Genomic DNA, 115,861 nt, shown 5'->3' with positions numbered 1-115,861 from the left:
GCTGGGGTTCCTGCCTGCATGTGGGCATTGGGGGGCATGTGTCTGCAAGGAAGGGTGCTGGGGTTCCTGCCTGCATGTGGGCATTGGGGGGCAGGGTCTGCATGTCCATAGGTAGCCTAGCTGCTCACCCTGGTGTGCCCTGAGCTGGGCCTGCGGGAGAGGGTGGTATGTTGTCCCCTGCCCTGGGGAGGTGCCAGCCCCTACGGAAGCGTGTGCTCAGCATACACTAGTGTGCCAAAGCGTGACAGCAGAGAACACGGGCGCCTCCAGCGCCCTCTGGGCCCTGTCTAGACACTGGGGTCTGGAGCCCCTCTCCTCTCTGCAGATCTCTGGGCCTGGCAGTGGGAGGACAGACAGCGAGAGGCAGGACCAGCCACACTGGCCAACGGCTCCTCAACAGCAAGGAAGCAGAGGGGCTCTTCCTGCACCCAGTCCTTGGCCATGGGCACCAGCTTGCCAGACTCAGAGCCTTCTCCCTCTCCTTGCTGCTCCCGTACAGCCCCCAGCCTTCCTTCCCCACCCCTCCAGCCTTCCTCCTCCCCCCTCCAGCCTTCCTCCTCCTCCCCAGCTTTCTGCCTCCTCCCGCCAAGGCTACTCCCTCCTCCCCTCAGCCTCTCGCCTCCTCTCTTCCATGTCTCACACCCAGCCAACCTGTCCCCACCAGCCAAAGGAACAGGCCACCCCCCCCAGTCCTCCACTGCAATGCTATCGTCCCTTGGGCTGCCTTGTGCGCTGTGGGGTGGAAGGAAGTGGGGGGCACTCCAGCACATTGGGACAGCCTCGCTGTGTGCGCCGTGTCGCTTCCATGGCATATGTGAGGAGCATGGGGGGACCCCTGCCTCTTCCACCCGCATCTGTTTGCCATTCTGCAGGGAACAGGGAGTTTAAGGGGGCATATTACACAGTACCATATTACACAGATCTCAGCCAGCCCAGCTCACAGGGGCGCCCAAAGCCCAGAGCAAAGCGGGGGCCACAGCACTATCCCCACCCGGCAGCACAGAAGGTGGCGTGACCCAGCCAAGGTTGCCCTACAAGGCTCCTGAACAGCTAGCCCTGCTCTCACCACACTGTTGTTCGTGTGTGTATCCATACGCCCCAAAGCACCTCCCGCCAGCAAGTAGCTCTTGCCCTTAGGGCAAGCCCACCCGATGGCTTTAGGAGGAGAGGGCTGCAGGTGCACAGGGAAAGGGGCCGTGACCGGGACACCCTTTCCGGCACAAGCAGGCACTTGCCAAGTGGGAGAACACCAACCGGAAGAGCAGGTTTATTTTCTAGCTAAAGGGATGCTACATACACGGGGAACAAACCACAGCGACAGAACCAGGCCCAGGGTTTTAAAGCCACGCATGCAAAGGGCATGTGCATGCAGGTAGGCAGGTGTGCCAATCTCCACTGGCACATGGGTATCAGCTGTGCACTGGTTGCACATGTGGCTTTTAAAATCATAAGTGGCCCTTTGAATCCTGGCTGGTGACGACTGAAGAGACCAATCAGGGCATCGGCGGCCCACGGGCAAGAGGTCTGTTTGCTGCTGATTGGGTGTTGACTGCTCCACCCCTCTTCTTTAAGGGGAAATAAACCACTTCTGTGAGGCTGCCAAAAGGGGGCATCAGGCTCGGGTCTTAGCTAGCTGGTGTCTCTGCAGTGCAGCGTGCTAAGCGTTATCGTCACCTTGCTGGTTGATCGCTGCGCCACTGCCAGGATTGGCGCCCTCGCTATGGGGGAAGGGATAGTGCATGCAGGACGGGGAGCTCAGGAGGGGCACAACTCCTGCCAAGTCAGCGGAGTAAGAGCTACCTCATTTTCCATCCCTGTCCAGCTGTGGGAGCAGTTCTCTCCTGTGCACTTCCTGTTCCCTTTCCCCAGCCTGGGGCCCTTTCCCTCCCTTTCAAAGTGGCGGCAATGAGGAGCAATGGCAATGTGCCCTGTGGCTGTGGGGGGAGGTGGCTCACCCGGATGATGCTGGCACAGACTGGACAGGACACATGATGGCGGTGGGGCTGTGGGAGAGTTGGCCAGAAGTTGCCCCTTTGGCTATGTATGTGTATTCTAGTGGATACTGTACATGATTTCCAGAGAGAGGAGCTATATGGAGGGGATGTGGGTGTGTACAGTCAGGTGTGGACTGGGGTTTCTAACGGGGAAAATATCACAGATCACAAAAGTATAAAAAAAAAAAAAATCAGCCCAGCTTTGCATTGCTTGGTCACTCACGCAGCTTCTTCTTGCCTGCTGCTCGTTGGCTGACAGGTCTGAGGGCCAAGCACACAGTATCGGTTCAAGGGAGAGCCACTCGCCTGGTGGGTGACATACTGTGGCAGCCCAGCCACGTCCAGCATTGCAGGCTGAAGGTTACTGAAGGTCAAGGCAGCGAAAGCAGAGCGAGAGCTCTGGGAAAGTGGGTGGTTCCCGGGCATGGGGCGGTGGAGGACGGACTCACGGAGACACACATGGATGCAGGCGGGGTTTGGCTGCCCAGAAGCACGCTAGCCGAGAGCTGGGGCTTCCTCCTCAGTCCTTCAGGTTGGCTTCTGAGACACCCTGGGCCATCAGCTCAGCCAGGACATTGTCCAGGTAGTTGGGGTCGGGGTAGCCGTGGCCAGTGAGGTTGGAACCAAACTCTGTCTTGTGATGGATCTCGTTCCACACCACAGTGTCGCACTCTCCTGTCGTGCTGGATGTGCCGATGGTGAAGAGAAGCCGGCGGTCCCATGCCACAATCAGGAGCTGCAGAATCTGTGGGGCAAGAAGGAGGTCACACACCCTGCCTGGCCATGGCATGCCCCAGCTGGCCTACAGCACCCTGCTCTGGGTCTGAGATCCTCTCCCCAGTCTGCCAGCATACACTTAGAGGGGAGAGGCCTGCCTGCCCCTCCATCCCCAGAGCACCATAGGGAGCGTCTATGGCACTGCTCCCTGATTGCTATCGAGAGCTCGGCCCTCCTCCGGATCTCTCTAGCGCAGGAAAGGCAGCTCTGCCAAGTGACAGCAGACCTGGTAGAGGAATCCAGAGAATGATCGGGACTGGAGCTTGCTCTGATCTGGGGTCTGCCCCACCCTCCAGAACAAAGACCCCAAAATATGGGGCTTGTTATGAGGATATTCCTTTCTGCAGAGCATGGGAATATAACCCCCCCGCATAATAACCTTCTGGGGCCTTGACACAGCACTCCAGCCTTGCATCTCCTTTCCTCAGCAAGGCTCAGACCCGCCCGGAAACAGGATGGAGGCAGAGACCCATGTCTGACTACCACAGCCAACAAGCCGCATGGAAACGTATGGCGCAGTCTGGTGTGGTCACTGGCTCAGGCACACTTTCCATGTTCCCTCTCATTTCTTATGTCCATGTGTGGAATGAATATTGTTATGTGCACCAATAAGGGGGTGATGTGAGGTGGGGGTGGGACCGAGGTGTTCGGAGTGTGGGAGGGGGCAGAGGGCTAGGGTGCGGGGGTGTGTGTGCGGGCTGTGGGGTGGGGCTGGGGATGAGGGGTTTTGGGATTAGGTTGCCCCGGGGCTGCGGTGGGGAGAGAGGACTGGGGGAGGGACTCCTCTCCCTGACTGCACTGCCCCGATAGGTATTTAGATTAAATACTAAGGCTTTGAGGGTCTCAACCTCAGCACCTTCCAGGATCAGGTCTGAAGTTTGCAAGGCTGGATTATCAATGGAGCCTAGGGGAGTTAGGACACTGAACATCCCTGGCATTTGTGCACCCAACTCCCTTCTGCTCCTTTGAAATCGCCAGCTCAGTTGTAGGTTGCCAAGGGCGCAATGTGCCAGACCCCATCACAGCACACACGTGAGTATCTCCAAGCCCATGTGCCAGGGCTGGTGCTAGTGATATGGCAAGACCCACCTCACCTTGTGCCGATATTCAGCAAACCCATTTAACCCCCTGGCTGCAGCAGAAGAGCTGGGAGTATTGCAGCAGCTGCCACAAGGGGGTGACCCTCTCTCCCCCTTACCTCCCCCACCCCATGCCACCTCCTTGGGGAAAGATGCAGCCACCCAGTGAGCCGCCTTTGTGGGAGGCAGCCAGGCTACAGGGGCTTGGGGGAGCAGGTCACTCACCTTCCTGCCTTTCTCATTGTCCGGTAGGTAGCAGTGCCGGGGGAAGCCTCGGGCCGTGAACTTCTTCCCGGGATTCGGGTGCTCTGGGCCCTGGCAGGAAACAAATCAGGCGCTGGGGAAATCTTGCAGCCAGCAGCTGTGCCTGAAACGCGTCACCTCTCTGCTCAACCAAAGAGGGCAGCACGACTGCCCATGCCCCCCCGCATTGCTCAGGAGGCCCCGGCTGGACGGCGCTGAACACGAGACCTGTCGGCCGACAATGGGGCACAACCTGCAGGCAGCAGGGCTCTGAGCGAGATCCCGCCTGGCAAGGCGTGGCACAGCTACTGGGAGGCCAGCGACCGCACCACCTAGGAGTAGGAGATGGGGCCTGGTATAGACCCACCACCAAAACTAAGGGGCGTCACACCTTGGACTGCCTCTGCAGAGAAGGCCCCAGTCTCTCCATCAGTTGCCCCCAGGGCCAGGTGGAGTGGCATGAGATGCTCAACCATGTGGGGGGATCTCCTGAGGGGGAGGCACACACTCCAACGCTTCTGGCCATGGAGGCACTGGCTTCCCCCGGAGATTCCTCTGTCCCTGGGCGGCTCACCTGGATGCCCGTGGGGATGTCGTAGACGATGCGGATGGTTTTGGATTCCGTGTAGCCTGGCAGCGAGTGCGGGATGATGTGGAACTCCATCTTCCCTGGGGGCTGGGTCCCGGTCTTCTCCCCATAGATGGCCTTGCAGGTGGGGCACTGCAGGCTGCCATCCTTGGGGGCAGAGGCACAGGGTGAGGAGGGTCAGCCAGCCAGGCAGAGCATCCTGCTCCAGGGCACAGGCTGCAAACAGGCTGCCGGTGGTGGAGCAGCTTCCAGGGCCCTTCTGCAGCCGTGTTTTGACAGCTAATGGGGGAGTCTCCCTTCGCAGGGCACTATCCTTCCCTCAGGCAGGGCTGTTTGGCTCCATGGTGCTGGCAGGGTGTCAGCCAAACCCAGCTCCGGGGTCAGCCTGCCGAAGGCCCTGGAGGGGCACCAGGGCTGGAACTGACCGACCCTCTGCTGACGGCCCAGAGCTGGTTGTGAGGACCCTGCGGGGCCGTTGGATGGGTCAAGTGATCAGGGAGGGGAGGGCACAGGGGGCTCTCAGCTGCCTGCCAAGAGGTTGTGCTGGAGGGACCTCTCCCCGGCTGAGACAGCAGGTCCCCACCCTGCCCCAGCTCTCACCTTGTTGCCGTTGTTGTACATGGCCACCAGGCAGAGGAGGTGGTACATGTGCCCGCACTTGCCCAGCTTGCCCACCAGCTCCGGCTTGGCGCCCCTGTGGCTGAGGAGGCCCTCGTAGCCGGACGAGGCCACCAGCCTCTCCATGCAGATGGTGCAGTCCTGCCGGGGAGCGGGATATTAACAGAGCTGAGCTGCCCCTGCACCACCCCTGCCCCTGCCCCCAGAGCCCAGCAGCTGGTTCTGCCATCACCCTCCTGCCCAAGGGGCCAGGCGGCAGGGTTGGGTCTCTGGCGCCTTTGTATACACATCCTTCCCATGGCGCTTGCTCTGCCAGCCAGCCTGGCTGCCCCACCGTCCTACTCCGCTCCACACCCCCTCCATTCTTCTGCCCCCACTGCCCCAATCCCTCTTCCCCAAACTGCCCCCTCGACCCCGGCCCTGCCCCCACTGGCCCCTCAGCCCCTTTGCCCTGTCCCTTCCCCCACTGCCCTGCCCCCCTTCGCCCCTCTGCCCCCATTGCCTCCTCGGCCCTGCTCCTGCCCCCCACTGACTCCTCGGCCCCTTTGCCCTGCCCCCTCTGCCCCACCCCCCCACCTCCACTGCCCCCTTCACCCCTCTAGCCAGACCCCCCTACCCCCACTGTCCTCTTGGCCCCTCTGCTCCCGTTGGCATCTCTCCCTCCACCCCCAGCCTCTGCCCTTCACTCCTCTCACTGGCCTCTCTCCACCCTGCTCCCTGGCTGGCAGCTCTCATGGAGGACTGGCCTGTCTCAGCCTTAGCGGGCATGGACTGCACCAGGGTCGGGGCTAGCTGCATGGGGCAGTTAAGCCCTTTGTCCTGTCCCTTTCAGTGGCTTCAGTGCCACTGCAGAACCAGTGCAGCAGCAGCAAGTGGTTGAAACCCAGGACCAAAGGAGCTGGAAACTAGGGGAGTGTGGAGAAGGGAGGGCCTAGGGAGAGTTGGGGGATTCTCCAGGGGGTATTTTGGGAAAGGGGTGCTGCCTGGCTGGCGTCCTGGGGGTCAGAGTTAAGGGGGTGGCAGAGGTGAGGTGTGTGCTTGTGGGTGGAGGAGCTGCTGGGGTCCCTGCTGCTGGAGTTTTGTACCAGGTGTGTTGTATGTCACTGTGTCCCGAAGAGTTCACGAGCCACTATGGGGCTGCCACTCAGACGGGGCTAGTCATCCATGCAGAGCCCCAGCCCTGGGTACTGTCCGATCCCATCCGCCCCCAGTGCAGGGCTACTGTGAGAACCACGCATAGGTGCTCACCTCGTCCGGCGGGCTCTTCACCTTCTGGATGTACCGGCGCACCACATCCTCGGGGTTCTTGCCTGCCCCAGGAGAGAAGCAGAGGGTTAGATTGCACCCTCATGGCCCACAGTGCCCCAGGGCCACCCACTCAGCTGGGGCACGTGGCCCCTTGCTCCACAGCTAAAAGCCACATCAGGGTCGCAAGGGAGGAGGATCGGACGGACACAGAAACTGGCTTGGCTGGAGCGGGTGGGATATCTGGGTCAGGGCTGGAGGAGGTTAAACCCACCCCTGGGAGTTCAGAGAGAGCCTTTCATCAGCTGGGTGGGGGTGGGGGGGTCCATTCCTGGAAGCCACAGGAGTAGGGAGCATGAAGAGGGAATCCCGCTGCCCCCTAGGACAGGAGTCCCCACAGCTCAGGGCTGAGGGGCCCAGCTCAGAGGCAGAATCAGGATGAAATTCTCCAGGCAGGCTGGTGCAGAGCTCCACACTCTGGCTCTTTGGGCTGGGATCCCCAGGGACGGAGGCTGCAGTGGTTTTCGGAACAGCGAGAGCTGGGTGAGGAGTGGGTCACACTGCGTCCACTGAACCACGTGGCTCCCTCCTGCTTCACCTCAGACACAGCATCCAAGGCGGCTAAACCAGGGCAAACTACGTTGCTGCGTGTCTCCCTTTGGGACCCAGCCTCCTCAGCCAAAGCTTGCTCACCACCTGCGAGGGGCTGGCCTGTCACTGTTTGGGATTGTGTGTGGGGAGGGGGGGGAGTGCAGCCTGCACGCGTCTGAGCAATACCCTCAACATCTGGCACTTGGGGCGTGTGACTGGGCGCCCAGTCACATGGGATTGATGACCTACACCCTTTATAAGCAGCAGCTGGGCAGGAGCACATTCTCTCAGTGAGAAGATGGGGAGCTGCAACCAAGGCCGTGTGTCTCAGGGAGGCGATGGAACGACGGGCTCGACTGCTCGCTGCTCCGCTCCGCCCCGCCCTACCCTTTCAGGAGGCGTCTGGTGTACTCTGCACTGATGTAAACCGATGGGCGAATCTCTTATGACACCCACGCATTAGGGAGACTAGAACTGGTGGAGCCTAGGCAATTGCCCTGGCACTGAATTACAGAAGTACTGAGTCTGGGCCTCAGTTGCAAAGACTGTGAAATCAGACCTCCCCTGTGAAATCTAGCTATTGGAAGGGAGGGCTGAGGGTACCGGGGGCTAGGCTCCAGCGGCCAGGGAGCTTCTTGCTCTGGCTGTGAAATTGATCAAAATGGACTGTGAATTTGGTAGGGCCCTAAAAAGAATCCCTCCCTCCTCACACCGTCTGTCTGTCTTGTCTATTTAGATTGGAAGCTCTCTGGGCCAGGACATTATATCTGTGCTGTACCTAGCATGGGGGGCCTGAGCTCTGCTGGGCTAACTGAATCCACAGCCCCGTTGCAGCAGCTTGCAAGTAAGAACAGTCTTGGGTTCACAGAGCTCAAGACCAGACAGGATCATGAGATCATCTCGTCTGACCCCCTGCAGGTCACAGGCCATTACCCCTGGATTCAGCCCAATAGCCTTTGATTGGCTGAAGCACCTGCCCCAGTCTTGAGTTGTAGATCTCACAAGCTGGAGAATCCACCACTTCCCTTAGTAGTTGGTTCCAGTGGTTACTCACCCTCACTGTCAAATACTCGTGTCTAATCTGAATTTGTTTGGCTTGACCTTCCAGCCATAGGTTCTAGTTCCACCTTTCTCTGCTAGTTTAAAAGATCCCTTTAGTAGCTGGTCTTTTCTCTCTCATACACTGTCACCGCTCAGCTAAACAGATCACCTCCTTAAGTCTCACTGTAAAGCATTTTCTCCAGCCCTTGACACATTCAGCACTGGTGACAATAACTGAAAGCAATCCCATTAGCACCCCCTTTGGGGTGCCAGGTCTCCCAAGAAGCTGCCTGGCCTTGTGATTTCTATTTGGGGACACACCAGGTGGTGCTCATAGAATCATAGAATCATAGAATATCAGGGTTGGAAGGGACCCCAGAAGGTCATCTAGTCCAACCCCCTGCTCAAAGCAGGACCAAGTCCCAGTTAAATCATCCCAGCCAGGGCTTTGTCAAGCCTGACCTTAAAAACCTCTAAGGAAGGAGATTCTACCACCTCCCTAGGTAACGCATTCCAGTGTTTCACCACCCTCTTAGTGAAAAAGTTTTTCCTAATATCCAATCTAAACCTCCCCCATTGCAACTTGAGACCATTACACCTCGTTCTGTCATCTGCTACCATTGAGAACAGTCTAGAGCCATCCTCTTTGAAACCCCCTTTCAGGTAGTTGAAAGCAGCTATCAAATCCCCCCTCATTCTTCTCTTCTGCAGACTAAACAATCCCAGCTCCCTCAGCCTCTCCTCATAAGTCATGTGCTCTAGACCCCTAATCATTTTCGTTGCCCTTCGTTGTACTCTTTCCAATTTATCCACATCCTTCCTGTAGTGTGGGGCCCAAAACTGGACACAGTACTCCAGATGAGGCCTCACCAGTGTCGAATAGAGGGGAACGATCACGTCCCTCGATCTGCTCGCTATGCCCCTACTTATACATCCCAAAATGCCATTGGCCTTCTTGGCAACAAGGGCACACTGCTGACTCATATCCAGCTTCTCGTCCACTGTCACCCCTAGGTCCTTTTCCGCAGAACTGCTGCCGAGCCATTCGGTCCCTAGTCTGTAGCGGTGCATTGGATTCTTCCATCCTAAGTGCAGGACCCTGCACTTATCCTTATTGAACCTCATTAGATTTCTATTGGCCCAATCCTCCAATTTGTCTAGGTCCTTCTGTATCCCATCCCTCCCCTCCAGCGTATCTACCACTCCTCCCAGTTTAGTATCATCCGCAAATTTGCTGAGAGTGCAATCCACACCATCCTCCAGATCATTTATGAAGATATTGAACAAAACGGGCCCCAGGACCGACCCCTGGGGCACTCCACTTGACACCGGCTGCCAACTAGACATGGAGCCATTGATCACTACCCGTTGAGCCCGACAATCTAGCCAGCTTTCTACCCACCTTATAGTGCATTCATCCAGCCCATACTTCCTTAACTTGCTGACAAGAATGCTGTGGGAGACCGTGTCAAAAGCTTTGCTAAAGTCAAGAAACAATACATCCACTGCTTTCCCTTCATCCACAGAACCAGTAATCTCATCATAAAAGGCGATTAGATTAGTCAGGCATGACCTTCCCTTGGTGAATCCATGCTGACTGTTCCTGATCACTTTCCTCTCCTCTAAGTGCTTCAGGATTGATTCTTTGAGGACCTGCTCCATGATTTTTCCAGGGACTGAGGTGAGGCTGACCGGCCTGTAGTTCCCAGGATCCTCCTTCTTCCCTTTTTTAAAGATGGGCACTACATTAGCCTTTTTCCAGTCATCCGGGACTTCCCCCGTTTGCCACGAGTTTTCAAAGATAATGGCCAAGGACTCTGCAATCACAGCCGCCAATTCCTTCAGCACTCTCGGATGCAATTCGTCCGGCCCCATGGACTTGTGCACGTCCAGCTTTTCTAAATAGTCCCTAACCACCTCTATCTCTACAGAGGGCTGGCCATCTCTTCCCCATTTTGTGTTGCCCAGCACAGCAGTCTGGGAGCTGACCTTGTTAGTGAAAACAGAAGCAAAAAAAGCATTGAGTACATTAGCTTTTTCCACATCCTCTGTCACTAGCTTGCCTCCCTCATTCACTAAGGGGCCCACACTTTCCTTGGCTTTCTTCTTGTTGCCAACATACCTGAAGAAACCCTTCTTGTTACTCTTGACATCTCTTGCTAGCTGCAGCTCCAGGTGCTATTTGGCCCTCCTGATATCTTTCCTACATGCCCGAGCAATATTTTTATACTCTTCCCTGGTCATATGTCCAACCTTCCACTTCTTGTAAGCTTCTTTTTTATGTTTAAGATCCGCTAGGATTTCACCATTAAGCCAAGCTGGTCGCCTGCCATATTTACTATTCTTTCGACTCATACCGAACCCTTCCTGTGTATGACATCCTTTGTTGCCTAGTATGTATTAAATGGCCCATGAGTAGCATACCAGATGGCACAATAATCCCGTGGCTCTGAGGCATCAGTGAGAAGGTGCCCAGGCATCACCCTGGGCAGGAGCAGGCGATTTCAGCAGATGGGCATAACACCTCTGGAGAGCTGAGTTGGAATCTGACTGAGGCATGAAAATGCTTTTGAGCGTCTTGGGCCAGGGTGTAGAGGATGTTTGTCTATATTAGAAAATCACTATGCAGTTTGGCAGAGAAGCCCAGGACTGGGATATCAGTGGGGCTGGGGATCAGGAGTGAGGCTCAGGGGTGGAGGTGAACTGCTCCAGGCTGTACTGTGCCTTGGCGTGGCTATCAGGCCTCTCCATGTCATTATGCTCCCAGCTAGATCCCAGCACTGGGATTGCCAGGATGGAGACCAGGGCTTGTGGCTCTGGGGGCTGGAGGGAGGGTGCTGTCTCTTACTCTTTTTGAGGTGCTTCTTCTTGGTTTTCCTGCAGATGCCATTGATCCCAGGCACTGGCTTGATGTCGCCCTTGCTCACAGGCGGAGGGTGCAGGATGGGCTTCGGGGCCCGGGTCAGGCATACAGGCAGCCCAGCAGCACACATCAAAATGCCTGTCATACCTGTGTCACAGAATGATAAGGGTAACAGTAAGGCCAAGTGCAGACACTTAGGGGGCTGGGCGATTACCTCCCCACTGAGTGGCAACAATCCCAGCATGGGACAGGATCTCCTGCAGTCTGTGAAACTGACCTCAAATGCTGAGATTGTCCCTTTGCTTTGAAGTGAGATGGATAGGTTGTACCAGCCAGCCAGCCAACCATCCATCAATACCCACCATGATAAGTAAGTACCATCTCACTGGGCTATACCCAGGAGTGGACAGCTGCATAGAGCTGGGGGAATTCCAGCTGCTCTTACCTGCCAGGGCAGGATGGACTGGTCCAGTTCCATTCAGATTCTTAACCGGGAGGGCAGGAACCCTGAAGCAGAGACAAGAGAAGTGAAGCAGAAAGCAGTTTAGTTGTTGGAAGTTTAGTTTAGTTTAGTTGCCCAGAAAGCTAAGCCACACCTTCGGTAACCACTGCTTCAAGAGAGGGAGAGGGGAGCGGAGGTGAAATTAGTGATGTTGCTCCCCAGAGCATGGTACCTTTCCAGGGGTGATGCCAGAATCCCTTCCAAGAGAGTGCAGAAATCCAGCCCAGGATCTAAAGGTGACCACTTCTGCATTCAGAGTATTAGCTAATGGAGTATGCCCCATGGCCCTCTCTCCGTCAGACCCTCAGAAAGAGGATCCCTGACCCAGATCCTGTGTGCCCATTGATACCCTTATTACATCAAGGCTGGCAGCAGACTCAGGCTGCAGGGGATTCTATCTCATAGCACAGGATAGAAATGATTCCCCCTGAACTCAGTGAGGGTCCTGCCAGCTCCTGCAGTGGGTGCTGGGCATCACAGGCCAGCAGAGAACATCGGTATGCCCCTCTGGTTGATGGAGACAAGCCAGGTGAGGAGGGGCTTTGGGGGAAGCTGCACTGGCTGGTGGGTTTGCCTGTACCTGAGGCTAGGGATCTAGTGGGAGTGATCCTGAGAGAGAGACTGCAGTACGAATAGAGGGGGAAAGCAAGCAGCTCCCCAGGGAATGCTTGAGGGGCAGAGTTCCTAGAGGGGCATCCTTGTTCTAGGGCCCCCAGCATGGGGCTGGTGGTCAGGAGACCTGAGCCCCTAACCTGCTGTGTACAGCTCTTGTTAGGGAGCCCCTGGGCTCTGCGCACTGAGATAATAAATCTTCCCCTCTCTCCTTGGGTGAGGCATTCTGAGTCCTGCAGGTGAGAAGGGACCAGTCCATTATATGACAGCCAGAGCATGTCCATTCTGCCCTAGGAGCCAGGCTCCCTCCCATCCCCACTCCCCAAATGCCCACTGATCTCCTTCCACCCACAGCAATCTGTTCTGCTGCTCAGGCTGAAGACCCGAGCGACAGGGCATGTGTGTTGGCCTGTCTCCCTCCATCTCCTGCTGCTTCCCCCAGGCCAAACGTTGGGGCTGTGGGCCAGGATTCCTGGGGGAGGGGAAGCCATGCGGGGCCGGGTTGCGCTAGCTGTGCCCCTCTGGCCAGTGCCCGGCAGCAGGCGGGCACAGTGCTCAGGCCCAGTCAGTGCGGCCAGGCGCGGCCGGTAATGAAGAGCCCAGCCCCCGGTGGGGTGAGAGAGCTTTCCCAGACATGTGTTCAATTAAGCCCTGTGCTCATTCGTATTAATTAGAGCTCAGGGTCTTGAGGCTGGGCCAGAATGTCCGCAAGGCTGATCCTTCTCCCTGTGGAGTAAAGCTGCTGGATTGCTTCTTGGGAGCCTTGCAGAGAGGCTAGGAGCCACCTCCACCACAGGGCAGGGCTGCCACCTCAGTGGTGGTGGGGGGGGGGCAGGAAAGGGGACCAGGACCCCCTCACTGCCATGTGGTCTCATTGTATTGCAATTCCCCAGGGAGAGAAGGAAGGATGCAGAGCCCCTACCCCAGTGGCTCTCCGAGCTTTCCATCCCACACCCCCGGGGCTGGGAAGAGCCAGCCCCAGTGAGGGCTCCAGGACGGCTGGCCTCTAGGAAAGCTGTGAACCCAGCAGGGAGCCTACCAGCAGCTTCAGCTGTGAGCCTGGGGCTAGGGCACAAGAAACAGCCAAGAATGACAGCAAGGGGGAAGTAAGGCAGCGTCTACACAGACACTGTCTCCCTAGCTGCACTGACAATTCCTGCACCTCTGGTGGAGTTGGAGTTATGATGTTGGGGTAGCAGGCTGCTAACTTCGGCCGAAGCAGCATTCTGGTGCAGACACTGACATAACTGTTCACAGGAATTAGAGATGGCAAAATGCAGTCCCATGGATTTCGTCTCGTGGGGGAGGGAGCAGGGCAGGTGTGAGCCCTCTGGGGTGTTCTCCAGTGCTCTGTCCTACTCAGTTTGAAGTGACCCAGATGAGGGAGCTTTCACCACCACCAGTGTGCCCCAGTCTGGGATCACACCTGACTGTGCATGGGCCAGGCACTGAATTTATGGGTGTAGCAGTTCAGTGAGGGGATGCGTCTCTGTGTGAGACCCTTTGTGTACATTGTGTGTGTGTGTGTGTGTGTGTGTGTGTGTGCGCGTGTGTGTGTGTGCACGTGTGCTCAGAGCGTGTGTACACATGGCTAGGAACATTCCTGATGGGCTTCCATCTGCTTCATGCTCCGACTGATTAACTCTGTGCTAGTTGCTCAGGCCAGTGAGCCAAGAGCACACAATGGCACGATGCCAGTGCATCACTGTCTCTGTTCCAAAGCTGCAGTGCTCTGCAGCAGCAGCAGGGATAGTCCCTGCCTTCCCAAACCTCTTGTGTGCCACTCTCCTTGCCTGTCCTTGCCCTGCATGGTCCTGGCAGCAGCACGAGTTGTGTACCAGTGTCAGTGGGTGCCAGGCTGCAGGGGCGAATTCAGGCCCTGGCTATTTAGTGGGTATGGCAGTAGTTGGGGAGTGGGAGGGTGGATTTAGTGCTGGAATCTTACTGGCACTGAGAGCCAGGCAGCTGATGTGAGGCCTCTCCCATGTAACTCTGCCAGTGCCCCCATGTCCTGTGCTACAGCCCAATACCTCCTCCCCCTCCAATGCCTCTACCCTGCCCTGCAACACCTTCTGCACTTCCAGCCCTGCCATTGCTCCCCTAACTGACCTGCAGCTACACCAATGTCCCTCCAGACCCACCTGAGACCCTGCTGTCCTGGTCCCAGAGCCAGAGTTTGGAACTCTCCCTCATCTCTCCACAGTCTCCCCTTTGTCAGTCCCAGCCGCCTGGCAAGGGGGAGAGAGGCAGGAACGAGGGGCATGGGGCTCTGAGCTGCAGCGGCCAGGGTGGGAAGAAGGCAGTACTGATGTCCTGGGGATGTCCCTTCCAGGGTTTAGAACAAGGTAAGAGCCCAGGGATCCAGCCCAGGTTACACTGGGCCAGGTGTTCTGGGGCCAAGTTCCTGGCTGGCCCAGCTCTATTGACGGTGTTGGACTGACGCCAGCAGACGGTTGGACCTGGGGAGTTCAGTGCGGGGGGGGGGGGGTGATGCCTTTGCTCTGCAGACAGGATCAGTGCAGCTGATTGTTACGCACTTCAGCAGGAAGTCTCCAAGCTTGCATGTGTAACCCTGCTCCCTGTTGGAATTGGCAGCAACAAGGGCCGGGTTCAATATTTACGGGTTTCTCTTCAACAATGAAACACAAAACCAGCTCGAGCCCCCACCCCGTGACCTGGGACAATTATACACCACCCCCTGGGAGCCTGCAAGAGGCAATACTTCCCCTTTTGCAAGCACAGAGTCTGAGTACAGAAAAGAAACTTGTAATAAAAGGAGGGAAATAATCTGGCATTAATTTAGGGAAACACTGCAAATGGGGTTCATAAACAAACCATGAGCAAAAGACCCACCCCCAAGTAAGTTAGGCAGTGTCCTTTTCTGTCAGGTTCTTAACTCCAGCCACCAAAAGTCCCTTTAACATGCCAGTCCCTTCTCTGCACCCCACTCACAGTTTCATAGATACTAAGGTCAGAAGGGACCACTCTGATCATCTAGTCTGACGTCCTGCACAGCGCAGGCCACAGAATATCACCCACCACTCCTATGAAAAACCTCACCCATGTCTGAGCTATTGAAGTCCTCAAATCATGGTTCAAAACTTCAAGGAGCAGAGAAGCCTCCCTCCAGTCAACCATGCCCCATGCTACAGAGGAAGGCAAAAAAAACCTCCAGGGCCTCTCCAATCTGCCCTGGAGGAAAACTCCCTCCCGACCCCAAACATGGCAATCAGCCAAACCCTGAGCACATGGGCAAGATTCACCAGCCAGATACCCAGGAAAGAGTTTTCTATAGTAAATCAGATCCCATCCATCTAATATCCCATCTCAGGGGATTTGGCCTATTTACCCTGAATATTTAAAGATCAATTACTTACCAAAATCCCATTATCCCATCATACCATCTCCTCCATAAACTTATCGAGTAGAATCTTAAAACCAGATAGATCTTTTGCCCCCACTGCTTCCCTTGGAAGGTTATTCCAAAACTTCACTCCTCTGATGGTTAGAAACCTTCGTCTAATTTCAAGTCTAAACTTCCTGGTGGCCAGTTTATTCCCATTTGTTCTTGTGTCCACATTGGTGCTGAGCTTAAATAATTCCTCTCCCTCTCCTATATTTATCCCTCTGATATATTTATAGAGAGCAATCATATCTCCCCTCAACCTTCTTTTAGTTAGGCTAAACAAGCCAAGCTCCTTAAGTCTCCTTTCATAAGACAAGTTTTCCATTCCTCGGATCATCCTAGTAGCCCTTCTCTGTACCTGCTCCAGTTTGAATTCATCCTTTTTAAACATGGGAGACCAGAACTGCACACAGTATTCTAGGTGAGGTCTCACCAGTGCCTTGTATAACGGTACTAAAACCTCCTTATCCCTACTGGAAATGCCTCTCCTGATGCATCCCAAAACCGCATTAGCTTTTTTCACAGCCATATCACATTGGCAGCTCATAGTCATCCTATGATCAACCAATACTCCAAGGTCCTTCTCCTCTTCCGTTACTTCTAATTGATGCGTCCCCAACTCTTGTTATTAATCCTTAAATGCATAACCTTACACTTCTCACTATTAAATTTCATCCTATTACTATTACTCCAGTTTACAAGGTCATCCAGATCCTCCTGTATAATATCCCGATCCTTCTCCGAATTGGCAATACCTCCCAGCTTTGTATCATCTGCAAACTTTATTAGCACACTCCCACTTTTTGTGCCAAGGTCAGTAACAAAAAGATTAAATAAGATTGGTCCCAAAACCGATCCCTGAGGAACTCCACTGGTAACCTCCCTCCAACCTGACAGTTCGCCTTTCAATAGGACCCGTTGCAGTCTCCCCTTTAACCAATTCCTTATCCACCTTCCGATGTTCATATTGATCCCCATCTTCTCCAATTTAACTAATAATTCCCCATGTGGCACGGTATCAAATGCCTTACTGAAATCTAGGTAAATTAGATCCACTGCATTTCCTTTATCTAAAAAATCTGTTACCTTTTCAAAAAAGGAGATTAGGTTGGTTTGGCACAATCTACCTTTTGTAAAACCATGTTGTATTTTGTCCCATTTACCATTGACTTCAATGTCCTTAACTAATTTCTCCTTCAAAATTTTTTCCAGGACCTTGCATACTACAGATGTCAAACTAACTGGCCTGTAGTTACCCGGATCACTTTTTTTTCATTTCTTAAAAATAGGAACTATATTAGCAATTCTCTAATCATTCGGTACTATTCCTGAGTTTACAGATTCATTAAAAATTCTTGCTAATGGGCTTGCAATTTCAGGTGCCAATTCCTTTAATATTCTTGGATGAAGATTATCTGGGCCCCCCGATTTAGTCCCATTAAGCTGTTTCAGTTTCGCTTCTACCTCTGATATGGTAATATCTACCTCTATATCCTCCTTCCCATTTGTCATGCTACCATTATCCCCAAGATCCTCTTTAGCCTTATTAAAGACTGAGGCAAAGTATTTGTTTAGATATTGGGCCATGCCTATATTATCTTTAACCTCCACTCCATCCTCAGTGTTTAGCGGCCCCACTTCTTCTTTCTTAGTTTTCTTCTTATTTATATGGCTATAGAACCTTTTACTATTGGTTTTAATTCCCTTTGCAAGGTCCAACTCTACTCGACTTTTAGCCTCTCTGACTTTATCCCTACATCTTCTGACCTCAATTAGGTAGCTTTCCTTGCTGATCCCTCCCATCTTCCACTCCCTGTATGCTTTCTGCTTCTTCATAATCACCTCTCTAAGATGCTTGCTCATCCAGCTTGGTCTACAACTCCTTCCTATGAATGTTTTCCCCTTTCTTGGGATACAGGCTTCCGATAGCTTCTGCAGTTTTGATTTAAAGTAATCCCAGGCCTCCTCTACCTTTAGATCCATAAGTTCTTCAGTCCAATCCACTTCCCTAACTAATTGCCTTAATTTTTGAAAGTCAGCTCTTTTGAAATCAAAAACCCTAGTTGCAGATTTATTTTTGTTAATCCTTCCATTTAGTTTGAACTGAATTAGCTCATGATCACTTGAGCCAAGATTGTCCCCTACAACCATTTCTTCTATGAGGTCCTCGCTACTCACCAAAATTAAATCTAAAATGGCATCCCCTCTAGTCGGTTCAGCAACTACTTGATGAAGGAATCCATCAGCTATTGCATCTAGGAAAATCTGAGCCCTATTATTACTAGCACTGGTCCTCCAGTCTATATGTGGGAAGTTAAAGTCTCCCATGATCACGCAGTTTCCATTAGTATTTACTTTATTAAAGACATTAAAAAGGGCTCTATCCATATCCAAATTAGATCCCGGAGGTCTATAGCACACCCCAAGCACTATCGTAGGAGAGGCTTTACTAGTTTTCTTCCCCAATGTAATTTTTGCCCAGACAGACAGACTCTGTCTTATCCATTGCATCGCTTCTTATTTCTTTACATTCTAACTCATCGTTGATATACAGTGCTACTCCACCCCCTTTACCTTTGTTTCTGTCTTTCCTAAACAGCACATACCCTTCAATACCTGTAGTCCAGTCATGACGACTATTCCACCATGTTTCTGTTATCCCTATAATATCTGGTTTCACTTCCTGCACCAGTAGCTCTAGTTCCTCCATTTTGTTACCTAGACTCCTCGCATTGGTGTACAAACATCTTAATTTTTGCTGTTTGGCCTCGCTCACATTTTGTACCCTATTAGGCACAGTCATTCTACAGCCAGTATAACTTATTAGACTAGTATCCACACCGCCCTCGCTCCTTATATACATTCTCCTACCCATGGCTGTATCCTTTCTTACTTCATCTTCTTCCCTCTCAATGCTAAAATCTGGCGTGGAGATTACCTGGACATCTCCCATCCATCTCCCCCCAGTTCCTAGTTTAAAGCTTTCTTTATCAGTTGTGCCAGCCTCGATCCTAGAAGTCTATTTCCTTCCCTACTCAGATGAAGTCCATCCCGAGAGAACTGACCTCTGTCCGTGAATGCCTCCCAGTGGCCATACATCCCAAAGCCCTCCTTATAGCACCACTGCCTAAGCCATCTGTTGACAGTCAGAATCTTGTCAGACCTTTGTTGCCCTTCTCTAGGAACAGGAAGGATCCCGCTAAAGATCACCTGAGCCTCAATTTCCTTAAGCGTCTTCCCCAGCCTAGCATAGTCTCCCTTGATACTTTCCAGCGAGAATCTGCCTGTATCATTTGTTCCCACATGAAGGATAATTAGGGGATTCTTTCCCGCTCCCTTGAGGATCCTTTTCAACCTCAGGTCTACATCCCGTATCTTAGCACCCGGAAGACAGCACACCCTTCTATTCTCAGGATCAGCTCTAGTTACAGGCCTGTCTATTCTTCTCAATAAAGAGTCCCCGATCACATAGACCTGCCTTTTCCTGGTGACAGTGCTATTCTCCAGTCTCTCCCCTGTTCCCTCTGGCTGCAAGTTCTTTCCATTCCTATTTTCCCTTACAATTCTCTTCAACCCATCCTGTAACCTCCTGGGGCTCATATTTGGTGTAGTCTCCCTTGACTCTTCCCCTTTTTCTATAGGGCTAGCCTCTCTTCTCTTCTTCCTTACCCTTCCACCTTCAGCGACTACCTGCTGAGCCCCTTCTTCATTTTCCAACTCTGCAAACCTGTTCCTAAGCTCTATTTCTCCTGCACTAGCCTGTCTTTTTCTCTGCCTGGTTCTTTGAGTCACATGTTTCCACTGACCACTTTCCTCATCCAGTCTCCCCTCAAAATTCCCCAGCCCTGCTTCCATCTGCGAGTCTGAGCTTTTCCCTTCAGATACCTCATATCTTTGCTCCATCATCTGCTCAAACCCCTTCCTAAACTCAACCAGACTTTCCACCTGCATCTCCAAACCTCAGATCTTTTCCTCCATCAGCTCTATCAGACGGCATTTCATGCAGACAAAACTCTTACCGGTTCCCCCCTCCAGGATCATGTACATACCACAGCTTCCACATCCTGTCATCCTCAATGTGTCTTTCACTGCAGGAGTCACTCCCACAGCTTCCTCTGTATCTGTCATCTCCTTCCCACCTAAATCCTGTTAATCTGGGAAACACAAGCCACACCACAAAGACCACCCCCCCAGCAAAAGCAAACCCCAAACAAGCACAATCCAAACTCCCCTTGCAAACTCCCACTCAAACTCCCCGGTTTAGAGCTCTGTTTGCTAGCTCCTGTGCCACTGCAGCTGTCTGTGCCGCTGCCAGACTGGCTGGCTACCTTTATAGGGCCCCTAGTCAGAAGCCCCACCCCCTAGGCAGGGCTCAGCTGCTCTCCCAGCACAAACCCCCCCCCCCCCCCCCCCCACACACACACACACACAAATACAAAAAATACAAAACCAAGTACAACTACCTTCTCCTCCAACAGAACTCCCACTCAAACTCCCCTGTTTAGAGCTCTGTTTGCTAGCTCCTGTGCCGCTGCAGCTGTCTGGAGTTGTTGCCCTTGGTCAGTTCAAACCCTGAGGTGGAGATGCGGGTGTGTGTGTGTGTGTGAGAGAGTGTGAGAGAGAAAGCATGTTACTCGCTCCACTGCCCAGGCACTTGCTCTTTGCCAGCCACCTGCTTGCCCCACCTCCATCCCAGCGGCCCTGCCGGCTGATCCACACTCTGCTCTTCTTCACCAGCTGATCACTGTGCCTTTCCAGCAGCTGCCCTACCAGTCAAACACCACACCTCTCTGCTGGCTATCCTGCCAACCACTCACGAATCCATCAGGATGTCTTCAGGTCCCACCAACCCATGTCCCTTGCCTAGTGAGTGCTGTTTAGTTGAGGGTGAGTCCCTCCATCAGGCTATACCAGGGGTAGGCAATCTATGGCACATGTGCCAAAGGCAGCACGCAAGCTGATTTTCAGTGGCACTCACTCTGCCCAGATCCTGGCCACCGGTCCGGGGGGCTCTGTATTTTAATTTAATTTTAAATGAAGCTTCTTAAACATTTTTAAAACATTAGTTACTTTACATATAACACTAGTTTAGTTATACATTAGAGACTTATAGAAAGAGACCTTCTAAAAACGTTAAAATGTATGACTGGCATGTGAAACCTTAAATTAGAGTGAATAAATGAAGACTCGGCACACCACTTCTGTGAGGTTGCCAACCCCTGGGCTATACCAAGTACAGTTCTGCTGCCTTTGATTCACACAACAAGGATAACAATCCTTTATTACTCCTGCTCCAACAACAAGGAGACTGGGGGATCCAACGCTAGCCAAAAGTGATCATTTGGGCAAGCAATCCCATCATGCTGAGAACCTAGGCAGGGTGGGTTTGCCTGTGCAAACAAGATCAGCTCCTGAAGTCCTCTTCCACAGCTCATCACTAGATATCAGGGGAGACCTCATTCAGACCCTCCTTACACATTTTAGGGGTTTTCAGCGATGAACAGCTCCCCAGCCATTTGGGGAGTCCTCACACCTCTGGAGATTGGGTGACATGCCCCACAAGTGATGGTGCCACCACTGCCCACTGTGGGTGGGATGGGGATGTGACACAGCCAGCACATGGAGGCCTCACCAGCCAGTGCTGTGGGGCACCTGTGTAGCATGGATGGGGATTTCACAGAGAGCTAGGCATGGCTTTCCCCCCCCCACCCATTTCCATTGAAGGTGGGCAGCACCGCCCCCCCAATCTTCCCACTCAGGGCTGATGGGAAGTCCTAAAGCAGCCCAGCATGGCAGTTACTGCCCCTGGGGCTGGCCAGAGAGCAACAGCCACTCTCCAGCCAGCCAGAGCTTTGCACAATGCTCCTGCTCTTCACAAACTCTCTCCTGCCTCAGCTGTCAGACAGATATCATGCTGTGAGCATGGGGGGCTCAATTCACAGCAGGGAACCTAGGGCTCCAGCTGTGAGCCCTTTGCTTCTCTGAGCTGGAGGCAGCTGTGAAATTCTCAAGAATGTCATTTTCACTGCTGGTAGGCTCCCTGCTGCAAAACTGTGTAGCCATGGGCTCGCAGCTCGGGCTGTCACCCTGGGGTGGGTGGGGGCTCCAGCTGTGAGCTCCGTGCAGCAGTCAGTTCCCCACCGTGGGCTGCTTCAGTCTGTGCAAGTGCTCCTAGGGAGGATGCGCACCACCGGCAGAAGGAGAAAACCAACAGCCCATTGAATTACTGACGAGGCTGTAGGTCGACTTAACTTAAGTCGACCTAATTTTGTAGTGTAGACAAGCTCTAGGACTACTGTGGAGAGAGGGGCTTGAGCAAAGCCCCAGGATGCAAAGAACCCTGATGGACCGGAGAGGAGGGCAGGGTTAAAATCCAGGTCTGGATCTCAATCTGCCACTGATGCACATGCATGGACATGCCCAGCATGGGTTCACCTAGCCACAGAAAGAAGCGTGTACCTTCCAAGGCAGAAGTTCTCACCCAGGAGCTCAGAGCCCCCAGGGAGGCCACAAGCAGGTTTCATGGGGCTGTCAAGCAGGGCCAGTGTTAGACTCACTGGGGCCCAGGGCAGAAAGCCAAAGCCCCACCGCATGAGGCTGAATCCTAGGGCACTGAGCCCCAGCACCTGGGGCTGAAGCCTGAGCAACTTAGCTTCGTGGGAGCCCCTGTGGTGTGGGGCCCGAGGCAATAATGTCGGCCCTGGTTTTTATATGCAGAAAACCAGTTGTTGTGGCACAGGTGGGCTGTGGAGTTTTTATAGCACGTTGGGGGCCTCAAAGGAAAAAGTTGAGAACCCCACTCCAAGGCACATAGCAGCCCTTCCACTCCCCATCACTAGCCCCAGGGGCCCGTATCCGAGATGTTATGGAGGGATTATCGAGGATCATCTGGCCTTCATCCATGAGAGCACTAATGATACTGTGAGGTATGACCCTCAGCAGATCAGACATGACTACAGGGCTCTGGGAGTTCGGGTGAGGGAGTTGGGAGCGCAGGTGCTGTTCTCTTCCATCCTTCTGGTCAAGGGTAGGGGGCCCAGGCACAGACAGATGCATCCTGGAGGTGAATGCCTGGCTGTGAGGATAGTGTCGCCAGGAGGGCTTCAGCTTCCTTGACCACGGGATGCTGTTCCAGGAAGAAGGACTGATAAGCAGAGATGGGGTCCACCTATCGAGGAAGGGGAAGAGCGTATTTGGATACAGACTGGCTAACCTCGTGAGAAGGGCTGTAAACTAGTTCAAATGGGGCAGGTGACCAAAGCCCACAGGTAAGTCAAGAACATGGAGACCTGGGAGAAGGGTCAGAATTTGTGGGGAGCATGGGTTGTTATAGCAGGGATAAAGGAGAGACAAGATAGAACTGGGGGGGAATGAAATCAGTATCTTAGATATCTGTATACTAATGCGAGAAGTATGGTGAATAAGCAGGAAGAACTCAAAATGCTAGTAAATAAACACATCTGTGACCTAGTTGGCATCCCAGAGACTTGGTGGGATAACACGCTTGACTGGAATATTGGTAGAGAAGGGTACAGCTTGCCCAGAAGGACAGGCAGGGAAAAAGGGGAAAAAGGTGTTACCTTATATATTGAAAATGTATCCACTTGGATTGAGGTTGAGATGGAAATAGGAGATGGACTTCTTGAAAGTCTCTGCGTAAGGATAAAAGGGGTAAAAATAAGGATGATGGTCATGGTCGGGGTCTACTACAGACCACCCAACCAGGAAGAAGAGGTGGACGAGGCTTTTTTAAACTAATAAAATCATCCAAAGCCCAGGACTTGGTGGTCATGGGGGACTTGAACTCCCCAGACATCTCTTGGGAAAACAACCCAGCAGGGTACAGATTATCCAACAAATTCTTGGAATGGATTGGAGACAATTTTTTATTTCAGAAGGTGGAGAAAGCTACTAGAGGAGAGGCTGTTCTAGATTTGATTTGGACAAACAGGGAAGAACTGGATGAGAATTTGAAAGTGGATGGCAGCTTGGGTGAAAGTGATCATGAAATGGTCGAGTTCATGATTCTAAGGAATGGTAGGAGGGAGAAGAGCAAAATAAAGACGCTGGATTTCAAGAAGGCAGATGTTAGCAAACTCAGGGAGTTGGTAGGTAAGACCCCCTGGGAAGCAAATCTAAGAGGAAAAACAATTGAAGACAGTTGGCAGTTTTTCAAAGAGACATTATTAAAGGCACAAGAGCAAACTATCCCACTGCATAGGAAAGATAGGAAGTATGGCAAGAGAGCAACCTGGCTTAACCAGGAGATCGTCAATGATCCAAAAATCAAAACAGTCCTATAAAAAGTGGAAACTGTCAAATTACAAAGGATGAATATAAACAAATTACACAAGTATGTAAGGACAAAATTAGAAAAGCCAAAGCACAAAACAAGATCAAACTAGCTAGAGACATAAAAGATAGCAGGAAAACATTCTACAAATACATTAGGAGCAAGACAAAGACCAAGGACAGGGTAGCCTGTTACTCAATGAGGGGAGAAAAACAAACAATAACAGAAAATGTGGAGATGGCACATGCTTAATGACTTCTTCATTTCAGTTTTCACTAAGAGGTTGGTGGTGATGGAACATCTAACATAGTGAATGCCAGTGAAAATGAGGTAGGATCAGAAGAGGCTAAAATAGGAAAAGAACAAGTTAAAAATTACTTAGACAAATTAGATGTCTTCAAGTCACCAGACCCTGATGAAATGCATCCTAGAATACTCAAGGAGCTGACTGAGGAGATATCTGAGCCATTAGTGATTATCTTTGAGAAGTTATGGAAGATGGGAGAGATTCCAGAAGACTGGAAAAGGGCAATTATAGTGCCAATCTGTAAAAAGGGAAATAAGGACAACCCAGGGAATTACAGACCAGCTTAACTTCTGTATCCGGAAAGATAATGGAGCAAATAATTAAGATAATAAAGTGATACAGTCACAATCAGCATGGATTTGTCAAGAACAAATTGTGTCAAACCAATCTGATAGCTTTCTTTGACAGGGTAACAAGCCTTGTGGATTGTGGGGAAGCGGTAGACGTGGTATATCTTGACTTTAGTAAAGCTTTTGATATTGTCTCACATGATATTCTCAAACTAGGGAAATGCAATCTAGATGGAGCTCCTATAAGTTGGGCACAAAACTGGTTAGAAAATTGTTCCCAGAGAGTAGTTAGTGGTTCACAGTCATGTTGGAAGGACATAACGATTGGGGTCCCGCAGGGGTCAGTTCTGGGTCTGGTTCTGTTCAATATCTTCATCAATAATTTAGATAATGGCATAGAGCGTACTTATAAAGTTTGCAGATGATATCAAGCTGGGAGGGGTTGCAAGTACTTTGGACGATAGGTTTAAAATTCAAAATGATCTGGACAAACTGGAGAAACGGTCTGAAGTAAATAGGATGAAATTCAATACGGACAAATGAAAAGTACTCCACTTAGGAAGGAACAATCAGTTGCACATATACAAAATGGGAAATGACTGCCTAGGAAGGAGTCCTGCAGAAAGGAATCTGGGGGTTATAGTGGACCACAAGCTAAATGTGTGTCAGTGTAATGCTGTTGCAAAAAAAGCAAATATCCTTCTGGGGTGTATTAGCAGCAGTGTTTTACGCAAGACACGAGAAGTAATTCTTCCGCTCTACTCTGCGCTGGTTAGGCCACAACTGGAGTATTGTGTCCAGTTCTGGGTGCCACATTTCAGGAAAGATGTGGACAAACTGGAAAAGGTCCAGAGAAGAGCAACAAAAATGATTAAAGGTCTAGAAAACCTGACCTATGAGGAAAGATTAAAAAAATTGGTTTGTTTAGTCTGGAGAAGAGAAGACCGAGAGGGGACATGAGAACAGTTTTCAAGTGTGTAAAAGGTTGTTACAAGGAGGAGGGAGAAAAATTGTTCTCCTTAACCTCTGAGGATAGGAGAAGAAGCAATGGGCTTAAATTGCAGCAAGGGAGGTTTAGGTTGGACTTTAGGAAAAACGTCCTAGCTGTCAGGGTGATTAAGCACCGGAATAAATTGCCTAGGGAGGTTGTGGAATCTCCATCTTTGGAGATTTTTAAGAGCAGGTTAGACAAACACCAGGGATGTTTGGATGTCAGGGATGGTCTAGATAATACTTAGTCCTGCCATGAGGCAGAGGACTGGACTAGATGACTTTAAGATCGCTTCCAGTGCTATGATTCTCTGATATCACAGCCGCTCCGCACACTCCACTAGCTCTCCATCTGCTGCTTAGCTGGATATTCAAAGTAGTGGTATGAATCTGCAGCCCTTAATGGGATGGGGCTGAGCTACCTCTGAGAGCATCCTTGACAGCCCCATGTCTCCTCAGGGAGAGCGCAGCAGGAGAAACCCAGGTTTAGATGGGGGGCTCTCAGCCACAGGGCCATGGCTGCAGAACCTCTTACCAGCAGGGATCAGATGGAACCCCAACCTGGTCACTCAAAGTGTAAACCCACCTTTTGGGTTAATGTTCTCCAGGTGATGATGTCCCTAAAAACATTGGCAGCAACAAAACGGGAAGATGGAGAGAGAAGAAACATCCTTAAGGCTATCATCACCTGAAACTGAACTATGTCCAGTATTAGGTACCATTGTGGTAGGGGCCTAGAAAGACGGTAGACCGACAGGACAGACTAGGCAGAGTGAAATAGGTGCTAAGGACTACATTCTCTGATGGCAGAGAATTTTAAAGAATCCTTATTGAGGTTACAGGGACAAACCATCCCAATGTGTAGAAAGAATAGTAAATGTGGTAGGTGATCAGCTTGGCTTCACAGTGAAATCCTTGCTGATCTTAAACACAAAAAAGAAGCTTACAAGAAGTGGAAGATTGGACAAATGACCAGGGAAGAGTATAAAAATATTGCTCAGGCGTGCAGGAGTGAAATCAGGAAGGCCAAATCACACCTGGAGTAGCGGCTAGCAAGGGATGTTCAGAGTAACCAGAAGGGTTTCTTCAGGTATGTTAGCAACAAGAAGAAAGTGAAGGAAAGTGTGGGCCCCTTGCTGAATGAGGGAGGCAACCTAGTGACAGAGGATGTGGAAAAAGCTAATGTACTCAATGCTTTTTTTGCCTCTGTCTTCATGAACAAGGTCAGCTCCCAGACTACAGCACTGGGCAGCACAGCATGGGGAGAAGGTGACCAGCCCTCTGTGGCGAAAGAAGTGGCTCGGGACTATTTAGAAAAGCTGGACGAGCACAAGTCCATGTGGCTGGATGCGCTGCATCCGAGAGTGCTAAAGGAGCTGGCAGATGTGATTGCAGAGCCACTGGCCATTATCTTTGAAAACTCAGGGCGATCGGGGGAGGTCCCGGATGACTGGAAAAAGGGCTAATGTAGTGCCCGTCTTTAAAAAAGGGAAGAAGGAGGATTTGGGGAACTACAGGCCAGTCAGCCTCACCTCAGTCCCTGGAAAAATCATGGAGCAGATACTCAAGGAATCAATTCTAAAGCACTTAGAGAGGAAAGTGATCAGGAACAGTCATCATGGATTCACCAAGGGAAAGTCATGCCTGACTAATCTAATTGCCTTCTATGACAAGATAGCTGGCTCTGTGGATGAGGGGAAAGCAGTGGACATGTTATTCCTTGACTTTAGCAAACCTTTGACACAGTCTAGCACAGTATTCTTGCCAGCAAGTTAAAGAAGTATGGGCTGGATAAATGGACTAGAAGGTAGATATAAAGCTGGCTAGATTGTCGGGCTCAATGGATAGTGATCAATGGCTCTATGTCTAGTTGGCAGAATGTATCAAGTGGAGTGCCCCACGGGTCAGTCCTGGGGCTGGTCTTGTTCAATATCTTCATTAACGATCTGGAGGATGGCGTGGATTGCACCCTCAGCAAGTTTGCAGATGACACTAAACTGGGAGGAGAGGTAGATACGCTGGAGGGTAGGGATAGGATACAGAGGGACCTAGACAAATTAGAGGATTGGGCCAAAAGAAATCTGATGAGGTTCAACAAGGACAAGTGCAGAGTCCTGCACTTAGGACGGAAGAATCCCATGCACTGCTATGGACTAGGGACTGAGTGGCTAGGGCAGCAGTTCTGCAGAAAAGGACCTAGGGGTTACAGTGGACAAGAAGCTGGATATGAATCAACAGTGTGCCCTTGTTGCCAAGAAGGCTAACAGCATTTTGGGCTGTATAAGTAGAGGCATTGCCAGCAGATCGAGGGACGTGATCATTCCCCTCTTTTTGACATTCGTGAGGCCTCATCTGGAGTACTGTGTCCAGTTTTGGGCCCCACACTACATGAAGGATGTGGAAAAATTGGAAAGTGTCCAGCGGAGGGCAACAAAAATGATTAGGGGACTGGAACACATGACTTATGAGGAGAGGCTGAGGGAACTGGAATTATTTAGTCTGCAGAAGAGAAGAATGAGGGGGGGATTTGATTGATGCTTTCAACTACCTGAAAGGGGGTTCCAAAGAGGATGGATCTAGACTGTTCTCAGTGGTAGCAGATGACAGAACAAGGAGTAATGATCTCAAGTTGCAGTGGGGGAGGTTTAGGTTGGATATTTGGAAAAACTTTTTCACTAGGAGGGTGGTGAAGCACTGGAATGGGTTACCTAGGCAGGTGGTAGAATCTCCTTCCTTAGAAGTTTTTTAACCTCAGGCTTGACAAAGCCCTGGCTGGGATGATTTAGTTGAGGATTGGTCCTGCTTTGAGCAGGGGGTTGGACTAGATGACCTGCTGAGGTCCCTTCTAACCCTGATATTCTATGATTTATGATTTTATGAAACTCTTAGGGCTGCCTCCTGTCCAATCACACTAACTCCAACACTCTTGCCCTGCCCCGAGGCCCTGCCCCTGCCCTGCCCCTTCTCTGAGGCCCTGCCCTGCTCACTCCATCTCCTCTCCCTCCGTTGCTCACTCTCCCACACCCTCACCCACTTTCACTGGGCTGGGGCAGGGGGTGGGGGGAAGGGCTCCGACTGGGGGTGCAAGCTCTAGGCTGGGGCTGAGGGGTTCAGAGTGTGGGAGGGGTCTCCAGGCTGAGCCTGGGGCAGGGGGTTGGGGTGCAGATGGGATGCAGGGAGGGAGCTCTCTGGGAGGGAGTTTTGGTGCTGGAGTGGGCTCAGAGCTGGGGTTGTGGTGTGGGAAGGGTGAGGGGTGCAGGCTCTGGGAGGGAGATTGGGTACAGGAGGGGGCTTAGGGCTGGAGAGGGAGTTGGGGTGCGGGCAGGGGTGAGGAGTGCGGGCTCCAGCCAGGTGGCTCTGACCTTGTGTGGCTCTTAGGCAGCAGTGCAGCGGGGCTAAGCCAGGCTGCCTGCCTGCCCTAGCCCTCCACCAGTCCCAGAAGCAGCTGGAATGTCTCTGCGGCCCCTGGGGTGGGGGCAGGGAGTCTCTGCACGCTGTCCACACCCTGAGCACTGACTCCGCAGATCCCATTGGCCGGGAATTGCAGCCAATGGGAGCTGTGGGGTGGAGCCTGCCTTAGCCCCACTGCGCTGTTGACTGGGAGCTGCCTGAGATAAGCAGGGCCGGGTGGCTCTGCACACTGCCCCCTCTGCACACCACTCCTGGAAGCGGCCAGCAGGTCCCTCTGGCTTCTGGGATAGGGGCAGAGGGATCCGCGTGCTGCCCCGCCTTCAAGCACTGCCCCCACAGCTCCCATTAACCGCAGTTCTCGGCCAATGGGAGCTGCGGGGTCGGCGCTCAGGGCATAGGCAGCGTGCAGAGACCCCCTGCCCCCACCCCAGGGGCCGCAGGGACCTGCTGTCTGCTTCCGGGACCAGAATGGGGCCAAGGCAGGCAGGGAGCCCTGCTGCACCGCCAGACTTTTAGCGGCCTAAAATCTCCTGATTTGGCTTCAGTAGCCTCCAGGAGACAGAACCTGATTCTGGAAGACTCCCAGTGAAATCAGGAGGGTTGGCAACCCTAGAAATGCCAGGGTGGGGCTTCTTCTGCCCTTCCCTTTTAGATCCTACAGCCCATCAGGGCAAGGATACTGTAAATATGATCGTACTTGTCAAAAGAAGGGAGGGGGTGCCAGTAAAATATTTACCCTTCATGGTCCCCATGTGGACCAATTATAACAAGCCACTCAGTGTACCTGTTTCATGGACAGCAGACACTCCTGTGCACCATGGCAGCTATTAAATGCACTTAGCAAATCCATACACACAGTACATCCTCCTTCAGCAAGGGACCCTGTTGCTCGAGCTACCACAAGAGAATCTTGTTGAAAATAAACAGTATACGGGCTATGACACGCAATCAAGCAATCTGGATTCCATTCAGTAAACAGATACACCATAATCAATTTATTTCAATTTTCTAATGTTAAAAATACCAGTCAAAATTTTCACGTGACTAGTGATTTTGGGGGATGGGCTGGTTGCAAACTACTTTTCAATAGAAAATTGGAGTTTTTGATTAAAAATTTTTCACGAGAAGTGTTTGATTTCCAAGAAAATTCTGATTTTTCATCAAAAAGTCAAATGCCCTAAAACCAAAATATTTCAGTTTGGAAAAGCTGCTTCAGTGCGTCATGGGAATTGTAGTTCTTTTGCCTCATGTCCCCATTCTCCTTTATGGGCCAGGCTCCCCGGCTGGACTACATCTCCCATAATGAACTATGGCCAGTGACCCCCCCGCCTCATGATACAACTGCCTCCTCTGACCAAGAGGGGAGACTGGTGCATCATGGGAAATGTAGTTTGACTAGGGAACTCATCCTATAGACAAGATTGGAACATGCCACAGCCAAACTACAGCTCCCATGAGGCACTATTTCTGATTTGAAATATTTCAGTAACTGAATTTTTGGTGAAAAATCAAAATTTTCCAAAGGTAGAAAAAAACATTTTCCAACCAGATCTAATTTTGGGTGCCTCAGTTTCTGGATGCACAAATGGGAGATGCCCTAAAGCAGTCTGGTTTTGACAAAGTGAAAATCTGTAATCAATAGGTGAGACTGACTTTGGATAGTTGACCAGTGGGAGCAAAATTAGGCCCATGCTGAGTGGTTTTAACCATTTCACTCAATACACCTATCTCTGCAGAAATCCACAAGTGCATACATGTGGTAGCTGCAATGTGCAAACTGAAATGTACAATGTTCACAGTTGCAGCCCCTGGGGTATATTCCACCCGTGGCACATGGGACTAGTGCCTGTGTTAAGAGGAGCTCTGCAGGCATAGCAAAGGGGTTGCCAGAGCCCCTAACTGGCACACATGCAAGTATATAAATAGCGCACTCCTGCCTAATGCTAAACCCCTAAAGTACCAAACCAAGCGTTAACCCTTAGGTCACTGGCATTTTCCACAATGCTGGCTAAATGAATGCTTTGGTGGCAGCATCTAAGTATAGTATCACAATGCCTAAGAGGTTAGCATCAGCCCAGGGAGCTCTCAGCCTTATCCCAGATTAACTCCCTGCAGGTCAGGATGCAGTGCTGGGATTAGAGTCCAGGAGAGACTTCCTATTACCCTCTTGACTGGCTCAGGGTCCAGGGCCCCTCACCCGGAGCTATGGCCTGTTGGCTCCCTGGGGCTGGGAAGCTGGAGCACTCCCGGGCTGATGGGAAAGGGGCTGTGCACTCTGCCACAGGCTCTCCTCTGGCGCTGTTTGTCTGTCTGCCAAACGGCCTTGTGCCCCTCACCACTGCTGGGCTATGGGTGCTATGAGACAAAGCACAGCCGGGGTGGGACTAAAAACAACTGCCCCCCAGCATTGTGGCATCTCTGAAGCCCGCTCTGCTGGCTTGGCCTCCTGAGCTGTGCTATAAGGAAAAGCAGCCAAAGTACAACATCAGTTCAGCCTCTCATCCCCCCACTCCCCAGTGTCACTGGTGACCGCCAGCCAAGGGACAGCAGCCAGGAAGCACAGAGCCTTGACCCAGCCCCATATCTCCCAGGCTTGCACTAAAAAAAAAAAAAAAAAAAAAAAAAAAAAAAAGGAGAAACATGGGCCCAGAGCAGAGAGGACCAGCTCCCATTGCTCTGCAGGCACGGAAAAGTCTCCTTTCCATTCCACTCAGAGCCAGACAGGGCAAATTCAGCCAGACAGTGGGACAGAGGGTCTGAGCCTGCTCTGGCTGCTGGCCAAACTTTCAAGGGAGCAGGAGCCAGCTTGTAAAGCACAGATGTGGCTCTCCACCTTTCTCCCTGCCCCACCCTATTCCTCCTAGCCCTCATGCTGTCAGCTCACTCACCCAGCTGCCAGCTTGATCTTCATGGCTGTGACCAAGGCCAAGGTCCAGTGTGTCACTCCAGAGACAGCAAGCACAGCACCAGGGGAGGAAAGCCTGCTTGATAGCTGCCTCCAGCTCTGGCTTAAAAGGCCCTGGTGGACTGCAGATCGGGTGGCTTTATACAGGGCCTTAATCCCCTTCTGTAAGGGGCAGAATGGCACCTCCCCTGTCAATGACCTCACAGTCTGTGAACAGGTGGGGGGTGTCTGGAAAGAGCCACCAGCTGCCATTGCCATTGATAAATAAGAGCTTAGGGGAGATTACAGAGTCCTGGCTTGGTTTAAGGTGGAGTCGCTCCTTGCGGTGGATCTCTCTTAAATGAGAGCAGGTGGAATTAAATGGGGACTAGGCTCACAGTGTGGGGTCTGTCAGTTAGTTTGTTACTGCTTATATAAAGATTTAGAGACTGGTACAGAGCAGAACCAGTTCAAAGTCGAGGGGAAACCACTGAGACTAAGGCCAGATCCTCAGGCGATGTAAACTGGCATAGTCCCACTGCAATCCATGGAGTTAGGTTGATTTACACCAGCTGTGGATCTGGTCCTGAACCCAAACACCTTTTTAAAGAAACCTATATTAATAGGACATTACAGCTGCACAGCTAAGCACTCAGAAAATAGCCCTGGTAAGGCTGCCTGGGTAACCTTAATTCTGCCCCCTCGCGGATATACATCATCACAATACAGGCATGATCATAGCCTACTATTCAAACAATACAAGAGCATACTTTTTTTCTTTATAGCCTTAGACACCCCTCTGTAACATTCAAATCTCTGTATGGCACACAGAATCCTGCCTTATTCACTATTTGCTGTATGAGAGAAAAGACTACCTGAGGTTATATTTTATTATGTGACCATGCAATACGAGACTGAACAATCAGGACTACACATTTTGTTGTGTGTTGTAAACTCTCTGGGAGCAGGGATTGTATTTTCCATTATGTCTGCACAGAGAGTAACTAATCATTAGCTGTCCAAAATCCTCACTGAAGCAGAGTTAAGGTTGCCCAGTGCTGAATGCAGAGAATGGCCAACCGTAAACGTCTGACCCAGGAAACCATGGGTAAGGCAATGGCACTCCACACAGCTTCCTTAGTTGCAAAGGAAGTGAAAGACATTAACCTGAATTCCCTTCTCTCCCCACCAGCACTCTAGCTATTACTGCCTGGGGGAAGAGATGTGGGTTTCCTCTATTTGCATGGAAGCCTGGATGAAGATACAGAACGCTTTCCGCTCCTGCTCCAGGGGAAAGTGGGGCCTGCATCCCAAAGTGAACCCCTGGAAACTCAAATGCCCCCAAGAAGTGAACACTCAGGGCCAGGTCACTTAGTCACTAGTTATGATCACAATGGAAACAAAGAAGCCCCAAGTCCTCGTTCATGGCAGCTGGGTGCGGGACTCAGAGACTTTTGCCTCTAGCTTGCCTAGGTCACCACTCTCTGAAAATGAGCTGATGACTGTGTGTGGGTTCTGTGCAATGGGAGAGCTGGGTGTCAGGCCAGCCCGGGGGCACATGGCTCCCTCCCACAAAAACATCAGCACAGTTGGCACTCACTGGCCCGTTGTTGGCAGTGCCAGCTGAGAAGCTGAAGCTTGAATGGTTCCCGGAGAGAGAGCTCCCCTCCCACCCCTAGAGGGGGGTCTCTCTGGGTCACTGTCAAGCCATCCTGCTGAGAAGCTTGCCCTGCTGCTACCCACTCTGGGGCTCCACAGGTTTTGGTCTGCAGGGCTGTCACTCCAGCCCCTCCCACAGGTACGAAGGCGACAAGAGACATTAGACATGTTTCTCCTGGCTGGATCAACCAGGTGATGGGCATTCCTACCTGTCCATCTGTAGCTGTGGGCTGCACCGTCTCTGCGGATCAGAATGCTATCACTACCCAGCTCTGATCAGTTCCCAGCACTAGGGAAGCGAAAGCGCAGTGTCACCGAGAGGAAGGAAGCTCGTACCAGGTGGCAGCCTCGGCTGGGCACAGGCAACTTGGCATAGCAGCCCCAGCTCCTCTGCATTTCACTGCGATGATTTCAGCAGTGCTCTGAAAATCCCTCCCTCTTTCCCCAGCTCTCACTTGCTCTGATTGCTATTTAGCTGTATCCAAGTAGGACAGACAAGAACTTTTGTGCCCAGCGCTGTACAAACACCCAGCAAGATGCATGGTCCCTGCCTCGGAAAGATGACTGTCTACAGTGCGTGTTTGTGTGGCAGGACGGGTGGAGTGAGGGGACAGGCAGGGCAGGGGCACAGCTGGGAATGGAGCCCAGGGTAATGCCTTACCCACTAGACCATGTTACCTTTTTAAACTACCTGTTCTTTCTCAATCTCCTGTTTGGTGATGATCTCGCGTCCCGCGGCTTCACGTGCCTCCCTCTTCAGCTGCGGGGGGGAGAATTTCCAGGGCAATCACACTGGGCAAGCTGCTATTTCCAACCCTGCTCTTTTCCCATACACCATACACCTTTTGCATGAGATGAGCTAGGACCCTGATCCTGTTACACTCTCTTCTTACTATATGTTCCATTCTATGTGTCCGATGAAGTGAGCTGTAGCTCACGATAGCTTATGCTCAAATAAATTTGTTAGTCTCTAAGGTGCCACAAGTCCTCCTTTTCTTTTTGACCTTATACTGTGAGCAGTCCTACAGACATCAACGGGGCGATGCGTGGCTTAGAGGTCATCACTGTTTGCTCAACTGGCTTTTGCTGCTCCAGGATGGCTGCTGGTCATTGCTAGAGCTAGGGAGTGGAACAGAAAGATTGCTGCAGAGCTGGGAGGGGGCTGCAACACTGGAAGAGCCCAAGGCAGCGCAGATCAGGACTGAGATGCTGTGTCAGTGGCCAGCACTAGAATAACAGGGAGATTGCAGAACTGTGTGGCAGTACAAAAACGGCAATGAGCACAGCAAGAAATGGTGCAGAGCTGGGCATGGGTGAGCTCCCCTCTGGAATACTCAAAAAGAACAGGGGGACTTGTGGCACCTTAGACTAACCAATTTATTTAAGCATAAGCTTTCATGGGCTACAGCTCACTTCATCAGACACGTAGAATGGAACATATAGTAAGAAGATATAGATATACATACAGAGAAGGTGGAAGTTGCCATACAACCTGTGAGAAGTTAATTAGTTAAGATGAACTATTATCAGCAGAAGAAAAAAACTTTTGTAGTGATAATCAAGATGGCCCATTTAGACAGTTGACAAGAAGGTGTGAGGATACTTAACATAGGGAAATAGATTCAATATGTGTAACGACCCAGCCACTCCCAGTCTCTATTCAAACCCAAGTTAATGGTATCTAGTTTGCATATTAATTCAAGCTCAGCAGTTTCTAATTGGAGTCTGTTTTTGAAGCTTTTCTGTTGCAAAACTGCCACCCTTAAATCTTTTACTGAGTGGCCAGAGAGGTTGAAGTGTTCTCTTACCAGTTTTTGAATGTTACGATTCCTGATGTCAGTTTTGTGTCCACTTATTCTTTTGCGTAGAGACTGTCCTGTTTGGCCAATGTACATGGCAGAGGGGCATTATTGGCACATGATGGCATATATCACATTGGTAGATGTGAATACTGTGTACCAGGCTGGTCACCTGTGGTCAAGAAAGTTGGATTCAAACTGCAACAGGTGCAGAGATGGGCAGGGAGGGCCCATCTTAGGAGAGGCTGCAAGGGGCTCTGATTGCTCTCTATGAATGCACTGGGAGGTAAATACCAAGAAGGGGGAAGAGCTATTGGAGCTAAACGACAATGCTGGCAAAAGAACAAATGAGGATAAACTGGCCATGGGTAAACTGAGGCTGGAAATGAGAAAAATGTTTCTACCCATCAGAGGAGGGTGGTTCTGGATCAGCCTACCCCTAGGAGCAGGTGGGCAAACAACCAAACTAGTCTGGGATCGAGCTCGAGAAGTTTATGAATGGGATGATATGATGGAGTTGCCTGTGATAGCAGAGGCTGGAAACAATGATCCAAGAGGTCCCTTCAAGTCCTAGGTCCTATGTTCCTAAGACTGGAACAGCAGGAATGCTGAAGGTAGGGAACAAAATGAATGGGGGAAGCTTTTGTTGTGCCCAGGATCAGCAGAGACAGGGATTCTATGGCTCAGGCGAGAGCTGAACTGGAATACCGGTGAGCTGCAGGTCAGAAGTGCAGTGCATTGGGATAGCTGCAGGGACCCAGGCCTGGAACAACTGGGGTTAGGACTGCAGAGATGGCAGCGCTGGCGTGGGAACTTGCCTCGCTTCTGGCATGCTGTCTTGCTGAGGCTTTCGCTCACCAGCAACATTCTGGTTTTCTCAGTACGAAACCAGTGAAAAGCTTTCATCAAATATCTCGTTACAAACAGTGAAAATAGGTCAGGCTGGTTTCCTGTGAGAACACCTGGGGGGAGTGATGACTGAAAAACAGCCCTGCACCCTTCCACTGGGAAGTTTCTCAGCATTGTAAATGCATCACCTAGCTCTGGATATTTTCTTTAGAAAACTGCTGTATCTGGTGCATGCTGGGGTGTGAGTGTGAGTGCATGAGTGTGATCTTGAGTTGTGTGTATGTGTGTATATGAGAGAGAGAGAAATCCCCAGGATAGGGTTTGTGTGGTGTGGGCTGTGAAAGTGGCTCATTGTGTAGGTGTGTGCATGCCTGTGTATGAGATCCCCATGACTGAGCGTACGTGTGCATACCCCTTCCATCTGGGCTGCTGCTCCTCACCAGCTGCTAGGCTTGCCTCTAGCTGATGCTTCCTGCATAGAGTGGCATTTGTGTGTGCGAGATTCCTGTAGCAAAGTGTGTGTTCATATGTGTACATGTGCAAAGGGGTGGGAGTGAGGTCCCCAGGAGTGTGTGTGCGTGCGTGTACACGTGCAAAGGGGTGGAAGTGAGGTCCCCAGCAGTGTGTGTGCGTGCATGTACATGTGCACAGGGGTGGGAGTGAGGTCCCCAGCAGTGTGTGTGTGTGCATGCACACGTACATGGGGTGAGTGTTTGTGGGATCCCCAATCACTGTCGTTGTACGCGTATCTGTATGTGAGAGATCTCAGAAGAAGAGAGAGTGTGTGTGTGCATGTGTGAATCTGTGGCAGGGGTGAGTATCTCTGTGTGTGAGATCCCCCTAGAAGTGTGTGTGTGTGTGTGTGTGTGTGTGCACATGTATGTACACCTACCTGGAAACGTTGTCTCCGACCTCCCCCACCCCCGATTACTAATCTCTGCTGCACATGGGGGCTCTGAGCTGGCCAGAGATGCTGCCGTGGAGACAGCCCTGTCCCAGGCCTTCATTTGAGAAGCCCAGCTGCGAAGGTGCTTCCGAGCCAGAGAGGCGTTCTCAGGGCCCACGGGAGGCTGCTCTGTTTTCATTGCAGGAGGTGGGTGAGCGAGAGGGGAAGTGCGTTTTCTCACGTCGGCTCTTGAACTCGTGGGTGGACCAGGGGACCACAGGCAGTGTGATGTTAGTTTACATCCCTCCCCAGCTAACCGCAGCTGAACAGCCTCTGTGCACCACTTCCTGCACTGCCGAGCAGCTGGAGCCCAGATGCTGGAGCAATGAGAGACAGAGATCAAAAGAGGAGGAGAAATTCAAGGCAGATTTCAGTATTGGTTGTCTCAGAGCCAAACCTCACACCCTTCCCCTAGTTATCAGATCTCCTGAGTGGCCAAGGCATGAGTGGGGGACAAATGTGCCCATCCTAAGCAAGGGTCAGAGGCAAAGGGCTCAAAAGGGCTCATTCCTTTCTCTGATTCACTGTCAGCCCTTTGCTAAGGACCATACCGAGAATCTCTGGACTGCAAAAGCCCTCCAGGCTGGGGAGGATGCAGGCAGCTGCAGCTAGAGACGAGCCTGGAGGCTGGTGAGGAGAAGCAGCACAGATGGAAGGTGTGACCCAGCAGTAGCCTGTGGGAGAGACTGTTTGATGAAGGGGGAGCTGCAGTTGGGAATGGCATTTTCATGAGCTTTGTGTCTAGCTCCTGATTCCAGCTCCAGTTAGGAGGCCGAGATTTCCCTCCAACAGCACCCAGTGTGTAAATCCTGTAGGTCAGGGATAGGGTGGAAGGGGATTGGTTATAAACTCTGCGACCAGGGTCTAAAAATCTCCAGCATCAAGACTAAATGCAGCTTCAGGGAAAGTAGCGGAAGTTACTAGATCGCAGGCCCTGGTTCCCATAGGAGACTTCAATCACCCTGATATCTGCTGGGAGAGCAATACAGCTGTGCACAGACAATCCAGGAAATTTTTGGGAAGTGTAGGGGACAATTTTCTGCTGCAATTGCTGGAGGAAGCAAGTGGGACAGAGCTCTTCTTGACTTGCTGCTCCCAAACCGGGAAGAATTAGTAGGGGAAGCAAAAGCGGATGAGAACCTGGGAGGCAGTGACCATGAGATGGTCGAGTTCAGGATCCTGACACAAGCAAGAAAGGAGAGCAGCAGAATACGGACCCTGGACTTCAGAAAAGTAGATTTTGACTCCCTCAGGGAACTGATGGGCAGGATCTCCTGGGAGAATAACATGAGGGGGAAAGGAGTCCAGGAGAGCTGGCTGTATTTTAAAGAATCCTTATTGAGGTTACAGGGACAAACCATCCCGATGTGTAGAAAGAAAAGTAAATATGGCAGGCGACCTGCTTGGCTTAACAGTGAAATCCTTGCTGATCTTAAACACAAAAAAGAAGCTTACAAGAAGTGGAAGATTGGATAAATGACCAGGGAAGAGTATAAAGATATTGCTCGGGCATGCAGGAGTGAAATCAGGAACGCCAAATCACACCTGGAGTTGCAGCTAGAATGAGATGTTAAGAGGAACAAGAAGGGTTTCTTCAGGTATGTAAGCAACAAGAAGAAAGTCAAGGGAAGTGTGGGCCCCTTACTGAATGAGGGAGGCAACCTAGTGACAGAGGATGTGGAAAAAGCTAATGTACTCAATGCTTTCTTTGCCTCTGTCTTCATGAACAAGGTCAGTTCCCAGACTACTGCACTGGACAGCACAGCATGGGAAGGAGGTGACCAGCCCTCTGTGGAGAAAGAAGTGATTTGAGACTATCTAGAAAAGCTGGACAAGCACAAGTCCATGGGGCCGGATGTGCTGCATCCGAGAGTGCTAAAGAAGTTGGCGGTTGTGATTGCAGAGCCATTGGCCATTATCTTTGAAAACTCATAGCGATCGGGGGAGGTCCTGGATGACTGGGAAAAGGCTAATGTAGTGCCCATCTTTAAAAAAGGGAAGAAGGAGGAGCCGGGGAAGTAGGGGCATTGCCAGCAGATCGAGGGACGAGATCGTTCCCCTCTATTCGACATTGGTGAGGCCTCATCTGGAGTACTGTGTCCAGTTTTGGGCCCCACACTAAAAGGATGTGGAAAAATTGGAAAACATCCAGCGGAGGGCAACAAAAATGATTAAGGGACTGGAACACATGACTTATGAGGAGAGGCTGAGGGAACTGGGATTGTTTAGTCTGTGGAAGAGAAGAATGAGGGGGCATTTGATAGCTGCTTTCAACTACCTGAAAGGGGGTTCCAAAGAGGATGGATCTAGACTGTTCTCAGTGGGAGCAGATGACAGAACAAGGAGTAATGGTCTCAAGTTGCAGTGGGGGAGGTTTAGGTTGGATATTAGGAAAATCTTTTTCACTAGGAGGGTGGTGAAACACTGGAATGGGTTACCTAGTGAGGTGGTGGAATCTCCTTCCTTAGAAGTTTTTAAGGTCAGGCTTGACAAAGCCCTGGCTGGGATGATTTAGTTGGGGATTGGTCCTGCTTTGAGCAGGGGGTTGGACTAGATGATCTCCTGAGGTTCCTTCCAACCCTGATATTCTATGAATCTATGATTCTATAGGTGCAAATCCACTGAAGTCAATGGAGTTGCACCCTGCAGCAGCCTCAGCACCCAGCTGCAAAAGCCCCCTGTCTGTATGCACAGTGCCAGCAGCTGTATGGAATAGCCAAGAGTGCCCTTAACCAGACCCATGTCTTGCCATAAACTCAGAACAGCTGATCCCTACACCAGCCATGTGTGATCTTTCCATACCTGGGCCAAGAGGCTAGAAATGGGGTAGGGCCCCAGGTGTGCTGCATATCAGTGAGACTTCCTGGAGTCTGTAAAACTGCCAGGCACTGGATGGAAGCGTTGGGGCCAACCGTGAATGCAGACAGAGCTGGGTGGCCCAGAGAACAGGTCATGTGCACTGAGATACCTGAAGCGGGCGATGCAAAGCCATTAAACTGATGAGTGAAGATACTGGGAAAGGAGGGGAGGGGTGTTCACACTGCAGTCTCGGGGGGGGCTAGCTAAGGTACCAGAGAAGTGAAGTCACAGAAGCAAGGGCTAGAGGGCTAAGTAAGGTGTAGGGGTCCAGGAGGGCTTCTACAGCCTGTGCTGTCATGGCTCTGGGACCTGAGCTAGCTACATTCAATCTAGCTCAGGTATTGCCACACAGCACAGCCTGCAGTGTACACAGACCCTAGGTACAAAGTTGAGCTTTTCCAGGCCTCGAGGGCAGCAAGACCTTAAGGAAGAACAAAAGACTCCATCTATACTGATATACCCATGGTTAACCTGGCTGTCCTCTGACCTAGTCATAACCTGATTCAGATTTGCAGTGTAGACAGAAAATGTGTCATTAACCAGGTTGAGTAACTGAGCTAAAGTCTGGGCCATCTGGGCTTTGCCCTGGGCATCTGTGGGAACCTTGAGCTGCAATAGGAAAGTATATGAGGTACTTTCATATCCACTGGTTCTCTCTCTAGTGTCTGTGTTGAATAAACTTTGCTGTGTTGAAGAGGGTTTGCAGCGACTGCTGTGAGATGTTCTTGAGGGAGGGTTAAGTGGAGTCCAAAGCTACCCAGCTCAAACACCTAGCTCAGAGGAAAGGGTCACATGCCACAAGGTGCTGTGGGCCCTCTCAGACTGAGAACAAGGCAGAGGGGTGAGAGCCAAGGACATCAAGGACACACCTGCCTGCAGCAAGATTGCCTCAGTACCTTTGAGGATCTGGACCTATGCCATCCTGCCATGTGGTGCCCCAGCCTCTGATCTGCAAGACCCACTTTGGGCTTCACTTGTATTTCCCCCAGCAGGATGGGGTAGAGGGTGCTGCTAAGCCAAGGGTCACTGGCATCACAAAGCCATGCCGTAGCCACCTGGTTGGTGACAGATCAGAGTCTCCTGACAGTAGGAGAGAGGTGAGGTGATGGGTTGGGCGTGGGAACCAGAGAGTAACTGGGGCTCAAAGATTTTCTCACTGACAAACAGATGTTGCCACGTGCAAAGCAAGAGCGAAGATGACAAATACCGAGCTTCCACCACAGCTGCATTGCTGACTCAGATCGAGCCTCTAGCTCAATTTCCCCTCCTACCTCCACTCGACATTCTCAAGTGCTTCTCCATCAGGTCCTTTTCAGAAGTGGTTTCTCAGACTCCAGAGAGGGACCCAACCTGTATAAATTCAAATCTAGACCTTGATTTTGATTTTGAATGCTCCAACATTTTAGTCTGGGGTGGGGAGGATTTGGGGGTTAGATTTGGCCCATTATAGGCAGCAGCTGCAAAATGTAGATCCCAGGTTTAGATTGTGACATCCTATCTCCCATCTTAGGGGTCAGGTTGGATCTGTCCTTTGCTTTGAGCACAACTCTGAAATTCACAGTACAGTGTATATTGCACAAGCAATACCCTCATCTCTATTTACAATGGATAAGGCCAAGGGCTACTCGCCATGACACCAACTTTTCTGCTCCCGCAGGGCCCCATCCCAGCACTGCACAAACTGGAATTCATAGAACTCAGACCCAGAAGGGACATCCAATCCAGCTGCTGCTGCTGGCTTCTCCTCCCTGCTGTCCCCAGAGTATGTGGTCTTGTCTCACTGAGCACATCTCAATGACCTTTCCTGACTGCTCCATTTTCTATTTGCTCTTGTGGCTTGAAGGTATGTGATCTAACCTGTATTTCTTTGATCCATTGTTGGGCAACCTTGACTAAGTCTTCACCATCCTTAATATTCTCACTTAACTCTATGCACAAAGCTATCACAATACCCTCATCCTTCTTTCTTCTAGGAATTAAGTCCCTTTAGCCCTTCCTGTCATGCTGGACCTTTCACATTTATCATGATCACTTTTCTTTGCCTCCTCTCATTTATCTCCATCCGGTTATCTGCACAGCAATGCACAGAGTAGACCAGATCCTCAGTGGCTACAAATGAGCTAAGCAGACAGAGCTATACAGATTTGCACCAGCTGAGGATATGATCCAGCGGTCCTCCCAGTAATCCCCCACCAGGGTAGTGGGCTCCTCTGCATTCTTCCATGCAGCTCCTTTCTGCATAATCTCATGCTGATCTTTTCCTTTTTCATTACAGCCATACACTGCAAATCTGTATTTAATCTCTCCCCTACTATCCCCTTCCAAATCCCTTTCTGCACCACTACTGCCCTAGCACCACTAACCCAGTTTCTATTGGTCTTCCTCCATCACAGCAGTGATCAGAGACTCAGCTGGGATCCGGGCCCCCACTGAGCTAGAAGCTATCTGAACACAGAGGAAAAAGCAATCCCTGCCCCGAGATGTTTACAGTCTAAATCAGGGGTAGGCAACCTATGGCCCGTGTGCCAAAGGCGGCACGTGAGCTGATTTTCACACTGTCCGGGTCCTGGCCACAGGTCCGGGGGGGCTCTGCATTTTAATTTAATTTTAAATGAAGATTCTTAAACATTTTAAAAACCTTATTTACTTTACATACAACAATAGTTTAGTTATATATTATAGACTTATAGAAAGAGTCCTTCTAAAAAAGTTAAAATGTATTACTGGCACGCAAAACCTTAAATTAAAGTGAATAAATGAAGACTCGGCAAGCCACTTCTGAAAGGTTGCTGACCCCTGGTCAAATAGACCCAGAGAAGGAGGAGAAAGAGAGGGGAAGTAATTTGTTCAAGGACACAGAGCAGGTGTGGCAGGGCTGGAATTAGAGTCCAGATCCCATGACTCCCACATCTCTCAGTTAGAGAGCACCGCATTTTCCTATATTAAAGCCCATTTGCTCAGCCCTTTAAATCTCCTCTCTTCCTGCCCTCTCACTCTTCCTGTCCTCGTGGCATTGGCAATGCCTCCTCTTCATCTGCAATACACAATGTACTTCCTGCTTTGGACCATTTATAAAGATATTGAACACCAGCCACCCCAGTGCTGTCCCTGAGGGAACCCACCTACTGCTGCCAGCCATTCTGATTTCTGCTGACGCCTGGGAACTGGCTGTTTGCTATTTGTAAGCCGATTCCTCCCTCACGCAGGGCTCTTTCCTTTCCAGGCTCTAGCACTCAAAACTTTCAACTCAAATCAAAATCCATGACATCTGGCATCTCCCATGTCTGCCATCTTGGTGGCTTGATCGTAAAAAGCCCGAGTGTGTTCATAGATTATAAAGCCAGAAAGCACCATTGTGATCAACTAGTCTGACCTCGCGTCTATCCCAGAAGGTCTGTTCTCAGGGAAGCCAGGTTATTACTCACTAAAGTATTGGCACCCGTATGGGTTACTTAGTAATTCTCTTCTGATTAGATCCGTTTGTTACCACCTAACCGGTCAGCTACATTCTGGGTTTTATCCTCCTCCACCCTGGCAAAGACATGTTAGTGCTGGTGAAAAGGGCAGTGCTGCGAGCCCCTTGGAGCCCACAGCTCTTTGTTTCTGAGCAGAAAAGATAGAGCACAATGAAAACTCCTCCCCTACCACACTGCCTCCATGCCTTGACTCTCACCCTGGAAGAGTGACCATTCATCCTCCATGCTGCATTCAGTCCTTGCCTCCTATGCTGACATCCCCACCCAGGGTGGGCCAATTGCAGCCTGGGTGACGTTGGAACTGGATTGAGACCTGCCAGTTCATTTCACACAGGCCACCAAAGACTTTCACTCACCAACTGACATGGACTGGGCTCAAGCCAGAAATCTCTATGGGCCATTTCCAGTCTCTTGACCCATCTCCTCCCCATTTCCCCCAAGAGCTGCTCTCAGTTCCTGCTGAGAAGGCCTGGGGAGTGTTTTGGATATGAGGTGGCAGAAACAGAGGGCTGAAGAAGGTGGAATAGTCTGAATTTGCCATTCAGGGAGTATTGCTGGATTTCATCCGTCTGCTTAGAATCTATGGGCCAGATCCTCAGCTGATGTAAATCAGCAGCTCCACTGAGTCAACTTCCACTATAAAACATACATGTTCTTTTCTTGCCATGTGGTACCACACCTGTTGACAATGAGTTATTGGAGTGAATTGATGAACGCTTTCTGCCCCCAGAAACCCCAGTGCCAGCACTCGACTAACTGCACCAGAGAGCTAATCTTCGCCAGGCTGACCATCCAAGTGCTGGGTCTCTCCAGCTCTGCAAATTTCCATTACATCCCTCCCCACCTCCATGCTGAGAGGCTCCCAGTGGGGTATGAATATATACACAGCCAGCCCATTTACAGCCCCTGGATGTTAGTGAGGCAGGGCTGGGGACGGGGGCTGCCTCACTCATGGCCTTGGATTAACTGAGGTTTTACAGTTAATCCGATCTGGTTTATCTCCTGACATCATTTGACAGGTCTTTCCTGGGGACTGAAAAAAGACACCGGTTTGCCTGAGTGCCAGGGCCGACAAGCAGAACTAAGGAGGGGAGAAGGAAGAGAGAGAGAGACACCTCTGGAATGGGAAGATCTCAGATACCAAGGTAATGAGAGGAAGTGGAAGGAAAAGAGAGTCCCCAAAGAGCGAGGAATGCAAGAAGCTTGCTAAGTGAATGCTGCAGAATTAAACGGAAGCCATGGCAGCAAGGCCTACTCAGAGGGACCCCACAGGAGCGGAACACAGTGCCTGTAAGATTGACCTAGGGGAAAATTCACCTGGCAGGCCTGCTGAGGATCTAATTTAGACTCATCTGCAGCTCCCGCATCCCCTGTTTTTACAACTGTGACACACCAAGGGGGCTAGGTCCTCAGCTGTGTAAATCAGCATCATTCCACTGACTTCAGTGAAGTTCTACCAATTGACATCAGCTGAGGAGCTGGCCCTCTCTGTTTAATTCATAGGGGGCAGGCCAGGAAAGAGCCTCTAGTTAGATATAACTATGTAGAAAGCTTCTTACATTGGGAAAAGTTGTCCCCAGGGCATCTGCATTGCCTTCAGTGAGCTTTCGTGGGGTACCCAAGAGCAGAATGTGCTCCACAGTCTCGGAGTTGCATAATCCCAACTATACGTATAAAATGATGGGGTCTAAATTAGCTGTTACCACTCAAGAAAGAGATCTTGGAGTCATTGTGGATAGTTCTCTGAAAACATCCACTCAATGTGCAGCGGCAGTCAAAAAAGCCAACAGAATGCTGGGAATAATTAAGAAAGGGATAGATAATAGGACACAAAATATCATGTTGCCTCCATATAAATCCATGCTATGCCCACATCTTGAATACTGTGTTAAGATGTGGTCGCCCCATCTCAAAGAAGATATATTGGAATTGGAAAACATTCAGAAAGGGCAACAAAATTATTAGGTTCAGAGTAGCAGACATGTTAGTCTGTATTCGCAAAAAGAAAAGAGTACTTGTGGCACCTTAGGACTAACAAGTTATTTGAGCATAAGCTTTCGTGAGCTACAGCTCACTTCATCAGATGCATTCACCGATGAAGTGAGCTGTAGCTCATGAAAGCTTATGCTCAAATAAATTTGTTAGTCTTTAAGGTGCCAAAAATTATTAGGGGTCTGGAACGGCTTCCGTATGAGGAGAGATTAATAAGACTGGAACTTTTCAGCTTGGAATAGAGATGGCTAAGGGGGGATATGATTGAGGTCTATAAAATCATGACGGGTGTGGAGAAAGTGAATAAGGAAGTGTTATTTACTCCTTCTCATAACACAAGAACTAGGGTCCACCAAATGATATAATAGGCAGCAGGTTAAAACAAGTAAAAGGAAGTATTCTTCATACAACGCACAGTCAATCGTGTGGAACTCTTTGCCAGAGGATGTTGTGAAGGCCAAGATTATAACAGGGTTAAAAAAGAACATAGATAAGATACTGCAGGATACGTCCATCAATGGTTATTAGCCAGATGGGCAGGGATGGTGTCCCTAGCCTCTGTTTGCCAGAAGCTGGGAATGGGTGACAGGGGATGGATCACTTGATGATTACCTGTTCTGTTCATTCCCTCTAGGGCACCTGGCACTGGCCACTGTCGGAAGACAGGATACTGGGCTAGATGAACCCTTGGTCTAACCCAGTAGGACCATTCTTATGTTCTTATGGGTATAGGCTGGTGGTGACAGGGCTTCGAGGGGTCTCAGAGAATTGCCTGGTTCATCACTGACAGAGGCTACAAGACTCAAGCTAAGATAGCTTGTTCCAATACATTTCTCAGGCTGATCGGAGGAGGGCTAGGGGGTGGCTCAGTGTCCAAAGCAGAGGAGGTAGCAAGGGAGACAGCTGAAAAGCAGTGGAGGTGAAAGTCGTGTCTGAGTCAGTCTTGCTCTGCTTTCATTAGGCTTTACTGTGGGGCAGTTCTAGGGTCTGTGCAATCCAGCGGGTTAGACTAGCTGATCGCAATGGTCCTGGATGAATGTGCCAACCCCACTGACTGCCTATTGTGTGCATTATGGGGCAGCTCCTCAGCTGGTGGGACTCAGCATAGCTCCATTATTTCAACAGATCTGGGCCAAGTTACACGAGTTGAGCATCTGACCCTAGCTAGCAAAGATACTTCTCAGGCATCTACCAGCCTGGTATCTAAGCACAGATATGACTAGGGACAGACCCAGAATAGTAACGAGCCCAGGCCAACATGAAGAATAATAATTCTAGCTTTTATAGCACCTTCATTCATAGATCTCAAAGCACTCTACAAAAAGTCAGTGTTATTTACAGATGGGGAAACTGAGGCTCAGAGCGATGAAATCACTTGTCCAGGGTCACTCAGCAGGTCAATGGCAGAGCCAGGAACAGAACCCAGGTCTCCCAAGTCCCAGTCTAGTAGTCTACCCAGCCAAGTGAAGCTGATGCCTCATTGGCAATAGCAGCACTACCCAACCCAAGAGCTCTACAGTCTGATAGCAAACCCAGATAGACCCACAGGATTCACTTCCAGAAATGGACACAGAGCCATGTCCCTGCATCTCCAGCGTGTATCATGGTACTGTTGCAAGTAGCATCGGACCCTGAGAAGAACAGGGATAGTCCCTTTTGAGCTCTGCAAGCCCATTGGAAGCACTACTCAGACTTGGCTGCATCGCTCCTCCCAGCACAGAGTCCCCTCGCACACCACATCAAAGCTCTGGACTATTTTGACTGGGTCTACAGCCCTGGGCAAGGCACCCCACTCTGAGCCTTGTGGATAGCGTTACTGGGGCTCCCTCCCCGCATCCCTCCTCTCTATCCATTCATCCCTCCCACATCCCTCCCTTCCATTCCTCCATCCCCAACCTTCTCCTCCATCCATCTCCCCCCTCCATCCGTCCATTCCTCCCTCCCTATGCCTCTTCTCGCTCCATCCCTCCCACATCCCTCCTCTCCATCGTTCCCTCCTTCCATCCCCATCCCTCCACATCCCTTCCTTCCATCCCCATGCCTCCCGCTTTTTATCCATCCCCTCCATCCTTCCCTCCCCATCCCTGCCCTCCATCCCCATGCCTTCCCTCTATCCAACCATCTATCTCCATCCCCCCTCCATCTCTCCCTTCCCATCCCTCTCCTCCTTCCCCATCCCTCCCCTCCATCCATCACCTCTGTCATAAATATAAAGGGAAGGGTAACCACCTTTCTGTGGTGCTACAGTGCTATAAAATCCCTCTGGCCAGAGGCAAAACCTTTCACCTGTAAAGGGTTAAGAAGCTAAAGTAACCCTGCTGGCACCTGACCCAAAGGATCAATAAGGGGATGAGATATGTTTCAAATCTGGAGGAGGGGGGAGAACTGTGTGATGCTTTTGCAGGAACAGATCAGAAATGCAGCCTTCCAACTCCTGTTAAGTTAGTAAGTAATCTAGCTAGACATGCGTTAGATTTCCTTTTGTTTAATGGCTGGTAAATAAAGCTGTGCTGAATTGAATGTATATTCCTGTTTTTGTGTCTTTTTCTAACTTAAGGTTTTGCCTAGAGGGATTCTCTATGTTTTGAATCTGATTACCCTGTAAGAATCTACCATCCTGATTTTACAGAGGTGATTCTTTTACCTTTTCTTTAATTAAAATTTTTCTTTTAAGAACCTGATTGATTTTTCATTGTTCTTAAGATCCAAGGGTTTGGGTCTGTGTTCCCCTGAACAAATTGGTGAGGATTCTTATCAAGCCTTCCCCAGGAAAGGGGGTGTAGGGCTTGGGGGGATATTTTGGGGGAAGACGTCTCCAAGTGGGCTCTTTCCCTGTTCTTTGTTTAAACGCTTGGTGCTGGCAGCATACCGTTCAAGGCCAATGCAAAGTTTGTACCTTGGGGAAGTTTTTAACCTAAGCTGGTAAGAATAAGCTTAGGGGGTCTTTCATGCGGGTCCCCACATCTGTACCCTAGAGTTCAGAGTGGGGAAGGAACCTTGACAACTTCTATCCCTCCATCCCCACTCTCCATTCCTTCTTCCCATCCACCCTCTCTATCCATCTGTCTATCTAGTTATGGTCCATTGAGCCTCTGGGGGTTCGATGGACCCTAGCACTGGAAATTAAGGATGCACTAAATCAGATTAGGTGGGGGGACTAGGGATGGAGGAGGAAGAAGGCTGGGAGAGTGAGAGCGAGCAAGCAGGAGCGGACACTTAGCAATTCTGGGAGAATCCCCTTGTGTTTACAGCCCCCTGTACCTGGGCCCGGGTGCCGCAGCAACAAGACCACGCAACTTTCAGTGCACAGAGCCGACCCCTCAGTCAGCCCAACCCCCAGTGACAGTCAGACACCCCCACTCCCTGGCTCTTCAGCTCTGCATGGTGGGCTCCGGGTGGGTGGTTGCAAGGCCAGGCTCTGCAAGGCTGTATGGCACGGCACTGCAGGGCACCTGACATCCTCCCAGGAACAACAGCCCTTTCTGTCTCCCCTTGGCCCAGGCCTGCACCTGCCAGTTCAGGGCTGCTCAGAAATACCAACTGCTCTCCAGCACCTTGTCCCTGTTCTCACCGGCCACCAGCTCTGGCCGCATCTGTTGTCAGTGCTCCCTGTGGCTGGCCGTGCGGGGCTGCCCCTGCAGAGATGGGACAAGCTGCTGGGCTGGAGCTGATCTGCAACGATCCCTTTGACTGAGCTAATGGGGCCCAGGATGGACCCCAGGCAGTCCAGTTAGGCACAGGATGGTTACCAGGCCACGGGCCAAGGAGTTAGAGAGTAGTTCCAAAAGAGGGAGGCTTCTCCGCCCAGACCGGGACTGTGTCTGTTACTGAGTGGGAAGCATGACATGGAGGAGAGGGGAACAGGCAGATCTTGATGGTGCCAGCGTGACTTCCGCTAGGTTATACTTTTGTCAAGTTCCAGGACTGCCCACCATACCCAGCTCTTCCCTTCCCACCCTGGTGCCAGCCATCCTGGCCCTCCTCTTGCTGTGGAAAGCCATCCCATGAATTCATCCTGGCTTTCCTCACTGGAAGTAGGGGAGGTGTGTAGCACCACATGCTGCATGGAGCTGCGTGGAGCTAGTCAGGAATGTCGGGCACTCTGACAATGAACATACCCAAAGAACAACACAGAGTCCCCTCCAGGGAAATATCAAGTGACACAGGCCCCTCTTTGGACAGGATGGAAGCCTGGAAAAGGGTGACACGTGATCATATAGAACAGTGTCTGCACAAATCCTCAGTCATGGACATGGAACTGCTCTCTCAATCTATTTGCTCTATAATGCCCCTAGCACAGAATTCCCATGTCACCTTCGGGAATGGCTTGGTTAACCCCAGGGCAGGGCTAGATGCCATCAGTGGAGCAAGGGAGGGCTATCAAGATTGATAGAACATGGAAACTGAATCCCACTAAGGAGGGGCGTTCCTTCTAGGCCAGGGTTAGACACTGCCAGCCAAGAAGCATAGCGGACAGCAGGCATTCGGTTCTCCTCTCGCTCACACTGGCTTGACCCCAATGTTACGCACCTGACTTCAGTGAAGTCACTCCTGATTTACCCAGGTGTAAGAGAGAAGAGAATAAGGCCCCATGTTTGAAAGACACAAACTGAATTCCATCATCTACTCAGGAGGATGCGTCTGCTCCAGATGAGAGCTGAGGGTCTCTGAGTGCAACGGGGAGGAGGATGCCAGACTACATAAACATGCAGGCCATATCACCATAGGCATTATGGTTGAGGGGCACTGGACCATTTTAACAACCCTATAATGTGACCTGGCTCCACATCTGCCCTCCAGCAGCTACCCCCACTTCCTCGCCACTGAATCCACAAGAGGTATCGATCCTTACCCTGGTGGGATGGAGGCCCTGGTACTCAGTATTGCAACCCGCTGCGTGCCAGGCCTGTTCAGGTTGTTCTGCCCAGGAACCTGGGTGCCAGTGGGAGCGCTCTGACTTCGGGAGAAGGTGGTCACTTGCGTGCTGCTAGGGGACCGGACCTGTTCCATCTTAGCTATCCCCCCGGTTGTCATGGTGCCCGCAGACCACAATGCTGTGCCGTTGAAAGTGTTGCTCTGCCTAACAGCCAGAGTCCCATTGCTGTTGCCCACATACACCTTCCTCCGCTGTGAGGCCAGGATGGCATTGGAGGCTGCCCTGGTGCTGTTGACCAGCAGGCACTGCTGGCAGGAACACGGCTGCCCGGAGTTGGTGCCCACAGGCCAGGACTGGGACTTAGGGATGGAGCCCATGGTGAGCGGGTACGCCAGGTCCATGCGGCGCCGGAGTCGGCGCTTCCGCTGTGTCTGCCGGTTCATCTGCGACATGCTATTGAAGTATATCAGGTAGCAGAAGCCCAGAGAGGAGAGGTCCAGCCATGGGTGCTGCTTCTCGTAGGCATTCTGGATGGTGATGCAAATATCCATGTCATAGGGGGTCCAGGAGTTGTTGTCGTTCTCCCACTCCCACACGATCCCCTTGCCAGGGGCCGAGGAGGGGTCATAGAAGTTCCTCCTCACTGGACGCATGGTCCCTGGGGGAAAGAAGAACACAGAAAAGGGATGCTGAGCTTCCTCTCCATGGGTCAGACACACTAGCTCGTGTGAGGAATGGAGCCCTCCGAGGTGAGCCTGGCCGATCCAGGTCAGGCTGGGAGACCTCTCCAGGTGAGACAGGATTTCACATACTGGGATGGTCTTTCAAGCCCTAGCTTTCCTAACACCTGAGCAGAGCTTGTTCCCAGCTATCACCCTGGGCTTTTTACACCCATCAGGGCCAGATCCTCAGCTGGTGTAAAATAGCACTGACTTCAATGCAGCAATGCCAATTTACAACCACTGAGATTCTGGTCCTCTATAATTATTGGAAGCAAAACCCACTTATATTATTACAGAAACCTATACCCTGAGCCCAATTTGCCTCTCACCCTGGAATAGGCAATGGGGTTACCCTGGCTTTACTCCAGTGTAAGGGAGAGGAGCATTAGAGCCACAGAACCCACTTTGCTTAAAAAGATGGGGCTGAGTAGCCACTACCTTCCAAACTGATGCCAGGATAATTCCACTGGAACCCCCAGAATTGCACTTTAGTAACAGAGCAGCAAGTCAGCCCTTGTTATTTAGCACCTGGGCACCAAGGTCAGCGCAGGGAGTGGCAGAACACGGTTCCCACACCCCAGTGGGGCTTAGCCCTGAGTTGGAGGGGCCACCCATGGAACAGGTAGGGGGGTCAGTCTCAATGGGCCATTCAGTGCTTGGTTCAGCCTGCCAACCACGAGCCAGTTGGTGTTAACTAGTGACAATGGGTTTTGTGGGGTCAACACCTGAGCCTTAGGAAATGGTCTGAACAAATTCATTCCACACAAGCTATGGAACACCAACATTTTGACTCAGATAGAGTCGGTGACCTACCTGTGAAAGGTTCCATTTCCCCGTTACCAACCACACAAGCCACAATAGGCCCCCACATATTGCATAAGCCATTGGCCATGGAGCTGGGAGTGGGAATAGCACTGGGGCCACAGCCCGATCACTTTTTGGCTGGGCCAAACCTGAGCATTGCTGTGATCCCGAGAGACAGGTTCCAACACGATCAAAAAATGTACACCTTGTTTCTAGTCTGAATTTGTCTAGCTTCAACTTCTAGCCATTGGATCATTTTCAACCATTCTCTACTAGATTGAGAGCCCATTATTAAATATTTGTTTCTCATGTAGGTACTTATAGACTGTAATCAAGTCAGCCCCTAACCTTCTCTTTCAGTATGTCTACACTGCAATAAGAGACCCATGGCATGGCCACAACTGGCTCAGGTCAGCTCACTTGGGCTTGTGGGGCTCCGGCTGCAGGGCTAAGAATTGCAGTGTAGATATTTGGGTTTGGTCTGGAGCCCAGCCTCTGAAACCCCATGAGTGCGGAGGGTCTCAGAGCCTAGGATTTTTTCTGACTTTTCTCCAATTTATCAACATCCGTCTTGAACTATGGGCACCAGCACTGGACACAGGATTCCAGCAGCGGTCGCACCAGTGCCAAATGCAGAGGGGAAATAACCTCTCTGCTCCTACTTGAGAAGCCCCTGTTTATACATTCCAGGACTGCGTTGGCTTTTGGTCAGCGTCGTACACAGAGCTCACATTCAGCTGATTATCCACCATGACCCCCAAATCTGTTTTAAAGTCACTGCGCCCCAGGATAGAGTCCCCCATCTGGTAAGTACAGCTGACATTCTTTGTTCCTACGTGTATACATTTACACAGAGCCGTATTAAAACACGTACTGTTTACTTGCACAGTTTACCAAGAAATCCAGAACGCTCTGTAGCAGTGAACTGTCCTCTTCATTATTTTTCGCCCCTCAATTTTTGTGTCATCTGCAAACTTTATCAGCTGATTTTGTGTTTTCTTCCAAGTAACTGATAAAAAGATTAAATAGCAAAGGCCAAGAACTGTGGGACTCCTCTGGAAACAGACCTGCTTGATGACGACTGCCCATTTACAATTACATTTATCATTAACGCAGCGGACTTTGGAAACTCCTTTAGCCACAGAATCTTTTTCGGCCTGGCCTGGCCTAGCAGAACTTAACACCCTTCCCAGAGTGCAGTTTGTGGGCAGCAGCAAAGGATTCTATGGAAACGTCTACAGTACAAAATTATTTCAAAATTATTCTATTCGAATTTTCGGAAGCTATTTTATACATTCAGTCTTCTGTGTCCCCACTAAAGTGTGTGAATTCGGCGAAGTGTGTCCACAGTACCAAGGCTAGCATCGAATGTTGGAGCAGTGCACTGTGGGTAGCTATCCCACAGTCCCCGCCGCCCATTGGAATTCTGGGTTAAGCTCCCAGTGGATGACGGGGCAAAAACATTCTCACGGGTGTTTCTGGGTGTGTGTCATCAGTCGCTCCTCCCTCCATGAAAGCTATGGCAGACAATCGTTTTGCGCCTTTTTGGTGTGCAGACGCCATACTGCTTTCAGCAGACGGTGCAGTACGGTGCACCGCTTCTCTCCTGGTACTATGAATCCACCTCGCAATTCCTCTCATCTTTCTATGTAATCCCTATAAGTATCTACTCTTTCTCTTCCTCATCAACCACTTCCTCTGCCAACTCTGCTAAGCCATCATGAACCAAGCAGCACAGCTTCCACCACCAACTCTGCTCTCCCGCTTTTGCCGCGCTACCAAGCTTCTCCATGTTGTCTGTCCTGGGCTCCCGCCTCTGTGAAAGCTACAAAAACCAGGCGAGGAAGTGACAACAGTGTGATTACTATACTGATGAGGACATGTACATAGACGTTCCGAGAAGCATGGCATGTGACAATTGGAAGATCATGGTGGCGTTGGGCCAGGTTCATGCCATGGAACGCTGATTCTGGGCCCAGGAAACAAGCACAGACTGGTGGGACCGCATAGTGTTGCAGGTATGGGATGATTCCCAGTGGCTGCGAAACTCTTGTATGCGTAGGGACACTTTCATGGAACTTTGGACTTGCTGTCCCCTTTCCTGAAGTGCAAAGACACCAAAATGAGAGCAGCTCTCACAGCTGAGAAGCGAGTGGCCATAGCTTGCAACGCCTGACAGCTACCGGTCAGTCAGGAATCAGTTTGGAAATGTGCAGACCGTTGTGGATGGCTTTAATGCGCTGGGGTTCCCTAACTGTGGCAGGGCGATAGATGGAACGCATAATCCTATCTTGGCCCTGGAACACCGGGGCGGCCAGTACATAAACCGTAAGGGGTACTTTTCCATGGCGCTGCAAGCACTGGTGGATCACAAGAGTCGTTTTACCAACATCAACATGGGATGGCCGGGAAAGGTGCATGACGCTCGCATCTTCAGGAAGTCTGGTCTGTTTGAACAGCTGCAGGAAGGGATTTACTTCCCAGACCAGAAAATTACTGTTGGGGATGTTGAAATGCCTATAGTTATCCTCGGGGACCCAGCCTACCTCTTAATGCCATGGCTCATGAAGCCGTACAAAGGGCCCCTGGACAATAGTAAGAAGCAGTTCAATTACAGGCTGAGCAAGTGCAGAATGGTGGTAGAATGTGCTTTTGGACATTTGAAAGCGCGCTGGCGCAATTTACTGTCTTGGTTAGATCTCAGCATAACCAATATTCCAATTAAAAGGAGTCCTTGTGGCACCTTAGAGACTAACAAATTTATTTGAGCATAAGCTTTCGTGAGCTACAACTGGATTCCACTGAATGCATCCGATGAAGTGAGCTGTAGCTCACAAAAGCTTATTCTCAAATAAATTTGTTAGTCTCTAAGGTGTCACAAGTCCTCCTTTTCTTTTTGCGAATACAGATTAACACAGCTGCTACTCTGAAATATTCCAATTGTAATTGCTGCTTGTTGTGTGCTCCACAATATCTGTGAGAGTAAGGGGGAGACGTTTACTGTGGGGTGGGAAGTTGAGACAACTCGCCTGACAGCCAATTTCACACAGCCAGACAACAGGGCGATTAGAAGAGCGCAGCAGGGCGCACTGCACATCAGATAAGCTTTGAAAGCCAGTTTCATGTCTGGCCAGGGTACGGTGTGACAGTTTGTTTGTTTCTCCTGAAGTTACCCGCCCCCATATATATGAAAGGAAATAAAGTCACAATTGCTTAAAAACTGTTCTTTATTATTTGTTGCACAACACATTGAGAGAAATCAGAAGGTATATCGGGGGAAGAGGGGGGGTATTCGGTTGGGGGGTGGAGGAGGAAGGAAGGACAAGTCCAGAAACCAAAACAAAATTTCAGATATGCCAGCTTTCAGCTGCTTGTGTAATTCTCTGGGGTTGAGTGTGTGGGTCCCCATAGCCCGTGTATCTTGGGCGTCTGGGTGAGGAGGCTATGGAACTTGGGGAGGAGGGAGAGCAGTTATTCAGGAGCTGCAGCAGCAGTCTGTGGTCTTGCTGCCTTTCCCGCATTAGATCCACCATACAGCGGAGCATGTCAGTTTGCTCCCCCATGAGCTTGACCATAGCATCCTGCCTGCTCTCATCGCGCGCGTCCCTTCTCTCTTCGTGTTCATTTAACGCTTTACGGGACTCCGCAATTGTTTGCCTCCATGCATTCAGCTGGGCCCTATCAGTGCGGGAGGTCTTCATGAGCTCGGCAAACATGTCGTCCCAAGTTCATTTTTTTCCGCCTTCTAATCTGGACCAGCCTCTGGGATGGAGTAGATAGCGGCTGCGTTGAAACATTTGCACCTGCAGGAGGAGAAAAAGGGAGGGTCGAATTTTAAAAGATACATTTTAGAGAACAAAGGGGACACTCTTTCTCAGTGAAACAGGCAATTCATAGTACACAGCACATGTTCTTTCTGTATATGGTCGCATTTTGCCTCTTATACTGAAGTGCCTGCCACTTTGGTGTGAGTAAGCCATCACACGCGGCTGGGCGACAGAATTCAGCTTGCAGGCAGCCATGGTAAGCTCTAGGCACATGCAGTGTTCTGCTTCTTCTGCATTCATTTCAATGCTTTCAAACTGCCGGGCCCCCTTTCCCACAGCAAGCAAAGCCTGGTGGGTTTGCCATATAAAAGGAGGGCCTGCAGGCTCTCTGGGATGATTGCTTCATACAACACACCCCCCCGCACCCACCACGTGGCTCCGATGAGGCTCTGAGCAGGGATGAGCCCTTTAAACTAAACACGAACAGCCCAGCGTGGCTGGGTTTCCCCCCACCCCCCACTGCGTGGCTCCGATCAGGCTCTCACTCACCAGAAGTGCCTTCTCCAGGCTCATGATCCGGGAGCCCACCTTGGGAGTGGGGGGAGGCTGTTGGCTCCAGCATTAAGACTAGTTCCTGGCTACAGGGAAAAATGGATTTCCCACTTGCTGCCTGTGCACTGTCCTCTTCCTCCTCATCCTCCTCGCTCCCTGCAACTCCCCCCTTGCAGGTGTCCACGGACAGTGGTGGGGTAGTGGTGTCGTCACCCACATCATTGCATGCAGCTCATGGTAGAAGAAGCATGTATGGGGCTGTGACCCAGAGTCCCCATTCGCCTCCCTGGCTTTTTAGTATGCTTGCCTGAGCTCCTTGATTTTTGTACGATATTACTCTGTGTCCCTGGAGTAGTCTCTTTCCGTCATGACCCTGGAGACTTTAGCGTACATATTTGCATTTATTTTTTTGGAACGTAGTTCTGCCATAACAGATTCATCTCCCCAGCATGCGAGGAGATCCAGTACCTCTCGTTCGGACCATGCTGGAGCTCGTCTGCAAATCCAGGACTGTGTGGTCTCTTGCGATGGTGGACTAGGCTACGCAGTAGTTCTGCAGAAAAGGACCTAGGGGTTACAGTGGACAAGAAGCTGGATATGAGTCAACAGTGTGCCCTTGTTGCCAAGAAGGCCAATGGCATATTGGGCTGTATTAGCAGCATTGTCAGCAGATCGAAGGAAGTGATTATTCCCCTCTATTCGGCACTGGTGAGGCCACACCTGGAGTACTGCATCCAGTTTTGGTCCCCCGACTACAGAAGGGATGTGGACAAATTGGAAAGTGTCCAGCAGGGGGCAACAAAAATGATTAAAGGAACTGGAACACATGATTTATGAGAAGAGGCTGAGGGAACTGGGATTGTTTAGTCTGCAGAAGAGAAGAAGGAGGGGGGATTTGATAGCTGCTTTCAACTACCTGAAAGGGGATTCCAAAGAGGATGGATCTAGACTGTTCTCAGTGGTAGCAGATGACAGAACAAGGAATAATGGTCTCAAGTTGTAGTGGGGGAGGTTTAGGTTGGATATTAGGAAAACTTTTTCACTAGGAGGGTGGTGAAGCACTGGAATACGTTACCTAGGGAGGTGGTGGAATCTCCTTCCTTGGAGGTTTTTAAGGTCAGGCTTGACAAAGCCCTGGCTGGGATGATTTAGTTGGGGATTGGTCCTGCTTTGAGCAGGGGGTTGGACTAGATGACCTCCTGAGGTCCCTTCCAACCCTGATATTCTATGATTCTATGGCTTGGCAGGAAGAGGTCTGTTAACCATCACTACGGCTTCCATTCACACAGTTGCTCTCCCATTCACATGCTGACTAAGCCCAGTTTGTTTAGCTTGGAAGCAGAGAGCATGCTGCCCAAAGTGGCAAGGACAGTTCTCTTGGCACCCTGGAAGAACATTCTTTGAAGCCAGAAGCACCTACGGCAGCATGCTGAGATTTGCTTCCCATTCTACCAGCTGCTGGGGTGGCTTGGTTTGGGAGTCAGCACCACGGGCCCAGGACTGCACTACAATTTTTTGCCACTTCAGCAATGTCATTGAGGGAGGTGATTTTTAGCTCCATTTCTATACCAGCAAAAGCCCTAGTGTAGACATGGCTACAATGGTAGAAAAGGCCTTAGTCCATTACAGCTTATTTTGCTCAGGGAAGCGGAACAAGTCATGCCAGCAAAAGAACTCTTGCCAGTAAAAGCAGCATCCATGCTAGGAGGGTTTGCGGTATAGCTATACTGGGATAACTTCACCAGAGACTCGGCTCAAGCCTGAGCATTCCTTCAGCTTTCAACCCATTACACTCTCTCTTCCAGGCCTTGCATCATGAGCCTATAGCCTTTCTGCAGAGAGGAAGGGTGGTTCAAGGCTACGTCACTAGTCTGACATGTAGGAGATCTGGTGGGGAGTCCCTGCTCTGCCACGGACTGCCGATGTGACCTCAGGCAATTCAGGTAGGCCCAGAACCTCAAAGGTCTTTGACTGCAATGGGAGCTGGCATCAGGGATCAAGACACAGGCAGTCGCTCCTTGTAATCAGAGCAGTTGTCAGGGCTGAGAAACAGGACCAAGGATTAGAATGAGATTCAGAAGCCAGATACTAGGGCCAAGGGTCTAGTTGGATTCCGAGCCAGGGATCGGGGCCGGGAGTCAGGGAAAGCAGGAAGAAAGTTGCAGCCAAGACTGGGAGAGGGAAAGAACAGATGCTAACACTGCTGAAGGTGAATGCTTTGAGCAGCCACTGAACTGCTGCTACTGCTGGCTTAAGAACGGGTCTGCTGACTCTTCCAGCCAGCCAAGCAGTGTAGCCAGTTAGGCACCCTACTGCAGGCCAGCTGCACTCGTTAGCTTGCCTGGGGGCTAAGCTAGCAAATAAGCTGATGAGCTGCGGGTCCCCACTCTGCAATAACTTGGAGGAGCAGGGCCTTAGTCTCTCAGCCTCAGGTCCCTGTGTGTAAAAATGGAGCTAACACAAGGCTGTTGGGAAACGTAAATGTACTAACAAGATGACAGTGACGGGAGACTGCCAAATTGGAGCCAATGCCCCTTTCCCGGGACCTGGGCTAAACCCACCAAGACTCCAGAGGAGCACTGAAATGGTCACATCTCTTGCTCATAACCAACAGGGGCCAGCTTTCAGCCTAGAAGTGAGGGGTACAAGAGTATAGCCAGCTGCCAGCCTCCTGAACAAGGTGTTTCCCAGATACACAGTTTGTTAAATCCTCTTCTTGGCTCTGTTGTAGCTGTAACTTTGGCAATTTGTTTGCCTTTAAAAGAAAGTGTCAGCATGCTCTGAAACAATAATAAAAATCTGCTCCGTAAGCAAATGTTATTAAAAATAAAGCAATCTCCCAGCTCCAGCCCCTCCAACCCAGCCTGCACAAATGGCATCAGGACAGTGGAACGGGAGCACACTGTAAAATATCCCTGTTTTCTTTCTTGCTGGTAGACCCCAAGCAGAATCACTGAGCTAATTTCTGATCTATTACACTGAGATAAATCAGGAGTAATATGGCCTTTACTGGGTCAGGTCCTCACTATGCCACACCTCTGCTTGGTGCAGCTGAGGTGGGGAGAGAGGATAAAAGTGGCTTTAACACATTTCTGCTCCCCATGATCCCTAGAGCTGCTCGGAGGAAGCACAGCCCCCAGAGCAACCTAGAACAGCCTCAGGGCTGTTCTAAGTTCTACCAACCAAGGGGTTGTTGGGATTGCTAGAGGACAAGCCATACACACCCTATCCTATGGGCTGTGAAGGTGGGTAGTGTAGGCCACTGGATAGCCCCAGTTACACCAGCTTCCCAGTTCATTTGCATGCTGTAGTGGCACAACACGCTGGAGCGGGGTTCAGGATTTCAGATCTCAGTTACAGTGGTGTAAATCCACAGTAACTCCATTGGGCCAGACTCTGCTGACATGTAAACCCTAGTAAATTTGGAGTAACTCTTGCCAGATTCTGATCCCAATTCATCATCTTCATGGCAAAACTCAGAAGGATGCGGTCTCCTTGCAAGTTGAGCACCCCCCAGACTGATCTCTGGCAAGCAGCCTACAGTGGTCTGGTTATATATTCAGTTTATGTCCACCATTGGGAAATGTTCTCAAGCCATTGAAGCTTTTGACACCCACATGATTGCTGGCCATATAGCAGCATTCCTTGGTATATACACTTTGAAATTCATTTGCCTTCCATACTAATATGTCCATGCCAAGAAAGCCACTGAAAGCACCACTTTTTGAGAAAATGTCTGAATTTCATATGCCGTGAGTGGCACTTTTTTTTTTAAACAGACTTCCACCAGGCCTTTGATTTAGTGCATTGAGCGAGTTTGTGGGATCTGATGAGGCGTTTTGGCCAGTGTCATTGATAGAAGTGCTCGATAGTGGAACAGAAAGCTGCGTTTGCCTCCGTGGCAGATACATGGCATGGTTTCCTATCTCCACAGGTGTTCAGCAAGGCTGTGTTCTGTCACCATCGTTGTTCAGGATTTGCACTGATTGGCTAATGGATAAAGGCAGCTGGCTTTATGGTTGCTGGCGTTGGGCTGAACGCCATTCTGCTTTGAGATCTCAAATCTCTGCAGCTGATGGCCAAGCTGGTGGGGCAAGAAGCAGCGTGCATTAGTCTGGTTATTAATCCGGACAAAATGGAGTCTCTGGCCATTACCATTAAGCAGCCTCAGGTTCCAGATTACAGCCAGCTCAGTGTTAACCAGTCCAGACAGGACAGCAAGCAAGTGGCAACTGTCCAATATTTGGGAGATGCTCGAGAGATGTGGTTGCCCCTACATCAGCAGATACGCCTACATTTGGGCCCCTCCAAGGCCTCGGTGGGGATGTGGGAACATCAAGCTTGCTACAAAGCTGTGGATCTAGAGAACCACAGTGATACAACTCTGATCCCAATTACTGAATAATACCAAAGGGCCAGACTGTGCTCTCAGCAGGAGTAAAATGTGTTGGCTTTGCAGGGTCAGATTTCCATCAGATGGTGGGAGAGTCTCAGTAACCCCCTGGAGGTCAGTGTGACGATGCTGGTGTAACTGAGTGCAGAATTCGGCCTGGAGTCTCTGCTCTGAACTGGAACTTTCCCCTTTTCTGCTGTTGGGCAGGATCCAAAGGACTCTGTGGCGAGGAAGCTGAGGGGAGGAGAGGTGCGCTCATGCAGGCAGCTGAGACCTCCAGTGGAATCTGTTAACCGGCTGGTTGGAGATATGGAAAGGGAAGTGAGCGAAGAGGCAGGTTGACATCATTGGGGAAGAGCCCGACAGAGGGTGGAGGTCACCCCCTCCTCAGTGCCTGAACAAATCCACAGAGGAAGAGCCCCGAGCACACCCACCGGGCTGTCACAAGACTTCCTGCCCTTCTGAGGGGAAAACAATGATTGGACCAGACAGGCTGGATGGCCTCAGAACCGAGCAATGTGACTGGAGCCCGGTCTAAAGGGAATAGCTATTAGGGGAGCAGCGTGTGTGGGGGAGGAGGTTGATAGGAGAGGCTAGAACTGAACCAGTTGTAACCAGCCCCTGGCATGGGTGACTAAGTAAGTTAGTGTCAGCACATGTGGTTGGTGCTCAGATCTGAGCAGCGCACCCCCTGTGAGAGCCCTGGGCTGGCATGTGGATGTTATCCTGAGCCAGCTTGGCACGCACTATTTTGTGCAGCCTAGATAGGACCACCTGACTGCGCCTGTGTGGCCAGTTCGGTTGGTCCTGCTGCCCATGATCAGCACGGTGACACCCCAGTGGGCAGACCTTTACTTCTGGCAGCATTTTCACACCCACTTTTGCCCAGATATAAATGACTCCACAAGGGGAGAGACAATGGAGAATCAGGCCCTTTAGCTGCACAGGTTTTCCCACAAGGCAAGGTAGCATGTTGGGTGGGACTCACCAATTCTACTTAGAATCACAGAAGATCAGGGTTGGAAGGGACCTCAGGAGATCATCTAGTCCAACCACCTGCTCAAAGCAGGACCAACCCCAGCTAAATCATCCCAGCCAGGGCTTTGTCAAGCCTAACCTTAAAAACCTCTAAGGAAGGAGATTCCACCACCTCCCTAGGTAACCCATTCCAGTGCTTCACCACCCTTCTTGTGAAATAGTGTTTCCTAATATCCAACCTAGACTTTTCCCACTGCAACTTGGAGATCATTACTCCTTGTTCTGTCATCTGCCACCCTGGCCATCCCTGGCCATTCTGGTGCCCTACGCAGACCCCCCGCAGGAGGGTGGGGCCCCAGGTCTCCGTGGGGGTGGGGGGAAGCTGGCCCCTGGCCTCCATAGGGGAGCAGAAGCAGGCTTGGGGGGCAGGGGGGAAACTGCTCCACAGCACAAGCTGGCGGAGCGGAGTGGGTTGGGGCCAGGTCACTCCACTTCCTGCCGCCCGGTGAGTGCGGGGTCAGGCCTGACCCCACACTCACGGGGCAATGGGAAGTGGAGCGACCCAGACCCAGCCTGCTCCGCTCTGCTCCCTTAGCTCCCAGCCTTGGGGTTTGGGGGACAGGAGGAATTGCCCCCCAGCACTCACCGGCATTGTGGCTGGGACCAGGTTGCTGCACTCCCACTGCTGGTGAGTGCAGTCCCGCCCACAGCTGCAGTCCACAGTGGGGTGGAGGCAGAGAAGGTGTGGGAAGAGGCAGGGCTGGGGCAGAGCAGGGGTAGGAAGAGGCAGGGTGGGGGCGGAGCAGGGGCAGGGGCTTTAGGGAAGGGGTGGAGCGAGGGCGGAGCAGGGGCTGGAGCAGCACACAGATGGGTAGGGCACAGGAAATTTGGTGCCCCAAATTTCCTGGTGCCCTACGCAGCTGCATACTTTGCGTAGGGGTAGAGAAGGTCCTGCTGCCTGGAACCCCCCTTCAGCTAGTTGAAAGCAGCTATCAAATCCCCCCTCATTCTTCTCTTCTGCAGACTGAACAATCCCAGTTCCCTCAGCCTCTCCCCATAAGTCATGTGTTCCAGCCCCCTCATCATTTTTGTTGCCCTCTGCTGGACTGTTTCCAATTTGTCCACATACCTTCTGTAGTGAGGAGCCCAAAACTGGATGCAATACTACAGGTTTGGCCTTACCAGTGCTGAATAGAGGGGAATAATCACTTCCCTCAATCTGCTGGCAATGCTCCTACTAATGCAGCCCAATATGCCGTTAGCCTTCTTGGCAACAAAGGCACACTGCTGACTCAGATCCAGCTTCTCGTCCACTGTAATCCCCAGGTCCTTTTCTGCAGAACTGCCACTTAGCCTGTGGGCCCCTAGCCTGTAGCGGTGCACGGCTGTCTTCTGTCCTAAGTGCAGGACTCTGCACTTGTCCTTGTTGAACCTCATCAGATTTCTTTTGGCCCAATCTCCCAATTTGTCTAGGTCATTCCAGACCCTATCCCTACCCTCCAGGGTATCTACCTCTCCCTCCACCTTAGTGTCATCCATGAACTTGCCAAGGGTGCAATCCATCCCATCATCTAGATCATTAATGAAGATCTTGAACAAAACCGGCCCCAGGACCAACCCATGGGGCACTCCGTTTGATACCAGCTGCCAACTAGACATTGAGCCATTGATCATTACCCATTGAGCCCGATGATCTAGCCAGCTTTCTATCCACCTTATCCCCCACGTTTGTGTGGTTAGAAATGCCACTGTGCAGACACAGCGCGACCGTGTGGGCTGTAGCCAGGCCTGAGGAGAATGTCACAAACAGAATGTGGCTATAACTACAAGGTCTAGGTGACCCATATTTTGGGGACTCTCAGCTCAGGATCCATTCCAGGGTGGCTGGCTGTTCCAGTTTTGTTGCCCCACATGAGGACTCCCAGTTGGTCAAGCCTGTTAGCCACATGCAAAGTGGCAGAGAAGGGGAGACTTGCTTCCTGGATAAGACTAGTTCTTGGCACTTCAGATCCAGGTTTACTTCAGTTTTGCTCCTCCACCGGAGCAGCCTGCCCAGCCTTCATGCATTCAGCACATAAAGAGGCTGGACTTGTGGCCTGGATGTTCCAACCTCGGTGCAGTGAGGAGGGTTTGTGCAGTGACAGCAGGAGCCCTAGGAGCCGTGTGCGAACTTGTATTTTGGTGCCCTCCCCACACACACACCATCATCCCTAGCCCCCAAGGGCTCCCTGGGCTTCTTATCTTCCTCCCCTCCGCCACATCACCTCTGGGCCCCACTGCCTCCCTCAGTGTTTAATTTGTATTGAAAGAAGCACCAGGGCTCAGCCCTGGCAGGGCAGCCTGATACTGGTGGATGCTGGCCGGGCACCCAGCTCTGAAGGCAACGCCACTGCCCACAGCAGCGCAGGTGTACGGGTGGCCTGGTATATGGTGTGTTGCCACCCGTACGTCTGCACTGCTGCTGTGGCTTGTGGTGCCTGGTGCTCGGCATGTGGCTCAAGGAGGGTTTCACGCCGTCACACAGGAGCTGCACCTTGCCAGAGCCCCTGACCCTCCTGCAGCCCTCTGGGCACTCCTGGCTCACTGGGGCACCAGCTCAGATTTTTGGGGCATGGCAGGAAACTATAAGTGTGATTCAAGGGGCTATGCGGGCACCCGAAAACGCTAGGGTTTTTTCCAGATAATAAGTTAGGAATTAGCTGATGACAGGAGTACTGTATTTAATTGTTATATAAAGAAAGAAAGTATATACAAACTCCAATTAAAGCCATACTTAAAGTTTATATGTAAATTTTGAACAATCAGGAGATAATACAGCAAGATATTCCCAATCCCAAACCTTGAGGTATCAGCTCTGGAGCTTTAACACAGATCTCAGAAACACACATTTGATACTTTGTACACTATCTTTAGTAGAGTTAAAAATAAATAAAATCTGCTTAAAATCTGCTTACTTTCTCTAACAGACACACTCTGTGTTACTGCCATTATCTCCTCTATTTTAGTCAATGGTTTTTCACGCCACTAAAAACATACTTAATTTTAACATACGTGATTAAGGTTTTCTTCTCTTTTATTAAGAAAGGGAATTTATTTTTCTAATTATTTTGGCATTTATGTCTCCCGATCACAACCATGTATGTGACTCACTATTATTTGACTCCACCATTGCTATTGGTATCATAGTTGGAACTGCATTTATTTTTATGCAAATCTTAAGTTATTTTATAGATATAAAAATACAATTTGAAAATAGGTGACCTTCATCGGCCAGTGTCTAAAGTTATGTGTTTAGCTAACGTTTTTTAAACAAGCACTGCTAAGGTTAGTACAAGCTAAAGTTACATTCTAGAAGGATACTATTATTTGATTGTACCACTTTAAAAAATGACTAACAAAGCACAATATGATAATAAAAGTAATAATGATAATTACTCCAGCCAGGACAAGTTAGGCATTTTAGAACTCACTACTCAAAGAATTAAATTTACGCATAAGAGAGAGACAGTGTATGTGTGTGTGAGAGAGAGAGAGTGTGTGTGTGCGCGCATGCTGGGGAAGTGTGAGACAGATACACTGTGTGTGTGTGAGAGAGAGACATAGAGGATGTGAGCGAGTGTGTGTGCTGGGGGAGCGTGGGAGAGACAGCGTGCTGCCTCTTTAAGAAGAGTGGCACTCACAGTCTGAATGCTTCTTCAGACAGCAGCAGCCCCCAGCAGCTCTGTCCCACTCCTGATCCCTGTCCCCCTACCCCAACTCAGCAGAGAGGGTGTACATGAGTGTGGGGGGGACACCCTGACATCAGTGCCCCCCGCTCTGCACAGCAAACGGGAAGCTCCTGGGAGCAGCTGGCCGGGGCGGCTCCAAGGCAGGGGGCAGGGGCAGGGGCAGTGGCAGCAGAGCAGTGGGGGGGGGGCCCTGGGCCTTCGCCCTGTTTGCCCGTACTAAAGGCCGGCCCTAGGAACACCCGCAATGCCTACGATTGGGAAGCATGGAAATGAGGGTCCCCAGCTCCTGAAATGGGAAGCGTGGGCCTCCCCAGCTCTTGAGAATGGGCATCACGATTGGAGTCTCCCAAGACTTGGGAATGGGACCCATGAGAGGATCCCTGAGGCCTTGGAATGGATTTCACAGGTCCCCCCACATCCCACACGCCAGGATCAGTGGAGCAATGAACACAAATCCCCTTTTTATTCCCCAGGCCTCACATGTGAATCAAGAGGCCACCACTGCAATAGCCTGCAGCTGCCTAGGGTGACCAGACAGCAAATGTGAAAAATCGGGACAGGGGGTGGGGGGTAATCGGAGCCTATTTAAGAAAAAGACCCCAAAATCGGGACTGTCCCTATAAAATCGGGACATCTGGTCACCCTATAGCCGCCAGAGCACAGTACTGTGGTGCAGCTGATGCAATTAGCGTCTTTCATGCAATTAGCTGGCAACACGGTCATGACGCAGCACGTGAAGGAACACGTCTCTGATTCGCGCAGCGCAGACCCACTGGAGAAAAGAACCCCTTCCCGATCAAACATCAGGCCGCACTGCAGAGCTCCTCTGCACCAGACCCGGAGCCCTGCCTGCCTGGCAGCAGGGAGCTGAAATGGAGTGCTGCACACCCCTGCCAAAACGTCTGTGCAGGCCAACTCACAACAGCCCCCACTGCATCAGTGTCCACATGCTCCCTTCCTTTGGCTTTACTCCTCCCTTGCGCCTGCCCCTGTCTCTGAAGCTGACACTGCAAATGTAAGAGCAACCCGTGTGTGCAATCAATAATTATGTCTGAAGCGTTGTGTTAGCTATGCATCCCTCCCCGGAGACTCATGAAGCTAAACAGCTGTACATTAGCGGTTGCTGTGGTGTTTATTTCCAACGAGGCTGGCTTGGCTATCATTCTGGCTCTCTGCCCTGCAAAAGGACTGCAGCAGCTTGAGCTGGGACTCCCAGCCAGGCACAAAAAACCTGTGTTCACTGTGTGTATAAGGGAAGGGGTTTGATCCTGCAGTCATTACTCAGGCAAAACTGCCACAGAAGCCAGTGGGGACTTAGCCACAGCAAGGAGTGCAGGATTATAGATCTGTCTCATCCTGACTGTAGGTGTCAACTAGTGATGGGCAAACTGTACCAGGTTTGGAGATTCCATTTGGATAATAAGCACCCAGAAGGTCAAAACCCCTTTGTTTTAGGCACTTGATTGGAAACCTTATAGAAGAAGGCTCCCACCAGGACATCAATTAGCTCCGGAATAGTAGGACAGGGGTGCTAGAACAATTTTATAGGGGGGGTGCTAATGATGAAAACCATGTATTTGGATTGTTACTACCACTTCAAGCCAGACAGTGCAGCAATACCCCCGGTCCCCCTAGTTCTAGCAACACTGCATGGCTGTGACTATGCTACGCACAATGGCTACTTAGAACTCGACAGCAACACCATGGATAGAATGCAGAACCGCCTATTTCAACAGCCACTAACACTTCAACTCAGGAATCTCTGTGAGACAGAGGGGGACTATGACCCACAGTCGTGCACTGCAGAGCCCATCCAGTAGAGGGCAGTGGAGCATACACACGCTAGCTCAGTTTTTTCCAATAGCCAAAGGAAGTGCTAGCCCAACACTGAGTGGAATTTCTGGAGTGGAATGGGCCACCTGTTCTGCCCCAGCAGATTTTTAAGAGGGAAAGTGACCAATTACTTCCCAGCTGAGTCTACGGGGAACTATGAGATTGGCATAAATATGCTACCTGAGTTGAACTTTAGACAGCTGGAATTTAACACACCGGCACTGGTGTGAATTGCCAGGAGATCTTTAACACAAGAGGTCAAGGAGGATATGAGATTTGGCTCCTCCAGCAGCACACTGGCCCCAGTCCTCCTGGATCGATACAGATGCAGAGCCATGATTGCCATCCCGAGTCACTCACTATGGCACTGGGGCTTTTCATGCAGGGCCCTCATCCCAGTCCTGACCAGACCACAGCCCATATCACACAGTTGCAGGCCTGCAGCTGGTAGGGCTCTTAGATGAAGGTTGGGCATGGTTCTAATCTAGCTGAACTGGTCCAATAATCCCTAGCACAGCATGTCTTAAAACTTGACAGCCAAAGAGCTCCCCAGCACCAGCACCCTGGAGCCTGCCCATGTGTGGGATTTGTACAAGCTGGCCTAGAGTCTTGCTACACCTCATGGCCGGTGGTCCCTCCTCACAGCTGGGGGAGGCTGCCCAGACAGTGGAAGTCAGGTAAAATCTGGATCCTTCCCAGAGCCTGAGCCAAGGCAGGACTTTGGGTGGGTTACTTAGGGCTGGCTTGATGCACATGCTCTGGGGCCCTGTTCTGCTTAGCTGAGTTACTCACTGTAGCTGAAGAGAAAAGGAGGACTTTTGGCACCTTAGAGACTAACAAATTTATTTGAGCATAAGCTTTCGTGAGCTACAGCTCACTTCATCGGATGTAGCTGGTGAAGTTACTGCGGCAGGAGCACTGTGGGGGGCTCTGTTTCCTGATGGGCCCTTTAAATTCCCAGAGACCAGATGCACCAGGCCTTTCTGCCAATGTCTTTCAAACCAAAGTGCTGTTAAACTCAGAGCCGGATAAGGAGACTCCTTCCTGTTGCTCCTGGGTGGGGGGCTCTCGCCTCCTCCCACCACCTGGGTGAGCCCTTTCCCTTCCTGCTGAACAGTCCCTCCCTTAGAAAGAGCAGAGAGACTCATGTATGCTCTTCTCCCCACCTGTGTTTTGACTGATCAGCGGATCTATTGATTGGGAGGTGGAGAGCCTGCCACCCCCACCCGCCCCTTCCCTGCAGGGCTGCTGGTCCCAGGCCCTTAAAGAGATGGTTTCTCCTGTCCCCGAGACCAGTCTTAGCCCAGGACCACTGCCTTTCCCCCATGCCTGCCCCTGCTGCCACATGGTCTCTGTAAAGTTGGGGTTACTTGGAACGTGGTAGCGTCGACCCTGTGCCCTTCCCCGCAATCCCTCTGTCCTTAAGGGGCCAGTATACCCATTACAAGTACCCAGTCACCAAGAAGAAAAGGAGTACTTGTGGCACCTTAGAGACTAACAAATTTATTAGAGCATAAGCTTTCGTGAGCTACAGCTCACTTCATCGGTTGCATCCGATGAAGTGAGCTGTAGCTCACGAAAGCTTATGCTCTAATAAATTTGTTAGTCTCTAAGGTGCCACAAGTACTCCTTTTCTTTTTGCGAATACAGACTAACACGGCTGCTACTCTGAAACCAGTCACCAAGGACATTACAGCCTGCCCCAGGCACCCTCCCCTATGTCTCTCCAGGAGCAATATGCCTCGACCAGCTCAACGGAGCATGCATCAAAAACTGGAGCACAGGCCTTGCACCAACAAATCTGTGAGGAAGAGGTGGAAATATCCGCCTCTTCCACTTGGGAGGGCTCCCCATAAAGTCTCTGCCCCTGGGTCACAAGGGGCTAAAAGGACTGCAGCAGCTCAACAAGAACTCAGCAAACTCCAGAGCCTGTGGACGCAAAACGGCTTGATGGAGTCTGAGCCAACAGCGCCTAAGAGCAGGCACTAGGGCAGGGGTGGGCAAACTATGGCCCATGGACCAGATCCAGCCCACCAGCCGTTTTAATCCGGCGCTCGAGCTCCTGCTGGGGAGCGGAGTCTGGGGCTTGCCGCGCTCCGCTGCCACAGACGGGGAGCAGGGTCGCGGGGTGCTCTGCGCGGCTCCCGGAAGCATAGACATGCCCCCCCTCTAGCTCCTACATGTAGAGGCAGCCAGGGGGCTCCGCTCCGCACTCTGGCCTCGCCCCAAGTGTCACCCCCACAGCTCTCATTGGCCGGAAACCGCGGGCAATGGGAGCTACAGGGACGGCACCTGCAGATGGGGCAGTGCACAACAGAGCCGCCTGGCCGCATCTCCGCATAGGAGCCGGAGGAGGGACATGCCGCTGCTTCTGGGAGCCACGTGAGGTAAGCACCGCCCGAAGCCTGCACCCCTGAGCCTCCCCCTGTGCCCCAACCCCCTGCCCCAGCCCTGATCCCCCTCCCATCCGCCGAACCCCTGCGTCCCAGCCCGGAGCACCCTCCTACACCTCAAACTCCTCATCCCCAGCCACACCCCACAGCCCACACCCCCAGCAAGAGCCCTCACCCCCTTCCTCACCCCAACCCCCAATTTTGTGAGCATTCATGGCCCGCTATACAATTTCTACCCATATGTGGCCCTCGGGCCAAAAAGTTTGCCCACCCCTGCACCTTGTAACGGTGCTGGACTGGCAATCAGGGATCTAGTTTCATCTCCTCCTTCTGCCTCTGTGTGTGCCCTGGCCAAGTCGAGAGCAGGCAGGTACTGATCTATTGACTTCAATGGGCGCTGGAACAAGGGCTGGATTTGGAAAGATACTTATGCTCCCAAATACCTTTGCAAATCTGGCTCTAAGACCTCAGTTCACCCTCTATGAAACACAGAGAATCACACCTGTCTGTATATACATTAAGCGCCTCAGAGCAGGGAGCAAACCAGCAGGGGGTGCTGCAGCTCAGCAGTCAGTGCCTTGGAAGAGCTGGGGGAGGACACAGGATTGGGACAGCAGGTTCATGTTAAGGGGTGTTGGCAGAGCAGCATGCGGGGGAACACCAGAAGAGGGGCTCTAAGCAGAGATCATAGGATCATCATAGAATCATAGGGTTGGAAGGGACCTTGAGAGGTCATCTAGTCCTGTCCCCTGCCCTCATGGCAGGACTAAGTATTATCTAGACCATCCCTGACAGGTGTTTGCCTAACCTGCTCTTAAAAATCCTCAATGATGGAGATTCCACAACCTCCCTGGGCAATTTATTCCAGTGCTTAACCACCCTGACGGGAAGTTTTTACTAATGTCCAATCTAAACCTTCCTGGCTGCAATTTCAGCCCATTGCTTCTTCTCAGAGGTTACCCTCAGAGGTTAAAGAGAACAATTCTTCCCCCTCCTCCTTGTAACAATCTTTTATGTACTTGAAACATAAATGCCTGGAGCCTAGGACTGAATTAACATGGTCCTGTCGGTGCCTAGCACAACAGGGTCCTGATCCTGGCTGGGTCTCTAGGTGCTACTGGAATCTAAAAAATACCGAGTGCCTCGATCCTTTCCTGCCGCGGTGTGATTCTGAACTACTCCTGTCGCACAATGGCTGCCGAGGGGAGGAAAGGTAAATCACAGTCCCACTGCAAGAGAACGGCAGGATGTGGGTAATACAGACACTGCTGGGGACTGGAATGAACTGGCAGCTCTCTGTGCTAAGGACGAGCAGCGAGAGTGGCACTGCGTATAGCACGACCGCACCATGAGCGTCATCACCTCCCTGAGCTTTATTGATGGAGATGCTCCCTCCCCACTCGTGTTCTGGAATGGGGTATCTGGGAAAAGGGGGCCAGTACTTTGCACAGGGTACCGGAAGTTATTTAACCTGTGGGCTGCAATCAGGATGCTGTGAAAAATATCACCCAGGTTAGGAAGGGATGGCGAGTCCCTCCCCCGCCAGGACCTCCCCAAGAGAGGATATGGGATATGAACCAAGCTTGTGGGGGAAAGGGGGAGGTGATGAAGTGCTGCTCCTTGCTACTGACAGTGCTGAACATTTGCTTGTAAAGCACTGTGGGCTTCTGCCCTTGAGCAGCTTTGTGCCTGCAAGGAAGTGGCTGACCATTAGACCTGCCTGGTCCAACTGGGGAGAGTTTTTCCATCACCATGCATGTATCACGCGTGATACCACAGCCAGTGCTTCTCATGGTCCCTAGCCAACAGCTCTAGCCAGAGAGCCAGCCAGCCAGCCTTGCCTATGCCCTGACAGCGCTCTGCACACTCTCCTTAGCAATGGCAACCGGCCAGCCCCGTTCGGGGGGAACACAAAGAAGCCCAGAAACTTGTAGGGCCTGAAGCCTAAGGAGAAACAAAAAGCCCAAACATCCCTAATCTCCTCGCATGGCTATCTTGCCCATAGCACAACCCAACCCCCGCAGTCTGAAAGCAAAATCATCCAGGGCACAGACGCAGCCTCCTTCTACCATCTCCCTTCTTCACCCACCTCCTCTTCCATGCCAGCACTCAGCTACAGCAGTGACACCAGTATTAGACAGACAGATGGACAGACAGATAATATTTGGTCTGATTGTACTGACATCAATGGAATTTATCAGGGGATAAATTTCATCCATGGAAACTGGAGAGAAAATAGATCTATTCTGTCATCCAGTCCATCCCGTCAATGCGGGATGTTCCCTGCAGTAGATTTTCCATTGCTTAGTCCTGTCTAGTTTGTTATGTTCCCAGTGACAGGATTCCCTCTATTTTCCTTTGGGAGATCAATGCATCTCCCTCTCAGGACGTTTTTGCTGACATCCATCCCGGAGACACAATGCACTCTCCCAGGTAAGGACTGGATCTGGAGTCACGCGGCTTGGATTCTGTTCTATTCCCCACTCTCCCACTGACCTGCGAGTGACCTTGGGCAACTCACTCCTCCCTCTGTACCTCTGTTCCCACTGTGGTGAGCTCTTCAGGGCCAGGGCCGTCTCCCTCTGTGTCTGTGCAGTGCCCAGCACAGTGGGGCCCCCAGCTCAGTTGCAGCCTTTAGGAGCTACTGGAATACAAATAATCAAGTGGGCCCTTTTTAGCTTTCAGCCCATGACTCCTAGTAACACCCCCTTGCTCCTCCATCAGTAATTCCTCTCCTTCCTGCAGTTCATGTCTCCCTTCTATGGCAGTTAGCCAAGCAGTACACACTTCCCTGTGGAACTCTCCTCTCTAGCCCCTGGTCATTTCCGTCACTTTTCTCTGGTCACTCTTCCATCTGTCAATGCCTTTCTGGAAAGCTGGGGTTGCACTAGCACTGGATAAAGAGAATCAATTGCTGCCTGGTTTCATGGCATGGTATCAGTCTGCAAAATTTTTACCAGTCACATCACATTGCAAACTCATACCTAACGTAAAAAGAAAAGGAGTACTTGTGGCACCTTAGAGACTAACAAATTTATTAGAGCATAAGCTTTTGTGAGCTACAGCTCACTTCATCGGATGCATTTGGTGGAAAAAACAGAGGAGAGATTTATATACACACACACAGAGAACATGAAACAATGGGTTTATCATACACACTGTAAGGAGAGTGATCACTTAAGATAAGCCATCACCAGCAGCAGGGGGGGGAAAGGAGGAAAACCTTTCATGGTGACAAGCAAGGTAGGCTAATTCCAGCAGTTAACAAGAATATCAGAGGAACAGTGGAGGGTGAGGTGGGGGGGGAGAAATACCATGGGGAAATAGTTTTACTTTGTGTAATGACTCATCCATTCCCAGTCTCTATTCAAGCCTAAGTTAATTGTATCCAGTTTGCAAATTAATTCCAATTCAGCAGTCTCTTGTTGGAGTCTGTTTTTGAAGCTTTTTTGTTGAAGGATAGCCACTCTTAGGTCTGTAATCGAGTGACCAGAGAGATTGAAGTGTTCTCCAACTGGTTTTTGAATGTTATAATTCTTGAGGTCTGATTTGTGTCCATTCATTCTTTTACGTAGAGACTGTCCAGTTTGGCCAATGTACATGGCAGAGGGGCATTGCTGGCACATGATGGCATATATCACATTGGTAGATGCGCAGGTGAAGGAGCCTCTGATAGTGTGGCTGATGTGATTAGGCCCTATGATGGTATCTCCTGAATAGATATGTGGACAGAGTTGGCAACGGGCTTTGTTGCAAGGATAGGTTCCTGGGTTAATGGTTCTGTTGTGTGGTGTGTGGTTGCTGGTGAGTATTTGCTTCAGATTGGGGGGCTGTCTGTAAGCAAGGGCTGACCTGTCTCCCAAGATCTGTGAGAGAGATGGGTCGTCCTTCAGGATAGGTTGTAGATCCTTGATGATGTGTTGGAGAGGTTTTAGTTGGGGGCTGAAGGTGATGGCTAGTGGCGTTCTCTTATTTTCTTTGTTGGGCCTGTCCTGTAGTAGATGACTTCTGGGTACTCTTCTGGCTCTGTCAATCTGTTTCTTCACTTCAGCAGGTGGGTATTGTAGTTGTAGGAATGCATGATAGAGATCTTGTAGGTGTTTGTCTCTGTCTGAGGGGTTGGAGCAAATGCGGTTATATCATAGAGCTTGGCTGTAGACAATGGATCGAGTGGTATGATCTGGATGAAAGCTAGAGGCATGTAGGTAGGAATAGCGGTCAGTAGGTTTCCGATATAGGGTGGTGTTTATGTGACCATCGCTTATTAGCACCGTAGTGTCCAGGAAGTGGATCTCTTGTGTGGACTGGTCCAGGCTGAGGTTGATGGTGGGATGGAAATTAATTGAAATCATGGTGGAATTCCTCAAGAGCTTCTTTTCCATGGGTCCAGATGATGAAGATGTCATCAATGTAGCACAAGTAGAGTAGGGCATTAGGGGACGAGAGCTGAGGAAGCGTTGTTCTAAGTCAGCCATAAAAATGTTGGCATACTGTGGGGCCATGCGGGTACCCATCTCAGTGCCGCTGATTTGAAGGTATACATTGTCACCAAATGTGAAATAGTTATGGGTGAGGACAAAGTCACAAAGTTCAGCCACCAGGTTTGCCGTGACAGTATCGGGGATACTGTTCCTGACGGCTTGTAGTCCATCTTTGTGTGGAATGTTGGTGTAGAGGCTTCTACATCCATAGTGGCCAGGATGGTGTTTTTAGGAAGATCACCAATGGACTGTAGTTTCCTCAGGAAGTCAGTGGTGTCTCGAAGATAGTTGGGAGTGCTGGTAACGAAGGGCCTGAGGAGGGAGTCCACATAGCCAGACAATCCTGCTGTCAGGGTGCCAATGCCTGAGATGATGGGGCGTCCAGGATTTCCAGGTTTATGGATCTTGGGTAGCAGATAGAATACCCCAGGTCGGGGTTCTAGGGGTGTGTCTGTGCGGATTTGTTCTTGTGCTTTATCAGGGAGTTTCTTGAGCAAATGCTGTAGTTTCTTTTGGTAACTCTCAGTGGGATCAGAGGGTAATGGCTTGTAAAAAGTGGTGTTGGAGAGCTGCCTAGTAGCCTCTTGTTCATACTCCGACCTATTCATGATGACGACAGCACCTCCTTTGTCAGCCTTTTTGATTATGATGTCAGAGTTGTTTCTGAGGCTGTGGATGACACTGTGTTCTGCATGGCTGAGGTTATGGGGTAAGCGATGCTGCTTTTCCACAATTTCAGCTCGTGCACGTCGGCAGAAGCACTCTATGTAGAAATCCAGGCTGCTGTTTCGACCTTCAGGAGGAGTCCACCCAGAATCCTTCTTTTTGTAGTGTTGGCAGGAAGGTCTCTGTGGGTTAATATGTTGGTCAGAGGTGTGTTGGAAATATTCCTTGAGTCTGAGACGTCGAAAATAGGATTCTAGGTCACCACAGAACTGTATCATGTTCGTGGGAGTGGAGGGGCAAAAGGAGAGGCCCCGAGATAGGACAGATTCTTCTGCTGGGCTAAGAGTATAGTTGGATAGATTAACAATATTGCTGGGTGGGTTACGGGAACCACTGTTGTGGCCCCTTGTGGCATATAGTAGTTTAGATAGTTTAGTGTCCTTTTTCTTTTGTAGAGAAGCAAAGTGTGTTTTGTAAATGGCTTGTCTAGTTTTTGTAAAGTCCAGCACGAGGAAGTTTGTGTGGAAGGTTGGTTCTTTATGAGAGTATCCAGTTTTGAGAGCTCATTCTTAATCTTTCCCTGTTTGCTGTAGAGGATGTTGATCAGGTGGTTCTGCAGTTTCTTTGAGAGTGTGTGGCACAAGCTGTCAGCATAGTCTGTGTGGTATGTAGATTGTAATGGATTTTTTACCTTCAGTCCTTTCGGTATGATGTCCATCTGTTTGCATTTGGAGAGGAAGATGATGTCTGTCTGTATCTGTGCGAGTTTTTTCATGAAGTTGACAGATTTCCACTCTATACGGCTAAATTCAGTGCCTTGCCTCTCCAACGCATCATCAAGGATCTACAACCTATCCTGAAGAACGACCCATCACTCTCACAGATCTTGGGAGACAGGCCAGTCCTTGCTTACAGACAGCCCCCCAATCTGAAGCAAATACTCACCAGCAACCACACACCACACAACAGAACCACTAACCCAGGAACCTATCCTTGCAACAAAGCCCGTTGCCAACTCTGTCCACATATCTATTCAGGAGATACCATCATAGGGCCTAATCACATCAGCCACACTATCAGAGGCTCCTTCACCTGCGCATCTACCAATGTGATATATGCCATCATGTGCCAGCAATGCCCCTCTGCCATGTACATTGGCCAAACTGGACAGTCTCTACGTAAAAGAATGAATGGACACAAATCAGACCTCAAGAATTATAACATTCAAAAACCAGTTGGAGAACACTTCAATCTCTCTGGTCACTCGATTACAGACCTAAGAGTGGCTATCCTTCAACAAAAAAGCTTCAAAAACAGACTCCAACGAGAGACTGCTGAATTGGAATTAATTTGCAAACTGGATACAATTAACTTAGGCTTGAATAGAGACTGGGAATGGATGAGTCATTACACAAAGTAAAACTATTTCCCCATGGTATTTCTCCCCCCCACCTCACCCCCCACTGTTCCTCTGATATTCTTGTTAACTGCTGGAATTAGCCTACCTTGCTTGTCACCATGAAAGGTTTTCCTCCTTTCCCCCCCTGCTGCTGGTGATGGCTTATCTTAAGTGATCACTCTCCTTACAGTGTGTATGATAAACCCATTGTTTCATGTTCTCTGTGTGTGTGTATATAAATCTCTCCTCTGTTTTTTCCACCAAATGCATCCGATGAAGTGAATTGTAGCTCACAAAAGCTTATGCTCTAATAAATTTGTTAGTCTCTAAGGTGCCACAAGTACTCCTTTTCTTTTTGCGAATACAGACTAACACGGCTGCTACTCTGAAACATACCTAACGTACTGTCTGTTATCACCCCGAGGTCTCTTCAGCATCACGGCTCCCCAGAAGGCCAACCCCTCCCATCCAATAGAGAGGTTCCAGATTGCTCCTTCCCAGAACTCTCAGCCACATCTGCTCAAGGTGAATGTCCTCTCATTGCTTCCTCTCCGTATTTCTGACCTCTCCAGGTCCCTTTGTATCATTCATAGAATCACAGAACATTAGAGTTGGAAGAGACCTCAGGAGGTCATCTAGTCCAACCCCCTGCTCAAAGCAGGACCAATCCCCAACTAAATCATCACAGCCAGGGCTTTGTCAAGCCTGACCTTAAAAACCTCTAAGGAAGGAGATTCCACCACCTCCCTAGGTAACCCATTCCAGTGCTTCGCCACCCTCCTAGTTATTCACCACCTCTCCCCTCTTCACAATAGCTCCTCATTCCATAACACCTGCCTGTGCTCTTTGTATCCTCTTCTGGATCACTAATGGACCAGATGAGACCCCCACTATCTATCCCTGGGGTGCCCCACAATACCCCTCCTCCCGGCAATCCACTACTCTGCCAAGATATCAGACACAGGTTACTTGCCTCTTCCTGGCTGGTGACTCCCTTGTCAGTGCTTGCCTCTTGGCCTCTTGATTGCAAGTCATTGGTCCCCATTCATGTGATCCTCCACTAGAGCAGATTAGCCATCGCAGGTATCAAAGTGAACGATTTTGTTGTCTGTCAGACCTCTGCCTCAACTCAGGTCCTGTCCACTCTTCCTGCAGCTTCTCGCCCTCCTGGATGCCAAATCCTTTATCTTCCTTTGTTTTCCACCTCTCTCGTCTGATTTAGCTCATTCACTGACTTAATCTGCCTTTCAGGCTCCTCCATCTTTTCCTCCAGCTCAGAGACCAGTTTGCACTCCATGCACATGTGGCCTTATCACCTTCCTTCAGAAGCAGGGACACTATGTATGCCCCACATCAGATGCCCTTAATCACAGCAGCTGTTGCTTCTCACTCCAGAATGTCTCTTCCCTCGTTGCAGCCTGGTCACACCCAGCTGCTTGGTGGGCCAAGGAGTCCTAGCTCTGCAGCCTCCTGCACGTTACCAGGCTGCTTTTCCTGATGCTTGCGTCTAGTGATTTTGGCCAAAGCAAGGCACCTGCTTGACTCTCAAAGTGCCGAGCAAAAGCAGTCTGCACTCCTGAGAACCAGGCGGATTTAGGAGCCTAACTTTAGACCCTATTTCTGGGAATTCAGGGCCCCACCTTTCGCAGCCACTGCCTCAGTTTGCCGTTCAGCAGCTAACTAACTACCTTCATGTGGATCCATCCATGCATCCAACCCCATGTACACACTTCTGTCCCCATGCTTCACACCCATCAGCTGTCGATCTACCTAGCTAACCATCTCAGTAGTGGATGGTCTCCAGCGTTTATAAAAAGGAACAGAACAATCTTTCCACCGCTTCCCTCCACGGCCTGAAGGTGCAATCTGCTGGTCTGCTCTATGCCGAGAAATTGCACTGGTTTAACCATCCCCATATCTCTCTCCTCCTCTGCTCTCTCATTCCCTCTTTCCTCTTCCTTTCCACCATTTCTCTTCCTCTGCCTCTTCTTCTCTCATGCAATCAGCCTCTTTCCATTTCCTCCCTCCGCCCTAGCTTCCACCTCCTTCCCCCACAACCAGAACAACGATCCCCTGGCTGTAGGCAGCAGACACAGTAACACTCCCTCTCCTAAATGACAAGGCAGCTGGAGCAGAAAGGTTAAAGAAAGGCCAGCGCGCTGGAATCCCGCTGGACACAACCTGCTCTCGCAGCAGTAATGAAAATGATGCCAATTTAGTATTCCTTGCCTCTTGCTAGAATTGCTTTCATCTACATATAAACAGAGGAAATGAAATACATGCGCAGTTCCCCTAACTGCCTTGGCACCGGCACGCTCACAGCCACCGATGCCTGCACTGGCTTAGCCACCATTTCGCTCACTGGCCTTATTTGCTCTAAAGCAAATTTGGTGCTGGTGGAAGGGGCTGAGTTGACAGTCCTGGAGGGAGAAATCCTGTTTGCATCTTCCCAGCAGGGCCTTGGAGGGACCCCCCTGCCTTGGAGGGACCTGCAGACTCCTCCTACTGCCTTGGGGAGGCAGGAATTCACCCAAAAATCACTCCCAATGCCAGTATCAGTGACAGGCACTCAGCCTGATCAGCAAACACACAGCCTGCGTGACCCAGAGCATCAGCACCTTCGCCACTGATCAGGACCCTCCTTCCCTCTAGGCTGTGGCTGATCCGCTCTCCCCCAGCCCAGAGCTCAGACCCCCTGGCTATGTGTCCCTGCAGCAGCTGTCCTGGTGCCATGTGGCTCCTTCTCCAGCCCCAGGAAGCAGGATTGCCTGTCCCATGTTGGCAGCAGACGGGAGTACACATTTACAAGTCTCTACCCAGAGACTGGCCTAGACATGCTCAGATGGGCACGTTTCCCCTGTGTTCAGCATCTTCATGAGATTTCCCAGGAGGGGCACAAGTGGTCTCTGCTGTAGGCTAAGGACTCACTGTTTTTACAGTTACTGCTGGATATAGGTATGAAAAGTTCTGTAGCATGTAGAATATTGTGTTCTAAAGCCACTGGAGGTGAAGCTGCTCCGCTGGGGCGGGGTGCTTCTCAGAGTGAGAACAGCTGCCTTCTTCTGACCCAGCGCAGCCGAGAGCTGACAGTCTAGACAAAGAGTGTGTGAGGGTCTGGACAAAGCACAAAAGAGCCACCCGAAAAGATCCTGACTAGGTGGGACCATGGGGGTGAACTGAAGTTAATGAAACACCTCAGTTATGAAAAAAGACGCAACTGCAATAAGAGGAGGACGCGTGTCTCATGGAAAGGGATCCCCGCTCTCTGGATGCACTGACCTTTGTGTGAGAAATACCTTATTACACAGGCAAGGAGCTTGGGACTAAATATAGCCTCTAGATTTTTTTCTTCCATCTGTGACCACGTTTCCAATCCTCACACCAGCTTCTACTTGAATTTCTACTTGAAGCTTTGTCAAATTGTCCTGAGGTGTACATACCCCACGCTAGCCCAGCAACCAAAAGGTTAATACAGCCCTGCCAGCCACTGCAGACTGCCCGTCTAGCAGCTGGCAGGGTGAAAGAGCTGGGAAGCAGAAGGGCGAGGCAAGACGGCTACCAGAGGAGTGGGCAGGCAGGAGAAAGGATCTCCAGTCAGCTGATTGCTAGACAGCCACCCGCCCGGGGACAACACCCAGCTGGGGGCGAACAGGCTAACAGACTGAAGCGCCTCCAGGGGCCCAGGGGAAGGTAGGAAGGAGCTCAGGGCAAAATCTGACTCCCCTTGGCTAGCCTGAGGGCCAAACTGGAACCCCGTGGAGTGGGCGGGCCTGGGTTGCCTCCCTCTCCCAGCATGCAGACCTAAGAACAGAGGAGGTTTCCAGATTCCTGGACACCAGGGGTGGCCTGAAAGCCCTGCTGAGCTGAGTGAGCCGGAGTCATGACCCCCACCCCCATTTGGCCAGGGGGGCACCTTTGCATTGACGCACTGCCTCACACAAATAAACTTCTCTCTGGGTTTGCTATAGACATGACTGTGATGCTGGCAGACCAGGTGCCAGCCCATGCCAAGATCCCCATGCCTCAAGGAACCTCTGACGGGTACAGAGCTGGAACCAGTGTGTTCGAGTTGTTACAACTGGTGTCAGAATTCCAAGAACGTGTTTAGTGTGCACACGTGATAGAATGCCGTGAGCTGCTGCACGCGCATTAATCTCACTTATCACATGCGTACCTCACAGTGTAAGGTGATGTTGGAGCGCTCACGTCGTCCGCCCTTGTGGAACTCACTAGGCAGGAGAGAGACACTGACTAATGTGAAGGGCTGGTCTCCTGCGCGTTTTCTGTCCTGCCCCACAAGGGAGGCCCAGCAATAATGCAGGGACAAGAGTGGAACATTAAAGAGGACAAACGTCGTCATTGTTGACTCACCCCTGCCCCCACCCCATGAAGAGGAGATGTGCAAGTGAATTCCTCCCATCAGCTGAGTTGGCAGCTCAGAGAAGAAGGGGGGAAGGCACTAAAAACCCCTAACAAGGAGGAACTGGATCTCTGTGCTGCTTGGAGTCTTCAGGGCAAGGCTTCTAGGCATAAGCAAGGGATCCCCAGCTTCTTAGCCTGGGTTTAGCCCTGAAGGACACATAGAGCTTCCTTGTTATAGAAGCTTCTGTTATCTTTTGAAACATCAAATTGTAATTAATTTGTGTGTGTGTTACCAGCTTTAACCCTGGAAATAACTTTTGTTTCCTTTTCCTATTAATAAATCTGTAGATAGTTTATTACAGGATTGGCAAACAGCCTTGTGTGTGGTGTGAGATCTAAGGTGCAATCGACCTGGAGTAAGGGACTGGCCTTTGGGACTGGGAATCACCTGAATATTGCTGTGATCTATCACAAAGGGTGGTGAGACAGATCGCCGCTCCCCAGGGGGACTGTCTGTGACTCCATGTTTAGGCTGTTATGGTGCCTGAGGTGTTTACACTTGGTAACTGGTAGGTGAAATTTAAGTACAGAACTCCAGCCAATGTGGGATCTGTGCCCTGGTTCTTAGCAGTCTGCCCTGGGGCTGGTTCTCATGCTCTGGGGTCACTGCAAGGCAGCATGATGACGCATAGGTGTGGCATGCTGGGGAGAGCTGAACTGAGCTGAAGCTCGTAAACTGAAGGGCACTGATTCAATGGAGGCAACAAATCCATGTGCTCTGTGAGGGTCCAGAGGCCTAGGGGCTGGGCACATGAGTGTAATGCAGTGGGGTGCACAGACAGGTTGGAAGGAGCTGTGCCCTGGGGCAGAGCAGAATGCTAGGGCTAGTAATCTCCAGAGATTTAGCCCTAAATTCTCCTTGCTCTGTCCCAAGTACTTGCTTTGGGGACCTGAGGGCTGTGGGGTGCAAATCATCAGCCTGCAGAGGGAAAGAGCAGGGCTTGTGGAGCCCGAGCGGGGCGCTTGTATTGTCAGCAACTGGTAGGTTGGGGCAAGTTTCCCCCAGTGGGACCAGGCTCCCTCATGCTATAAGAAGGCAGGAGCGATTCACCCTGTGCCCCTTGGGTAAGCCTGGAAGTGTCATAGTGGATGTAAAGTGGCCTCTCTTCCCCCATCCCCCCAGCCAGCCCTGCTTATTAAGCAGATGCAGCTGAGGAGGGGACAGGTGTCCCAAGGAAGAGCCAGGATGTCAGGATGGAGGAGCTGGAGCAGCAGGGAGTCCCCTGCAACAGGGGCAGTGGGCAGCTGCGGTGGGAGCTGGTGCTCAGTTAACACAGCAAGGCAGATCCTGCAGGAGTGACAGAGAGTACAGGGGAAAATTCCCAGGGAGCTGCCACCAGGGTGGGCTGAGGAATGCTTTGAGATTACTTCCTAGGTATGGAAAATCAACTGTATCTGGAAGGAGGGGCTGGGTGTGGCAGTGGGTCCCTCGAGGGCTGGGTTCCGGAAGGGAGGATGCTGATCCTGTTTTCTCCTCTCCCTGCCAATCGGGGTCCTGAGAGCAGTGCCAGCTTTCACAGCACTGGGGCTGATGTGTGGGGTGGGGCTCCATGCTGCTCACTGTCCAGGCACACAGAACAGTCCTTACCCAAGAGCTGAGGGACTAAAGAGACAGGCCAGGTGATGGTGGAAAGGGCACATGACTTCCCCCAGATCACAAAGGAGCTCAGCAGCAGAGCAAAAAGCAGAATCCAGATCTCCAGGGTCCCAGTCTAGTGTCATTATTCAAAGAGCTATTGGCCAGATCCCCAAAGGAATTTAGATGCCTAAATTTTCAACTCCCATTGAAATCACCTAACTTTGAGGATCTGAGTCCTTTACCAGGCAGCAGCTGCAGGCTGCCTTCTGTGGTCAAGCCAAAGATGGGTCTGCAGCAAACACTTTCCAAGTATTTTACAATCAGATCAGGGCAGAGTCCTGTGGGCCCCTCTCCTCCCCCGGGCAGGGAAAGCTGGCTACACAGGCTGTGTGTAAGCCCCTTGCTCGGCTCTCAAAAGGAAAGATTCCCCCAGACATTTTGACACCATTTGCCCAGCCCTATTAATTACTAGAATCACCGTTATTAATCCTCTGGCTTCAGAGCAGCAGCACCCCAGCCTGGCAGAGGGGAGGGAATTAAATTAGGCACCAGATCATATGCTGAGGCAGCACTTCGGGTCTCCCGCAGGAGGAAGGCTCTGGATGCATGGCTCACATCAGCTCATGCACAGGGAAAGCAGCTCTTCAGGCAGGCTGCGATATCCTCAACGGCCCCGCTGCAGCATTCCTAACCACGTCAGCCGCCACAGACATAAAGAGCTCGTGGATGAAATTCTGCCAGTGACAACGCAGGGAGCAGTGTGCAGGCTCCGTTCACTGCTGAACAGGGCATGAAAGTAACAGAGTGACGTTCCATTATTTTCACTTGGTTATACTGAATAACAAGACCCAGGAGCCTCCAGCACTGAGACACGACTGCATCCCTTCTGCTATATCATAATACCCAGGAACCCTGAGCACTGAGATATACCTGCATCCCCTCTGCTATATCACAGGTCCCAGGAATCCCCAGCACTGAGACATGACTGCATCACCTCTGCTATATCACAGCACACAGGAACCCGCAACCCTAAGACACGACTGCATCACCTCTGCTATATCACAGCATGGCACTCGGGAACCCCCAGCACTGAGACAAAATGGCATCCCATCTGCTATATCACAGCACCTGGGAAATCCCAGCACTGAATCATGACTGCACCCCCTCTGTTATATCACAACACAGCACCCAGGAAACACACACACACACACACACACCCGCACTGAGACACAACTGCATCCCCTCTGCTATATCACAGTAGCACAGCTTCTGTGAATCGCCAGCATCTGGTAGTGATCGTGTCATCTCTGTTACACTAATGCCCAGCACCCAGAAACCTGTATCGACTGTCCCGTAGTGCCAAACATTGTGTATAATCACACCATTCCTACCTACAAGTCACTGATGGTGTTTGTCACGTGCCCTTCCATCCCCCACTCCTTGTGAAAACCAAGGATGGCCCAGTGGTTCAGGCACTAGCCAAGGCCTTGGCAGGCCCTGCTCCACCACACACTGCTTGTGGGAGTTTGTCGCACAGCATGGTCCTGCCTCGAGGGGTTGATGTAACATACATTAAAGACTGGACAGTACTCAGATACTATAGTGATGAGGGCTATAGATTCAGCCATGCTGAACACAACCTCTTAGTCTCTATCTGCAGCTAAAATATGCTCAGCTACACCTGTTGCTGACCCCTGTTATCTGCAGTGGGTCCTTTCCCTACAGTAGATAAACCCAGAAGCTCTTAACCCAAAGCATCTTTAGTAAAGGCCTCATTAACATGCTCCAGGGTTAACATACCAGGTCAAGACTCAAAAGAAAAGTCTCCTGCGATTGCATAGAAACGCCCAGTTTGGAGATTCATCAGTTTAAAATGCTGAAAAAATTCTCATCAAGCTTGAACTGCCTTTTTCCTTTCTTGAAACTGACCAAGTTTGACATTTCCAGCTGCTGCCATTTCTGAGATATGCAAATATCACCACTGGGACAGGTGGGGAGCAGATTCAGGATCACAGGGCTCAAAGCAAGGTCACCTAATTTTACTCAGATTTTTCCAAACAAACATGAAATAAAGCCGTATTTTCAAAGGTACTGAGCACCCACAAACTCAGTGGGTGTCAATGGGATCTGTGGGCATTCAGCACCTCTGAAAACCAGGCCCACTATTGTTAATTGTTATCGGTATTTCAATCCTGTAAACATGGCCTACCTTCTTTGTTCCTACATGTAAACATTTACACTGAGCCATATTCAAATGCAAATTGTTGGCTTGCACCTAGTTTACCGAGCAATCCAGATCACTCTAAATCAGTGGTGGAGGTTTGAGATCAATGTGGCGTGACTATCTCTTCCCAGACTTGGCTTTCCATCTCAAGCCCCAGCCTCCATGCCACTAGAAAAAGAAACACATTCGTCTGAAGAAATAATTGTCCCCAGCCCTGATCTAGATGGATTGAGGCCAGAGCTTTCTGTGCTTCACCCACATCTCTTTTGCAGGTGGGTGGGTGAGCAATGTCCTAGCTTTGGGATGGCCAGCTCCAGGACTCCCCATCAAATCAAACCATCTCTATGCATGACTGGTGGGTTAGCAATGTCCTGTGGGGGGAATTCTTGGGTCCTTTATGTCCTTCTAGTTGGCTGCCCATGCAGGGCTCTGTCACTGGTGGGGAGTGATGCCCTGTTCATGATGTCTGGGTTCCCCTGTCACTGGGGAATCTCTTTCCATCTCATCAAGGGCGGGGCATTCTCACTCCAAAGATTTGATCCCATTGTATTTTGGAAGGACACTGTGCTTTCTCCAAGCCAGCAGTTGGTCTGGTGCCCAACCAACTTCCTTTAGAGAGATCTCCACCCAGTGGCCCCCTCCTGCATGGAGGTCAGTGGCTGATGGGAAGATCCACAGACAATTGGATAGAAATTGTGGCTCTCTGAATACAGACTCAGTGAAGTGGGGATCCTAACCCACAAAAAGAAATGCATGAATAGGTTGAACCCAGCCTGGAAACTTGCCAGCTTTCATTTCTCATCAGCTTCAGGTCAGAATTGTAGCCCCAGCCATTCTGCAGTTCAACATCGGCTTGCTTGGAACACATGTCAGGGTCAAGTTGATTCAGAGTCTGTGGTTTCACCCAGAAATCTCTGTGCTGATCTTCAGCCAATCTTCTATCCAGCTTTGATTAGACCCCACTCTGTAGTGCCCTGCACCTCAGCCGGACTGTGGGCTGTGTCTTGGGAAGAAATGTCCAATACCCATCCCTGCTGTGCAGGATAACAGGACCTGGCCTATGTGCATTGAGACCATGGGCTAGCAAAGCCTGCACTGGGCCATGCAGGCGGAGCACTCGCCCGTAGGCTCATTGCCATGACATAATGAAGAGGGTCAGCTGACTATTGCTGCCCAACTTCACTGAAATGGAGGAAGCGTCTAATGAATTTGCTGGGAGCCAGGATTCTTGGGCCCACAGGAATGGAGTCTGGGTACAGCCTAGGAGGAGATGAACCAGATCCAGATTCCTGTGCCCACCTGGAATGGACTCTGGTAAACATCTCATTTTAAATCCCATTTGTACTGTGTTCTGTATTGAACTAACAAAAGGGCATAATCCGTCTCTGCAGACGGAGCTGGGAAGCTATTGATTTCTCGAAACGGCTGCCACCACTAAGCAAACTGCTATTAATTACACGTGCATCCCACTGGCTGCTAGAGTCAGATGGCTTTTTTCTTTGCCTTTCCCAGACAACGGAGGTCTTCAGCCAGCAGAGTCAGGTCGGAAGAGCTGATTGGAACCAGCACGTTAAGGAGACTCACAGTCCCAAAGCAGCTGCTCCAGTAAATACTCCAAGGATGGGGCTCACTTCCAGAGCCCATGACATTCTGACCCAGAACCTATATCTGATTGGTCTCGCTGATCCCGACACCTGGTCACTTCACCACCCTGGACGGTCTCGCCTGACATCTTCATGCGTTGCTGCCATGGGAACGGATGCCAGCATTGGCAGCAAAGTAGCAATGGGACCAATTATGACAATCAAGCACTGGCTGGCCTGGGCTGGGGAAGGATTGTGCCTAACGGCAGTGCAAGAAGAGCATGGTTGATGTTAGGGGGATGTTGCATTTGCATCTATACATCCAGTTTTGCTAAAAGGTGCAGTGGGGTTAGACCCAGGCTTGTTCCTTACTCCCTTTAAGCTGGCTAGCACCCATGGGTGTGCTGTACTGCACACCTTTATTTTAATAGCAGCTCACTGTCCATAGACGAGATGGCAGAGAGGATCTGACCAGGGTGGGCATGGTTGGGATTCCCATTCTGCTGAGGAGACATTGGGAAAAGATCAGAGAGAAACGATCTAATGAAAAAAGGGGAGCAGAGAGTGGGAGAGTGAAATGCAAACAGAGAGTTTGGAAGGGGGGACCAGAGAGGGGCAGAGAGAAAAATTTGAAAGGAAAATAGATAGTTGATAACTTCTCCCTCGGACACCTACATGAGCAGCCATGCTTTGCCTCATCTCTTCTAGCTATCCTACAGAGCACAGGACTCCCACTGGGTAGACCACAAAGGGCGTTGGGTTTATTTCTCCACTGACTCCCCCATGAATACAGGCTGGGTTTAAATGCCATGAAAAAGGGTTCATGAATTGAAAGTAGCTTTGTAAATCCTCCAAGGCAGGGAGAGACATTTGCAAGAGCCTCGCACATGGTGGCTTCCCCCATCCTAAGTGGAGCACACGATCTGGTCCAAAAGCTGAATATAGCTGAACCGCTTAGTAATAGTGACCATAATATAATAAAATTTAAAATTCCTGTACAGGGGGAAACACCACAGCAACCTAACACTGTAGCATTTAATTTCAGAAAGGGGAACTAACTACACAAAAATGAGGAAGTTAGTTAAACAGAAATTAAAAGGTACAGCATAAAAAGTGAAATCCCTGCAAGCTGCACGGAAACTTTTTAAACACACCATAATAGAGGCTCAACTTAAATGCATACCCCAAATTAAAAACCATAGTAAGAGAATCAAAAAAGTGCCACTATGGCTAAACCACAAAGTAAAAGAAGCAGTGAGAAGCAAAAAGGCATCCTTTAAAAAGTGGAAGTTAAATACTAGTGAGGAAAAAAGAAAGGAGCATAAACTCTGGCAAGTGAAGTGTAAAAATATAATTAGGAAGACCAAAAAAGAATTTGAAAAACAGCTAGCCAAAGACTCAAAAAGTAATAGCAAAAAGAAATTTAAGTACAGCAGATGCAGGAATCCTGCTAAACAATCAATGGGGCCACTGGACAATCAAGATGTTAAAGGAGCACTCAAGGACGACAAGGCCATTGCGGAGAAACTAAATGAATTTTTTGCATCGGTCTTCACAGCTGAGTATGTGACGGAGATTCACAAACCTGAGCCATTTTTTTAGGTGACAAATCTGAGGAACTGTCCCAGATTGAGGTGTCATTAGAGGAGGTTTTGGAACAAATTGATAAACTAAACAGTAATAAGTCACCAGGACCAGATGGTATCACCCAAGAGTTCCGAAGGAACTCAGATGTGAAATTGCAGAACTACTAACTGTGATATGCAAAAAGAAAAGGAGTACTTGTGGCACCTTAAAGACTAACAAATTTATTAGAGCATAAGCTTTCGTGAGCTACAACTCACTTCATCGGATGCATTTGGTGGAAAAAACTGTGATATGTAACCAATCATTTAAATCAGCTTCTGTATCCAATGACTGGTGGATAGCTAATGTGACACCAATTTTTTTAAAAGGCTCCAGAGGTGATCCCAGCAATTACAGGCTGGTAAGCCTCACTTCAGTACCGGGCAAATTGGTTGAAACTATAGTACAGAACAGAATTATCAAACACATAGATGAACACGATTTGTCAGGGAAATGTTTTTGTCAAGGGAAATGATGCCTCACAAATCTACTAGAATTCTTTGAGGGGGTCAACAAGCATGTGGACAAGGGGGATCCAGCGGATATAGTGTACGCAGATTTTCAGAAAGCCTTTGACAAGGTCCCTCACCAAAGGCTCTTATGCAACGTAAGCTGTCATGGGATAAGAGGGAAGGTTCTCCCATGGATTGGTAACTGGTTAAAAGATAGGAAACAAAGGGTAGGAATAAATGGTCAGTTTTCAGAATGGAGAGAGGTAAATAGTGGTGACCCCCAGGGGTCTGTACTGGGCCCAGTCTTATTTAATATAGTCATAAATGTGCTGGAAAAAGGGATAAACAGTGAGGTGGCAAAATTTATAGATGACACAAGACTTCTCATGATAGTTAAATCCAAAGCAGACTGCAAAGAGTAACAAAAGGGATCTCTCAAAACTGGGTGACTGGACAACAAAATGGCGGATGAAATTCAATGTTGATAAATGCAAAGTAATGCACATTGGAAAACATAATCCCAACTATACATATAAAATGATGGGGTCTAAATTAGCTGTTATCATGCAAGAAAGATCTTGGAGTCATTGTGGATAGTTCTCTGAAAACATCCACTCAATGTGCAGCGGCTGTCAAAAAAGCCAACAGAATATTGGGAATCATTAAGAAAGAGATAGATAATAAGACAGAAAATATTATATTGCCTCTATACAAATTGATAGTACACCCACATCTTGAATACTGTGTAGATGTGGTCTCCCCATCTCAAAAAAGATATACTGGAATTGGAGGAGGTTTAGAAAAGGGCAACAAAAATTATTAGGGGTGTGGAACGGCTGCCATATAAGGAGAGATTAATAAAATGGGACTGTTCAGTTTGGAAAAGAGATGGCTAAGGGGGGATGTGATCAAGGTCTATAAAATCATGACTGGTGTGGAGAAAGTAGATAGGGAAGTGATATTTACTCCTTCTCAGAACACAAGAACCAGGGGTCACCAAATGAAATGAATAGGCAGCAGGTTTAAAACAAACAAAAGGAAGTATTTCTCCTCACAATGCACAGTCGACCTGTGGAACTCCTTGCCAGAGGATGTTGTGAGAGCCAAGACTATAGTAGGGTTCAAAAAAGAACTAGATAAATTCACAGAGGATAGGTCCATCAATGGCGATTAGCCAGAATGGGCAAGGATGGTGTCCCTAGCCTCTGTTTGCCAGAAGCTGGGAATGGGCAATAGGGGATGGATCATTTGATGATCACCTGTTTTGTTCATTCCCTCTGGGGCACCTGGCATTGGCCACTGTTGGAAGACAGGTTACTGGGCTGGATGGACCTTTGTTCTGAGCCAGTACGGCCGTTCTTATGTTCATCCCTAACTAACCCCTTATATTTCCATATTGCCACTGATCCAAATCAGTTCAACATGCTTCCCAAGCTCCTTTCCCACACACTGTCATGCCTAGTTCATTAAGATGGAGCTAAGGTCCCCTCCAACCTTTTGTCAGTTACTCAGATTGTCTTCAAATAAAATCCCTTTAGGTCTGCAATTCTCTTTGCTTGGTGCCAGATCCTAAGCAGGCCTACACTGGGATAACTCCACTGATGCAATGGGCCAGAACCCCTGTGGGTGTAAATCAGCATAGCTCCATTGATGCCACTAGGACAGAACCTCAGCAGGTGTAAATCAGCATAGCTCCACTGAATTCAATGGAACTTTACTGATTTACACCAACTGAGGATTTGACCCTTGGCCACATCCCAGAAGTGATGAGTTGATGGCTAGATGAAAGATCAGAGATGATCTCCTCTGCTGTAATGCCTGCACAGAACTTGACACTGGCCAGGCAGCTGATGCACTGAGCCCTCTGCCCATTGTTGCTGGCCAGTATTGTCACCTTGTACTTCCCATCTGTCTGTCTGCATCCACCGGTTGTCTTTGTAAGCCCTTTGGGGCAGGGACTGTATTTGTACAGTGCCTACCACAACAGCATCCCAATGTTGCTCCAGATTGGAGTTCACAGGCACTACTGGATGAGGGACGTATCCTAGGCAGCAGTGACTGAAGAAGAAAGAGGGGCATGGTGGATAATCAGCTGAACTGGAGCTCCCAGTGCGATGCTGTGGCCAAAAGAGCTCGTGCGATCCTGGGATCCATGAACAGGGGAATCGTGAGTGTGAGTAGAGAGGTTAATTTATGTCTATTCGGGGCACTGGTGCGATTGCTGCTGGAATCCTGTGTCCAGCTCTGGTGCCCATAGCTCAAGAAGGATGTTGCTAAATTGGAGAGAGTTCAGAGATGAGCCCTGAGAATAACGAAAGGATTGGAAAACATGACATAGTGATAGACTCAATGGGCTCAATCTATTTTGCTTAACAAAAAGAAAGTGACTTGCTTACAGTCTATTAGTACCTATATGGGGAATAAATGTTTGATAATGGACTCTTCCATCCAGCAGAAAAGCTCCTACACGATCCAATGGCTGGAAGCTGAAGCTAGAAAAATTAATATTAGAAATAAAGTGTAAATGTTTAACACTGAGGGTAATTAACTCTTGGAACAACTTATGTGGTGGCTTCTCCCATCACTGACCATTTTAAATCAGGATTAGATGTTTTTCGAGACGCTTTGCTCCAGGAATTACTTTGGCTAAATTCTGTGGCCTGTGTTATCCAGGGGGTCAGACTAGATGATCACAATGGTCCTTTCCGGCCTTGGAATCTCATACGGGCGGGGACTAGGGGTGCGGGGGCTGCTGCAGCACTCCTGAATTGAAGTGGTTTCCATTATATCCAGGGTTTGCAGTTTGGTTCAGTGGTTCTCGGCACCGCCACTATACACATTGTTCCAGCATCCCTGGCTAGTCCAGCTCCAAGTCCCCGTCCTCCCCCTACACACACACACAAAGTCCTCTGTCCTGATCTGACCTGCTCCTCCTCAGTCCCATCACACAGCTCTGCCTGTGCTTTTCACACTTCCCTGATGTCCCCACCAGCTCTGCTACTTGAGTCCAGGTTTCCCTTCCACCCGCCCTGATACACACCCGGGTGAGCTTTGCTGATGCTCCTCAATGCAACCCCACCCCTTACCCTACTCCAGGAGCTCTCTTGAGTCAAGGTGGCTCAGCCCTCAGTGGTAGCTTTGTGCTTTGAACATACCCAGACCACCCAAGTCCTTTTCACTCGTGACACGATTTGAACCCAGGCTGCCTAAGGTGAACAACAGCCAAGCCCCCTTCCCTTCCGCCACAGAGAGCCTGTGCTGGCTCTGCTTTCCCCCACCGTTGCCCCAGGACAAGAGGAGATGGAAATCCCATCAACCCAACTGCACTCCATGGTGCAGCAAGCTGCCAATGTCTCCGCAGGTCCCTGATTCCCTTTCCTCATTACTGTCTCAGCTCTACTGAGGTGAACGAGCTCGTCTCTCTTTGCACCCAGAGGACAGATCGAGAGACACATTAGAGAGACATGTACATGGGCTGGACAGTTCCTGTGAGGCTGGGATCTGCACCTCCAGTGCTGACACCTCTTTGCTTCTTCCCAGCTGACTCTTCTTCCATTTGTATCTTTGAACATTGCTTCTCCTTGGCTGGGATTCCCAGCTCCTCCTGCAGGTGGACTCCATCCCAACAGGTACCCCCACTGCAATCAGTGGAAGTGAGGAGCCTCAATACCTTAGAGGATCTGGGCCTTAGACTGGGAACTCCTTGGGAAGGGACCATCTTATTGTTATTGAAATCTGTCATCTTATTGTTCTGTCTGTACAGCACTGAACAAGGTGGAGTCCTGCTCTAGGACTGGGCTCCCAGGCACCATACTAAATACTAATCATATGGATCTTCTTGCTGCATGAGAGCAGGATGGACCTCTGTAGCCACTAGATCAGACCTGGGCAAACTATGGCCCGTGGGCCACATCCGGCCCGCGGGACCCTCCCGCCTGGCCCCTGAGCTTCTGACCCGAGAGGCCTGTCCCTGGCCTCTCCCATGCTGTTCCCCCTCTCCCACAGCCTCAGTTCACTGCGCTACCAGCACAATGCTCTGGGCAGGGGGGCGGCCAGCTCTTGCCAGGCAGCACAGCTGCAGAGCCCGGCCTGACCCCGTCTCTGTGCTGGCGATGGTGTGGCTGGTTCCAGCCAGGCAGTGTGGCTGCCTGTCCTGGTGCTCTGTGCAGCGCGGCTGTAGCACCACCAGCCACCAGTGCTCCAGGCACTGTGGTAAGCGGGCAGGGAGCAGGGGGGTTGGATAGAGGGCAGGGGAGTTTGGGGCGGTGGTGAAGGGGTGGAAGTGTGGATAGGGGTCAGGGCGGTCAGAGGGCGAGGAACAGGGGGGTTGAATGGGGGCAGGGGTTCCAGGGGGCAGTCAGGAAGGAGAGGGGGGGTTGGATGGGGGGCGGGGGGCAGTCAGGGGCAGGAGTTCCGAGGGCAGTCTGGGGACAGGGAGGGGTGGATGGGGCAGGAGTCCTGGGGGGCCTGGCTGTTTGGGGAGGCATAGCCTCCCCTAACCGGCCCTCCATACAATTTTGGAAACCTGATGTGACCCTCAGGCCAAAAAGTTTGCCCACCCCTGAACTAGATACACCCACTTCCGGGAAGAATCTAGAAGGCCCCACCGACAAGAAACTAACTCACAGCAGCTGGAGGTGGTTCCTAATGGCACATGGCACTGGGCGGGTTTCTGGCTCTCATTGTTCCTCTGCTACGCTCCCTTCTGGGGACTGCACTGCACTAATTTAACTCAAAGGCAATGGAAGATCTGACCCCAGATCTGCCTATGCAACCACAGCAACATCAATTGGGTGGGTGAGTATATCTCAGTGGGGGTCCACCATTGAGGTGCTCAGGGCACTGCCCCATTTAGAACAACGAGACTGTGCAATCGAAATAAAACCTCTGTGCAACCTGCTCACAATTCACAACTGCTCATGCAACAGTCACTCTTTCGACCAAGGATCCAAGCAGTGACACCTGCTTTGCTGCCCAGTCTATAGCATGACCCTCCGAGCTGTGGGCAGTAAACAAACAGGAGCAGGACTTTACCGAACAGCCTGGCAGCCACAGCAGAGCACTCAAGGCATTTGCGTTTGGCTCCTTAATTCAAGATCATAGGTAAGACAAGGTACAAGGAAATCTACTGGAGTTTCTAAGGAAGTCTCCCCTTTGCTAGTGGGCAGAGGCTCTTGTCCTGTAATTATTCCTGAACGCAGGTGGAAAGGGCATAGGCCTTTCACTGGAGCTGCTGAGTTGGTACCTCCTGGAAGGCAGATCTCCAGCGAGCACAGGGAGACCACGGGACCCCGCCTGGCTTTGGGAAATGCAAACAATTCTTGAAGGGACGTGGAAACCCAGCTGATGCCAAAAGCCATTTGCTAGTTTGCTCTGGGGCTGGTGTCTACGTCCTGCTGCCTGAGGAAGAGAGACTGGCATTTGGCTCCCCCAAGGATTTACTAGCCAGATCCAGTAACACGAGAGAGGGAGATTGGGGTTTGCTCTCGATAGATCCTGCGGTGCTTACAGGGCTGCTGGCTTGGTCCCCTTTGCACTAGTCAGATGTGGGGCTAAATTCAGGCTCCGTGGTTCCAATGCAGGATCTGCCCCATTGCACTCTGATGCCTTCCCACAGTCTGTCATGCCAGCACCTCATGTGGGCCCCGTGGTATGCTAGACACTGATCCCAGGCAGATGTCCGTAGCGCACCCATGGGTAAGAGATGGCTCTGGAGATGGGTTAGCAGAGATGCTCTAGCACCTTAAGGTGCACAAGAGCAACCAGGGCATGAGGATGCCAGAAAGGTTGGGGAGCCTACGGGCGTGATGGCAAGCCTCACCATGGGAATGAGCTTGTGAGTTCCAGGGGCACACAGGTGCTGGTCGTTGTATGGGCATGACAAGAGCTGCTATTCAGCGAGCATTGCTGGAGTCCTTGGGCCCAGGACTGAGCATTCTGGGGACATAGCAGGAGCCAAAACCAAGGAGGCAAGGCTGTGAGTCTGGCAGAAACCATGTCCTGGGACAGCTAGCTGTGGATTGAAGGGGCACACGAGGACATGGCTACAGGCACACGCTGGGCTTTGGCTTCACTCCAGCTAGGGACCAGGGTAACAGTGACAAACTCATTACATGTGTGACCTGACTCAGGATTTGAACAGGGAGAAGCAGCCCATACTTCCCCTAAGAAAAGGGCTGGATCAGCAGTGCAGAGCTGGTAGCCTGCAGCCCGCAGGCTCTGCACAACCCCCGCCTGCTCTTTGACTGCAACAGCCTTTGCTTTCCCACACATCCGCTCATGGCACAGACCCCAACCGGAGGCAGCTGGGACCACTGCGTCAAGGGGAACCTCGGGTTAAAGGTGAGCACCAGTCCGCCGCTGAGCAAACAGACAGACAGCTGCTCCGGCAGACAGGCTGTCCTTTGCCATCCAAACTGCAGAGAAGTGGGAGGGGGCTTTCCCTCCTCCCACGCCTGCCCCAGTTACTGGGAGCACTGGAAATGTACTGCTCTAGAACCTGCAGGGAGAGGAGATTGGGTCAGGTCGGAGCAAAGGCCTCGTTAGTCCAGCACGTGCTGAGCCAAGCTACACGTGCCATGGGGACTCTGTCGGGGAAGGGATGTGCTGGGGGGGAGAAGGGGGCACTGGAGCTCTGGAGACCCAGGACAGACAGAGAAGCGCCCACAGAAAAATGGGCTGGGCCACCTGGACCCTTCTGGAGCTGGGAGAGGTGAAATGGTGCCCCTGCGGGTACCCCTGTGTGGGTGCGGTGGAGACACCCTGTAGTAGCACACGTGGCCAACCAGGGAAGGGGAGCTGGATAATCCAGCCAGCGAGGCTTGCTGGGAGATGTGCCAAACCACCAATGCCCGACACCAGACCGCCCACTTTGTCAGCAGCACCAGCTGATTCTGGGCCCAAGGGGCCAGCTTGTGCCTTGCGGGTTGGCAACCCTGTTTCCTCCCAGGCTGACTTCCTTCTGCTGGGGAGCCCCGGTTTGGGTTCCACAGGTGCAAGATAAAGGGGGCTCCGAGTGTAATTTACCTGTCGAGTCTGTAAATATGGTGTGTGTGCTTGGCTGACATTTCTGATACCTTGTGTGTGTGTGTGTGTGTGTGCGCGCACGCACACACGCCTGAGATCCCATGCATCCTGAGTGTGTGGGCCTGAAATCCCATGTTACCCTGAGTGTGTGTGTGTGTGTGTGTGAGAAAGAGAGAGAGATCCCCTTAGTATTTTGTATGTGTGTAAGCAAGATCCTTAGGGTAATCTGTGTGTGTGTGAGTGTGTGAGAGAGAGAGAGAGAGAGTTCACGTGCACATGTGTGGGAATCCCATAGTACTCTGTCAGCACCTGTGTGTGTGTTAGTCAGAGATCCCCACAGAGTGTGTCGGGGGCAGGAAGCAGGCGAACTACCATCCAGTCCACTCCCTACATCACCTCTCTGGGCCAGGCCAGGCCAGGCCATCGGGGCTGGCGCTGGGTCCCCCCACCTCGTGTCTGCTCGGAAACCAGGCCAGGCCGTCACAGATTTATTTTTTTTCCCTTTCCTGCAAACAGGCGGGTGTGGGAAAGCAGGTGCAGCGTGTGCTGAGCAAAGAGGCAGCCGCACGTAAACCACACTGCATGGGGTGGGAGGCCTGAATATGGCTTGCAGTTGATGGGGAGTGGGGAAGAGTGGGGCATTTTCAGACAATGATTGCATCTCCTGGGAACCCAAAGAAGCCTTCGATCTTTAAAGCCACAGCGCCCTTCCTGCCCATCTCTTCCTCTGTGCCTTCTGTTTTTGCCTCCCTCATCCCGCTCCTCTTCCTCCCATCCTAGTGAATAGGAGTTGGGGAGCATCCCTTCAAGAGCCCTCGAAGGGTGCTCACTGTGTCAGCTCACAATTATTTAAAGGGATCCTCCACAATTTCTGAAGGCAACACCTTCCTTCCATCTCCTCTTCCCCATGCCCTGGCACCATGGAATGGTGCTGTGGTTTGGGCATTAACCACGCAGGAGCAGAGAGCCACAATGCAGACCTGAATGCATTCCCAGCACCCTGGGAAGGGGCCCTTCAGCACAAAAGGGACATCACCCCGTGGTTAATGTGGGGGCATGAGATGCCAGTAAGGGACGGCAGTGTTATGGGACTCAGACACAGTTGCCTTTCCACATGCACACAGAGCTGCCCCCACCTTGACAGCCCCTCTGTGGCCCCAAGCTCTGAGCCCGTTCTGAGCACAGCACAGCTCCTCTGGTTCCCAGGAATGTGCGGCTTCCCCCATTACCTCTGCACATGCTTCCCCTGCTGGAAGCAGCGCTGAGGGAAAACCCTATGCATGGAGCTGTGGGACTCACAGTGGAGCCAGTAAGAGAATTAAGCAGCCTTTAGAGCAGTTGGCATCTATGCTTTGCAAGATCTCGCAAAGCAAAAGCATGGGCATAACCGGGGCCTTCCCTCCCCCCGGCACATTCCTGAGTGAGACTTTGGAACAGCCAGGCTCTGCCAGGAGCCTGGTGCAGGTGGACTGTGGGAGTTTGCTTGGTGCTGGGTGAATGCCCCTGCAGCGCAGATGTGATCGGGAAAGCTGGGAGTTCCATGCCTCACTCGGGAGTCTCTAGGCCTCGATCCAAGCAACCCCAGCCCTATTTGCAGGTCTCTGTGACTTCCTAGAGCCTGACTGGGATACTCCAGTAACAACCACAACACACCGAAGCTCAGCTCTCAAGAACCATTGCAGATTCAGACAATCGGAGCTTGCCCTGGCCCTGCCTCCACCTCAAGGACACAATGAGCCAGATGTGCTCAGAACCTCTCAGTGCTGGAGAAAGAAGGAGCCTTCAGCAAAGTGCTGGGGCTCGAACATGCAGCCCTTGGCCCTGAAAGCAGCAGCTGCAGCAGCATTACCACTGGCCATTCGTGCCATTGCAGCAGCACTCCTACCATAGCGGATGGCCTCTGCCTTGCAACAGGATGCACCAGTTTGCCAAGGGAAAGACACAGAGCGGGGCAGCCCCAGTAGTGGAGGGGACTTAGGACTTCCCATCACAAGCGCCCCTGGGTTCTCCAGACCCAGGTTCCCATGTACCCCCTTGAGCTGGGGCTCTATCGCAACAATTGCTCTTCAGGTTGTTTTACATACCCAGCTATTGGTGCTGCCTTTCAAACCACACCCACATGCTGAGGCACCATGTGAGGCTAGAGCAGGGGTCGGCAGCCTTTCAGCAGTGGTGTGCCAAGTCTTCATTTATGCACGTTCATTTAAGGTTTCGCGTGCCAATCATACATTTTAACGTTTTTTAGAAGTCTATATATAACTAAACTATTGTTGTATGTAAAGTAAACAAGGTTTTCAAAATGTTTAAGAAGCTTCATTTAAAATTAAATTAAAATGCTGATCTGACACCACCGGCCCGCTCAGCCCGCTGCCAGCCTGGGGTTCCGTTCACCTAGGCCAGCAGCGGGCTGAGTGGGGCCAGCGGCTGGGACCCCAGCTGGCAAGGGGCCGGCAGCCAGAACCCAAGACCGACAGCAGGATGAGCGGGGCCAGGACCCCAGACCTGCAGTGGGCCGAGCGGGGCCAATGGCCGGGACCCCAGTACAATAGTACGAAGTCTGAGGCCCCCTTGTGCTAAGCACTGCACAGAGACACCCTAAGAGACAGGCCCGTCCTGCAGCATTGCTAAACAAACTCGACCAAAGAAATTTATTAGAGCATAAGCTTTCGTGAGCTACAGCTCACTTCATCAGATGCATCCGATGAAGTGAGCTGTAGCTCACGAAAGCTTATGCTCTAATAAATTTGTTAGTCTCTAAAGTGCCACAAGTACTCCTTTTCTTTTTGCGAATACAGACTAACACGGCTGCTACTATGAGACCAAAGAAAGGATCACTACCTTCATTTCCCAGATGGAGAGCTGATGGGCAGAGAGATTAAGTGACTTGCCCAAGGGATCTATGGCAAAGCCAGAAACCAAATCCAGATCCAGAGCTAGCCACAAGACCACACTTCTTCACTCTGGATCCTTCACACATTGAATTTCCATCCCCATGGTGCTTTTCCAATTGGTCTTGTTCCTAATTGGAAGAAAGTAAAAAATGCACAATTTCTCTCAGAATGGGACATTTCTGAAAAATTCCAGGCTGCAAAGCTGGTTTCCAGTGGCCCAGCCATCGCCATGGCTGGCTTGCTGGGCAGAGAGAGCCGGCCTGCCAGGGAGCCAGCCACCCTCATCCCAGGGGAACTGAGAAGGCAGGCAGCCTGCCTACCTGCCAGACAGGCCATGCACGGAGCTGGCTAGCTCATGGAGTCTGTGATCCTTAGGAGCCGGGTGGTTTGGACAGCCTAGGGAGTTCCCACAGAAAATTCAGTTCTGTCAACTGATCTGCCAGGAAATCTTCAATCAGCTCTGTGCCTTGCTGATGCCAGGCAGTTTTCGGCATCTGTTTGAATCTATGTCTACTGGAAGTACCAAGTATTGTTCTATCATTACCATAGTTGGGGTTGGTCCTGCTTTGAGCAGGGGGTTGGACTAGGTGACCTCCTGAGGTCCCTTCCAACCCTGATATTCTGTGATTCTATGATTGCTTGATGTGTTGTGAGAGAGCTTGAAGCATTGGGCGGGCACCTGCAAGTAATACTTTATAAAGCCAAATCATTCAGGCAGTACCTATGATCTATCTATCTTTGCTGTTGATACATGTGTATCTGTTTAAGGTGTAAGGCACCATGTCTGTAGATGTCAGATATATCTATACATAAATGGGTCAGTCCAAAGCACATTGATGGGTGTCAAATTGGGCTAATACAGAGCTGTGCTGTCTGGGAGGAACAGGGGTGAAGGATTTGGGGGTGATTGGCTCTGGGGAGGTAATTCTCTGCAGTGGTCTTACAACATATGGGCATATAACACAGGAATTGCCATACTGGATCAGTCCAGGAGTCCACATAGGCCAGCACCCTGTCTCTACCTGACAAGCACCAGCTGATTCAGAGGAAAGGTACAAGGAACCCCCTACTGGACAATTATGGAATAACCCTTCTCAGAGGGAAAGTTTCTTCCTGACCCCACCTGTTTGTGGTTGGCTCATGCCCTGAAGCATGAGAGTTTGTATCCTTTCTAACAACAAAAGTTTTATCCCCTCTCATGTAACTGGAGATGTCCTCATTAGCCATAGAAATATCCAATCCTTTTCTGAATCCTACTAAGCTCTTGGCCTCAACAACATCTTGTGGCAATGAGTTCTCCAGGTCAGTTAGATGTTGTGTAACATGTCGTTCCAGGTATTAGCTGTAAACTGGAGTTCTTGTGTATCAGTTAGGTTATATTCCTGTAGAAGCTCAGAGTAAATGAATGGATGTTTTATTTCTGTTAAGGATATGTGTTCTTGTTGTGGTTTTGATCCTTGTGCAGAGGCCAGTATCTGGACAGGCTCTGCAATAGATGTATTGTGATACAGCAGGGCCAGAGGGCAGCAGGAGAGTAATAGACGGGAGGTATATGAACCCAGGATCATCAGAGCCTTAGTCCCTGTGGACTAAGGAGAGGTTACTACAGGTTAATTAGAGCACCTGGAGCCAATTAAGCCCCCCCCCCCCCCAATAAAAACCCCTGGTTTGGTCACACAGGAGGAGGGAAGGAAAGCTGAGTGTAGTCTGGAGGTGTACTGGTCTTGACTAGAGAATCAGAGTACCAAGGGAAGGGAGACCCTGCCAAGCAGGGCAAAAGGATTCCCCCAGTCCAGAGGACTGAGAGAAACCCTGCCGAAGGGGAAAGAGGGTAAGAAGCCTATGAAGCTGAAGGAACTAGGACTGGAGCGGACATGAGTCCCTTCCCTGCTCCCTTTCTCTCCCCCTCCAGGGCACTAGTGGAGCCCAAGAATAGGGGCAGGGGCCGCACCCTGACCCACTGCACCAAGGAAAAACGTGGAACCCACCACAACAGCATTGGCCATTTGCCACACATGGTGTGAGAAGTGTGATTTACCATGTTGTGGACTTAATCCAGGGTGCACCAACCCCACAACCTTGTCCCCAAGATGACGGCACAGTCAAGGCGCCGGTGCAAGCCACAGCAACCCAACAGGAGGCTACCTGGGTCCAGGCAGCCACCCAACAGGAGGCGGGACAGCTGTAGCAGGAGACCAATTGCCTGCTGATGAGCCAGGCTGCCCAGGACTACGCCCTGTTGCAGGAAATGGTGAACCAGCTGAAGGTCCTCACAGAGCTGAGCCATGACCACGACGGGACGTGGACCATATGGGCCAGCATCTCTCTGCAGAAAATGACGTGGGAGGATGATGTGGAGGCATACCTCCTGGCCTTCAAGAGGGCAGCCCTGCGGGAGGCCTGGCCCCAAGATCAGTGGTCTGGCATCCTCGTCCCATTCCTGTGTGGGGAGGCCCAGAAGGCCTACTACAATCTGGCTGCGGACGCTGTGGCAGACTACCCCCAGCTGAAAGCAGAGATCCGGGACAGATCCCGGATGGATCCTAACCTAGTGAGGAGGGCTTTAAACTAGGTTCACCGGGGGAAGGAGACCAAAGCCCTGAGGTAAGTGTGGACGTGCGATACCAGGAGGAAGCACGAGCAGGAGAGCGTGAGAGAGGAGGGCTCCTGTCTCATTCTGAGAATGCAGGACAAACAGCATGTTACCTCAGGTGCCTATACACAAATGCAAGAAGCCTGGGAAACAAGCAGGGAGAACTGGAAGCCCTGGCACAGTCAAGGAATTATGATGTGACTGGAATAGAGAGACTTGGTGGGATAACTCACATGACTGGAGTACTGTCGTGGATGGATATAAACTGTTCAGGAAGGACAGGCAGGGCAGAAAAGGTGGGGGAGTTGCATTGTATATAAGGGAGCAATATGACTGCTCAGAGCTCCAGTATGAAACTGCAGAAAAACCTGAGTGTCTCTGGATTAAGTTTAGAAGTGTGAGCAACAAGGGTGATGTTGTGGTGGGAGCCTGCTATAGACCACCGGACCAGGAGGATGAGGCTTTCTTCCAGCAACCCACGGAAGTTACTAGATCGCAGGCCCTGGTTCTCATGGGAGACTTCAACCACCCTGATATCTGCTTGGAGAGCAATACAGCAGGGCACAGACAATCCAGGAAGTTTTTGGAAAGCGTAGGGACAATTTCCTGGTGCAAGTGCTGGAGGAACCAACTAGGGGCAGAGCTCTTCTTGACCTGCTGCTCACAAACCGGGAAGAATTAGTTGGGGAAGCAAAAGTGGATGAGAACCAGGGAGGCAGTGATCATGAGATGGTAGAGTTCAGGATCCTGACACAAGGAAGAAAGGAGAGCAGCAGAATACAGATCCTGGACTTCAGAAAAGCAGACTTTGACTCCCTCAGGGAACTGATGGGCAGGATCCCCTGGGAGAACAACATGAGGGGGAAAGGAGTCCAGGAGAACTGGCTGTATTTTAAAGAATCCTTATTGAGGTTGCAGGAACAAACCATCCCAATGTGTAGAAAGAATAGTAAATATGGCAGGTGACCAGCTTGGCTTAACAGTGAAATCCTTGATCTTAAAACACAAAAAAGAAGCTTACAAGAAGTGGAAGATTGGACAAATGACCAGGGAAGAGTATAAAAATATTATTCAGGCATGCAGGAGTGAAATCAGGAAGGCCAAATCACACTTGGAGGTGCAGCTAGCCAGAGATGTTCAGAGTAACCAGAAGGTTTCTTCAGGTATGTTAGCAACAAGAAGAAAGTCAAGGAAAGTGTGGGCCCCTTACTGAATGAGGGAGGCAACCTAGTGACAGAGGATGTGGAAAAAGCTAATGTACTCAATGCTTTTTTTGCCTCTGTCTTCACGAACAAGGTCAGCTCCCAGACTACTGCACTGGGCAGCACAGCATGGGGAGGAGGTGACCATCCCTCTGTGGAGAAAGAAGTGGTTCAGGACTATTCAGAAAAGCTGGACGAGGACAAGTCCATGGGGCCAGATGCGCTGCATCCAAGGGTGCTAAAGGAGTTGGCGGATGTGATTGCAGAGCCATTGGCCATTATCTTTGAAAACTCATGGCGATCGGGGGAGGTCCCGGACGACTGGAAAGAGGCTAATGTAGTACCCATCTTTAAAAAAGGGAAGGAGGAGGATCCAGGGAACTACAGGCCAGTCAGCCTCACCTCAGTCCCAGGAAAATCATGGAGCAGGTCCTCAAGGAATCAATTTTGAAGCATTTAGAGGAGATTAAAGTGATCAGGAACAGTCAGCATGGATTCAGCAAGGGCAAGTCATGCCTGACTAACCTAATTGCCTTCTATGATGAGATAACTGGCTCCATGGATGAAGGAAAAGCAGTGTACGTGTTGTTCCTTGACTTTAGCGAAGCTTTTGACACGGTCTCCCACAGTATTCTTGCCAGCAAGTTAAAGAAGTATGGGCTGGATGAATGGACTCTTAGGTGGTAGAAAGCTGGCTAGATTGGTGGTCTCAACGGGTAGTGATCAATGGCTCTATGTCTAGTTGGCAGCCAGTATCAAGTGGAGTGCCCCAAGGGTCCTCGGGCTGGTTTTGTTCAGTATCTTCATTAATGATCTGGAGGATGGTGTGGATGCACCCTCAGCAAGTTTGCAGGGGACACTAAACTGGGAGGAGAGGAAGATACGCTGGGTAGGGATAGGAGACAGAGGGACCTAGACAAATTAGATCAGTGGTTCCCAAATTTGTTCCGCCGCTTGTGCAGGGAAAGCCCCTGGTGGGCCAGGCCAGTTTGTTTACCTGCCACGTCCGCAGGTTTGGCCGATCGCGGCTCCAGGCCAATGGCAGCTGCTGGAAGCGGTGCAGGCCGAGGGACGTACCAGCCGCCGCTTCCCGCAGCTCCCATTGGCCTGGAGCAGCGAACTGCAGCCACTGGGAGCCGCGATCAGCCGAACCTGCGGACGCGGCAGGTAAACAAACCAGCCCAGCCCGCCAGGGGCTTTCCCTGCACAAGCGGCGGAACAAGTTTGGGAACCACTGACTTAGAGGATTGGGCCAAAAGAAATCTGATGAGGTTCAACAAGGACAAGTGCAGAGTCCTGCACTTAGGACGGAAGAATCCCATGCATCGCTACAGACTAGGGACCGAGTGGCTAGGCAGCAGTTCTGCAGAAAAGGACCGAGGGGTTACAGTGGATGAGACGCTGGATATGAGTCAATAGTGTGCCCTTGTTGCCAAGAAGGCTAACAGCATTTTGGGCTGTATAAGTAGGGGCATTGCCAGCAGATGGAGGGACGTGATTGTTCCCCTCTATTGGACATTGGTGAGCTCATCTGGAGTACTGTGTCCAGTTTTGGGCCCCACACTAAAAGAAGGATGTGAAAAAATTGGAAAGCGTCCAGCGGAGGGCAACAAAAATGATTAGGGGGCTGGGGCACATGACTTATGAGGTGAGGCTGAGGGAACTGGGATTGTTTAGTCTGCAGAAAAGAATGAGGGGGGATTTGATAGCAGCCTTCAACTACCTGTAGGGGGGTTCCAAAGAGGATGGATCTAGACTGTTCTCAGTAGTAACAGATGACAGAACAAGGAGTAATGGTCTCAACTTGCAGTGGGGTGGTTTAGGTTGGATATTTGGAAAAATTTTCACTAGGAAGGTAGTGAAGCACTGGAATGGGTTACCTAGGAAGGTGTTGGAATATCCTTTCTTGGAGGTTTTTAAGGTCAGGCTTGACAAAGCCCTGGCTGGCATGATTTAGTTTGGGATTGGTCCTGCTTTGAGCATTGGGTTGGACTAGATGACCTCCTGAGGGCCCTTCCAACCCTGATATTCTATGATTCTAACAACGGCGTTGCGAACCCAGATGTTCCCATGAATGGCGGTATAGTTAGGACAAGGCACCATGGGTTACAACAGTTTGACCTAATCCACCTGAGCTGGAAATGGCTACGCCCTGAGGCCCTAGATTATCAAGAACTCCAGGAGAGCCGTAACGAGAAGGAAGGGCACCCAGGAACGGCCTGAGGCCCTGAAGGGACCTGGGGACTTTGGGGGAGTGGGCTGGGGTGCGCTGAATAGCCCAAGGCAGAGGGCAACAATTGAGGTACGGTATAGCAGCCCAGTGCCCCAACAGGGAGGAGCCCATGCAGTGCAATCTGGGGGATCACAGGACGCGATGTGGCCTAATCAGTTTGGTGGGGGTTACAATGACCCCACATGTGTACACCAGGTCGGTAAAAATGAATGCCATTGAGACCACAGCTTTGGTGGATTCTGGGAGTGCTCTCACACTGGTCTCAGGGAAGTTAGTAGGGCAAGGCCAACTGACCTATGTGTCCATGGCACCAAAAATTTCTACCCCACGATCCTAGTGCGAATTGAGATCCAGGGGAATACTACCAGGTGATCACAGGGGTGATCTCCAGATTCTCCTACCAGTCCTAATCAGTAGGGACTTCACAGGGTTTGAGAAGCTACTCCCACAAATAGAGCTGGGAAGGGTAGCAACCCCCGGACTGAGATCAAGGCACCCACAAATAGCCCTGCCCCAATTTTTGCCAGAGTTGTCCCAGAATTATTTTCATACCCCAGGAAGCCCTGGAAATCTAGGTGGGAAAGGAGGGTAGATAAAAGGTTAGGAAACAGGATTTTGAAAGGGAACCAGAAAGCCACCTTGGTTGGTAGGTATGACAAATGAAGGGGAGAGGAGTAGCTCCCTTTTATGGATAACCAGCCAGCCAGTTAGCTATAAATTCCCTGTTATTAGCTGTCCTCTACTTGCTTTACCTGTAAAGGGTTAAAAAGTCCATAGGTAAAAGGGAAGGAGTGGGCACCTGACCAAAAGAGCCAATGGGAAGGCTAGAACTTTTTAAACTTGGGAAAAAAAACTTCCCCTTTGTCTGTCTGTGTTGTTATCCTGGAGACCAGGGACAGGGTTGGAGCTATGCTGTAAAAGCTTGGGCCAGGTATGAAAATAATCAGATCATACCTAGAAACTCCTCATTTGAAACCCCAGAGATGTAAGTAGATCAGGAATGTCTAGGGAGTTGCAATGAAGTTTCTCTCTTTTATTTCGTTATGGCTTGTGGATTCCTCTGTGCTAACCTCAGGTGCTTTTGTTTTGCTTGTAACCTTTAAGCTGGACCTCAAGAAAGCTATTCTTGATGCTTAATCCTTGTAATTGTTTTTTTTAACCTAGCAAAAAGCCTAAATTCCAGATGTATTTTTTTTGTTTTTAATAAAATTTACCTTTTTAAGAACAGAATTGGATTTTGTGTCCTAAGAGGTTTGTGTACATGTTATTTAATTAGCTGGTGGCAACAGCTGATTTCCTTTGTTTTCTTTCTCAGCTCTTCCCAGAGGGGGGTGAAAGGGCTTGAGGGTGCCCCACAGAAAGGAATCCCCAAATGCGCCTTCCTGGTTTCTCAAAGGGGTTTTGCACTTAGGTGGTGGCTGCATCTACCCAGCCAAGGTCAGAGAAAAGCTGTAACCTTGGGAGTTTAATACAAGCCTGGAGTAGCCAGTATTAATTTTTAGAATCCTTGCGGGCCTCCACCTTCTACACTTGAAGTGCCAGAGTGGAGAACCAGCCTTGACAGTAGCTGTCCGGGAGGCCAGGAGACAGCTCAGACCAGTGAGGACCTGGAGGCAGTCCCCAGCACCAGTAGGAGCAACTCGGGGATGGAGTTGAAACTGACCCCACAAAATTAGGCCAGATTGGCCCCGTATGCAAGAATTTCGGACAGGACCAAGCCTATGACCCGTTATATGCAATCATGAGGGAGGAGGTAGTGGAGGTAAACGGCGTGCCTGTAGAGGGGAAAACCAAAGGCCCAGGGCCATACTATGTGGTCAGATGTGATCTATTGTACCGACTAGCACAAATACAGGGGGAGGAAGTAGAGCAGCTCTTAGTACCACGGAAGCACACAAGAGCTGAGTTAGAGCTATCTCACAGCCATGTCTTCAGGGGACATCTAGGAGTAGATAAGACCCAAGACAGAATCCTCAGGAGGTTTTACTGGCTGGGAGTATGAGCGGAAGTCCAGTGTTATTGTGCCTCCTGCCCAGGATGACAGTTACACAGCCCCTGACTTCATTTACAGGCCCCGTGGGAGCCCTTGCCTGTTACTGATGTCCCTTTTGAAAGGATAGCCATGGACCTAGTGGACCCGCTAGAAAGATCAGCCCGGGACTCCAAAGCAAACTTGTCAACCATTACATGCCACACAGTACCCGGAAGCCATTCCCCTAAGAAGCCCCAAGTCCAAGGCAATGGCAAAAGAACTGCTCCAGGTTTTTGCTAGAGTGGACATCCCTAAAGAAATCTTGACCGACCAAGGAACTCCCTTTATGCTGAAATTAATGAGGGACTTATGTACCCTGCTCCACATCCAAGCCTTGCAGACCTCAGTCTACCATCCTTAAACGGATGGCCTGGTTGAGCGATTTAATCGTACCCTCAAAAGCATGATCTGGAAGGTGGTGGTCCAAAGTGGAAAAGACTGGGATACCCTTCTACCGTACCTGATGTTTGTGATACGGAAGGTCCCCCAGGCATCAACAGGATTCTCGCTCTTCGAGCTACTCTAAGGACACCACCCGGGCAGCATATTAGATATCGTCAAGGAGGATTGGGAAGAACGTCATTGAGCACGTGGCTCAGATGAGAGGGTGAATAGCCCGGGTGACCCCCATAGTACGAGGGCAGTTGGAGAAAGCACAAGAAGTCCAGCAGACTTACTACAACCACCAGGCGAAAACACAGAGATTTCAGCCAGGAGAACAGGTTCTGGTGCTGGTACCGACAACAGAAAGCAAGCTCCTAGCCAGCTGGCATGGGCCATATGAGATAGTGGAAGCCATTGGGGAGGTGGACTACAAGGTAAAGCAACCGGACCACTGAAGGCCAGAGCAGATCTACCACATTCACTTACTGAAGCCCTAGTGCAACCAGGAGACGTGCCCGGTCACCCAGGAAGCTCCACCCCAGGCAGATTGCCCACAAGGACAGGTGAGGTATCCCCTGAATTAACCCCGACACAATGAAAAGAGGTCATTGATATGATCCAGCGGAATCAAGACATGTTCTCCGTGCAGCCAGGCTGTACAACAGTGGTCCATATCATCACCTATCCCGGAGCAAGGGTAACAATAAAACCATACCAAATACTGGAGGCCAAAAGGGAAGAAATTAGGACGGAGGTGAGGAGGATGCTGGAACCCAGGGTTATTGAAGAATCCCATAGCCACTGGTCTAGCCCTATTGTCCTAGTCCCCAAGCCTGATGGCACCCTGAGGTTTCATAATGACTTCCGAAAGTTGAACAAAATATGTCAATTCGACGCCTACCCAATATCACGCATTGATGAGCTAGTTGATCAGTTAGGCAAGGCCTGATACTTGACCTCCTTGGACTTGAGCAAAGGCTATTGGCAAATCCCCCTGGCTGAGGATGCCAAGGAGAAGACTGTCTTCTCTCCACCCAATGGCCTGTTCCAATACACCATTCTCCCTTTCGGACTCCATGGGGCCCCCGCAATGTTCCAACGACTTATGGACAAATTACTACAACCCCAGGCCAAGGATGCCACCGCTTATTTAGATGATGTAGTCATCTATAGCCCTGACTGGGAGATGCACCTAGGAAAGTAGAAGTTGTACTAGATGCCCTTAGACAGGCTGGCCTCACGGCCAACCCTCCCAAGTTGGGCTAGCTGAGGCCAGATACCTCGGGTATGTAGTAGGAAAGGGCTTGGTGAAACCCCAACGGAACAAAGTAGAGGCAATACAGGGTTGGTCCCGACCAGTCAGCAAAAAGCAAGTCAGAGCATTTTAGGGATAGTGGGGTACTATTGCAGGTTCATCCCTCACTTCGCCACAAGGGCCTGGCCGCTGACAGACCTGATAAAAGCTTGGGGTCCAGAGATAGTAAAGTGGACCAATGCAGGAGAAGCAGCATTCACAAACTTAAGGATGGCCCTTTGCAGTCATCCAGTGCTCATAGCCCCAGACTTCGAGAAGGAATTCATCCTGCAGATGGATGTCTCGGAGGTAGGGCTAGGGACCATCCTCTCGCAGATGGTCAGGGAGGAGGAGCTACCGATCCTGTACTTCAGCCGGAAACTCCTTCCCAGGGAGCAATGGTACGCCGTCGTCTCAAAGGAATGTCTGGCAGTTAAATGGGCCATGGAGACTCTCTGATACTACCTACCGAGGCGGCGGGTCACCCTCGTGACAGACCACACCCCATTCCAGTAGATGCACAGAAACAAGGAGAATGCGAGAGTGCTTTGATGGTCCCTCCCACTTTGGGAACAGCACAGAGCTGGAAGCCATCACAGCAACACTATCGGCCTGTCTCAACAGCACTGCTTCTCATCCCAAATGGCCCAACCCCATGGTGTTGAGCGGGGCAGGTGAGGGGGTGAAGAATATGTAATGCAGCAGGGCCTGAGGCCAGCAGAAGAGTAATAGATGGGAGGTATATAAACCCAGGATCATCAGAGCCTTATTCCCTGTGGACTAAGGAGAGGTTACTACAGGTTAATTAGAGCACCTGGAGACAATTAACACCCCCTCCCCCAGTCAGACAGAGGAGGGGAAGGAGAGCTGACTGAGATTGGAGGTGTACTGGTGCTGACCAGGGGAAGGTAGACCCTGCCCAAGCAGGGTAGTGGGACTCCCCCAGCCCAGAGGATTGAGAGAAACCCAGCCCAAGGGCAAAGAAGGTAAGAAGCCTGTGAAGCTGAAGGGGCTGGGACAAGAGTAGGGGGCGGACCTGGGTCCCTTCCCTACTCCCTTTCTCTCCCCATCCAGGGCACTAGTGGAGCCCAAGAATAGGGGCAGGGGCAGCGCCCTGACCCATCACACCAAGGAAAAACGTGGGACCCACCACAATAGCATTGTCCATTTGCCACAGTATGTAAATAACAACAACCACTTTGTACATTGACTTATTGCAGCAGTGCCTGGGAGCCCCATGTGCTAGGTGCTGTACAAAAGCTGGTGTGAACAAATCTATAGACTAATGGCATCCCACAAGTCTGCCCTGCACAAGCAGTGGGAGGCTAATTGTGGAGAGCGTCGTGTGGGCTCCCTACAAAGTTTCCAATGTTAGAAGATATGCAAGAGAGGTTGTTGAAAGTCAGGGCACAGACATGGGACAATCTAACATGCCCCCTAAGAGCCATGTGATGTAAATCAGATGAACGCTGCCTGCCATGCCACCATGTTCTGGGTACATCCAGCTGAAATGCACCTGCTTTGCAGATGCAAAGAAAATTAGAAAGTTACAGATGCACCAAGCTTCGAACCCACCCACTCTGCTCCCTAATGTTTCAGCTAAAGCCAGGTATAATGCATGCAGCCTGGGAGCACCCACCAACAACAAGGTCACCGGCCATTCTGGATCCATCTGTGCCCAAGGTACCCACTGTGCTGCTGGGCACTAGCCATGTAGTCCTGCGTGCCAGGGCCATCCTAGTGGAAAACATCTATAGTGATAGGTAGGCGCAGGTGGAAGGCATCAGCTGTGCTGGCCAGCAGACTGGGCACCTAGGCAGAATGCACCCTCCGCACTGACGAGAACACGTAGGGCTGTGTGACGCGGGGCTCTACTCACCGCAGGCGGTGCCTCCTCCTGGCCATTCTGGGGATTAGCTCTATGTGGTCAATGCCCCTTCCTGTGGTTGCACTCCATCTCCTCATCTTTGTCTCCAGCCCCTCTCTCACACCAGGAGCTCTTGATGACTCAGCCTTCCCGGCTGGTCACTGCATGGGTTCCCCTTCAGGGGTGTCTTTCAAAGTCTCTTCTGTCCACACAGCATCAGGTAGCCCTCACGCCCGCTGCCCTGACCCTGTCACTCCAACAGTGACTCAGGCAGTCTTCCTGTTCACTGCCCCCAAGCGGTACCACTCTGCAGTGACTGGTATGGGAACCCAGGCCTGCCCTCTACGCTGGGTGCCAGTCCAGGGCCATTGTGAACAATTGAGGTGAGCATCTCACCACTGTACTGCTCTTACCCCGGCTCCCTCCTACTGGGCAGCTTCTCCCCTACCTCAGGGAGGGGGACTGCAGCCTTCCTCCCTGCTGCACTGTTCCTAGCCTCCAGGCTTTGGAGAAGCCATGCCTGTTCCCTCACAGGGGAGCCTTCTTCTAATAAGCTTCTTCCAGCTTAATTCTGCCCTTTTTGCAGCCTAATTGGCTTATTGGGCCCACATGGCCTAATTCAGCCCTCTCAGGGCCAGTGTGGGGAGGATGCCCCATCACGGGCTGGCAATAGCAAGCTGCCCATGCAGCAAGGGAGCCGCAGTGAGAGGAGGGTAGGCGGGCTGGAGGAGAGGGGGCTATAAGGATTGATCTCATCAATACAGCCACCCGCTAGTGACATCTCTAACGCCCAGTCCCCTCCCGGTCAGAGCTCTGCACAGAGCTGCAATGGAACAGCAAACCACACGTCACACAGAAACCACAAAGAGCACAAGCCCAGTGCACAGAGCTAGTGTCCCCACTCTCTGTAACCTCAGCCATGGCACAGAGAGTACAGCGAGCAGGGGACCCTTCCTGCCCCCACTGAAACAGAGCACCCTGGAGCCAGGGGCCTGCAGGTGTCATTGGCTAAGGAACCTTTTGTGGGAGTCTGGAGACAGGAATTCAGCTGATGCGCACATCTCTGTATTTCACCCCTCCTTCCTGTCCATGCCAGGTACTGCTCCCCATGCCAGACACCACCACAAGCTGTCCTGCAGACAGTCCTTTCCCCCTCAACTCCAGCCTACCCTAAAAGAGAGCCCAAGTGTCCTAGGAAGGGAGTCCACACAGGCTATCTGCAGGCAGCAGATACCCCAGCTGTGCAGTGCTCACATACCCCAGCTGTGCAGTGCTCACATCCCCCACCCCACTCTGCCGTCTCTCCATGGCTTCCCGCTCTCAGGACAATTCCTTATTACAGACCCACATTCCCCTCCAGGTTATCCCCATGAAGAGCCAGCAGCAGAAGCATATTACATAGCATGTCCCATCTCCAATGCTCTTTCCAGTGGGTGGGTGTCATCATCCCCGTTCTATAGGGCTGGGGGAAACTGAGGCACGCAGCAAGGAAGGGACTTGCCCCAGGCCACACAGCAGGCTGGTGTCAGAGCCAGAAACAGTGCCCCTGGTTTTTGCTCCCCTGTCCCAGCCATCTCATCAGCCTCTGGTTTGGGGCAACGTCATCCATGTGGAAGGAACTGATTCCACCTCATTTTAAGGTCCCTGAGCAGATCCTGGGGATCTCCCTCATTTGGGGTTTTGGCCCACAGCAGGATCTGCATTTTGCTCTCTCCCTTCCATATATCTGAGCCCCTCTGTACACCCTTCCTTCTAATGCCCTTTCTCACCCCCCTGCAGGCTGGCCTCCCCCACACAGCACTTCCTCTCTCTGAAAACACTGCAAGCACCACGCCACAGTTAGGCCAGCAGGAAACACCAGAACTCAGAGCAGCCACCTCCCTCCACTCCCCATGGTCACTGGGGCCAACCTCCCACATGCCCAAGTGATGGAAGTCCTGGAGTGACATCTCTCCCCAAATCTCAGTCCCCACATGGCAGACAGAGTGTCTCATGGGATGCAGTGTTTGCATTCCTGGAATGTAGGGGAGGGGAGGGGTGGATGATTGGGGATCGAGAAGGGGGAACACCTCCCAGAGGCCTCGTGGGGAGAAGAGAGGAAACCAGCTCACATGAGACTTTCCTAGGGTGGCAATGAGAATTGTTAAATGCTCAGTGATGATGATGAGAAGCAGAACCAAGCCAGACAGACAGACAGGCATGGCGGACAGAGACAAGCAGACAGATATATACACCAATTGGATGGATGGCTGGATGCAATGTACACCAGCTGGATGGACGGACATACAGATATTGTCGGCAATGTTGTTGTAGTTGTTTTGGTCCCAAGATACTAGAGACACGCGGTGGGTAATATCTAAACAATCTGTCCCCCCCGCATTTGGCTGTGACACCCCGAGTTCTTTTCCCAGACCTGAGGAAGAGCTCTGTGGGGCTCGGAAGCTCGTTTCTCTTCCGGATAGTCATGGGTCCAGTAAAAGATGTGCTCTCCACCACCTGGCCTCGATAAACATTAGTTGTGGTTAATCCACATCTCTCTCGATTTGCACAAGTATGTATATTCCTTTTGGGCCGCTTGGCTGTTTCCAGAGCCACAGCTGAGGCTAGCACCAAGTGCACTCTGCTCTCCGGGCTGGATGGCGGCAGTGCCATGAGGGATCAGATCAGCCCCATGCCCATCTTTACCAGGCAAAGAGGCAGTGCGAATCCTACACCCAACCCAAGCAGAGATTGAGGATCTCGATGAGCCCTGAAGCCCAACCCCACTGGCAGCTTCCTATGTCACCCCAAGATCTTAGCACACCCATGGCCACCCCTCACCCCAGACACACCCCACAGACCCGCAGCGCCCCTCCCTACCTGTGTCCTGGCGGAATTGGTGCATGGACTGCAGGTCGATGATGTACGGAGCTAGCTGGGGATCCACCTGCCCCAGGACCACGCTGCCCCGGGCATCCTCCTTCAACACGTTCTCAATGTGGTGGCAGACAGCCGCTGTGTAGGGCCGCCAGCGCCCGTGCTCGTTCAGCCATTCCCACACCACCACGCGGGCCAGATTCTGCGGTGGGAAGCCCAGCCCATTCACCGAGATCAGCACCCCCGAGCTCGGCCGCAACATGGCGCCAGGTCAGCAGGCAGCAGCCTGAGCAGGGCAGACAGACGGGGAAGTCAGCAGGAGGGCATCCTCCCAGGCCCCTTGCCCTCTGGGAGTGGTTCTCTGGGCCTGACTGGCTCGACCTCTGGTTTCAGAGTCCTTCAGAAAGCAGCATGGATGAGGAACGAGCAGTATCCCTGCAACGTGCTGGTCCCCGGAGGAATGATCCCGGCTGCACAGAGTCTGTCTATTCTCTTAACTGCACATGGAGCCAGGCTGGAGTGAGCATCTTGGCCACACCCAATCCGTGGTGCTCTAAAGACCTGGTGCGGCTGGTGGGAGCAGAAGGAAAATGAGCCCTTGCTGCCCCTCTGTTCACATCCAAATAGGAGACCCCTGGGGAAATGCAGGGTCCCACCCTTGATTTTGTCCTGCGCTCCCCTCTTCCCTGCTCGACTGTGGTTACACTTGGCCCCTGATGCTCTCAGGCTTCTGCCTCCATAGCCCAGCTGCCCTGCTGAAGGCTCTTGACCTCAGCAGCATGAGTAATGAGGCTTCCGCAGAGCCCAGAACAGCCAGCCCAAGCCCAGCGTCTCGTCTCGGGAGTCTCCTGTCTCCAGGCCCTCGGGGAGGCTGTGCAGGGCCACACAATCCATGCCAGGGTGATCAGTCTCCAGCTGCTTCCCCCACACCCTTCCCCACACCCAATTCCAACAGACTGCCTCGGTCAGTCCCAAAAGGCCTCAGGCACCTGGCCCCGCCAGGCCTTCCTCTCCTCCCAGCTGGGCTGGTCAGATGGGATCACAGCTCCCTCCCCATGGGTCACAGCTGGGGCTCACTGCAGGTGACTCCTCTGAAACCTGTCCCTGAGGAGGGCATCCCCCCCTAGCCAGAATCACACATTCTGTGCCTGGGGGGGTGGCTCTGGTGTCTTTATTGGGGATAAGGGGAGCCCAGAAGGGAGGAGGGGGTAGGGTGGGGCTGCGTCTGGGGCTCACAAGCTGCTGCTGCAGAGGGGAAACCCCCTCCTCTCCTTCTTGCTTCCTGCTGCTCAGTCTCTGTCATGGATGGCTCCACAGCACCTGGCCAAGGCTCATCTCTGTAGCAAGGGGAGAAATTGGCCCGTCTGCTGCCGGAGGATAGGCGGGGGATGCAGCCTGAAAGGGGAGAGCATCAATCAGCGATGGGACTTTCTGTCTGGGAGAGCAGACTCCCATCCCCCGCCCCCTCTGTATTTCCAAGTCCCAGCCCAGGGACTGACCCCAGGCTCCTTCTCCCTGGGCTGTCTCCTTCCTCATCCATCCATCTAGCATATATGCCAGGCTGGCCTCCTATGAGAGCTTAGTGATCGCTCTTTGCTGGCTTTGTGATGACCAGAGCCCCATCTATGTCCATTTCACTCATCAGTGGAGAAATCCCATCGTCCAGAGACCCATCAGGGCCATCCAGCCCGTCCCTCCGATGAAGGATCATTCCTGATGCCTTATGTCCCTTTAAGGTGGAGGTGGGGGTGCAGGGATTGGTGTGATAAAGGAGAGGGATGCCGTTATAGGCTTAAAGAGCACTGCAGGCCCCTCACCCCTTCCTCGCCTGCTGGCAGGCACTGCAGTCCCCGAGGCTAGTGTGCCAAGCCACGGCACGGATTCTGCCGGAGTGTGGTTAAATGGGGTCTCCAGTGGATCCTCCCCTCCCCCCACCATTTAAACAAACACCACAGCCCCTCAGACAGCAAGCGCCTGGCTCATCTCCTGGGGTCAAACCTGCCTCCACCTGCCCCAGCCCAGCTCGAACTGACCGTCTTCACTGCAGGTGCAGCTCCGCCGCAGTGATTCAGCCACTCGCCCCTGCTCCTACATCTCCCCTGCCTCCCCGGCTTTGTCTGGGCTGCCTTCCCTGCTCGCCTCCCCACCACAAACGAGGTCACCGGCAAGGGCTGCCGTGCACACACACATGCGCACACACCCTGAGCATGCCAGCAACAGTGATTTGGGGCCCGGTGGGCACTTTCCACTCACACAAATGTGAGAGGAAGCAGCAGCCGATTCGGGTCCCTGGGACATTTTGACACCGAAGGGATCCCCAGACAAATACCCCACCCCAAGGATCAAAGCGGCAGGTCCCCAACACTCAGGGGGTTACAGCAGAGCCACCGAGTGAGCTGGGCAGCGCATGGCAGCATCTCGCCCAGCCCGGGAGCACACGAGTCCCAGGGCTGAGATGCCCTTTACCCGGGACAGGGAAGGTGGCTCCATTTTCTCCCCCTTTACAGCAAGGCTCTGGGCACAGCTATTGGGGTCCCTTAAACCTGCCCCCCCAAGCAGCCCCCACGAGGTCCCGACGGGACGTTTTCCCTGCAGCCTGGGCCCATCTGCCAGCCCAGCTCCCGTCGCCCCCTCCCCAACTCCCTGCTGCAAACCCAGCTCGCTGCCATGGCTGCGCGCTCTCCTGGCACCCCGCGGCGGCTCGCTCCCTCTCCCTCCTCGCCCCCTCTCGGGGATCCCTGTTCACCCACCTGGCTCCGGCTCCGGCTCCGGCTCCGGCTCAGCTCTACCGCTGCGGCCGCCGCCGCTCCGGGGCCGGACTGGAGGAGGAGGGGACCGGCTGCAGCAGCAAGAGGAGCGAGCGCAAACCCGGGGGCGCCCCGGCGCCCAGCCCTCGCCAAAACAACAAGCCGAGCCGCGGGAAGAGGCTGCGCACAGAGGATCCGGAGCATCCCTAACGGGAGCCCCGCCTGGCCGCCGCGCCGGGGCGAGGCTGGGGGGCTAGAGGCGGCCGACCGCCGTCCAGGACTACCTCCCTCGGGGGCCGGGGAGACGGAGGGGCAGGGATGGAAAGCGATGGGCGACCTCCCCAGGGGGAGCTGGCTGGGGGTCCCTCGGCCATGCGCCCGGGGGGAGAGCGCGCACAGCCTTCCCGGATTTGGGGAGGGAGGCGGGGTGTCTTTAAACCAGAGTTTCCCCTCTGCGGTTTTGGGCTGGCCCCGGGGATCCCTCCTGAATGCATGCCCTTCATCTCAGCACAGCAGGTACCATTGTCCGCATTTTACAGCAGAAGAAACTGAGGCACGGAGTGGGGGGGTGAGGACTCGCCCAAAAGACTCAGTGGCAGAGTTGGGAATAAAACTCAGATGTTCTGGCTCCCACTTTCTAATGCTGATTGTTAGTCCACACTGCCTCCATTGCCCACTGCACCCTATACCACGGTAGCAATTTAGGTTGGGCAGGGAGCCCAATGCACAAGGTTATATGGATCCAAGGGACCCCAGACCCCACCAATATTCTGGAAAGCAGGCCTAGCCCCACTAATATATGAGCCATGGATGCAAACAGAATTTTGCTAATTAGGGGGCCCAGCTTACCTGTCCAGCCACCTCAAATTTGAGTGGCATTACAACCTGGCACATGGGGTTGCAACACCAATCAAATTTGGCCTGGCTGCTCTTCTATCATGCC

General features: G+C 51.3%; 1 protein-coding gene across 2 annotated transcripts; it reads right to left on the bottom strand.

The window, feature by feature from the left end:
- Window positions 1-1,244: 1,244 nt before the first annotated feature.
- Window positions 1,245-115,330, bottom strand: DTX1 (deltex E3 ubiquitin ligase 1). Of its 2 annotated transcripts, none has more exons than XM_038373966.2 (10): window positions 114,922-115,330; window positions 112,175-113,566; window positions 50,168-50,849; window positions 11,486-11,547; window positions 11,026-11,187; window positions 6,549-6,610; window positions 5,283-5,441; window positions 4,668-4,829; window positions 4,076-4,165; window positions 1,245-2,739 (listed from the first exon to the last, which is right to left on the bottom strand). In XM_038373966.2, the coding sequence occupies exons 2-10, from the start codon at window positions 112,431-112,433 to the stop codon at window positions 2,515-2,517; spliced, it is 1,863 nt and encodes a 620-aa protein (XP_038229894.1). In that variant the 5' UTR covers window positions 112,434-113,566; window positions 114,922-115,330; the 3' UTR covers window positions 1,245-2,514. The 2 variants fall into 2 exon arrangements, with proteins under 2 accessions (XP_038229894.1, XP_043354030.1); XM_043498095.1 differs by lacking the exon at window positions 114,922-115,330 and adding an exon at window positions 114,205-114,392.
- Window positions 115,331-115,861: the final 531 nt, after the last annotated feature.

This window comes from Dermochelys coriacea, chromosome 15, assembly GCF_009764565.3.
Source record: "Dermochelys coriacea isolate rDerCor1 chromosome 15, rDerCor1.pri.v4, whole genome shotgun sequence".
In the NCBI taxonomy this organism is placed as follows: Eukaryota; Metazoa; Chordata; order Testudines; family Dermochelyidae; genus Dermochelys; species Dermochelys coriacea.
This window is presented reverse-complemented; position numbering and strand designations above follow the sequence as displayed.

Bases quoted from the DNA above. Each gene is read 5' to 3' on its own strand.
- DTX1 (XM_038373966.2), bottom strand. From the start codon at position 112,433: ATGTTGCGGCCGAGCTCGGGGGTGCTGATCTCGGTGAATGGGCTGGGC. The intron at 50,850-112,174 runs GTAGGGAGGGGC...TCTTTCCCCCAG, and splicing joins CCAATTCCGCCAGGACACAG to GGACCATGCGTCCAGTGAGG. The intron at 4,166-4,667 runs GTGAGCCGCCCA...GTTTCCTGCCAG, and splicing joins ACATCCCCACGGGCATCCAG to GGCCCAGAGCACCCGAATCC.